Below are 144,179 nucleotides of genomic sequence, written 5' to 3'. Positions count from 1 at the left end.
ATGAGAGAAAAATTATGATATTTAAGTACTATTCTCATAAGTATAAAGAGAAACACAAATTTACTATTTTAACTGTGTCCCTTTTATAAAAATATGGTTTATTTGATTCTTTTATTATTTGTAATTCAAACATATATAAAATTTCTAAATCATATATCAAACATTGAGTATTCCTTCACAACCATCAGCTACCTATCAGCAATTATTCTTAGTTTTAAAGAGAAAATATAATTTTAAATAGTTCTGGACTCGTACTTTGTCAGGGTGGGATGAGTATGTAAGGCTTACTGTACATTATGAGACAATCTCAATTCAGAGTTTGGATGACCTTACAGAGAAAATGTGTCACCTTGGCTTGAAATAGATGTTTTTCATGCATAAGAATAGCCTTCTTGATCACTTTTCTATTTTCTCTAGAAATGTTCATTTTGTTAAACTACATGCTATGCTTGGAATTTTTGCAAGATTTTCAAAGACATAATTTACACAAAGCTCACAGTTTATGTGTATATTTAAATGTCTCCATTACACTTGTTGTTGTACATCAATATTATACATTTTCATGTTGATTTTCCCCAAAGTCTCCTCAAAGTTACCTCTCTTAATTGTCTATGTTGTGCTTTTCTATAGTCTCCTATTTCCCTATCCAATAGCTTTCCCTCAAAATCTCCATATTCACTGACAGTGCCTCTAAGCTTCACCTTTCTTGTCATCTGTTCAAATCAAAGACTCTGTATCAATGAGTTCTGACCTGCTCTGTTCCTAAGTGTTTCCTCCTCTCACTCTGGAACACATGGAAAGACTCGTTCATCTTCAGTTCATCTATGTGGAGACCACCCATACCATAGAGTTAGTGAGGTAGAGGAACATGGAAATTGATAATTTAATGTTAGAATGTTGGAGACTATAATATCTTCTTCCTTCAACATGGACTTCTTTCTATTTGACAGTGAAAGTAGTGAATTCTTTAGTATCTGTGTTGGAGGAAGAAATTAGAGCCTTCAACATTTAGTTGAGGTAGGGATTTGTATATAAATGAAAAGAATAAGGGATGACTTAAGAAACATCTGTATATTTGGCTACTAAACATACAGGATACAAGAAAATAATGATGCAAGTAAATAAAAAAATATTAAATCTGAACTATGCCACATTGTATTTTTAAAGATACTATTTTCCCCAAGTTGAGTTTTCAATTTAATACAATCACAAATAAAAATTACAGGTGTTTAGATGTTTCAATCCTTCATAGAATTGGGAACAAAATACTCACAGAAGGTAGAGGGAGTGAGGAAACTGGGAGGGAGAGAGGAGGGAGAGGGAAAAAGGGGAAAAGGATCAGGTATTGAAAGCGATAGGAGGGAAGTACAGAAGGCCAGGAAATTAAATAGAAATAATTAGTAGGGACAATGGGAACCTGGGGTAGTCTCTAGAAAGTTCCAGACTCTAGTGAAGTGAGAGGCTCCCAGGACTCAACTGTGATGATTTAGCATAAATACCCAAGAAAGGGGACATAGAACTTTTACATACTACCTCCAGAAGATAGGTGTATTAGTTAGGGTTTTACTGCTGTGAACAGACACTATGACCAAGGCAAATCTTATAAAAAAACCCAACATTTAATTGGGGCTGGCTTACAGGTTCAGAGGTTCAGTCCATTATCATCAAGGTGGGAGCATGGCAGTATCCAGGCAGGCATGGCGCAGGAGGAGCTGAGAGTTCTATGTCTTCATCCAAAGGCTGCTAGTGGAAGACTGACTTCCAGGCAACTAGGGTGAGGATCTTATACCCACACCCACAGTGACACACCCATTCCAACCAGGTCACATCTATTCCAACAAGGCCATACCTTCAGATGGTGCCACTCCCTGGTCCAAGGATATACAAACCATCACATTCCACTCCCTGGTCCCCATAGACTTGTTCAAAAACATGAGTCTATGGGGGCCATACTTAAACATAGCATAATGCAAAATGCATTTAGTGCAACTTTCAAAGTCCTCATAGTCTATAGCAGTTGCAACAATGTTAAAAGTCCAAAGTTCAAGGTCTCTTCTGAGATTCATTCAACTTAATTAACTGTAATCCCCAAAGCAAGGCAGGAAACCAGCTGGGCAAACTCCAAACTCTGCATCTCCATGGCTGATGTCAAAGTGGTCTTCAGATCTTCACTCCTTTTTCATCTTTTTTGACTGCAACAAACTGCTGCCTCCTGGGCTGGTTCCACTCTCTGTTAGCAGCTTTCCTCAGCATGTATCCCATGGCTCTGGCATCTTTAACATCTTTGAGTCTCCAAGGCAATTTCAATGTTACAGCTTCTTCTTTCAGTGTCTGGAATTCCACTTGATCTTTTGGACTCCTCCTAAGGGCTGGCATCACTTCTCCATCTCTGTCCTCTGTAGCACTTTATGCTCAGGTTGATCCACTCCATTATGGCTGCTGTTCTTGGTGATCATCCCATGGTACTGACATCTCCAATACACTGGGGTGTTCCACTCCAACTAGGCTTCACCAATAGCCTCTCATAGGCTCTCTTCAGGGTGCCAAGCCTCAAATCCTTTGCATGACGCCTTCAATCCTGAGCCATCAACTACAGCTGAGGCTTCACCTTCTCCAATGGGCTTCCCTGGCCTCTCACAGTGCTAAGCCTCAGCTTCTCTCCATGATCCCTTCATTCCTTCACAAGCAGTACCACCTGAGTGACTCTTACACATTACCAAGTCCAGCTGCAGCATGAGGTACAACCTTGGGTATCTCTGGAGCACAGCTTCTTTGAGCTCCCAGAAAACAATTTCCAGAAGATTTCACCTCAACGATGCTGATCTCTTCTTAATCACCGCTAATTCCTTAGCTCCAGCTAACCAGCATCAATTTTCCCAGTAGTTCCTTCCATTCTTAACTCTAGAGGCAGAGGCACATGGCTGAAGCTGCCCAGTTCTGCTGCTTACAGGAACTAGAACATGATCCCCTTGTATTATTACATTATCACTAGCTTTATGTTTTCTAAATCCTTCACTGCCTAAGCTTGGCTATCCTGGTTCTTGCTCTGTAGATTGACCTTGAATGTAGAGATCAGCATGCTTTGTCAATGCAATTAATCCAAGTCTCTTCACCTTAGCCTCAGGCAAACTTTTCAGACAAGGGCAAAAAGTAGCCACATTCTTCACCAAAATACCACAAAACCAGTCTTTATGCCACATTCTGAAATTCTTCTCCTTTGAAATCTCTTGGGCCAGGTCAACACAGTTCAAATTACTCCCAACAACAAAATCTTCCATATTCCTACTAGGATGACCCATTAAGCCCCATTTAAAGCATTCCACTGCTTTCCAAATCCAAAATCCCAAAATCCACATTCTTTCAAATAAAAGCATGGTCAGGCCTATCACAGCAATACCCCACTCCCAGTACCAACTCTGTATTAGTTAGGGTTTTACTGCTGTGAACAGACACTATGACCAAGGCAAGTCTTATAAAAAAACCCAACATTTAATTGGGGCTGGCTTACAGGTTCAGAGGTTCAGTCCATTATCATCAAGGTGGGAGCATGGCAGTATCCAGGCAGGCATGGCGCAGGAGGAGCTGAGAGTTCTATGTCTTCATCCAAAGGCTGCTAGTGGAAGACTGACTTCCAGGCAACTAGGGTGAGGATCTTATACCCACACCCACAGTGACACACCCATTCCAACCAGGTCACACCTATTCCAACAAGGCCACACCTTCAGATGGTGCCATTCCCTGGTCCAAGGATATACAAACCATCACAATAGGCAAGGCCCCAAATGAGGGATGGGACTATCCACCCATATTAAATGTTTTAACCCAGAAATGTTCCTGTCCAAAGTAAAGGCAGGGATAAAAAATTGGAAAGGAGTCTGAAGGAAAGGCCATCCAAAGACTGTCCTACCTAGGGATTCATCACATATGCAGACAACAAACCCCCACATTATTGCTGATGCCAAGAAGCACTTGCTGACAGCAGTCTGATGTGGCTGTACCCTGAGAGGTTCTACTTGTGCCTGACAAATACAGATGCAGATACTCAACACAACCATTGGACTGAGCCCTGAGACCCCAAGAAGTAACTAGAGGAAGCACTGAAGGAGCCGAAGGGAATTGCAACCCCAGACATAGGAAGAACAATATCAACTAACTGGACTGCCCAGAGCTCCCAGGGACCAAATCAGCAGCCAAAGAGTATATATGGAGGGATGCATGGCTCCAGATACATATGTAGAAGAGGATGGTCTTATCTGATATCGAGGGGAGGGGAGGCCCTTGGTCCTGTACAGGTTTGATTCCTCAGTGTAGGGGGATGCTAGAGCAGTGAGGTAGTACTGGGTGAGTGGGTGGAGAAATTACTTCATAGAGACATAGGGGATGTAGGATAAGGTGGATGAGGTGGGGGGTTTGTGGAGGGGTAGCCAGGGAGGGAGATATCGTTTGAAATGTAAATGAATAAAATGATTAATAAAAAAAAGAATTTGTGATTCCTTTGTAGAATTTATTAATTTGATTATAGATTTATATAAACTTTATATAATGTAAAGTACCATCAATAAAGATGTTCATTGGGTAGATTGGAATATAGAAATAAAGGAAGCAGATACAGTAAAGCAGATAGCTTTGGAACAACTGAGTATACATGTGATGTTCAATAACAATACATAGATACCCACTTTAAAGAGAAGACAAGTATAAATATTAATGTTTCAAGGAAATTTTGTGAGAAAACAGCATAGAAAATCTTCCTAAGTTAGACGAAGTAATTCTTTCCATGTCTCCAAATGGGAATTATAAAATATAAGATAACTTTTACATCACAAAAACCTCATTATGATGATTATAGGATGGCCTAATAAATCAAAATGGAAGTCACCTACTTTCATTTTATAAACTGTCAAATAATTTCTTAGATAAAAAAGTAAAATGAGCCGAGCGTGGTGGCGCATGTCTTTAATCCCAGCACTCGGGAGGCAGAGGCAGGCGGATTTCTGAGTTAGAGGCCAGCCTGGTCTACAAAGTGAGTTCCAGGACAGCCAGGGCTATACAGAGAAACCCTGTCTTGAAAACAAACAAACAAACAAACAAACAGACAGACAGACAGACAAAAACAAAACAAAACAAAACAAAACAAAAACCAAAAAAGTAAAATGAATATTTAATTCACTAAATTGGAGAATTAGTACCAGCCATACCTGCCATATATATCATCTGGTGTGAGCATCTGCTACCAAGCCTATTGGTGTGATTTCGATTTCTAAAACCAATATGGTAGGAGATATCAGACACCTGAAAACTATCTGCTGACCTCCAAATGGAGAGAATGGCACCCCCAGCATGGCCATTATTTTGTTGCTAATCCATAGGTCTAATTTTTCTATGGTTGGGAATCATAATTTAAATATTTTATGTACAGGTTATCTGATATGTTTTTATGTACAGGTTAACTGATATGTGAACTCCAGAAGGCATATGTCCCACAGGTTGAAAACCACTGTTCTAAATGAATAAATAAATTATTTCATTTAAAAAATTAAATGTGGGAACACCATTTGAACACAAATTTCAGAAGATATGATATTGTATATAGATGATTATCAAAAATTATGTTCAATGCCATTATTAATTTAGAGAACTTCACTCGAAAACAACAGTGAGAATAATCTATAATCCTGCCATCAAACTACAACTAAAGAGTCCAGCCTTGTTAACACAGTCCTATAAACCCAGTGATTTCCAAGCTTAAGATGGGAGGATGGAACAGTCAAGGGTTAGCTGAACTACAAAGCAAGTTCAAGAACAGATTGGATAACTCAGTGAGTTTATCTTAAAATAAAAATAGATAGATAGATAGATAGATAGATAGATAGATAGATAGATAGATAGATAGATAGATAGATAAATGGTGTAGACTGGCTTAGTAATAATGTACTTTGGTAGTAGACAAAAATCTCTTCATTCAGTCTTTCCACCAAAAGGAGAAGAGTAGCTGAAAACAACCAGCATGAACATGGATGATATATTGCTTAGTCTTACATTATCTTGTTGAGGATACTGGAGGAGAACTACTTAAGAAGAGAAAGATGTCATTAAGCTCATCGTTCTAGGAGTCAGACCATAATGCCAGGAAGACAAGTTGGAGTTCATAGAGTTGGAAGTTTATGAGGGAATCTCTAAACATCATGACAGACCAGAAAGCAGAGAATGATATAATAGGAAGTAGGGGCCACAACTTTCAAATACCTGCCTTTAGTGAGTTGACTCTACATGACAGAGATCATTTTCTAGATGCCACAAACCTGCTATGCTACAGAATAGCACCAAGTGAAAGTAAGCATTCGGAACCTGATGCTATGGATAACATTTTATACTCAGACTTTAACAGATACTAAGTGACTGGAACTTTCTTGTATTCCTGGTAGAAGTACGTGATGATATAAACACACTGTGGAAATATTTTGCACAATTTGATACACAGTACCAAAGTTTCTCATATAATGAATAGTAGTTAGAATGAATAAACATAGTTAGACCAGGGTACTGCATACTAAATTTTAGAACATAGTTGCTATATGCATATTAAGTCTTGAAGGAGTAGCATTTAACAGTAAGTCTAAAACACTGGGTTTTAACTGAATCGGTTGCTGGATTGCGAGTCAAAATGTATTTTAACAACACAGCAGTATCTTCAGAATAAATTTTTAAAATCACGATTTGCTAGTGAAATTTATTCAAAGCATTTCAACATCTATAACTTTGTAATGCCTTTATTAAAATTTATAAATATGTTCATTTTTACTTATTGGTAAAATGTTAATCTTAGGGGTTTTTTTTATTAAACATTCAACTAATGATCTGTAGGCTTTTAAAGAGTCATATACAGATTTAAAATCTGGAAATTTTGCTGTTTTCACTTTTCCAAAAGATTTCACCAATTACATCATTAAAAGGACATTTCTGAAAATCATTGTTACCTTAAAGTACACACACATACACAATCACACACACACACACAATCACACACTCACACACAGACACATTTTTCTTTGCATTATTATCCAGTAAGAGGACTCTAATTATGTACCTCCATACAAAGATTCCTTGTGTCATATTAAGATAGATCACTTGCCAAAAGAATAACCCCACTCCAAGGCCAAAGAAATAGGACAACAAATGTCCCTTTATGTGGTTGTTGCTTCTCAGGCATTCTATGCCTTTAGGCATAATTACAATTTCCTGACTGGCTTGTGTCTGCATGTTTCTCACGCACATCTATGTCCCTCCCAAGTCAACTTCTGTAGCTTCTAGAATTCATTAAAAATCTGATCGTTTTTCTACAATAACTCTCACTTTCATTTGTCACTATTTATTTGTATCCATGAGCGAGCACAGCTGCTATTTAATATAATGCCCAGTTATTAGACATAATAGTAATTAAACTAAAGAAGAAAAACAGAAGAAAAGGTTAAGGAATGTCCTAAATACTTTGGTTAAATTCACTAAAGTTATAAACCTCAATAATCGAAGTTCTGCTTTTAACAATATTGTTTAAAGGTGTGTATTTTGAAAAAAAAAACTGTTTTAGTCAAAATTTATCTGCAAAGCTTTAATTATATTCAGGATTTCAGTTCTGAATAATGCTTGCCTTAGATTATAAATCTTTAAATCAAATTCAACAGTTTCAGTCATGCCCCTGAACCTTTAATGTCATTCATAGCCTGCTTCTCTTTCACTGAAGCTCCTCTGTTCATGGCAATACACAGGACACAACACTGGTGACTACTGGAAGAATAGGGACTTTCAGAAATAATATCTTCAGCTTGACAAGTAAAAAATTTTTATACTCATCCAAAAACTAAAAAATTAAAACATAAAGACTTGCTAGTGGGATGGTTCAACAGTGAGCAGTACGTGCAACCAATGCTAACAATCTGAAATCCATGTTTAAAAGCCAAAGATATAAAGAGCCAACTGGCAACTTTAAGATGCCCTTTGACCTCCATACACGCATTGTAGTATGCATGAAAACAGCCTCCCACATGCATGAAACAAGTATTTTAATAAAAAATTTTTCTCATATTTTAATAACTTCATGTATCACACATCAGACAAAAATGGGCAGAATTTCAGTGAAGAATGGCCATAGACATCCCTCACATCAGAAAATATGTGTTATCATTACAGAAATTCCTGGAATGGAAAAAATCTACCCCCAACTCTTTTCCTTAAACCATCCTTAAACATCTTTGTGATGTCCCCAGTTTGGGTTTATTTCTGATCTTTTAGAACACATTATCAAGGTATTTTTCAGCACTATATAGCCACTTAAGTAAAATCACTCCTAATGAATATTTAATGAGAATATATTCCAGAACAGTTTTGATCTTCCATTTCTGGGTGTTACCTGTAAATGAGCTACTTTGTAACTGCAACATTTTCAGGTCCATTCCTTAGTGATGGTTGGAATTCAGATTATTTTATTTATTTATTCACTTAGTTTGTTGGTTTTTTACTTAGTTGTTTGGTGTTTAGTTAGTTGATTGACTAGTTGGTTAGTTGGTTGACTTCTTTTCCTTTAGAGTGGTGTGAAAGCTGGGTGTTTCAGCAGAAATCATACTCCAGATGCTGAGTTTTCCTCCTTTTCTAGCTTGCATGCTGGCTAAGGAACAGAAACACCAGCACTCAGTCGTGCAAATAAGAACAGTATTCCATAATGCACATTGTTGATTCTGTTAAACACATACATTTTTTAACTTTGATTGGTTTTACTCACATTGTACTGTGACAGAGCTCATTGTCAGTCAAAGAACATCTGTGTTGGCTTCTGGTTTCCTATTTTTGCTAGAGTTTTTTTGTTTTGTTTTGTTTTGTTTTGTTTTGTTTTGTTTTTTGTTTTTGTTTGTTTTAAATTTTCTCACTGACTTTACTTCTCTTTTCAAATACTCATGAAACATTGTCAATAGCAGCTCTTAATTACTTCCATCATGCACATCCTTCAGTCACTATGTCTAATGGTTACAGATGTATCTCTTTCATCTGTGTCATTTCTAGAGATCTGAGACCCTTCATCCTTTCTCTGGTAATCAGATTTGATCAAGTTCCTTTTGATTATTTTATATTTCAGGGGGGATTTAAGTGTAATATTGTAAATGTTTAATGTATATGTGTGTATACATAGTATATAAGCTTTTATTTTTGTGCATATAGGAATATAAAAAAAATAAAAAGCAAAGATACCAAAGCATCCCCTTGCCTGAATGACAAAGCTCACCAATGAAAACAGATCTTCACTTTAATAGAACAAGATTTGCTCTTTTGGCATCAATCCTTTAACTCAACTCTTTATTAAAAAACAAATTATTTCTTCCTGTTTTGCATAACAACTAATTGCCTTTTAAAATTCTGCTCAGTTGCTACTTTCTAGCCTAATCAAAAATAGATTTTATGTTCAAATAGCTGTTTAGGTTTTTTTTTTCTCATATAATTCTAATTAAAACTCAAGGGCAAAGAAGATGTTTTTAAAGTCTCCGTGCACAGTGCACCTACTATCTAACTGCTTATTAACTATGTGTGAGCAAATGAAAGAATGCAGAGTACATGACTTTGTGCCTGGCTCTCAGCTGAGCATTTTACTTTGCTTCTCAAGTCATCTAAACAACTCTGTAATTTAGAAATATTCTGACATACCTCAACACACTACCAGGTACATTTTCTAGAGTATTTGAAAACTATGAGGTTCATTTTGTATAGTGCAACAGAAAAACATGAATTTAGACTTAAATTTTAACCATTAAAAAGCAAACATATCCTTGCAACCCCACAGCTCCTAGGCTAATTTGTGCCACAAACATCAATACAGGACTCTGCATGTAGCAGGACTATAGACTGAGACATGAGCCTTAGCAGCAGCCTTGGCCCAGGACCAAGGCCTTTGTTGGCATCACAAGCCACCCATATCAGATTGGCCTCTGGTATCAGTACAGTCTCTGGTCATGAACATGGTCTCAGGAAGCTTTGCAGACTATTGACATCCAGAAGGTCTACTGTTACAATATAGGACACAGACACCAGTATACAACCACACTGGGTTGTGGTCCTTGGCAACATCACCATGTCTACCCCTCCCCCGCAGGTGGTTGCAGAAGCTCCTCATAGCTGCCTGTTCCTCACTGCTGTCCAGTGTCCAGTTCTGTCTCTCTCCAAAGTGCATAAACCACTTGGCTTTGCTTCCTCTCCCATCTCTCCACCATTTACTGCACCAATCCCTTCTCTTCATCATGAATTGTTCATCATAGTGGCACCTGCCATGTGGCTAGGCTGAACACTTGGCTGTCTCTCTTCTGGGCTGCCCAGGAGCTGTGGGGCTGCTTTTTAATTCCTGTGTTTGTGTCATTGGGGGCCAGCTCTCCCACACCACACCACCATATTCAGTTCTCCCATGTCATTCAGACAAGAGGCATGACCAACTCTCCTGAGTAAAGTAGCCAGTGAGGGGCAGGGACAGATCAGCATACTGCTTATACCTAAAACACGGCCTCAGGTGGTAGCCAAGACCAGGGACATCTGCGTGGTTTTTGGTGGTAACACAGGCCACAGATATCAATATAGATCCTGTGTTCAATTGGATCATGGACCCAGATATGACCCTTGGCAGCAGCATGGGCCCAAATGTAATGGTTGCCTTAAGTGGCAATTCAGGCCACTCAGATTACTATGGTCCTGTGAGACAGCACGGTCCACAGACATTCACATGGTTTCTGTTGGTACTCCAGACTATCGACATCAGCACTTGCTAGACTCCTCATCTGCTGTGCAGTGGCCATTGGCAAGGGACTACCCCTCCCCCGCAGCCCTTCACTGTAACAGATGAGAGAGCAAGCTCTGCCTCTCATTAAACATAGAGCACAAGACAGCAGGCCATAAGAGAAAGAACAGGTTCATAAATAGAAGTAAATCAGAGACAAACAAAACAAAACAAAACAAGACAAAACAAAACAAAACAAAAAAAAAACCAAAAAACAAAAAACAAAAAAAAGAAGAAGCATATTTAAGAGACTTTAAATATGGAATCGATAACTTTTGTTGAATTTATAAGAAAGAGTTATTATTAAGGAAAGTTCCTAGGATTCATGTAGTCCTTAACAGTGCCAAATATAAATGGGAAAAGTTTCTGTTGATGTAAATGCATTGTAGTTACTGATCAGAGATGAGATCTCTAGACTGGATTCATTTAGTACTATATGAACAATTGAAGAAAAACATCTGAACTCTATAGTAATTCAAACAACATCATGGATAGTGTTAGAGACACTCACTTCTTCACAATTCATTTCATTGCCCACTTGCTAATCCCAACATTTCAATGTATCCTGGTAATGGATCCTATTATTTTGCTTTGTTAGTCCATTTAGATCCTACTCACAATAATTTCTTCAACTTTGCCATTCTTCCAGAATATCTTTTCTTGGTCTATTTCATTATTTTTTCCTCCTAGATTACTGTCTAAGCGTTGTGTTAGGTCACCGTAAGTGTGCATTGAGTGTAGTTCCAAGATTCATGGGAAAAATTATACTATGTAAATTTATTATTTTAGCATGGTGAGTTTTTTATGAAAGCTTCTTTATGAAGAAATAGACAACTGAGTATTTGGTGGTTTTTTTCCACCTTAAAAATGCTAATAAGTTAATATAAAACATCACAGAATAGTTCCTAAATAATGATCAAGTGGTTCTGCTACCAGGCAAGCATTGCTGCAGTTTCTCATATGTATACTACTCTCCTTTGACATGTTCATAGCTTGCCCCCAGCTAGTACCATAATTTGACAATAATAATATCGTGTCTTCTTTTTACTAAGTTGGTATTTATTTACTCACTTATATAGATTGATTTTCTAAATATACAAACTATGTAAGCACGGGCATCTTATAGTTATATATGCAAAAGTACAAGTCACTAGGCAGAAAAAAAATATATGCTTCCATTGATTTTCATTAAAGTAACTCTTAAAATTCTATAACTACTTATTTTATCTAAATTGCTAAAATGCTTTGTAAACTAAATGCATTCATATTCTATATGGTAGAATGTTAAAGTAACTTTTATTTGCCTGATGTAATCGTTGTCTCCTTGTGCCAACCTAGGCCTACTTCTGGAAGCTTTTAGCCTTCCTACAATTTTATCTTGGTCTAGAATATTTTGGTATGTGAGACCTACTGCTGAATAACTCACTTTTTGTTTGTTTGTTTGTTTGTTTTTCTGATCTCTCACTGGCTGATTTAACTCAATCTGTCTTCTCTCTGTCTCTGACTGAATCGCTCTGCTTGGCCTCATACTAACTTTGGCAGTATGTTCCAATCTTCTGGCTCCTTCTCATTTTCTGGTTCACTTTGTTTTCACCCATATCTAGCTTGTTCTTTCTCTGCAAGCTGACTTTCTTAACTGTCCCGGTAAAACTACCACCTTCTCCTCTGTACTGCCCCTCAAGTAGCTTTTCATTTCTCTTTCTTTCCTTTCTCTTCCTGTGAGAGATGGGCTTATCCTGTTCTTTCAAGTCTTTTTCTGATTTGTCACTTGTCTGCCACTCAATTAAGCATCACCTTCAAATATGAGTACTTCTTTCTACAGACTATTGTTACCTTCATTGTTTAGGATTAAAGGTGCTTACTAAGGGCTGAACCACACCACAACTGGAAACATGTGTGTTTGTTTGTTTTGTTTTCAGTAAATAACACAATTTTAGGGTTCACATACGATCAAATATTCTACAACAGTAGAAAAATGTGTTTAATAAAACAATAAGAATGTATAGATTTTGATAAATGAATAAAAATAAAGTAGATCAGTTAAACATCATCAAGAAATATGTGGCCACTTCATTTGATCTCCACAATCAAATCCCAGGTCTCATCTCAGCTAATGGGCTTCTGTGCCTTTCTGTCAATGACCTAAAATGCTGCTACTAATTTCAATAGTATTATATTGAAATGATGAAGTCTCTTTCCAACAAAGTGAACTTACTAAATTTCCAAATCTTTGTCATAGATTTTCAGACTTGCAAGTGAGTTTTGCTTAACTTCTTGCCTGTATTCTTGCCTAAAGCAATTAATTTACATTCTGACACAAAGATCAAAGACATAAAAGAAAAAAGCATCTTATATGTCCACTTTTTATTTACTACACATCAGTTAGATTTACTCACATACCATGTTTCATATTGAAGACAAACTGATTACTATGGGTATAAATGGGTAGAAACAGGTTTTCTGGTGCTTGTGTACTGAGCACTTACCTAGTAATTATGAGCCCCTTGTTTAAAACCCCAAGAACACAAAGAAAGTTAGGAAAGCTAAAAGGAAGGAAGGAGGAAGGAAGGAAGGAAGGAAGGAAGGAAGGAAGGAAAGAAAGAAAGAAAGAAAGAAAGAAAGAAAGAAAGAAAGAAAGAAAGAAAGAAAGAAAACAAGAAAGCAAGGAAGAAAGAAAGGAAGGAAGAAATGAAGGAATGAAGAAATGAAGGAAGGAAAGAAGAAAGGAAGAAAAAATATTCCACGTTAAACCTAGTATTATAAAAGCACAAGATGTTCATCACCAGAACAGTATCTAATGGCTGTTTTGATTGACCTACCCTACCAGAATATACAATGATTAAAGACTGACTATATAACAATATGTATTTGTTATACATCTGATATCTAACAAACAGAACTAATGAAAAATTTAAAAAAAAGAAGTTGCTGTCAATGTTTTCTTCATGTCATTTTTTTATCTTAACTGGTTGAAAACAAAGTGAAAGAATCAGAAAGAAGAGAACTGTGTCAGATTCTCTGTTGTGCAAAATACCTGAGAAAAGCAACACAGGAAAGGAAAGATCTACCTGGGCTCAGTTTCAGTTCATGCTTGGCTAGCTCCATTGCTCTTGGGTTCAGAGTGCTTAAAACTTCACAGCAGGTCACCACATGGAAGGCAGGATGAAAGAGGAGAGAGAGAGTTAGGGAGGAGGGAAGGAGGGAGGAGCCAAGGGAGAAAAGGAGGAAAGAAGGGAAATAGGGAGAGATGGAGATAGGGGAAGTGAGAAATATATAATCTACATTCTGCCAAAATTAGTCCTTCCCCACCTACATTCATGAACTATACCCTATCTCCCAATATCCATCATTTCCTAATAAAGCCATCAGATTAGCAATTCATCGGGAGATTAACCCACAGATTAGGTCAGAATCCACATGATCTAATCACTTTCCCTTAGCTCAACTTGTAAACATTGATAAATGTATAGTATCAAAATTCCTTTGAAATATGGCTCTCTATGCTTGTACATTGTGTATAATCTCAGTCTTCATGGAGTGTCATTGTGCAGTAGATGGTAGTAAATATAGAGACTCATAACTGGTCAAAGTGAAAAGAATTCCTGTGCAGTGCTCGGCCACAAAGGGGAAATCTATAAAAATGTATTTATGCCTTTTGTGTAAATATAAATTTTACACACATTTCAGAATAATTTTCATGACCTGAAAGTACTATGATGAAGATATGCAATATCTACATGTGAGTCAATGTCTTGATTAGAATAAATAGATATTCTATTTATCTGAGTTAGAGTTGGGCATTTTCTAAAACTATAAAAATGTTACTTAATAGCATATTTATTCTTAGTCACTGATAATGTGATATTACAATTAAAGTGCTTTTGACTTATGTTTTTAAAAGTATTATTTCAAAGCAGTGGTTCATTTTTACCTAGGGTACAGCATTTTCTGGGTTAAAGCAAATTCACCTTTTCAATGACAGCTACTGTGTATTTGGACAGCACCAAGAAATCCATTAAAAAACACTGCTAGTGTTCTAGTGTTGCCTTTCTTCCAATAAATTATTTTTCAAATGATCAAACTGTGTCATTTTATTTGTAATGCTATTAAAAATAATATCTAAAGTACTTAAACTAATTATGCCTATTTTGTAAGATTAATTATCATTAATAATTTAACATATTTTATCATTTAAGTCAGTATCCGTTCTGATCTTTAACTTTAGAGAGCGCACTGTATATGTGCCACATAATTAGGGCTTCTGTATCACATAATTAAGGCTAAATACAAGGAAATCAGACTAATGAGACCAAATCAAACTGAATTATTTAAGCTTTTTTCTTTAATTTTAGAGGTAGGATATTTAGTAATTAAATACTGATTTCATTTTCTGGAACTTGTATATGCCATCTTTGTGTTTAAGTTGCTTTGTACAAAGCCTTCAAAAATGTTTTGTGAAAACTAAAGGAAAAACAGCAACTCAGTTGCCTCAACTGGAGCCAAAATAATAAATAGAAATAGATAGGTATAGACATTCATTTTCACTCTCTCCTATCTCCTCACTCTAGTTTCATGGACTCTTCATAGACTTTTCTCAGTAAGGTTCCAAGGACTTGCACTAAAACTGGAGCACATAGAACTTGCAATGGTAAATGCTCCATTCTCCCAGCTCTGACTGCTATAATGTGAAGTTAGTAATATGAAAGATATATTTTCAGAAGTTCAGTTCTATGAAGAAATGTCTTAAAATGGGGACTTTTGTCTTCTGAATATATCATTTATTCATTCTTATACTTAATTTTTTGATCAGAGATCTTGAGTGCCTACTATGTGCTAGGACTCCTAGTGGTAAAATTTGAAGTATAACCCTGACAAACAGCAAATTGCACTTATGGGTGTCACTCCACAATCCTCACTGGCTACCTCCTACATTCTGAAGGGTATAAATATATCTTTTATCCACCTGATACAATTGTCTTGTTGTAAGTTGACTGCTGAATAAGTTCACCCTTTCTAGTTCTTTCTGAGCTTTGGCTGGCTGGTTCAACTCAGCTGTGCTGGTTGAAACGCCTCCCCAACTGCCTGATTCAATCTGGCTTCTCTCAACTTCTCAATGAATTGTTCTGCTTGGGGTCAAACTAACTCTAGCAATCTGTTCTAAACTTCAGACTTCTTCTTATTCTAAGGCTTGAACTGCTTCTGATGACCTGCACTGCATTGCACTCACTGCACTAATTCCAAACTCACTCCACTGCATTACTTGTAGTTAACTGACTGTGTCTCAATTCAACTTCACATTCAAATACCACTGCTCCTTCTATAAACTAACTTTATCTACATTGTTTGGGATTAAAGGTGTATACTAATAGCATGTCTGTATTCTAGTCCTGTCTTACTGTAATCCAGGGTATGTCTGCATTCTAACTGGATCACATAGATCTAGAAGGCCTTTACATGTGATCTCTTGCCAGAGCAGCCATGTTGGATCAAAATTCCTCAACAGGGATGAGAGGTTGATACAGTACCAACAGCATCAAGGGGTTCATACTCAAAATAATTATTATATTCTTAGGAAGACATGAATATACAATATAATAAGATATATTTTGACAGAAGAAATAAAGAGCTGAATGGGAACAAACAGAAGAGATTACCTTCTACTAGGCATCAAAGAAGACTTCCTATAGGAAGTAACAATATTCAATATGAAAGCTAACATAGGAACAATTATGGGTTTTTGACTGTGGGATGGCAACCCCATCCCTTACTTGATGCCCTGTCTTTCTGCTGGAAGTGAGGTCCCATAATTGTTCCTGTCTGAAAGAACTGTAGGAAAAAAAAGAGAGAGAGAGAGAGAAGAGCCTGAGGAAAAGGAGGTCCAGTGACAGGTTCAAATAGTGATCCAGCTCAAGGGGAGACTCCAAGTCCTGACACTATTACTGAGACTATGGAGTACACACAGAAAGTGTCCTATCATGACTGTCCTCCCAAAGACCCAACAAGCAGCTGAAAGAGTCATGTGCAGATATTTACACCAAACTAATATACAGAAGCTGCTGACCCCTTTGGTTGAATTAGGGAAAAGCTAGAAGCTGAGGAGGAAGGCAACCCTGTGGGAGGTCCAGCAGTCTCAATTAACCTGGACCCCTGAGGTCTCTCAGACACTGGACAACCAACCAGGCCCCATATACCAGCTGATATGAGGCCCCCAACACTTATACAGCAGAAGACTGCCAGGTCTGGGTTCAGTCAGAGAAGATGTACCTATCCCTCAAGAGACTAGAAGCTCAAAGGAGTGGGGATATCTGTTGGCGTGAGGGGTTAGGGTAGGGGTGGAAACATTCTTGTGTAGACAGGGGTGAAGAAGTATGGGATGTGGAACAGAGTCAGAGGTTGGACTGGGAGGGGGACAAAATCTGGAGTGTAAAATAAAATGATTAAATAAAATTAAAAAAAGAAAAAGTTTAAAAATAAATAGATGATAGAAGCATAATCATGGGGTCATGTGTATGTCTGTCTATGGTTAATACATATGTTTATATTTAAGACTATGTAGTTTGTCAAAGTTGAATCATAAAAGAACATTACAGATAGAGAAATTGGAGTTTGTCAAAGGATGATAGGTAAATATGCCACAGAATAATCTACAAAATGAGCAAGAAATTCTTTGTAACTACAGAATAGGATTAAGTGAGTCTGTAGAGATGAATAACCACTAAGTAAGTTCTGGAAGTAGAAAAAACTTAAATGCAGTTTCTGATTCCAGTGTCACAATCATAAATTATACTCCATGAAAAATTCATAAAATTGGAAAATTATTTATTTTATCAAATACTGACAATTTTAAGGAATTTCTCCTTGATATGTTTTCTTAAGATGTTTGTTGAGGGCGCAAGTGATTGAACACAACTGGTATAAGTGCTTTCCAGCAAGAGTGACGTCTTAATTTTTCCCTAGGATCTGATTCTCACAAGTCATTCATTGACCTCCATATGCATGCTTCAGGCAGAAACACACATGTATGCATACAGGTGTCCACAAATAGATAGATAGATGCATACATACATACATACATAGATGATAGATACATATACACATATACACATACATATGTACATACAAGGTAGATAGATAGATGGATGGATAAATAGATAAGAGTGCATTGACTTATATGTAGACTTTCTAAGTGATTCCAAAAGAGTTGTAAGAAACATGCACTGAACCTTATCTAAATGGATTGCATCAATTTTAACATAAGTATCTCAAGCACTAGATCCCCATCCCTTCTACCCAGTACAAACTAGGGACCTGTATGTAAAGTTCCCAAGCAATCTCTACACGTCATCTCTGATTCTTTCTGTACAAACTGTGAACAGAATCTCTTACCGACTAGGAATTGACTTCTGTGTCACTTTACTCTCTTTACTTCCATGCCTCATTTCTAACTGAATTCCTCTCTGACAGCTTGCTGCCCTAACCAGGTCCTTGCTCTTCTCTTCTTCCACTATGTCAGGACCCCTGAGAACTAAGTCCAGGCATCATTAGTCTAGAATAAATCAAAATATGCCTTCAGGAAAAAAAAAGGCAGAAAAACACAGTCAAAGGCTGTTCCTGTAGGGTGTTTCTAAAATCCTAAACTAAGATGGTCTAAATAAGGAGAAAACAAAATACAATAGCGGCTTGAACTTCTGGTTGAGATGCAGTGTGCATGGACAGTGTTGGCACTCAGACAAGGAAGGCTCTGAGGAGATCTGCTTATTACCACCCGATAACATACAGTATAGGTTTTGAGAACTGAGTTACAATGGTGGGTATACATTTTTAATGAATTTCATTAGTTTCTGTGGTGCTTTCCCTAATAGCAAAGCATTCACCTTATAATTCTGTAAAATTGTATTGAAGCATCACTTGGCTTTGAATAATTATTACTACACAACTAAATTAAGCAGACAAACTACCTGCAAATATCTGGTTTGTTGGCCAAACATAAAACTTTAGCAAGTAGACGATTCACATGGTGTATGACACAGGCCCCAAATAAGTAGTTAGGGTTTTTTTCCTTCTATAACAAAGGGGGAATTGAAGTGTGGGTAGCTTCCCAGAAGTCATTCAACTTTAGCTGAGCTTGCACTGCCTCAAAGGTATTTTTATTTATTTATTTGTTTCTGCATAAACTAAATGGCAAGAAGATCTTGAATTTACAAAGTGACTTCTCTCCCTGGAAGTTACTAAACCATATATGCCACAAGACACATTGGCAAGCCTTGACCAGAATAATTGAATATATATATTTTTTTAATTTTTAATATTTTTATTACATATTTTCTTCAATTACATTTCCAATGTTATCCCAAAAGTCCCCCATAGCGCCCCCCACTTCCCTACCCACCCATTCCCATTCTTTTGGCCCTGGCATTCCCCTATATTGGGGCATATAAAGTTTGCAAGTCCAATGGGCCTCTCTTTCCATTGATGGCCGACTAGGCCATCTTTCGATACATATGCAGCTAGAGACAAGAGCTCCGGGGTTCTGGTTAGTACATCATGTTGTTCCAACAATAGGGTTGCAGATCCCTTTAGCTCTTTGGGTACTTTCTCTAGCTTCTCCATTGGGAGCCCTGTGATACATCCAATAGCTGACTGTGAACATCCACTCCTGTGTTTGCTAGGCCCCGGCATCGTCTCACAAGAGACAGCTATATTTGGGTCCTTTCAGCAAAATCTTGATAGTGTATGCAATGGTGTCAGCGTTTAGAAGCTGCTTATGGGATGGATCCCTGGATACGGCAGTCTCTAAATGGTCCATCCTTTCATCACAGATACGAACTTTGTCTCTGTAACTCCTTCCCTGGGTGTTTTGTTCCCAATTCTAAGAAGGGGCACAGTGTCCACACTTTGGTCTTCATTCTTCTTGAGTTTCATGCGTTTAGCAAATTGTATCTCATATCTTGGGTATCCTAAGTTTTGGGCTAATATCCACTTATCAGTGAATACATATTGTATGAGTTCTTTTGTGATTGTGTTACTTCACTCAAGATGATGCCCTCCAGGTCCATCCATTTGGCTAGGAATTTCATAAATTCATTCTTTTTAATAGCTGAGTAGTACTCCATTGTGTAAATGTACCATAATTTCTGTATCCATTCCTCTGTTGAGGGACATCTGGGTTCTTTCCAGCTTCTGGCTATTATAAATAGGGCTGCTATGAACATAGTGGAGCATGTGTCCTTTTTACCGGTTGGGACATCTTCTGGATATATGCCCAGGAGAGGTATTGCTGGATCCTCCGGTAGTACTATGTCCAATTTTCTGAGGAACCACCAAACTGATTTCCAGAGTGGTTGTACAAGCTTACAATCCCACCAAAAATGGAGGAGTGTTCCTCTTTCTCCACATCCTCGCCAGCATCTGATGTCATCTGAATTTTTGATCTTAGCCATTCTGACTGGTGTGAGGTGGAATCTCAAGGTTGTTTTGATTTGCATTTCCCTGATGATTAAGGATGTTGAACATTTTTTCAGGTGCTTCTCTGCCATTCGGTATTCCTCAGGTGAGAATTCTTTGTTCCGTTCTGAGCCCCATTTTTTAATGGGGTTATTTGACTTTCTGGAGTCCACCTTCTTGAGTTCTTTATATATATTGGATATTAGTCCCTTATCTGATTTAGGATAGGTGAAGATCCTTTCCCAATCTGTTGGTGGTTTTTTTGTCTAACGAGATGACCATGTGGTTTTTGTCTTTGAGTTTGTTTATATATTGGATTACGTTGGTTTATTTCTCTTATTTTGGATTACGTTGATGGATTTCCGTATATTGAACCATCCCTGCATCCCTGGGATGAAACCTACTTGGTCAGGATGGATGATTGTTTTGATGTGTTCTTGGATTCAGTTAGCAAGAACTTTATTGAGGATTTTTGCATCAATATTCATAAGGGATATTGGTCTGAAGTTTTCTATCTTTGTTGGGTCTTTTTGTGGTTTAGGTATCAGAGTAATTGTGGCTTCATAGAATGAGTTGGGTAGAGTACCTTCTGTTTCTATTTTGTGGAATAGTTTGTGAAGAACTGAGATTAGATCTTCTTTGAAGGTCTGATAGAACTCTGCACTAAACCCATCTGGTCCTGGCCTTTTTTTAGTTGGGAGACTATTAATGACTGCTTCTATTTCTTTGGGGGATATAGGGCTGTTTAGATCATTAACCTGATCCTGATTCAACTTTGGTACCTGGTATCTGTCTAGGAACTTCTCCATTTCATCCAGGTTCTCCAGTTTTGTTGAGTATAGCCTTTGGTAGAAGGATCTGATGGTGTTTTGGATGTCTTCAGGGTCTGTTGTTATGTCTCCTTTTTCATTTCTGATTTTGTTAATAAGGATGCTTTCCCTGTGCCCTCTAGTGAGTCTGGCTAAGGGTTTATCTATCTTGTTGATTTTCTCAAAGAACCAGCTCCTTGATTGGTTGATTCTTTGAATAGTTCTTCTTGTTTCCACTTGGTTGATTTCGCCCCTGAGTTTGATTATTTCCTGCCATCTACTCCTCTTGGGTGAATTTGCTTCCTTTTGTTCTAGTGCTTTTAGGTGTGTTGTCAAGCTGCTAATGTGTGCTCTCTCTAGTTTCCTTTTGGAGGCACTCAGAGCTATGAGTTTTCCTCTTAGAAATGCTTTCATTGCGTCCCATAGTTTGGGTATGTTGTGGCTTCATTTTCATTGAACTCTAAAAAGTCCTTAATTTCTTTCTTTATTCCTTCCTTGACCAAGGTATCATTGAGAAGAGTGTTGTTCAGTTTCCACGTGAAGGTTGGCTTTCTTTTATTTATTTTGTTATTGAAGATCAGCCTTAGTCCATGGTGATCTGATAGGATGCATGGGACAATTTCAATATTTTTGTATCTGTTGAGGCCTGTTTTGTGACCAATTATATGGTCAATTTTGGAGAAAGAACCATGAGGTGCTGAGAAGAAGTTATATCCTTTTGTTTTAGGATAGAATGTTCTGTAGATATCTGCCAGATCCATTTGATTCATAACTTCTGTTAGTTTTACTGTGTCCCTGTTTAGTTTCTGTTTCCACGATCTGTCCATTGGTGAAAGTGGTGTGTTGAAGTCTCCCACTATTATTGTATGAGGTGCAATGTGTGCTTTGAAATTTACTAAAGTTTCTTTAATGAATGTGGCTGCCTTTGTATTTGGAGCATAGATATTCAGGATTGATAGTTCCTCTTGGAGGATTTTACCTTTGATGAGTATGAAGTGTCCCTCCCTCTCTTTTTTAATGACTTTGGGTTGGAAGTCAATCTTATCAGATATTAGAATGGCTACTCCAGCTTGTTTCTTCATACCATTTGCTTGGAAAATTGTTTTCCAGCCTTTCATTCTGAGGTAGTGTCTATCTTTTTCTCTGAGATGAGTTTCCTGTAAGCAGCAAAATGTTGGGTCTTGTTTGTGTAGCCAGTTTGTTAGTCTATGTCTTTTTATCGGGGAGTTGAGTCCATTGATATTAAGAGATATTAAGGAAAAGTAATTGTTGTTTCCTGTTATTTTTGTTGTTAAAGTTGGCATTCTGTTCTTGTGGCTGTCTTCTTTTAGGTTTGTTGAGGGATTACCTTCTTGTAGTTTCTAGGGCGTGGTTCCTGTCCTTGTATTGGTTTTTTTTCTGTTATTATCCTTTGAAGGGCTGGATTCCTGGAGAGATAATGTGTGAATTTGGTTTTGTCGTGGAATACTTTGGTTTCTCCATCTATGTTAATTGAGAGTTTGGCTGGGTATAGTAGCCTGGGCTGGAATTTGTGTTCTTTTAGTGTCTGTATAACATCTGTCCAGGATCTTCTGGCTTTCATAGTCTCTGGTGAAAAATCTGGTGTAATTCTGATAGGCTTGCCTTTATATGTTACTTGGCCTTTTTCTCTTACTGCTTTTAGTATTCTATCTTTATTTAGAGCATTTGTTGTTCTAATTATTATGTGTCGGGAGGTATTTCTTTTCTGGTCCAGTCTATTTGGAGTTCTGTAGGCTTCTTGTATGTTCATGGGCATCTCTTTCTTTAGATTTGGGAAGTTTTCTTCTATAATTTTGTTGAAGATGTTTGCTGGTCCTTTGAGTTGAAAATCTTCATTCTCATCCACTCCTATTAACCGTAGGTTTGGTCTTCTCATTGTGTCCTGTATTTCTTGGATGATTTGACTTAGGATCTTTTTGCATTTTACATTTTCCTTGATTGTTGTGCCGATATTCTCTATGGAATCTTCTGCACCTGAGATTCTCTCTTCCATCTCTTGTATTCTGTTGCTGATGCTTGTATCTATGGTTCCAGATTTCTTTCCTAGGGTTTCTATCTCCAGTGTTGCCTCATTTTGGGTTTTCTTTATTGTGTCTACTTCCCTTTTTAGGTCTAGTATGGTTTTGTTCATTTCCATCATCTGTTTGGATGTGTTTTCCTGTTTTTCATTAAGGACTTCTACCTGTTTGATTAGGTTATCCTGTTTTTCTTTAAGGATTTGTAACTCTTTAGCAGTGTTCTCCTGCAATTCTTTAAGGGATTTTTGTTCTTCCTCTTTATTGTCTTCTACCTGTTTACCAGTGTTCCTTTGTATTTCTTTAAGTGTGTTATTAAAGTCCTTCTTGAAGTCCTCTACCATCATCAGGAGATATGCTTTTAGATCCGTGTCTAGCTTTTCCAGTGTGTTGGGGTGCCCTGGACTGGGAGAAGTGGGAGTGCTGTGTTCTGATGATGGTGAGTGTTCTTGGTTTCTGTTAGTAAGATTATTACGTTTACCTTTCGCCATCTGGTAATCTCTGGGGTTAGTTGTTGTTGTTGTCACTGTTTAAAGATTGTAGCAGAAGCTGTGTTCCACTCACCAGAAGTCTTAAGATCCTGTGGCGGGTGTTGTGGGTAGCTGGCGAGTGTCAGCCGACCCTGCGCCCTAGCTACCCTGGTGCTTTTCTGACCGGAAGAGGCTTGTGGCCCTACGTAGGCTGGATTTCTGCCTCCCCAACCAGAGCAGTCTCAGGTCCCGCGACTGGACTGGAGCAGAAGCTGTGTTCCACTCACCAGCAGTCTCAAAATCCTGTGGCGGGGGTCGTGGGTAGCTGGCGGGTGTCAGCTGACCCTGGGCTCTAGCTACACTGGTGCTGTTCCGGCCGGATGAGGCCTGTGGCCCTCTGAATATATTGAAAAGAGAAAAGAACTGTCCTTTCTCCTTAATTTCAAGAATGACTTAAATCCAAACTGGAGTACTTGTTTTATCATATATATTTATCACGAATAAAATTCTAAGTAATTTTTGTTATTATGTTTTGGACATGTACTAGCTGCCTCTACTGGTTTCAGAACTGCCCATTACCTGCAATTGTTTTTCTTTTAAAGCAGGGACAGGAAATAAGAACATATCACCACAATATTTATCTTGAGTAGCACAAAATGACATATACAATTTGGACCAAGAGACAAATACAATAATACTGTACAAATGAATCCCTTTTTTGTACCAAAGTAGATTTGGGAGAAATTATGAATAGAAGACATCTTAATCGTGAGTCAAGGAAATAGAATTCTTCATTCATCACAGAAACAAACTGTACAGTAATGACACAATTTCCCATAATGCCCTTTGATCGAGTCAACCTATTTCACTCATTTTATTATACAGCCCTTCAACATTTCAGGTCTGTCCCATCACCTGTCAAATTCATGCTTCATTTTCTTGCTCTTCAGCATCATTCAAGGTTGATGTTTTTCCCAGTGGATTTTCTGGTCCTGGAATCATGCATTCTACTTCTACTGCCTCTGTAATCCTAAAACACAGCTTCTTATGACTTTATGCGGTTGAGGAAATTATCAGAAGCCCAGCTTTCTCTGTGAATGAAAGAAAAGAAGTCAAAACTAGGTAGAAAAGGTTGTCTTTCTGCCATTTTACATTTTCTAGGTAAATATGAGTTAATATAATGTTTGCCTTGCCTATGGTTCCAAAGCGTCCCAGTAAGAGCCCTCAACAGAACCAGCCACTTATGAGGTACTCTCTGATAGCCACACTCAATCAAGGTCATTCCCATATTTTTATATTAGCACCAACTCTTACACTGATGATTTCCTCTGTTCTTTTCTGTTTTGTAGTCACCTAAATTGATGATAATAGGTATTACTTCAGTCATCAATATGATTATCACTACTGCTCACTGCCTCCCTATTCTGGAAGCAATTGGACTTCTTTAGGACTGTCCCAGTATTCCTTTCGGCTATATTGTCTCACACTTCTGTGAATAACAGCATGCTGAGTGTGGGATATGCTCCACTCAATAGAGTGGTATTATAATCTGGACTCCTGAAGCCTTTTCATTTGTATTTTAAAATTCTTAACATTTTAAGTTCTGTTATAAGGTTCAAATGAGTAATTTAATGTTTTCCCCTAGAAAGAGCTTGTAAACAATAACAATAAAAATTAGAATAATCTTGGTCGATTGTCTTTATAAAATGCTGACAATTTCTCTGTGTATCTTATCCTTTCTTGAGAGAAGAGGAAAAGGTCTAGACCAGTCATTATACTTTTTTTTCAAAGGTTAGCCTGCTTATTGGGCAACAACTTAGTCTGTTTTGATATAATTCCAGCAGCCTAAAACATATAGGGTATATAGAATCGACACGGATCTAGGAGCATCTGCATGTGTTTGCTCACTTGGTTCAGTAGAAGCAGTGCATATTCACATAACCTTCCTCACATAGTGCTCTGCAAACATCTCACTGAATTGATTTTTTCTAACCAGACAGTGGTCCAACATTGAAATTCCATAGGAAAATGGAAATGCCAGTAAAAAATTCTATTTTTAATTTATCCACTGATCTAAATCTGTCTGGAAAAAAAAAGGAGAGAGAAAGAACAGAATAGTACCTTGTTAAGGTTATTCTCACAATAAGTGTAGCCTTACAACAGCATTTGCTGATCAGCGTAGTGATTAATTTAGGAACCATTAGTGGAGAAATGTTCAGACGAACTTGATCTCAAATTATACCAATCTGTTACTGTTCCAAAATAAACGCATCAGGTGGCATTTAAATGCAGGTGGTTAACTGTTTTATCAGTGCACATATTTAAGCTATTAGGAATATAATTAGAAAAATTAAATTAAACAGACTTAATGTAGATTCTAATTCTAACTGCTCTGTCCTTAGCATTGTGCTATTTCTGGGGTAAATTATAAAATACTTAAAGTGCACATTTGTTTCTGAGTGATAGAAATAATTAAGTTGTTACCCATGAACTTCAGTGGTCAGCATTGTTGTATATCTTTGTCTTATTCCTGCTTCTCATTCTGGTTTCCACACATCTCAGGGGAGGCAGATGAATGGCATTTGACTCTACAGCTACACAGCCTACTGATTAGACATAGCCCCCTGTACCACAGGTACACTCAATTACATGCCTTTCAGAGAGTCACGCATCTCCTGAAGGTAAAGTGTTGAATCTGTTGATTTCACAGCTTTTGCTGTGGAAGAAAACTGTGATCAGACATATTAAAACCTTCAAATCATTTTATAACTTCCTTTCTCCTTCCCAAATACAGACAGTAAGTTCAGTAAACTACTAAGGATAAATCAATCTGACTAATAATTGAGTCATTAAGAACTGGAAAAAGTCTTTATTTTTTCATAACCAAGTCTTGCATACAGGGAAAAATGTGACATTAGATTTTAGCAAATTCAAGAAAAGTTTAAAGTATTTTGTCAGCTTTCATTGTTGCTTTATAAGAGGACAGCTTGCTGGGCACTCTTTTTCATAATGTTTGTGTAATAAATATTCAATGCAGAAGAATGTGAACATAGTAGCACAGATTCCAACAAGAATGGACACCTCATATAACTTCTTTTATGTACCAAATCCAAGATGTGCTTATGTCTTAATGTTTAAATATGCATAATGATCCAAATCCTTACACACCATGCTCCATTTTGTTCCTAAATATCTATGATCAAAGGAATATTAACCTGCTTTTGTTGTCTATCATCAGGCAGGCAGTGAGGTTACTAAATGCTTTCCTACAATGCAACATGGCCAACACAGTGGAAAAGTCACCTACTCATCTCCATACCTATCTTAGTACCTCATGAAGTTTCCAATTAAAATTTATCTTAGAAATGATGAAAATTATAACTTTGAACAAGATATCAAAAGGCTGGACAGAAGAGAAATCCTAGCAGTCTGAAGAGTTAACCCAGCTCTTTCCTCACCACAGGACTGGGAAGTGCTTTGATTCCTGAACTTTGTAGCAAAGGCACCCTGAACATTTTGTATCTATTTTGGCTTTAATGAAGGTAGATGAGATTTCTGAACAAGTTCAGGTAAGTACTTCTTTCAAGCAGGGGAACTGCTTAAATTAATTAAGCTAATTAGGTTAATGAATAATTAAGATAATTCTTTTACCCACAATTGAGCTTACAAGTGAGTCTCAAATGATGATATTAAGATTCTTAAAAACAATTAAAAATTCTGCTTAATATTCTGCATCATAGTTAAATCTAACATTGTCTAGCATATTTTTGTATTTTTGAATGCCTTAAATAAGAATTGACCAAGTCTTGAATACTGAATATCTCTCCAATTCCAAAATGTAAATATCACAAATTAAAAATATTTTAAGATTGAGTAGATATTTAGATATGAAATATTTTAAAATATCACTCATTTGAAATATACTACATTCATAGAACCTATATCTTATTCTAGTCTCTGTGAAATTATATTCCATGTTATCCTCTAACAACTCACTGGGAAGTAACTGAAGATTTAAAGGTATTTAAATACTTAGTGGAGTTTGGTTTTGTCTTATTTCAAAAAGAAATATTAAATCATTCAGATCACTCTGGAACCCCGTTTACCTTGGAAAGGTGTTGTTTCTTTAGATCACTAGAGTGTATGTATATCTTTTCAATGATATAGTCAACTGGTAAAACATAAATATTTGTGAACATCTATACAAAAAAAGGCAAGGGATAATTTACAGCTTTTATTGCTAAGCTGCCTGAACACAAGTTCAATTGTAATCTGCTATTGTATTTTAATTTAAATGCAAAGTCAGAGAAGTTGGTTCTTAGAGGATAGAGATATTCTGCTACTTATTCGTGTGATCACAGATACAGGCTTGTCAGTCAGTCATCTTTCTTCACCTAACCTTTGTCATCTCCATCACCACTAAGGGGCAATACAGCAGCACACATGTCATGATAATTAGTGTGCAGCAGCAATTTTCATTAGACCAATGATCTCCAATAAGATTTTCCCAAGGGCTGCATTAAGATATATGTAATAGTTAGGCAGACCACGTGTGCATTAGCATATAATTTGCAAATTATTTGCATATGTATTTGAAGGTTGCATCATATTTCTCCAGGTATTTCTAGTAAAACATAATTACTTCATCATTGAAGGCTATGGTTTCTATTTTGAGGCACAATTTTATTTCATTTCATCTGACCCAAGTGGCTTATGGCAGAATGACCCAACAAAAGGCCAGAGTGACATAAACCATACAGGTGGTTAGGAAAAAAAAAAAAAAAAAACCTCAATGAAGGGCATAAGTTCTGAGAATATAGTACAGATACATTATATCTATGATAAAGGAATAACGTATGGTAGCCTTTCTAAAATGTCTGCCTTTTAACTGTTGATAACTTTGTTGAGTTTTGGCTTTTTTCAAGCTTGTTACAGGCTAAAAGGCAATATATCTATTACCACTTGGAAAATCAGTTACTTCTTCATTCTAATAGTGTAGTCACATAACAACTTTAATTGAGTTTTTCACCATCCTTAATTACAATGTGTTTCCAGGAATGATAGATGGATATATATATACTTTATATTTTATTTGGATGATCCAATCTCACATCACAGCAGCTCATAGTCACCAATACAAAGAGCTTCCTGCTAGTTAGTATTTCATTTTGTAGAGGAAAAGTCCCCAAAATGTTCATGTAACTTTCACAATTTAAACGTGAGGAAAAAAATCTCAATAGCTGCACACAGATAGATATACAGATAAATACATATGTAGAGGAATTTTAATGCAGCAACAGGACTTCTCTGGCAAGGTATTACATCCAAAGACTCTCTGTCTGTGTTATCACATAGATAAGGCTAGAATGACATACCTGTAATACATCTGTCTGTAATACAGATACGCTGTTAGTGCATACCTTGAATCCCTCACAGTGAAAGTAAGTTTAGTTTACAGAAGGAGGCAGCAATATTTGAAAGTGACATCTAGGCAGAGAGCTGTTCAGAAAGTGCAGTTCAGTTGAGTTCAGGCAATGCAGGTCAGTAGAGACAATTGAAGCCAGAGAATAAGGAGAATAAGATTAGAACAAATTTCCAGAGTTAGGTTGAGGCCAAGAAGAGAAATTCAGTGAGAAGTCAGGAAAAGTCAGATTGAATCAGTCAGGTTAAGCCAGAACAGCTGAGTTGAACCAGCCAGCCAGAGTTCAGAAAGAAGAAGAAACTGAACTTGTTCACCAGTATGTCTCAGAGACTGAACATATTGTAGGCCTAGGCTAGCAGATGGAGGCTTAACACCATAGCTTTCAAAGTTGGGGCTTTCAGAAGACTAGATTGTATATAGGCCAGAAGTTTCCAGGCCTAGGTATAGGGATATTTACATAGAAATGCTCTGGACTTAGTATAAGCCATTTATTTGTAAAGTTTGAGTATCACTCTCATCGTTTCCTCTGAGGAAATGAAAGTTACTTTTACACACATATAACATAGTATTCACCAAAATGTGCTTTAAACATATTCACTCTTCTAATTATGAAAAGACTAACTACCATTCCTTTACATATCTCTTCTTTCGATTTATTCAAAGTCTACATAATTTATGAATGAAACTTGTTGATGTTTTGACAGATGCAATTACATGACAGGTACACAGATGTAGAAGAATAGATGGCATTATACAATCACTGATAAGAAATAGCATAGTTCCCTTCCTAATTTCACCAACATTCCATTTGCTCATCCCCACTTCATAAAATCAAAGTTATGAGGAAAAGTCATTTGAATAGGCAGACTGAAACCAACACTCTCAATCAAGCTTAAATACATTTGAGGAAATGGAGCCTGGATTTGATCTGAACTCTTTACAACCCTTTCTTTTTACTCTTTAGTTGCATAAGGAATTCATAACTTGGCTAAATGTTTAGTTATCACCCTCTAAATGTTTAGTTAGTGGAAGTCAAGATATACATATTTTCCCTTACTTCGATTTTGATCATTTTTTTTCTCCAATCTAGAGTAACTTTGTAGCATCATATCTTTCTTATTCTATTAGATTTCTTATTCTATTAGATTTCTAGAAAATAACTATGCCTAGAAGGTGGTACACTCACTGTAAGTAATTTTTAAGCAATAAGAAAACCAGTGCTAAATTTATAAACTTCACATAAGTAAGCAGTTCGTGATGTATTAAATTAAATGGCTATGAGTTTTCTTTGTGTGTGCATGTGTGTTTTCTTTTCATCATTGTGGTGCTCAGGACTGAAACTAACTTAGATCACCACTGACTCTAAACATTTAATTTTTGTATGATTCCAATTGCAAGGAGGCTGTGGTATTTCAATATGCTTAGACCAGAGAGTAGCACTATTAGTAGGTGTTGTAGGAAGTATGTCACTGTTGGAATGGGCTTGGAGAGAGCTTCCTTCTAGCTGCCTGAGGATGACTGTCTTCTTTCTGCCAATCTTGGGTCAGAATATAGAAATCTATGCCCTCCTCTACTATATCTATATCTACTTGAATAGTGCCATGTTTCCTGCCATGACTATAATGGACTAAACCTCTGAAACTGAAATCCAGCTTCAATTAAATATTCACCTTTATTTTTTATCAGATATTTTCTTCATTTACATTTTAAATGTATCCCCATTCCTAGTTTCCTCTCTGAAAGCCCCATATCCCCTCCTCCCACTCTGCTCCCCAATTCACCCACTCCTGCTTCATGGCCCTGGCATTCCCCTGTACTGGAACATATAATCTTCTTCCATTCCATAAACAACCACCAAATCCAGACACTATTGCATATTCCAGAAAGATTTTGCTAACAGGACCCTGACATAGCTATCTCTTGTGAGGCTATGCCAGTGCCTGGCAAATACAGAAGTAGATGCTCACAGTCATCTATTGGATGGAACACAGGGCCCCCCAGTGAAGGAGCTAGAGAAAGTACCCAAGGAGCTAAAGGAGTCTGCAAACCTATAGGAGGAACAACAATATGAACTAACCAGTACCTTCCCCCCCACCCCAGCTTATGTCTCTAGTTGCATATGTAACAGAGGATAGTTTGATCAGCCATCAATTGGAGGAAATATTCACTTTTATAAGACTTGACAGAGGCCAATCAAAGAATAAGCAATAATGACGAAAATTATTTATAAGTTAAACATTTTCCTCAATTTATTTCATATCTAAATTGCATTGTTATTAACATAATTTTGTGCTTTATATATTATTTTGCTTAAAGGAGCTCTTTCTATTACATCTTGGCTGAATTTATTATAATACATTCCAAACTATATCAAAATTAACTACCATGAATTCCAATTTAGAATATGTATTTCACTTTCTTAGTTAACAGCAAGATTGCATTAACCCTATTTTACACTGTTCTTTATTTACAAACATTTCTCTTCCTATAGAGTGAAAACTGTCTCAAACTTCAGAACAAAATATTATGTGGTCTAGGACTATTTCTATATCACCTCTCTACTAAGCTTTCATGTATCATTTATCCAAAAACAATACTTAAAATAGTTGATTATCTATGTAATTCAAACAGTGACTATCACAAAAGTATCAAGTGATAGTAGAAAGTATATAAAAGAGTCATCCTGCTTAAAAATAAATCTAAAGTTTAGTTCAAGGAAACTTGATATCCTAATTTCTTAAGCCTGTACCTGTTGGCCTTGCCACGTCATAAATACATGCCATTGATCATAGAATAACCAGACCAGAGCACCATCAATCATGTTGGCTGGACCAAATCAACCTGAGTAATACATTTACAGCTCATCTGTCCCTGATCAAAAACAAATCATGAAAATAGGCTTCATAAAAAATGTATTTTCCTGTAAAAATTTTCAAAGATTATCCAACAAAATCTTGTTATGCAAATAAAACGTAAAATGGATAAATGAGAAGGCAGAATTCTTGCCAAGCCCAAATAAATTCTGTATGACTAACTGTTTAGCCTCAAGTTTAAGAATATCTTTGTAGACCTTTACAACAAAATAACACTAGATAGTTTAGGTCAAAATCAGGCAAATTAGAATCAATATAACTTTTTATATTGGAGCTAGTCTTTTGTTATTTTATTTGATGAAAAATATGCCTTATTGGTATAGCATATTTGCTTGGATTTTGCTCCATTAAATTGTTGACTCTCAGGATACAACATATGATACATAATGTGGAGTGATTTCATGCACTCAGTCAGCTATACAGGCCGTTCAAACTCTGGGAAACTATGATATTACATGTACCAAGTCTCCCATAGACTTTTCAGAACTCAAGGCAAAGAACAGAAGAACTATAACCCAGTTAGTTCTATAAGTACTTTGAATAATACATACTGAATTCATTCTTCATGCCTGCAGAAGTACAATACATGATTCTTAAGATTTATTTTGTGTTTGTGATACCTAATGGATTTGGCGACTTTAATCTCAACAAAAATATGGTTATAGCAATGAAACTAAAAATTTCCCTCAGCTTCAAGGCTAGCACAATGTTAGAAATTTTTGATAATATAAAGGACTCTCCATTTGGTCCCCGGCAGAGCCAGTGATCTGATGCCCTGCCACAACCAGAGACAGCATGACTCCCAGGAGCTCCTTCACGACTAGGCTCACAGGCTCACAGGATGGACAGTATGCAGTCAGATGCAGCAAGGCCAGTTAACATATGAGATAACAAGATGTCAAGAGGCAAGAACAAGAACATAAGCAACAGACACCAACACCACTTTGCACCATCAGAACCCAGTTCTTCCACCACAGCAAGCCCTGCATACTGTAGCAGAGCTGAAATGCAAGACTCTGACCTAAAATCCATCTCATAAAGATTACAGAGAACATTCAAAAAGACATGAATAACTCTATTAAAGACATATAGGAGAACCTGGGTAAAGAGAAGAATCATTCAAAGAAGAAACACATTAATTCCTTAAAGACATACAGGGAAACACTATCAAGCAGTAAAAGGAATTGAACAAAACAGTCCAGGATCTGAAAATGAAAATAGAAAAATGGGGAAACCACAAAGGGCTGGGCAGTGGTGGTGCATGCCTTTAATCCCAGCACTTTGGAGGCAGAGGGAGGCAGATTTCTGAGCTCAAAACCAGCATGGTCTTTGGGGTGAGTTCCAGGACAGCCAGGGCTATACAGAAAAACCCTGTCTTGATAAAAAAAAAAAGAAGAGGAAGAGGAAGAGGAGGCAGAGGAGGAGGAGAAGGAGAAGGAGGAAAGAGGAAGGAGGAAGGAGGAAGGAGGAGAAGGAGGAGAAGGAGGAGAAGGAGGAGAAGGAGGAGAAGAAGGAGAAGGAGAAGGAGAAGGAGAAGGAGAAGGAGAAGGAGAAGGAGAAGGAGAAGGAGAAGGAGAAGGAGAAGGAGAAGGAGAAGAAGAAGAAGAAGAAGAAGAAGAAGAAGAAGAAGAAGAAGAAGAAGAAGAAGAAGAAGAAGAAGAAGAAGAAGAAGAAGAAGAAGAAAGGAAGGGGAGGAAGCAGTGGCGAAGAAGAGGAAGAGGAAGAAGAGGGAGAGGGAGAAGAGGGAGAGGGAGAATTCTAAACAGCTATGCCCTAAATGCAATGGCACCCATGTTTGTAAAAGAAATGTTACTAACGTTCAAAACACAAAATGATTCTCACTCAATAGTAGTGCGGACAAGTCCTTTCCGGTCCACTTGAGCACTCGGGTGCCTTGCCAGTGGAGTCTCCGGACACCCGCAAGGACCGCACAGGACTCCCCATGGGATCCTAAGACCTCTGGTGAGTGGAACACAGCATCTGCTCCAATCCAATCGTGCGGAACCTGAGACTGCATTAACTAGGGAAGCAGGCAACCCAGCCTCTGCTGGGGCACAAGTCCCTTCTGGTCCACTCGAGCAACGGGGTGCCTTGCCAGAGGAGTCTCCAGACACCCACAGGGACCCGCACAGGATTCCCCACGGGATCCTAAGATCTTTGGTGAGTGGAACACAGCTTCTACTCCAATCCAATTTAGCGGGACCTGAGACTGCATTAACTAGGGAAGCAGACAACCAGGCCTGACATGGGGCACAAGTCCCTTCCGGTCCACTCAAACACCGGGGTGCCTTGTCAGTGGAGTCTCCAGACACCCACAAGGACCCACACAGGATTCCCCACAGGATCCTAAGACTTCTGGTGAGTGGAACACAACTTCTGCTAGGAGGCATGTTCGAACACCAGATATCTGGGCACCTTCCCTGCAAGAATAGAGCTTGCCTGCAGAGAATACTCTGACCACTGAAACTAAGGAGAGAGCTTGCCTCCCAGGTCTGCTGATAGAGGCTAACAGAGTCACCTGACGAACAAGCTCTAACCAGAGACAACTATAACAGCTAGCTTCAGAGATTACCAGATGGCGAAAGGCAAACGTAAGAATCCTACTAACATAAATCAAGACCACTCACCATCATCAGAACGCAGCACTCGCACCCCACTTACTCCTGGGCACCCCAACACAACCTAAAATCTAGACCCAGATTTAAAAGCATATCTCATGATGATGATAGAGGAAATCAAGAAGGACATTCATAACTCACTTAAAGAAATACAGGAGAGCACTGCTAAAGAGTTACAGGTCCTTAAAGAAAAACAGGAAAACACAACCAAACTGATAGAAGTCCTTAAAGAAAAACAGGAAAACACATCCAAATAAGTGATGGAAATGAACAAAACAATACTAGACCTAAAAAGGGAAGTAGACACAATAAAGAAAACCAAAAGTGAGGCAACGCTGGAGATAGAAAACCTAGGAAAGAAATCTGGAACCATAGATGCAAGCATCAGCAACAGAATACAAGAGATGGAAGAGAGAATCTCAGGTGCAGAAGACTCCATAAAGAACATTGGCACAACAATCAAAGAAAATACAAAATGCAAAAGGATCCTAACTCAAAACATCCAGGAAATACAGGACACAATGAGAAGACCAAACCTACAGATAATAGGTGTTGATGAGAATGAAGATTTTCAACTTAAAGAGCCAGCAAATATCTTCAACAAAATTATAGAAGAAAACTTCCCAGTCCTAAAGAAAGAGATGCCCATGATCATACAAGAAGCCTACAGAACTCCAAATAGACTGGACCAGAAAAGAAATTCCTCCCGACACATAATAATCAGAACAACAAATGCACTAAATAAAGATAGAATATTAAAAGCAGTAAGGGAGAAAGGTCAAGTAACATATAAAGGCAGGCCTATCAGAATTACACCAGACTTTTTACCAGAGACTATGAAAGCCAGAAGAGCCTGGACAGATGTTATACAGACACTAAGAGAACACAAATTCGAGCCCCTGTTACTATACACGGCCAAACTCTCAATTAACATAGATGGAGAAACCAAAGTATTCCACAACAAAACCAAATTCACACATTATCTTTCCACGAATCCAGCCCTTCAACAGATAATAACAGAAAAAAAAAATAAAACAAAACAAAAAAACAATACAAGGACGGAAATCACGCCCTAGAAAAAGCAAGAAAGTAATCCCTCAACAAACCTAAAAGAAGACTGCCACAGGAACAGAATGCCAACTCTAACAACAAAAATAAAAGGAAGCAACAATTGCTTTTTTTTTTAATATCAATGGACTCAATTCCCCAATAGAAAGACATAGACTAACAGACTGGCTACACAAACAGGACCCAACATTCTGCTGCTTACAGGAAACCCATCTCAGGGAAAAAGACAGACACTACCTCAGAGTGAAAGGCTGGAAAACAATTTTCCAAGCAAATGGTCTGAAGAAACAAGCTGGAGTATCCATTCTGATAACGAATAAAATCGACTTCCAACCCAAAGTTATCAAAAAAGACAAGGAGGGACACTTCATACTCATCAAAGGTAAAATCCTCCAAGAGGAACTCTCAATTCTGAATATCTATGCCCCAAATGCAAGGCAGCCACGTTCATTAAAGACACGTTAGTAAAGCTCAAAGCACACATAGCACCTCACACAATAATAGTGGAAAACTTCAACACACCACTTTCATCAACGGACAGATCCTGGAAACAGAAACTAAACAGGGACACAGTGAAACTAACAGAAGTTATATAACAAATGGACTTAACAGATATCTACAGAACACTTTATCCTAAAACAAAAGGATATACCTTCTTCTCAGCACCTCACTGGAACTTCTCCAAAATTGACCATATAATTGGTCACAAAACAGGCCTCAACAGATACAAAAATATTGAAATTGTCCCATGTATCCTATCAGAACACCATGGACTAAGGCTGATCTTCAATAACAACATAAATAATGGAAAGCCAACATTCACGTGGAAACTGAATAACACTCTTCTCAATGATGCCTTGGTCAAGGATGGCATAAAGAAAGAAATTAAAGACTTTTTACAGTTTAATGAAAATGAAGCCACAACTTACCCAAACCTATGGGACACAATGAAAGCATTTCTAAGAGGGAAACTCATACCTCTGAGTGCCTCCAAAAAGAAACTAGAGAGAGCACACACTAGCAGCTTGACAACACATCTAAAAGCTCTAGAAAAAAAGGAAGAAAATTCATCCAAAAGGAGTAGACGACAGGAAATAATCAAACTCAGGGGTGAAATCAACCAAGTGGAACAAGAAAAACTATTCAAAGAATTAAACAAACGAGGAGTTGGTTCTTTGAGAAAATCAACAAGATAGATAAACCCTTAGCTAGACTCACTAGAGGGCACAGGGAGAACATCCTAATTAACAAAATCAGAAATGAAAAGGGAGACATAACAACAGATCCTGAAGAAATCCAAAACACAATCAGATCCTTCTACAAAAGGCTATACTCAACAAAACTTGAAAACCTGGACGAAATGGACAAATTTCTGGACAGATACCAGGTACCAAAATTAAATCAGGATCAAGTTAACAAGCTAAACAGTCCCACATCCCCTAAAGAAATAGAGGCAGTCATTAATAGTCTCCCAGCCAAAAAAAGCCCAGGACCAGATGGGTTTAGTGCAGACTTCTACCAGACCTTCAAAGAAGATCTAATTCCAGTTCTGCCCAAACTATCCCACAAAATAGAAGTAGAAGGTACTCTACCCAAATCATTCTATGAAGACACAATTACTCTGATACCTAAACCACAGAAAGATCCAACAAAGATAGAGAACTTCAGACCAATTTCCCTTATGAATATTTATGTAAAAATCCTCAATAAAATTCTCGCTAACCGAATCCAAGAACACATTAAAGCAATCATCCATCCTGACCAAGTATGTTTTATTCCAGGGATGCAGGGATGGTTTAATATACGGAAATCCATCAACGTAATCCATTATATAAAAAAACTCAAAGACAAAAACCACATGATCATCTCGTTAGATGCAGAAAAAGCATTCGACAATATCCAATACCCATTCATGATAAAAGTCTTGGAAAGGTCAGGAATTCAAGGCCCATACCTAAACATGATAAAAGCAATATACAGCAAACCAGTAGCCAACATCAAAATAAATGGTGAGAAGCTTGAAGCAATCCCACTAAAATCAGGGACTAGACAAGGCTGTCCACTCTCTCCATACCTATTCAACATTGTACTTGAAATCCTAGCCAGAGCAATTCGACAACAAAAGGAGATCAAGGGGATACAAATTGGAAAAGATGAAGTCAAAATATCACTCTTTGCAGATGATATGATAGTATATATAAGTGACCCTAAAAATTCCACTAGAGAACTCCTAAACTTGTTAAACAGCTTCGATGAAGTAGCTGGATATAAAATTAACTCAAACAAGTCAATGGTCTTTCTCTACACAAAGAATAAACAGGCTGAGAAAGAAATTAGGGAAACAACACCCTTCTCAATAGTCACAAATAATATAAAATATCTTGGCATGACTCTAACTAAGGAAGTAAAATATCTCTATGTTAAGAACTTCAAGTCTCTGAAGAAAGAAATTAAAGAAGATCTCAGGATCTCCCATGCTCATGGATTGGCCAGATAAACATTGTAAAAATGGCTCTCTTGCCAAAAGCAATCTACAGATTCAATGCAATCCCCATCAAAATTACAACTCAACTCTTCAACGAATTAGAAAGAGCAATCTGCAAATTCATCTGGAATAACAAAAAACCTAGGATACCGAAAACTCTTCTCAAGGATAAAAGAACCTCTGGTGGAATCACCATGCCGGACCTAAAGCTCTACTACAGAGCAATTGTGATAAAAACTGCATGTTACTGGTATAGTGACAGACAAGTAGACCAATGGAATAGAATTGAAGACCCAGAAATGAACCCACACACCTATGGTCACGTGATCTTGGACAAGGGAGCTAAAAACATCCAGTGGAAAAATACCAGCATTTTCAACAAATGCTGCTGGCACAAGTGGTTTTTATCATGTAGAAGAATGTGAATCAATTAATTCCTATCTCCTTGTACTAAGGTCAAATCTAAGTGGATCAAGGAACTTCACATAAAACCAGAGACACTGAAACTTATAGAGGAGAAAGTGGGGAAAAGCCTTGAAGATATGGGCACAGGGGAAAGATTCCTGAATAGAACAGCAATGGCTTGTGCTGTAAGATCGAGAATTGACAAATGGGACCTCATGAAACTGCAAAGCTTCTGCAAGGCAAAACACAATCAATAAGACAAAAAGACAACCAACAGATAGGGAAAGGATCTTTACCTATCTTAAATCAGATAGGGGACTAATATCTAATATATATAAAGAACTCAAGAAGGTGGACTCCAGAAAATCAAATAACCCCATTAAAAAATGGGGCTCAGAACTGAACAAAGAATTCTCACCTGAGGAATACTGAATGGCAGAGAAGCACCTGAAAAAATGTTCAACATCCTTAATCATCAGGGAAATGCAGCTCAAAACAACCCTGAGATTCCACCTCACACCAGTCAGAATGGCTAAGATCAAAAATTCAGGTGACAGCAGATGCTGGCGAGGATGTGGAGAAAGAGGAACACTCCTCCATTGTTGGTGGGATTGCAAGCTTGTACAACCACTCTGGAAATCAGTCTGGCGGTTCCTTAGAAAATTGGACATAGAACTACCGGAACTAGGATTCAGGAATACCTCTCCTGGGCATATATCCAGAAGATTTCCCAACTGGTAAGAAGGACACATGCTCAACTATGTTCATAGCAGCCTTATTTATATTAGCCAGAAGCTGGAAAGAACTCAGATGCCCCTCAACAGAGGAATGGATACAGAAAATGTGGTACATTTACACAATGGAGTACTACTCAGCTATTAAAAAGAATGAATTTATGAAATTCATAGCCAAATGGATGGACCTGGAGGGCATCATCCTGTGTGAGGTAACACAATCACAAAGGAACTCACACAATATATACTCACTGATAAGTGGATATTAACCCAAAACTTAGGATACCCAAGATATAAGATACAGTTTGCTAAACACATGAAACTCAAGAAGAATGAAGACTGAAGTGTGGACACTATGCCCCTCCTTAGAATTGGGAACAGAACACCCATGGAAGGAGTTACAGAGACACAGTTTGGGGCTGTGATGAAAAGATGGACCATCTAGAGACTGCCATATTCAGAGATCCATCCCATGATCAGCATCCAAATGCTGACACCATTGCATTCACTAGCAAGATTTTGCTGAAAGGACCCAGATATAGCTGTCTCTTGTGAGACTATGCCGGGGCCTGGCAAACACAGAAGTGGATGCTCACAGTCAGCTAGTGAATGGATCACCAGGCCCCCAATGGAGGAGCTGGAGAAAGTACACAAAGAGCTGAAGGGATCCGCAACCCTATGGGTGGAACAACATTATGAACTAAACAGTACCCCGGAGCTCTTGTCTCTAGCTGCATATGTATCGTAAGATGGCCTAGTCGTCCATCACTGGAAAGAGAGGCCCATTGGACATGCAAACTTTATATGCCCCAGTACAGGGGAATGCCAGGGCCAAAAAAAAAAAAATGGGAATGGGTGGGTAGGGAAGTAGGGGAGGGTATGGGGGACTTTTGGGATAGCATTGGAAATGTAATTGAGGAAAGGTGTAATAATATATATATATATATATATATATATATATATATATATATATAATAGTAGTGCGAGATTTTAACACCCAACTTTCACCAATAGACAGATCATGGGAACAAAAATTAAACAGAGACACATTGAAACAAACAGAAGTTATGAACCAATGAATTTAACAGATATCTACAGAATATTTCACCCTAAAAAAGAATAAACTTTCTTCTCAGCACCTCATAGTACTTTCCCCAAAACTGACTAAATACTCAGACACAAAGCAATCCTCAACCAACACAAGAAGATTGAAATAATCCCACACATTCTACCAGATCACCACAAAGGCTGGTCTTCAATAAAAACAAAAACAAGAGAAAACCAACACAGCCACGGAAACTGAACAAATCTCTATGCAATGATAAATTGGTTGGGGAAAGAAATAAAGATGTGAAAGACTTTCCAGAATTTAATGAAAATGAAGGCACAACTTACCAAACTTATGGAACTCAAAGAAAGCAGTGTTAAGAAGAAAATTCACAGTACTGAGTACTTTCATAAAGAAATTGGGGAGATAATACACTAAAAACTTAACAGCTAGTTTAGTCTGAAAGCTCTAGATCCAAAAGAAGCAAACACACCCAAGAGGAATAGACAATAGGAAATACTCAGACTCAGAGTTGAAATCAACCCATTAGAAACAAAAAGAACTATACAAAGAATCAATAAAAGTAAGAGCTTTTTCCTTAAGAAAATCTATAAGATAAATAAACCCTTAGCCACATTAACTAAAAGGAACAGAGACAGTATCCAATATAACAAAATTAGAAATGAAAAGGTAAAGATAACAACAGAAACTAGTGGAATTAAAAGAAACTCATCAGATCTTACTAAAAAAGCCTATACCAATGAAACTGGAAAATGAAATGGATGATTTCTAAACAGATACTAGACACTACAGTTAAATCAGGACCAGATAAACAATGTAAAAGAGAGCAAATTGATCCTTTCTTATCTCCTTATACAAAGCTCAAGTCCAAGTAGATCAAGGACCTCCACATAAAATCAGATACCCTGAATCTAAGAGAAGAGAAAGTGGGAAAGGTCCTTGAACACATCATCACAGGAGAAATTTTTCTGAACAGAACACCAGTGGCTCAGTTTCTAAGATCAACCATTGTCAAATCGGATCTCATGAAACTGAAAAGTTTTTGTAAGACAAAGGACACTGGTAATATGATAAACTTGTAACCTACAGATTGAAAAATGTTTACCAACCCTAGAATAGTGAAAACGACTCTCAAAAATAAAAGAACTACTGGGGGAAATCACTATCCCTGACCTCAAGCGGTACTACAGAGCAATAGTAATAAAAACTGCATGGTCTTGGTACAGAGGCAGGTAAATCCATGGAATAGAATTGAAGACCCAGGGTTCTCTGTAGTGGGAGAACTCGGTTCTGATGATGCCAAGTAGTCTTGGTTTCTGTTGCTTATGTTCTTTTTTTTTTTTTCAAAATGAAAGTTTCTTTTCTTATTAGATGTTTTCTTCATTTATATTTCAAATGTTCTACCCTTTCCTAGTTCATTAGAGGGTTAATATCCAAAATATACAAAGAACTCAAGAAGGCAGACCCAGAAAACCAAATAACCATATGAAAAAGTGAAGCATAGAGCTAAATAGAGAATTCTCAACCAAGGAATCTCAATGGCTGAGAAACACTTAAAGAAATGTTCAACATCCTTAGTCATCAGGGAAATCCAAATCAAAATGACCCTGAAATTCTACCTCACACCAGTCAAAATGGCTAAGGTCAAAAACACAAGTGATCTACTTGTTTCCAAGTAGATGTTGGCAAGGATGTGGAGAAAGAGGGACACTCCTCAATTGTTGGTGGGATTGTAATCTGGTACTACCGCTCTGGAAATCAGTCTGGCAGTTCCTAAGAAAACTGGACATAGTACTACCCGAGGACCCAGCTATACCACTCCTGGGCATATACCCAAAAGATGTTCCAACATATAACAAGGACACATGCCCGACTATGTTCACAACAGCCTTATTTATAATAGCCAGAAGCTGGAAAGATCACAAATATCCTTCAACACAAGAATGGTTACAAAAAATGTGGTACATTTGCACAATCGAGTACCATCCAGCTATTAAAAGCAATGAATTCATTAAATTCTCAGGCAAATCGATGGAATTAGAAAATACCACCCTGAGCGAGGTAACCCAGTCACAAAAGAACATACATGGCATGCACTCACTGATAAGTGGATACTAGCCCAAAAGCTCAGAATATCCATGATACAACTCACAGACCATCTGAAGCTTAACAAGAAGGAAGGCCAAAGTGTGGATACTTCAAACCCATTTACAAGAGAGAACAAAATGATTATAGGAGGCAGATGGAGAGATGGACCTTAGTAGGAGAGGGGAGGGGGAGAAAAAAGTGGGGGCAGGACCATGTATAGGAAAAGACAGTAGAGAAGTCCAGAGGGCCTGGAGAACAAATAGAAAAAGGAGGGGGTTGGGGGGACTTGGGGAGCCACTAGACAGCCCCAAATGGCAAAGATGGAGGATGCTTCCAGGACCCAATGACGATGACATTAGCTGAAATACCTAACAGCAGGGAGATAGAACCTGAAGAGACCACCTCCGTTAGATAGACATGGTCTCCAGTAGAGGTATGGAGCCACCCACCCCACATTTTTTTAACACAAAACTCTTCCTGTCTAATGGAAATTCAGGGACAAAAATGAAGCATAGGCTAAAGGAAAGGCCATCCATAGATCCATTCCCTTTGCAACAGCAAACTTAACACTATTGCTGGTCAAGAGGTATTTGCAGATAGGAGCCTGGTATAGCTGTTCTCTGAGAGGCTCCTCTAGCACCTAAGACAAATGCAGACACTCACAGCCAAACATTGTACTGAGCCTGGGGACCTCAGTGGAACAGTTAGGGGAAGGGCTGAAGGAGCTTAATGGGATTGCAACCCCATAGGAAGAAAACAATGTCAACTAATAGGACACTTGAAAACTCCCAGAGGCTAAACCACCGACAAGACAAGAGTATACATGGGGCAGTCTATGGCTCCTACTTCATCAGTGGGAGGGGAGCTGCTTTGTCCTGTGGAGGCTTGATGCCCAGAGAAGAGGGATGCTAAACAGGTGAGGTGGTGGGTGGGTGGGTAGTGGAGTACCATCTTAGAGGCAAAGGGGAAGGGAAAAGGATGGTTCATGGAGGAGAGATAGGGAAGGGGGATTTGAAATGTAAACAAATAAAATTATTAATAAAAAGAGGAATATAGACTTTAGTAGATGGCTACTTAAACTGCAGGTACAAATAGATCTTTAAGTCAATCCAAGGCAAACTGTCACTTAGTCCTTTCATCATTTTTATGTAACATTTGCTACCAAACTTGCCAATACTGCACACTTCAACACAGAAATAAAGAAAAAATAATCATAAGTTGCTCATAAGTTTTTAAATTTTTTTCAATAAATTCACTTTGTGGAAACAATACAATTTAAAGACAAACTTTGGAGTTGCTTTTACATATCTGGCAGACTCAGTTTCAATTACCTGTAAGCCTAAGTAATTCCTATAAATGTTTCCTTCTTCATTAATATTGATCACCTGAGAAAATCATATAAGGCTTTCAGAATCCAAACTTTCACTAGATAAATAGCAAATTGAAATGATTATTATTCATACCAGTCAGGTTCCTTGGTTGCATATCTCTATCTATAGGTATGCAAATCTGCTACGTTTAACTGAGTACATGAACACTGTGGATTGAATTACTTACAAGTCAGGGATAGAAATAATTCTATTAGAGCTCATTTCAAACCATGGAGTTTTCTATTAGTAATTGTATTGGGCTATGGAGACACAATCATTAGAGACATAAAATGGTCATTTTGTATATTAGTAGTAAAAGGTAAAATCGTAAACCTTTAAGGGGAATTCATAAAATATGTACTTTTGACTCACAGTTACAACATTAATTAATTACATACTGAAAAAGATGGCACTAAAAATAGGATGCATCACCAAGGAGTCACAGGACAAACAAACAGCTAAACTTTTTATAAGTACCAAGTCACCAATAAATAGATGTGGTATTTCTGAACAGTCTAAGAAATGCACCCAGCAGATTGAGACAGTGCTCATTAAACTGCTGGATGATTCATCTAAAAACACAAAAGATTTTTAGTCTATATGCATGATACTGCATTTTTGTACAACAAACATCCTCACAACTATAAAAAAACCAAAAAGCAAAAACAAGCAAACAAACAAAAACACCTAGGAAGACAGCTGCTTTCAAACCAGTATAGTGAAACATTTTACCTGAACTGTCTCTAAAACCTACTTATAGTATGCCTCACCCGTATGAATTTGTAAACACAAAGTGTTACTCCACTTGAGATCAACCACTTAGTCCTTACAACAAAAGTCTGTGAGTCCTGGAGACAAACTCTCATTTAAATGAGAGAATTCTTAGGCAGGAACAATCACAGGAATCTGCGCAAAGTTCGAAGCTAGAAAGCCACAGTTCTGAGATTCAGACTGAGGTACTCTGGCCGCCTAACTAAGAAAGCGCTGTTGACTTTTGTTACCTGTAAAGCTTACTCTGAACAGTGCTAAGGGAGAAAAATCAGCACATTTTACTTCTAAAAGTCTAAGGATTGAAATGTTTGATGTTCTTTTTCGTCCTCAAAGGAAAATCAAGTTACACAAGAAGGCCAGTATATAATAGCTTTGGAGATCATATACTTCTCGATCACAAACTTTTCTCAATTCTTTTTCAAGCCTAGATCATGATGACATGAGTTGTCAGATTTAGTCACATCTCATAAGTTCATTTGATAGCCATTTATTTTTCCTCAATACATCCTCCATAGATGTTCATAAAATTAAACATGACCTCTAAAAACATTCCTTGTGTTTATGTTAAGTTAAAATAAAAAGAAATTATAACCAAATTGATACTTAGTTTTGATGTTAAACCCAAGTACCTTGTATACAAACTACAAAAGTGGATATCTTGGGTCATAGTCAAGTAGAACTCATAACACAGGGCTGAAAAATCCAAGAATAAGCCATTATGACATGGATATCAGGAAAGTTAATAAGAATCCTATGAAGCCTGCCCCAACACCTGCACAGAATTCCATTGTTCTTTAAATTGGAAATACTTGAAAAGGCCAAACATGTCACATGGTTTCAGAAACGCAGAAAGTACTATCATTGCCTTTGCTGACCCCTCTTAAATGAAGACATAGATGTTATACATAGATAATCCCAGCTCTAATTCTGACCAGATACAAAATCAATTAATTCTTTTTTTTTTTTTTTAGCTTACAGGCAGTTGGTCAAAAGTCTTAGAATTATTATATTACTAGTACCCTCAACTGTACAAATTAGGAAACTGGGGATCAGAGAAATTGAAGGACATGATTAGGGTTTGACGACCAGGCAGTAAAGAGTAGAGTTGATATTCAAATTCATAGCTGTAGACTTTATAATAAGAGTTCTTTTTCTATCTTTACAAGCACAGTAGTTCTTCATTATCTGTGGATTATTGTTTCCAGGATGCCTGGACAGTACCTAAGTCTCAATGCTTTTAAAATAATTGAATTAGCATGTAAGACTTGGACATTCTCCTATATGCTTTAAATCATCTCTCAACCACAATGTGAATGTAACAGAGACTTGTGCTGTTTCTTTACAGAGCAATGCCCAAAACAATGTGTGCTCAGCATACACTATTTTTTTTCAGCTATCTTCAATACTGGGTTGATTCTACTGACCATGGGTATGGAGATCTGACAGTACCAGTGGTATGTGATATATGAAATGATGATTGCAAAGTGTTGCCACATTCCATTGTAATTTCAACTTTAGCAAAAGATGGCCTTGTTCTGTTGGAGATTGGTTCTAATACTTTGGTTTAATCGGGAATCTGCGAAACACTGAAGGTCCTTGTTCCAAATTGGGTTTTGATTGATCAATAAAGATGCCAGCGGCCAAAGGTTGAGCAAAGGGAGACAGAGCAGGACCTTTATATTTGTGTGGGCTAGGATGGGAGAGAAAGAGGAGAGATGAAGAATCACCAGGTTTCAGAGGGAGATGGTTCACATTTAGAGCTGCAGAAGGAATATATCTGAAATATAGGTGAAAAGGAATGCAGCCCCCAGAAGGGCTGCCCAGAAGAGTCTTGGGCGTCAAAGACTAAGGGACCACCAGAAGGAGCAGGGTAGCAAAGATAAATCATAGGTTTAGAGGGTGTTGAGTCAGGAGCTTCAGAGGGAAATCTATGATAGCCAGTCAGAGGATTAGAATGGCCCAGCCTTTGAGTTAATCAAGGCATTTTTAAAAATAAGTTAATCTGTGTCTTTCATTTGTGGACCCAAAGAGTTCCTGGACTGGTGGCTGGAAGCCCACAATCTTCTGGGAGCACAGCACTGTGTAAACCACTACATCTTCTTGTAGAAACTTGCTGGCATTTTTTTCTACCAAGAATCCTTTTTGTGGCCTGCACAGTGAGTGTCCTCAGCCACGTATCCCTTCAACAGCATTCTTCTCAATAGTTCACATTTCTGAGGGGTATCTGCCTAGATATTATCACCTTTCTCCTTAGGTCAACAGATGGCCAGTGTGCCAGTCCTTTCTATCTCTATCATCAGTAGGTCAGAACAGTGGAAGGTAGCCCATTAGAGGGACAGGGAGGGAGGAGCAGATGATTCTAGAGTTAGGTTATTCTGTCTAAGTGCATAAATAACAATGCAGCCGGGCGTGGTGGCGCACGCCTTTAATCCCAGTACTCGGGAGGCAGAGGCAGGCGGATTTCCGAGTTCGAGGACAGCCTGGTCTACAAAGTGAGTGCCAGGACAGCCAGGGCTACACAGAGAAACCCTGTCTCAAAAAACCAAAAATAAATAAATAAATAAATAAATAAATAAATAAATAAATAACAATGCTCGCTATTCAGAAATGACTGTCGATCACAAGAAACATTTACTTTAAGATCTTATGGTTACAACAAAAAAGACTGTTTTGGCTGTAAAGAAACTTTGTCTCTGGGGGAATTGATGACTTGTTTCATGAAGTCAGAATTTGGAAAGTAAAAATTCCACGTCATTCTAGTCCAGTGACATCCAACGTGAAATCTTCAACCATTAATGTCAGTCTGTTATTTTTGCTTTTAAGATTTCTTTTTATTTTTGTGACTATATGTACCTGTGTGAGTGTATTCCACATGTGTGAAAATTGATCAAGGAGGTCGGAAGAGGGTGGAACTGGAGTTGCACAGATCTGTAAGCCACCTGACGCACACACTTGGAAACTAAACTAGGTTTCTTAACTGCTGAGACACCTTTCCAGCCACAAGTGTGCTTTTTACATATATTCTTCTCGTTCTAGTTTATTTCTATGTGTTCTTGGCATTACTTGCTATGAGGCTGCTAACTGCCTTGCTTTGAAAAAAAAAAAAAACACTAAAAAGAAGTGCTGATGCTCATTGGGACAACCACCTGTGGTAGAACCTTTCAAATAGCACATTAATTACACCTCGGTATTTTCTTTAAAGGGGATTTGGAAAGTTGAATTCTACTAGCTTTAGAAAGCAGATCTCGTGGTCTTGTTCTCATCTTTATAGAGGGGAGCAGAAGGCATCAGTGCTCTGCATTGCAGATGAAATGCTAACATTTCTGGTCAACAAGAGTACTGCAGGTAAAGTCAGACTTGAATCACAGTAGATTCTCTTTTGACTTGATGCTGTTTATAATTAATCACATCCATAAGCTGTAATTTAGCAGACAAAAGTAGACATGAAAAGTTCCAAGGAAGAATTGACTTTTATCAGAAGCTGAATCTATGATGCTGTGTAATTATAGTGAAATCAGCATTAAGCAATTAACTGTCGAGATATTTTGACAAGTCGATTTAGTTCATTTTTATCCTAATATTTTTAGTTACTGCCACTTCTTCTGAAGGTCTCTGTCCTAGCAAGTAGAAGTACTCTATATAAACATTCATTGATATAAATTTAATATTTTTAATGCATATTCACTTGGGGTAGGTGACAAGTTGTGTTTCATGATAGGCAGATTTACTTACAAACTGACTCCAGACAGAGAAAGTTATTCAAAGCAGAATCAACCATGCAGGCTGCACTGTCTACTAGCTTAGCTGCTTCAGCCTAGGGCTTATTGTACATGCAAAGGAGAATAGCAAAGGTCTTATGATCAAAAGGGAAGAAATGACTGACAAACAGTGCTACTTCGAAGGAACTAATGGAATAATTAGTCCCAAAAAGACCAAAAAGACTGAAGAATTCATGATGTCATAAAAAGCAGAGCTACTTAAATTGGATGAGAAAATAAAAATGACATGAACATTGTAAATATTCACAGATCACATCATTGACGTGTAATGTGCCGTTAAATGATGTCAAATTAAAGGGGAAATTACATGTGTGAGAAGTAGGATGAATAAAAAGAAGACATTTAAAGATACATGGTCCTTCAAGTGAAAATTCCTAACATATATTACTGAGATGATTCACCAACCAGACAGCGGAACTAGGGGAATGAAATGTAAAATAAAATTCAGGGTGGGAAGGAAGCTGGTTAAAAACAACTCATTTTCAAACACCATAAATAGCAGTTAACTTTAAGATACCAGAGTCATTCTTAGGGTGTTTTGTTTTATCTGGAGCAAACAGAAACATGGAATTTTTAGAAATAAGTAATAGATATTGTCTCTCATTTCTTAAAATCTGTCTTTGGGCTAGTTCCAAATATTAATCATATGTCAATTTGACAGGAAAAATTATCAATTTTAGTTTTCATGTGGTCAGTTTCTCTTGCTAAGTTGTATGTTGCTGGACTCATTCTAAATGTTTGGATTTCTTTGGAATGTATACATGCTACTCAGAAAGAAACAATGACGTATGAGGTATGAGCAATGTCTCTACTTCCTTGTGTCTAGCTGTTGTATTTTGTTAATAGTCATTTGCATTATTAACTTGTATCTAATTTGAATTTAATACATAATCCAGATACCTCCAAATGACGTACAGTTTAATTACTTAGAGTTAAATACAGATGTTTAGTTAATCTGCATTTAGATTTGACCTTTCATAGTTTTAACAAGTATTTGGAAAATATTAAATAAAAATCATTATTTTTTTACCCATTATTCTTTTCATTCATGTATTTTTCTCATCACAAATTGGAAGCACCATACTACATAGGCAGCAAGTACATTTCCAGAAGAGTGGTTCATTATTAATTATATTCAGTATCTTTTATTGTAAATTTATTGCCTCTAGCTGATGATGAAAGAAGAGTCCGAATAAGCCATGGCATTCATTTATACCTGTTCAAATTGTTTCATACCCAAAACACAACCAAATGTCTGAAGAATGTCTTTATTTTTGAAAGTGCACTAAAGTCTCCTTCTGGTATACTTAGAAAGGGAAAATGTTATAAAGAAAATATATAATTCTGTTGGTAATGACATATTTAAAGTAGTGCTTTATCACTAGACTTAAGCTCCGTATTTAAATGATCCAAATCATATGTACCTGATACATCTGTTTAGATTACTCCCTAAAGAACAAACTTCATATGCTCTAGGGTGGCTATCAGTGTTTTGTGTGAGACATATGATGATGTTTGACTTTCCCTCGCTTAGTATTCTATACAAGTCTAAATGTAAATGGCTCTATCCTCAAAAGAAAGCACAGTCCAGTCATCAGTAGAGGTAGCTTCTACATTCTTTGTGAAAGCCAATTCTTGGCCACAGGAATATTTAATCCCTGCAGTGGGGAGGTAGAGGCAGAGGGATATCTGTGAGTTCAAGGCTAGCCAGGGCTACACAGAGAGAGCCCTTCTCAATAACAACACCAAAAATTCTTCTGATTCATTTCCAGCCAGAAAAATATCATGTCTAGATATTGTAAATCAGTACACACAATTCCCAGTGGTTTCTCAGCTTGTAGCAAAGAGAATCAATCATGCCTACATCAGATTTCAACAGTGTGAGATAAAACAGATTAATAAAACACAGCAACTTTTTCCTGTTGTATGAAGAAAATATGCAGTGAAGCACATTCTATTGTAGTCACTGCAGGCATCCCTTTGACTTTATTCCTCATATCAATGAAGGGTGATATAAGAGAAATTAGAAACTATAGTCTGCCTTAGTCAGACCAGAACAGGATAACTATATGAAATAGCATATCCAGATCATTTTAAAAACATCCTCAAGTAAAAGAAACTGAACTAGTCTTAAAATGGTATTCAGAATTAATCACAGATATACAGGGAATCATTAAATATTTAGTACTAAAAAGAAAAATTTGGGCTAAGTTAATATATTTATAAAATTAAAATAATTCTCTAATATGACTTTAGAAGCATATTTTAAAACTTCAAAGAGTTTTTAAAAGTTCTTTAGCATAGAAATTTGAATTTTTTAATGAAATTTTTCCCCACTGAAAACAGATTTTTTTCATACAATGTATTATGATTACAGTTTTTCTCTGTCTCAAATCCTCTGATAACCTTTCCTGTCACCCCTGCCGTCTGAATCTGAGACAGATGGGGGTCCCAATTCAGAAAGAATTGATCTCATGCTCCCATCCCCAACACAGAAGCTACCTCCAATTCCTTTGCAGTTGAAATATTAGCTCTCTACAATGGAGTATCACTGGAGATGTATTTGAGGCTTTTGATGAAGGTAATTAGAGCGCTAGATTTCTGTTTTATCTCTCATCTTCTGCAGGGAAAAGATATTTGAAAAAGTGCTCAAAGAGTTAATTTTTGAAACATGTTCATAATATTTGACAACTAGTGTGGACTCTCTACTAATATGGAAAATTTCACGAGGTCTCTTCTAAATGGGGCAGATATGTAGGATAAGTATGACCTGGGGTAAAGACTATGACAAGAAGGAGGTATTTCGATTCCAATTCGATCTGAGTTGGCCTATGATATGACAAGAGATTGTAAATTTTCTTTTTTGCTTCATAATCATGTCAGAACCTAGTACAGTTCTCTCATGACTTTCATTAATATTTAAACTAACTTTAAATCAGCAAAGACTGAGTACCTAATACAAACTATTTTATTGGCACTAGTAGGTAGAGGTAAAGTCTTGTCAATATCTCTAAACTAACTGCAATGATTTTATGGTTCATGTTGTAGGAACACATTTTATTATTTGTAGTGTGCATTCATGTTTGTAGTCTTTGAGGATTTTTGTTTTCATTATAGAAAAATCTCAAAGAATCTTGCCATTTCCAGGAATATGCCTACATCTTACTCACAATATTTCAGCAACTGATAATCTAATGGGTGACTACCACATAATATATGAAAAGTGGCATTATTTTATTCTTTAAATATGCACATATTTTCCTAGATGAGTCATAAAGAATGTTTTAAAGATTATTCTCCATCTAGTTTACATAGGCATTCACATACAGTAAAAGAAATTAGAAACCAATGACCTTACTCTATAACAGTAGAGAAAGGCAAGTATATCTATCAGAGCATCTCGAATAAAAAATTTGGAACAACATGATGAACTAACCAGTACCCCGGAGCTCTTGTCTCTAGCTGCATATGTATCGAAAGATGGCCTAGTCGGCCATCACTGGAAAGAGAGGCCCATTGGACTTGCAAACTTTATATGCCCCAATATAGGGGAATGCCAGGGCCAAAAGAATGGGAATGGGAGGGTAGGGAAGTGGGGGGTGGTATGGGGGACTTTTGGGATAGCATTGGAAATGTAATTGAGGAAAATATGTAATAAAAAAAATTAAAAAAAATTTAATAATGTAAAATACTTATATATTTTTCTCTAAGTCTGTTATAAACATTTTTTCTTTATTCCTTTCTTCCCTGTTATTCTCATGATACTATATGTGCGAAAGTGATAGCATGGATCTGTAGAAATGGAAAGAATATGAGATCTATATAAATAAAATAAATTTTATTTAAATAAGTGAACCAGAACATGTACATTCAAAAAATGTACAAAAAATTAAGTTCAATCTTAAACACCACAAAACAAATCCACCACAAATATGAAGAGACAGGAAGTCAAGCAACCATCTTCATAGGAATTCCCATTATTTGGTCTGAAAATTTTTCAAAATGCTAAGTAAAGTTTTGGGAGTTTTTTCCTTCAGTAAAAGAATAAAATGAGTCTATATTTTATGTGGCAGAAGAAAGTATCCACGGTACAGCAGCAAAGAACTCAAGACATCATCGTGTTTGATAAGGACCCTACGGGGTGATAACACTTCATTCTATAGACCAGTCTTGTAGCTCACAGAACCTAACTTATCACAGGACCAAATTTCAGAAAGATGACACAGAACAGTTCCAGAAACTTTAGTAAGGACAGAATAGCTGAAACTTGTTTTTTTCTACTAAATATTTTTATTAAATATTTTCTTTATTTACTTACATTTCAAATGCTATCCCGAAAGTTCCCTATACTCTCCCCACCACCTTGCTCCCTAACCCACCCACTCCAGCTTCCTGGACCTAGCATTCTCCTGTACTGGGGCATATAATCTTCACAAAACCAAGGGCCTCTCTTTCCATTGATGACCTACTAGGCAATCCTCTGCTACATATGCAACTAGAGACACAAGCTCTGGGGGGTACTGGTTAGTTCATATTGTTGTTCCACCTATAGGGTTGCAGACCCCTTTAGCTCCTTGGGTACTTTCTCTAGTTCCTTCATTGGGGTCCCTGTGTTCCATCCAATAGATGACTGTAAACATCCACTTCTGTATTTGCCAGGCACTAGCATAGCCTCACAAGAGACAGCTATATCAGGGTCCTGTCAGGAAATTCTTGCTGGCATATGCAATAGTGTTTGGGTTTGGTGGTTGTTTATGGGATGGATCCCTTGGTGGGGCAGTCTCTGGATGGTCCTTCCCTCCATCTCATCTCCAAACTTTGTCTCTGTAACTCCTTCCATGAGTATTTTGTTCTTCATTCTAAGAAGGAATGAAGTATTCACACTTTGGTCTTCATTCTTGAGTTTCATGAGTTTTGCGAATTGTCTCTTGGGTATTCTAAGTTTCTGGTCTCATATCCATTTATCAGTGAGTGCATATCATGTATGTTCTTTTGTGATTGGGTTACCTCACTCAGGATGATATCCTCCAGATCCTTCCATTTGCCTAAGAATTTCATGAATTCATTGTTTTTAATAGCTGAGTAGTAATCCATTATGTAAATGTACTACATTTTCTGTATCCATTCCTCTGTTGAGGGACATCTGGGTTCTTTCCAGCTTCTGGCTATTATAAATAAGGCTGCTATGAGCATAGTGGATCATGTGTCCTTATTACAAGTTGGAATATCTTCTGGGTATATGACCAGGAGAGGTATTGCTGGATCTTCGGGTAGTACTATGTCCAATTTTCTGAGGAACTGCCAGACTGAAAATCCCCTATCCCTCCCCCTTCTCCTGCTCCCCAACCAACCCACTCCAAATTTTGTGACTTTATTAATTCCTCCTATTATAACTCATGTAAAGCTCTATCCATCATCAAGAGAATAGTTACCAGCATCAGCCTACTTACTGTGTGCCAGTTGTTTCAGTCAGGAGATGGCATTCACCTGCTTTGAGTCCTAAGGGTGCAATTATATCACAGTATTTTTTTCTAGCCTTCAGTCTTTCTCTACTAAAGAAAGTAAAGCTATTTCATTTACAGTTTACCCTATATTTCCATAGAGTCAACAAACTAGAACATGATTTCCTTGCCTTAACAAAGAAAGATTTCATTTTCTTTCTTAAAACTTCTCTTTAGGATTTCCTCCTTTACCTCAAAATCTTTGCTAAGGTCATGAAGCCCATGAACACCTGATCACTTGTCCACTTCTCTTTTCTTGAAATGTGGATTTCTTTCTGTAATTGTAGCCAAACTATTCTCCTAAAGCAAACATCTATCTCCAAGTTAAAAGTAAAGTTGAATCTTATTTTGTTATTGGTGGCCTGTTTTCTAATTCCAGTCATAGCAGCACCATCTTCCAAGTAATGTTGGACTCTTCTCTCCTCCACTTGGCTAGATCCCATGACTAAACCCATGACTGGGATCAGTAAATTATATCTTATCTTATTAATAGCTAGGTATAGTTTCTGTCCTGAGCACAGTAGAGAAACCTAATGGGATAAGACTTACGATGAGGTATTCAAGAAAGTAGATTAAATATTGTGCAGAAAAATTGAAACATATATCTACTATCAGAAAGAGCCACAGACTAAAAACTTTGTCCCTTTTTCAATGTATGTTTGCCTTACCAGAGAGGATATCAAAATGAACACTAGACCACATATATTACATTTTGCTCTGCAAAATTAAATAAGAAATGGATTTGACAGTAATAAGCTTATACCCTTGCTTCTAATTTTTTTTCTTGAAACAAATGCAGTTTGAGAGTATGTTTCTGACCTCTGGTGTATAATCCAGCCCTTAGATCTCTCTCCTGGAGGATTACCTACTATGTTGTCTAGATAATACCCCAAAATAAATTACATAGAAATATATTTGGACACTCGGATTTAGCTAGAGGTATTTGCATAGGTGATGTAAAAACTTTGTTGCAGAATGTTAGAAGAGCTATTGTCTAAAGACATTGTTGAATTTTAAAATGTATATTAATTTCAATATATATATATATGTACAATTTTAAAAAATTGTAAGCTGCCATGTAGGTGCTGGAAATCAAATCCACATTCTCTGGAAGAGCAGAACATGTTGTTAAGTGCTGAGTTATCCCTCAATACGCCCTCCCTAAATAAAATTTTTAGATAAAGCAAAATATGATAAAGCCATGTCAACCTCATAATGTTTCAGTATCTGAAATCCTAAGTGTTTGAATAATCAAACAGCAGAGACCTTAGACCTCATTCTTAACTTATTTTTTCTTTTATAGTTGTTTCTGAGCTATAATCCCTGTCATCTCACTCATGTAGAGTTTGGGAAGGAAGGAAGGAAGGGATAGAAAGAAGGGATAGAGAGAAAGAAAGAAGGAAAGAAAGAAAGAAAGAAAGAAAGAAAGAAAGAAAGAAAGAAAGAAAGAAAGAAAGAAAGAAAGAAAGAAAGAAAGAAAGAGGGGGAGGGAGAGAGGGAGGGAGGGAGAGAAAGAGAGAAAGAGAGAAAGAGAGAAAGAAAGAAAGAAAGAAAGAAAGAAAGAAGGAAAGAAAGAAAGAAAGAAAGAGAGGGGATGGAGAGAGGGAGGGAGGGATGGAGGGAGAGAGAGAAAGAGAAAGAGAAAGAAAGAAAGAAAGAAAGAAAGAAAGAAAGAAAGAAAGAGAGAGAGAGAAAGAAAGAGAGAGAGAGAAAGAAAGAGAGAGAGAGAGAAAGAAAGAAAGAAAGAGGGATGGAGAGAGGGAGGAAGGAAGGAAGGAAGGAAGGAAGGAAGGAAGGAAGGAAGGAAGGAAGGCAGGCAGACTAAGTAATATAAAATAGCAAACACGTAAAATAGGTCATCTTCTAAAATGATGTGCTCCAAGTCATTGATTATCTACCATCACATTTAATTTATGCCTCAGAGGTGTGTTGAGTAATAAAAAGACATTACTTTAAATTAAAAAAAAAACGAAATTTTATGGGATAAACATAAAGTACGCCTCTTAAGAACATCACTCTAAATTATTTTTAAAAATTAGATACATATATTGTGATTGTAGAACCTAAATAGTGTGAAGCTTTTGGCAGAAGAAACAACAAAAAAAGTTGTACTCAAGGGCAGATATTCAGTTTAAGATCATATAGTTGAACAAAACCAATGATCTTTGTAATGGTTTATTTGTTATCACATACAAAAAATATAGAATCTGCTGATCAATATTTTGATTCCTTATTGTCTCAGACATAAATATACCAAATGGTCTAGGATGGCTCTGTGAAATAAGTATTTTTATTTCAAAATAAAAGCTTGCTCTTGGGAAAAATAAAAGGAAGCCGAAGTGGTTACTCTAGGAGCTTAATACACCCTTCTATTAATTTATGTAATCTAGAGTGACAGGTTGTTGAGTTTTCTAGCTGTATGAATTATTATCTAGTGTTCTCATTTCTGACCTCTACTTCAAATGAGAGTCATGCAAGACAAACCTCATGAAGGGTCTTCTGCAACTTACCAAAGGCATACCTTGCAAGGGAACAATATTCTTGCTGGCGTTAAAAGCTGCCTTAATCTGTCTCCAAAGGTTCACTTAGTTTCATTCACAATAGAAATTTGTCATTTCTGTCTGTCCTCTCTACTCCATACTTTACAAAACCAGCAAAATGCCCTCTTCTGAGAAAAGGAAATGAGGAGAAAGAGGAGGAAGGAGAAAGGAAGAAGCCAAGGACAAAGATTGTAGTCTGCTTCTCAGAAGCATGGTCCTATACACCATGTCTGCTCATCTATACCAGGCATCCTACATCAACATCCCTTATTCAGTCACAATGAAAACTTCCTTTCAGGATGTAGACATATTCTCATATTTCTTATTTACTTCTCACTCCCCAGTATACCTCTCCTAAGTGTCCTCTCTCCCCTATTTTCTCCCCTATTTATTAGGAACTTGCTTTCATGAGTTTTTATCATAACAAGTAAAATTTATTGTCCCTTTCAATATTTCCCTATACAACCAGAATACCAATTATTTCAGAGTAGAAACTATTCAACTGAGAAGATGTCTTCAATTTTCTATTCTTGTGATAATACCGTGCCCACTTTTGGAGGGAGCGTTTGATTTTGGCTAAAATACTAGGGAAGTTGGGGATGAAACTCAAGGCAAGAACTTGAGTTCTTGGAGGGAGGTACTGATCAACCATGGTGGATTGCCACTTCTGCTTCTTGCTTGCTCTCTACTACAGATCATAGAGGCTGTCTTACCTACCCACAGCCATTTCCCAAGGGATGAAACTACCCACAATGCACTAGACCCACTCACATCAATTATCAATCAAGAAAATGTGCCACAAGCCTGTCTGCATGCAGATCCCGTGGGGGCTTTCTCAATGGAGGTTTACACCTCCAATATGATTCTAGCTGATGTCAAGTTGTCATAAAGCTAGCCAGCACTGATGGTAATTAAAATTCAGCATGTTCTGACACCCTGCTAATATTAAGTGCTTTGATTTTAATTTATTTTTGCCTCTAAATTTATTCTTACATCACAACTTACGCATACACACACATACATACACACATACAAATCATTCCCTATGAGTATTGCAAGGCAAGAAGATTGTGTTTTCTTTTGTGTACATTTTATAATTAGCTGCATGTCCCACTTCCTTAGAAAATTTTAAGTCTATTTTAAATTATGCTTTTAAAAGATTTATTTTATTTGATTATGTGTCTATACATATATGAATGTGTGCTTCTACACTTGAGTCCAGGGACCCATAGACCCCAAAGAGAGTTTCAGATCCCCTGTAGCTAGAGATTCAGGCTCCTATGAGCCTCCCGGTGTGAATGATGGGAACTGAACTCAGGTTCTCTTCAAAAGCAGCATATACTGTTAAAAGCAGCATATATGTTTTCTCTACAGTGCCATTTCATAATTATTTATGCATCTATATCAATATTTAAAAATACTATCCAAAAATCTACTTCATCATATTTGCTTTCTAATTATTTTTATAAAATCCTAGGCCTCAAAAATACAATTAAAAATTTGATATTTAATAATAATTTTAAACATTTTAGAAAATGGGATAAGTAAATTTCACAATATAATTGCTTTTATTTACTTAATAAGTTTTGTCCATAGTTTTACATATAATACACAAGTGGATGCAAAAAGAGGGACAAATTATGACAAAGAGACACAAATTTTGCCTACCTGTGAACAATGCAAATGAGCTTCCTCTCTCAATATAATATTATTCTCCATATTAAAGAATTAAATCTTTCTTGGGTACTTTTGAAGTAAAAGAAAATGAACCAATTCTGCTTTATCCAACAGAGAAAGAACTCAATATGTATTGTAACCTGACTTGTATCCTACTTGTAAAGCACTGGAAATTATTATTTTAAATTATGATGTTAGATTAGATTTTCTGCAGCTTAATATATTGTAATGTAATATAATTGCTAAATGCAAATGAGCTACTGTATGGCTTTTTCATAGAGTTGTTCATGAAAGCCAAGCATTTTACATATTACAGTGAAGTGCGTGTTATTATGAAACAAATTATAATGAAGCATAATTTAGTATGAGGACAAGATACTGTTAATGAGTGACAGTATAGTGGTGTAGGTATACAGGAAATCTGCTATCCAATAAAAGACTCAACTTTCAAGTACACTAAATGTGCCAGCAATGATAGCATTGTACTCTTAAGGATTTCCTGCTCCCATTACTTCACTGAAAGTTATTTTAGTTTCCAAACACCATGCAGTGCTCTTTGCCAAAAGAGAGAGGGCTCATCAGATAACACCTCAGGGATATGTGGAGAATAAATTTTGCCTCTCACATTTTACGATACAAAGCTTCTATTTCAACCATCCAGTACACAATTCATGAGAAAACTTACTTGTTCAACTGTATTTAAAGTGTGTGGAGTCAGTAGATGTTCCTCCTTGCTTCTCCAGAATCTTAGAAGACAGCAAGCATAGAGTCAACCTAAATTTCTGTTTTAAAAGCATGCGAGGTAGAGGATTAATTTAATTTTCAAATGGATTGTTTTCCCTCCCTCAAAGGTGAAAAATCCAAGATGACATATAAATACAAAGATCTCCAATTTGTTTAAATGTGATTTAATGTGTAATAATTAGGAGGAAATGGAAGAAAAGCACACACACACACACACACACACACACATACACAAACACATGCACATCCCTGACATTTCCACCATAAAAACCACCATCACACATACTGGAATCTAGGAAAATGCTATTATTTATGATGATAAGGTTCTGATAACTCAAGTCATTCTTTGGAATGGTGAAGAGAAAGATACGATTTTTATACAATCACCTTGAAATGTGTAGTAGTAAAGAGTATTCCTGATCTATAGGCAGATTTGTGTGGGAGGATTCAGGAGAAGAAGATAAAATGACAGAAATCAGTATCGAGGATTCATAAATGGCCTACCACCACAAAGCAAAACTCCTCAAAGATGTACTTCTTGTAGTTTTTAATCTTAGTGTTCATTAATAAAGCACTACTTTTAAAAATAAGTGGAAAAAGAGGAGGCAGCAATGGGTTTGTTGTAGTGCAGAAGTCAGCTCAAAAGCAATTCATTATTAATGCCCGAATATTCTTGCTAAACAGTTCTGATTATTTCACAAGAAAGAGGTCAAGGTGGTAGAGAAAGGGATTTAATCAAATAAACTCTCAATCTCTCTCCAAATAGCATTTTCATCCAGCTGCATGTAAATTCATCAGATGACTGGCCTTCTACCGCACAGGCAAGGTTAATATACAATGACTGTTAAAACTTCTATGACATGCCTCTTGAGTAAAGACTTAAAGGGGTGAACCATAGAAGGGAACCCCAAATTAGATATTTTGTTTTGCTCATAAGATACATGGATTTTCTACTGTTATAAACAATAGAAACAAATGCAAACAAGCCAAATTTCTTCCATCTTAGAGTTTGTGACTAATTCTTTTAAAGTCGTCTTTGTGACTATAGGTTTCCTGTATTAGAAATTTTAGAACTACTCACCATTAAGCTCAAGAATCAGAAACATGTCTACTTCTATTGTAATTAGTTTAAAACTTTCAATGTTTGAAAATACAGATGAAAAGAAAACACTTATGCTAATTTTAAAATATTGTGTTGCTTTACTATTATATGTGTGTGTGTGTGTGTGTGTGTGTGTGTGTGTGTGTGCAAGATTAAAAAATTTATCACAGTTCTACTCACAGGTAATATTACTGGTAAACAGTATAAAATTGTAATAATTTATTATTCAGAGGGTAACTATAATATTAATTTCCTTTCAAAAACCAATATATATGTTAGTGAGAACAGATTTGTATAGAGTTTCATAAATATAGAAAACACACAGCCCTAGCAATACTTTGCTAATATATTCCTGCCTGCTTTATTATTTACAAAAAGTTTTGTAGTTATATAAGTTGTGAAATTAAAATTATATTTTGAAATATAATAATTTTGTTTGGAACATGAAAAAGGTTGTATTTCCTTTTTGTTTCAAAATGTAACTATCTATCATATAAAATTGTTTCCAGGAATTAAAAAATCCAAAGCAATTATTGTCTTTAACAAAATCTGCACAATTTATTTCCAGCAGTAAATAGTGTAAATGGAATTTCAGATGACACCAGAGCCACAACTGTGGACGCAGGAATTAATAGCTTCACCTTTTGAAAGATCATCTTCTGTAATTTTTAATTTATAATTTCAAAATCTATATAAGAACATTTAGTATCATAGAAATGTTTAATTCAGTGTATCCCAAATTCATTAATCCATGAACTACATTTCTCTAGTGTTAACATTTATAAATATCTTTCATAGGACGTATATTTTTGTATTAAATGAATCATGCAGCAGTTAATAAAGCTTCGGAGAAACTAACGTGCTTCTTTTTTTTTTCTAATCTGTGGCATTCTTTGCCCTCTTAGCTCTCAGCACGTTTCTTGAATCTTAGATACCATTTTACATGAAGACAATTTCTAAAAAGCAAAATATAACTGTCTAATTAAGGGCTATGTGATTGGCTAGTTCGTGGTCTCTGCGACAGTTGTGACAAATACACATATTGGCACAGCCCTAACCTCACTTCACAGTTTGCAACACAAAGATGGTATTTTCAGAGATGTGGATAGCGCCCTGATGCAAAGCTTCACCTTGGCTGCTGCTATTCCATTTAATTTTTTATTAACTGCCTGAGCATATGCCATTCTAGAAGAGGGTAATAGTTACAAAATGTCAGCAGAAACATTTAAACTGCTAAAATGTAAATGATTTTATAAATTTGTAATGAAAGGTAATTGTCATGTGGGAAAAGTAACAGAGAAACAGCTATGTGTAAATGTAAAAGTGGTTAAAAATACATCTTATTGGTTGGAGGTAGGAAAAGCTAAGTGTATTTTAATGAGTACTGTAAGTAGTATTTAAATAAAATTAGATTCATAAGCAGAAATGTGAATTCTATAATATTTTATTTTCTAACATTAGAAAAGTTCATAATAATGACAAGAATTCATAGGACTTTAGTGTGCTGAATTCTATAAACAGTAGGACATGGAGATGTTTCATCTCATTAAAAGAACAAATAAATCAAAGAACCATAATATAAATACAAAGTCGAGTGTCAGGATGGTAGCTTTAAAAGCACAATATTCAAATATGATTAGTTTATTGCTTGAATTTTCACTATGATTTAAAAAAATTAGTGATTACTCCCTTCAGCAACACAGTGCTGGGTCAGCGCTCTTAGATATGTCAGGAGCAAGAGCGGCCAAGGCATGCAGCGTTTCCCCAGCCACCACGCAGCAAGCACCTTCCAGTTAGGTTTGCGGGCAACCATCTTTAAATGCTTGAGCTCTGCTTGGCCATGACAAGATTTGCAATTCTCTACGTTTATTTACACACCATCACCCCAACTAGACATCACATAGAAGTGGCATGGTCACAGCTGACCCCAGGGTAGTCCCTGTCTCTGCCGATCCAATTTCATCCTGCTCTGCAATTGAACGGCATCCACTGAGGAGAACGCATGCACAGGACTCCGTGCCACAATAAAATTAGCAGTAGCTTGTCACAGGGCATTTTCCTGCTTTACAGTGACAGACCCCGCACAAATAGGTCTGCTTTCCAGAAATCCACAGAGGCCTGGCTCTCTTGAAATGTATATGAGCCCAGCATGCTTATGCTACAGTAGTCTATATGGTAAACCGGTTATTTGAGAGTTAGAGAACAGTGTTAAAGCTGTAGCCCGGCTAGTGTTTTCTGGTTCCTCTTCACAGTTTTCAGGGACTTTAATTACATTTGAATAGACTACTTATTTTGGGTTTGTTGAAAGAGAGCGTCTGTTAAGGAGTGGTAACTGAGATAAATTTATTCTTACTTCAGGGAAAAGACTTGCTGCTCTGATTTACAGTATTTTGAAAGCAAAACTTTAAAGACTATTTTTTTTTCCAGTTTGGTGTGAGTAAATAAGTCAGAAGTCACAAGTAAGCATCTTGGAGTGGTTTTGTATGAACAAAAGTTAGTTCTATGATAAGTATAAGCTGTTTAAGAACATTACATTTAACATGTATTTATAAAAGGGTTTCGATCTTTTGTTCACGAGGTGTTTTAAAAATAATGTAAGAAGTAGGTAAATATTACTGATTGTGAGTAGAAAATATTTTAAATAGACTGCATTTTGCAACCTGGCCTAAAGTCGTTTTATTCAATATTCTGTACAGCTCTTAACATCAAACACTCTCAGAAGCTCTGGGATCATTTTATATTCTCTGGAAGACAGAAAGAAATCCAAAACCTAGTTAAATAAATTGTTCATTTATTCCTTCCCTTTTATGCACCAAGATCTACATGTGGTCATTAATTATAAAGAGACTATTATAGCACCATATTTTCATTCAATATGATGTCCTGGTATATATCAAAGAAGTCCCATAATTAAAACAGAAGGGCCACAATGACAATTAAAATTACAATCTATATGAGGAAAGAAAGTACAGTTCTGCAATTTTTCACCCTGTCACTGTCAGCTGTGTAGAATATTCTGGTCACGTCTCTTGCAAAGCAGCCTAAATTCTTCTTCACCAATGCAACCTCAAAAGCATTATCAGCACCGAGGCAAAAGCCTATGCAAGTATAATTTAATACGAAGCCACAGTTTGCAGGTAATAGCGTATAAAGTGATATTTAAGTGGTGTTTTAAGCACACTTCTGATGGCTACAGCCGCTTTTCCCTGGTAAATGCGTTTTCCTTTGAGTAGTGATTATGAGTCCTGGGTGAAGAGGTCCTGTGTGCAGGTCTGTCTGTAAGCCTTACTTCCAGCTGCCAATCTTTACTTCACAGTGGAGAAAAAGCCACATAGCACCTTGTTCTTACTCTTGTATGCTGTCATCCCCTGAGCCTGATAACACAAAATCATTTCCACGTAACACTTTCCTGCTTCTGCCTCTTAAACCCGAGACCTGCACATTGTGCATGCGCTTGCACCATTGGCAGCCGGCTCCCTGCAAAGCCCCTTCCTTTGAAGCATCAGAGTCCTCCAGCATACTATTTTTTAACACTTATCTTGGTAAATATCTGCATTAATGGAGTACAAAGCTTTTTGGTAGCAATATGTATTTGCTACAATTTATTGTCTATAAAAGTCATGAGCAGTGAATTATTACTCTCAAAATTGTGTTTTTCTTTATAATAACTTCAAACCGAGTGCTCATATACGAAGCATGCAATGGAGATTGAGAAGGTTTTGTATAATAAAACTGTGACATGGTCATTTTTCCCAGTTTTGCATTACGGAGACACACTCATGCATGGTGCTTTTTAAATTCTTATTATGTGTGAGGTCAGGGGGTCGAATGTCAGAAAGTACTGTTAATTTCACGGGGTTAGGGGAAAGTAAATTCAGAGGGAATACAGATCACTTAGCACAGAAAACCAGTTCCTCTGAAGTTTGGTTTTACATTTGTTAACCATATCCTTCAGCTGACGAACCATTGAGACCACGGTGACATTCTGGTCCCCGATATAATGGCTTGACATGCTGCAGTGAGAGAGCATGATTCCAGAGCCCTGCTCCCGGTGCCAGCCTCAGCTTCCTCAGAATCAATGAAGCACTGAAACAAACGCCACACCACTGGAACTGAACAAAGCTTGCTTGTTGCCATTTGGGCTGTGATGTTTAAATTTAGAGAAAGCAGTCAGGGTGTCTTAAAGTTCAATCTGACAAGAAATGTAAAATATATTTCTGTCTTCATTCTCTGGGAAGGTAGTATCTTACCACCACACAGCATCACGAGCCAGAGCCCTCTTCAAGCACTTTCTAATAGAACCTGAAAGATCAAATTCTGCTACTGCTGTGTTCGCCCCTATGCGGAAAAATACCTTAGCATGGGACCCTGGTTCTATGGGGAAAACAAAATCCTGGAAACTTCTGCTTTCTTTGGTTCCAGAAGGTACAGGTCCTGGACTTTAGGATTTAAGGTACACCAGAAACTACCAACAATCGCAAGATAAAACGTGATAAAAACCTGGCCTCCTCTATGTTGATAATGGCTGAGTAATGACCAAAGTATGTTTTACCATGAGAATTTTATAGCATGCTGAATGCTGAACAAATAGGCAATTTTATTTAAATATACTTCATCAGGCCAGTAGGGACAGATGCCTATGGGATTGGTTGGTTGGTTCTGTTTTTATTAGTTTAAAACACACAAACACACACACACACACACACACACACACACACACACACACACACACAAGAATTTTTCACATTCAAAACTCCAACTGGGCTCAGCTGCCCCCTTATAATTAAATTTTAATGACTGAGGCTGAGCAGTTGGGTTTTGGCAGCAGGCTTAATAGTGTTAGCATTTGAAAGGGTTACAACTGCACTCACTTTGAGGGGGGAACATGTAGGGGACGTTCCCCCAAATAGGGTTTATTTACTTGGGTGCTGTTGTGGAATTAAGTGGAGCAGGCAGTCGCTGGTCTGTCACAGATAAACTAAAATAAACTAAAATATATTCTGTCTACTCTCAGTTTCACAGTACTTGAGTGGTCAGTGCTGTTGGGCCTGAGCTTGTGTCCCCAGAAATAGTAGTTTTAAGTGATTTTGTCTAGAAAAGGGTCTCTGGTAAATAAACAAGCCATATTGTATGACTGGCTATAAAATTACACTTCCTCATAAAATAGCAACACTCTAAGGTACACATTTCAGGGCATTCATGGTTTTGAAAGAAACATTATAAACTTTAGAGTGGCACATTGTGTCCTTTTATAATAATAATAATAAAAATCCCTTCCTTTTTAAACCCCCATCCAGCAAGGAGCCTGTTGCCTGAAGTTTTAATCCTTCATTACCAGTTAAAACAAAATTACCAATTAGGTATGTGAACATGTCTCTATTAATCTCATTAAGGTGATGGCACCAAATAAATTGGAACTATTTTTGTGCTTTTACCGTGTTCCTATGGCTTTATCAGGCCCTGTGGTCATATACAAAGACCTCACAGCTCAGTCATTTAGAGTCATCCGGTTGTGGACTGAATGTGGCATTACCATCTATGGCTGGAAATTGCTTTCAGCTTTTAAACTGCATTGACTAGTCTGTAGTTAATCTTAGATCATTCACTCGCAAAATTAAATGAGCCATGACGATGGTATTATAAATATATATATATATATATTACATCACAAAACACTTATTTGCCCTGCCCAAAAGAAAGATCAGATTCATTTAAAATCCCATAAACCAGAGTTGTGAACTTTTAATTTTACTTAGTATTTGAGATAAATAGCAAGTAAGCCATCGTGTGCAGGACTTCTTTGCTATAAATGTACATATGGAACACAGTTTGATACTTAACCAACCTTCAATCTACCTTCTACTTCCATGTGGTCATGTGTGTGATTCCGTTATTAATGCAAATGCAGAAATGACTGTTTTGGATCTCTGATGTAATTAGCCATAAACAATACTTTAAAAAAAAAAAAAAGATGCGCACTCAAGTAACTGCAGGTCACAGTTCACGTATAAAGTTCGCAGTCATCACAGAAGAATAACCTCTAAAAACTACATTTAATTTTTTCCCGTTTATTTCTACAATTTCTAACTGAGTAATTATTGAGGACTATTTTACCATTCCTGTGGTCTCCAACCAGGATTTGATCTCTAAGTGATTAATTTTGAAGTAATAAGTCATTTTAGTTCTTCTAAGACTGTTCTCCTGTTTCCATTAAAAGCAAATACATAAATAAACAAACAAATAAAGATAAAAATCACATTGGGGTATGGGAATAGTACTAAATAAACCAAGAAAAATACAATATTTCCTATCTTAAAAATATCTATCATCGAATTATAACCATTTAGATTATGTGCCATCTTTTAAGCAAAACCGTGAGTGTTCTGGATTTCTGCTCCCCATCCCCCATTGCCTTGCAACGGGGACCAAGTGTCTATTTTGATTTTGGCAGCCACTAATTTTAGGCTTCAAAAACTTGAGCTGCCACAAATGAGGTGAGGTCACCTCATAATGCCAGACGGAGGCAAAAAGTTTGGATATTTGAGAGGCTGACCCAGTGAGTCCCATGGTGGGTGACAGGATGTTAAGGTCAGATATTGGAAAATAAGGTTCATGCTACCCTGTCAGTGGGACCAGAGCAGGCTGTCTGTTTGACAGAGAAGGCGGTGTGTGGTCTAGACCTCACGAAAAAAGGAAGTCAGCCACCCAGAGCAAAAATTACCCTGTCGGCCATCCAAAAACGATTCTGACATCAGCTTAGGGAGACAGCGAGGAAATAGTAAAAAATAAAAATAAGCCACCAGCTAAGGTTTTATTTATCTGGAGTCAGTGAAGGGAGGCACAGGTCTATCTCAGTATAACAAAATTCCTTTAATAAACATGTAATTGTGGAAACCACATTGGCAACATCTATTCATTTTTTTTCTATGTGTGGTAAATATATGCGACTTGACTCCATTCTGAAATTATAAATGTTACCCATTCATCCTTGCTTAAGGAGTATTAATGTATATAAGCGTGGCATACATACAATATAAAATATATCTTGATTTGAATATTGGCCTTTAAAGCAAACATCAAAATTAACAAAAAGTTATATACTTTCCCCAAATATAGACATGTCTTTCCATTTTGGGTGTAAACATTTAGAAAAAAAAAAGAATCTGTGGCTCAAGGGTTTCCATTGAGCTTGATTTTTTGTGTCTTGAAAACTTTTTTGAGAGCACTTGGCCTGATTTTTGATTCTGCTTATATAACGGGTCTTCTTAAAAGACATCATGGTGCCCTTCAAGCCAGATAATGGTTTTATACTTTTCAGTATGTCTTAGTAATTGAAAAGAACCTAAGCTCAGGATGTGTCCCTTTTTAAGAATATGTATAAAGCATAATATATATACATATATTTTCGAATATTTATAAACTATAAGACTACCATATAAAAATAGCAGAATACTGGATGGCTATCCAATCCTAGAACACAAAATGTATATTGTTGTTTATTCTGTAAAATATTCCTTTTTTAATAGCCTGAACCAAATAATTTCTCATTTTTACAGGCTTCACTTCACTTTTCTCACAGTGAATAAATTGCAACTTATTTCCATGAAATTCACAGATGACACAGATCTTTATTTTGCATAAAGGCATAAAGAAGTGTCTAATATCTTCAATATTCATCTGCTAAGTGGACATTTGCATTGGGTTAGAACAGAAAAAGAGCCCCAACTCTCCTGCAGTGACAGCTGTACAAAGGGATGACATCTGACAGCTGTGACAGTGCTGAAGGGAAACTCAGATGACTCTCAGCATCCATGATCCAATTACAGCACACATCCCTCTGACAGACCCAGCAGCTTGACTCCAGCGTTTGGAAGGACAGTATTGATCTCTTGTCAGAAACCAGTTGCCTGCCTGCAATTGTGCGCTGCTGAACTTTGAAAAGCTATAGTACCCTCTTAAATGATAGGGGCAGTCAGGTTATAGTATTCAGGTACAAAGAGAGGTGCAAAGGGTATCTGCTAAATGCTCTAAACTTGAACAAATCATAACAATATGACAGTCCAATCATACTCAAGGAGCCCAGCTGATGTGGCTGGCTACTGTCTGTGCTAATGGAGAGACAGCTCTTTGTGTATAGTGGGATGATCTTACTTGATGAAAAGGCCACTGCAATTAGCGCATGCTGGTTGGCTGTGCTGGGTGACAGCAGCATGGATGGGGTAATGGCAGCTGCCAATAACCCTAACTTCAAGAAAGCAGACAATTAGGCCTTTGATGATAACACTGTTAGTCCCTAGACTTCAGACCTCTGCATGGCTTTGGCTGTAAGCCTCACAAGGGCAATGTGGTACAACTTCCCCAAACAGAGCTACTTGGCTAAGAGGTCAAGTACCTTTCTCCTCTTTCCTTCTGGTCCTTTCTTCTTTAGAGGCAGGCAATGGTAGGAGGGTGTGTGTGTGTTTGTGTGTGTGTGTGTGTGTGTGTATGGGGGAGGGAGGGAGGGAGGGAGAGAGAGATATTTTCTTTTAAGTACAGTTCAAACAAAACTGATATCTGAATATAGGTTGTTTAAGAAACAAAAATAAAAATTATTAGAATTCTAAGAGAGATAAATGTTATTGATAATTTATATTAATTCAGGACTGGGTAGAATTAGACAAAATATTCTGAAGATTCACAATACACTAAGGTGACAATGAAAATCATTTCAGTACTTTTTATAGTGTTATCCTAGAATAAGTCAAACAATTAGTGAGAAGTTAAAAAGTTTAAATACAGTGCCATCAAAAATACACACATACACACACACACACACACTATTTCAGTGCAGAAGAACTTGTATTAAAAATGTGTATTTGCCATAGACACACATAAACACCATGATAACAAATCTGACAAAATTTGAAAGCTGATATGGTATAAAGGCAAATATCTTTGACATAAGTCTAAAGAACAGGTGAGGATAATTTAAACGTGGGGCATGGGAAACAGAGTGTGAGCAATGAGTAGGAAGCTAGAATTGAAAGTGTGAACATAGACTTTGGTAGAACTTCAAAATAGATAGGAACAGACAAAAACATACCTACAGCAAAAGAGGAACCAAAGAGCCTCAGAAATATCAGTCTTTCCTAGTGAACCATACTTATGCTAGCATACATGTAATAGATGCTAATTAAACATCACCTGCCATCCGGCAAATATAAATTATCTGACAAAAACAAACAGTAGGAATCTATGCATTTTTTTCTAGTTGACAGTAGAAATTATTGTAGTCTTTCACAGGGTTAATTCAGAAATATTTATTGAATATCCATATATCTTTAATGAAGATCATCTTCACTGCATAAAGATTTATTTTCAAGAACACCCATAGTATCATGCATATTTCTTCATGAGAAGAAATCAAATCACTGGTTAAATATATAATGGCATATATATAAACTAGAGGCATATAGATAGCTATATGTTTGCACACATATGACTATCTAGAAGACAATGTTTTAGTTTGGTGTCTATTGCTGTGATAAATGTCATAACCAATAGTAACTTGAGGAGGGGAGTATTTGATTGGCTTATTAGTTATAGTCTAATCAACAGGGGAAGCCAAGGCAGGAACTCAAGGCAGGAATCTTGTAGCAGGAACCAAAACAGAAACCATGGAGGAATGTTGCTCACTGGCTTGCACCCTATAGCTTCATCAGCCTTTCTTATACCAAAAGGAACACTGGCCTAGAGTGGAACCACCACAGTGAGATAGATCCTTTCATGTCTACCAATAATCACTAAAACATTCCAGACTAGCATATAGGATATCTAATGGAAGCATTTTCCAAATTGATGTTTCTTTGCCTAGATAACTCTAGCTTGTGTCAAACTAACAAAAATCAACCAGAACAATGTATCTATATATATTTTGTAAGTATTAAAATTGCAGCATATATATATATAATTGAATTAATAATATCCATAAAATAATTACTTGGAAATATAAGGAAGACATTTTATAGTATATTATATTACATGTTTATTTAAAGATGTATTATCTTTTAGTTTTATTACATTTGTTTGTCTACACTGTCTCTCTATCTATCTATCTATCTATCTATCTATCTATCTATCTATCTATCTGTGTGTGTGCATGTGTGCATGTAAGTATTAAGGCACACACTTGTGGAAGTCAGAATGACTTTTGTGAGTTGATTTATTCACTTTACCATGATTGTCCTGAGAATTGAATGCCCATCAAAAGTGCCTTTATCTACTGAGCCATCTCAGGCTCCTAGTCTAATTATAAAATAGTAAACACGAAGGTTATTTATTAACATCTTCTGGATAATAAATATAATATTCATGATAGTTGTTTATGTAAAGTAGACATACAGACCACATAAAAATGGTCCTTTTTTCTTCAAGTTTGGATAATTTTGTAACTATTAAGAATAGAATAACGATAGTTAGAAGTTTTAATCCTTTAATATCAATCATTAGACATCTACTATAAGATAGACATTGTGCTAGACAAAAATCACAGAGAGTAACTAGGGACTTGGTCACAAAATCGTTGGTTCTAGTTGGGGAGACCTAACAGTAAGACTCCAATAGAATTCCATGCTCATGAAAGGGTTCAGATGTTTCAGTCCAGTCAGCGGAGGCTTGGGTGCAGTCATTCAAGATAAAGCCCTAGAGGAGGTGACACTAAATTGAAGTTTTGGTGAAACTTTGTCAATTAAGGAGAGACAATTTGGAGGCTTAGGATGTTAAGCATAGAAAAAGGCATAATGAGGAAAAAGGGTGCACAGAGTCAGTTTAGCATGGACAACCCCTAGAAAGAAATCTGATTGTTAATTAAAGATAGTTCTGCTCAGGGAGCAGGCATTTGAAGAGCAAAGACTGAACTAGTGGCGGAAGAGAACCACAAGTGTTCTGAATTTTCACATTCCTAAAACAATATGAAGAAAGTTGTCCAATGTGGTTTTGTCTCCATGACCAAAGAAGCAGATTCTTGGGGCCTAATCCTAACCAGCAAAATTAAAATGTCAATTTATATGAGAAACAAGTACTTGTTATGAAGGCTATTAACCAATAAGTGTAGAAAACTGTTGAAATCAGAAAATACAACTAACGTTTGATCTGTACCCTACACTTGATCTACCTGAAAGAAGCAAGCACATCATGTAAAATGCTCCTCCATGGGTCCATGTTAGTAGTGATAGGATACATGAAATATGTTATGCAGAAGCATATGTTAGTCAATATTTATTCAAGACAGTCTTAGAATGATACCTTCTAACAGAATCTTCATTTTAAAAGGAAAGTCTTCATCTGATTCTCACCATATAATTATGCTGCCAACTGCGCTTGTATGATAATACAAATTTATAAATGAAATTATTCTGCAATGAAAGTTAGAAAAGGCAGATAATAAAGTTCTTTTACATTAGAATTTATACTTGATCTTATTTCAGCCATATCTTCAAGTTTTTAAATTCTACTTTACGACAATAAAGCACATGGAATTTTATTGATATATCTGTGCTAAATGAGATAACAATTTGATAACAGTAACTAATTGTATATTATTGCTTCATGCCTTCATTTTCTTAAGTCTGGAAAAGAAAGCAAATGTTTCCAGCATCATTGTAGATCTGAAGATAGTGGGATGTTGGTTTGAGCATCATGCTGCTAAAGTCTAATTCCAGGCATTGATCTCCTTGTGGATCATTTAACTTTGTTCTGCTTCATTTCAAAAATTGTGCCCTTAAACCTGTCCATCTTTCAAATACCTGTCACTGGTCTGGAAGACAATGAAGAAAGAATGCGTATAGCTTCATGGAAACACATAACAATTCCTCAACTTAATTAAATTCAATGCCTGCCTCCTCACTAAAAGTTTAAGGAACACACACTGTATGCTAGGATTGCAAACCTTGAATCATGAACTGATACTTAATGACACTAGAATTTATTTCAGAGATGGACACATAAATAATAATAGACTTCAGAAAGTCATTGTAATGACCAAAGTAGGAGTTTATCCAAGGCACAGAAGTCTAAGGATTATCTGATGGAAAAATAAGACAGAAGATCATATTTAGTAAGTTAACTTATATAATTCTCAGAACAAAGAAAAAAATCACTGAATTAGATGGTTATTCAGGGAGATTAATTCATTTTTGTGTTTGTTTACTTTAAATATAACATTTCAATTACAGCATTTCTCCCTGTCTTTTCCTTACTCCACTGCCCTCATTTCAATTTAATCAATTGTTGTTGCGTGTGTGTGTGTGTGTGTGTGTGTTAACAGGGTTGAAACTTATTGGGGTTTTGCCCATTCAGTTTGGTATGCTTGTTGGTGTCCTCTTTGTTCATCTCATGTTTGGGAGTTCATGTTAGTGACACTTTAAGGGTTTAGCAGTTACTAGGAGACAGAATCTCAGAGCAAATTCATTGATCCTCTACTTTTACAATCTTTTGTAAAAAGACTCTCTTCTACAGTGATCCTTGAGTGGTGCAGACGTTGTGCTATAGATATATATATATATGCATATATGCATATTGGTTGGCTGTTCTGTTGTTTTCTCCAGTGATCTCTGCCTGTTGCAAAGACAAGTTTAATTGATGAGGAGAGAGAGAAAACTACCCTTATCATTGGGAGTAAGTACAAATGTATGTTGATTACTGTTATAGATTATATTATGGGGTGCATTTTTAACAAAAAGGTGAGTGTATTCAATAAATAGAAAGCTTCCTGAAATTTTGTCTTAGTAAAATATATGCTTTGAAAGGAAAGAAACAGAATCAGACCTCATTGTTTTTCAACTTTTGAGGCAATGCTTTCTTTACCATGATAGACTATTGCTACTTGCCAGATCTGTGGTTACAAAAATAAGACAAGCCACTAACCCGGCTCACAGTCAGTACTTTCGGGAAACAAAGTAATTGATGAAAGTTTTTGCCAGCTTTCTTCTCCTTTGTATTCAGCCCAACACCTGGAATCACATTGCCTATATTTAAGTAGGTTTTCTTAAATCACTTAACACAATTTAGAAACTCTCTCACAAACATACTCAGAGGTTTGTAGCCCAGGTTCTGTCAAGGTGACAATCAGTGTTAACAATCACAGCAGCTAAAGAGTTGAAACAAGTCAACAGGACCCCAGCTACTGTTTCTTTTGTTAATTTTGTTTGCTTTCTAAGGCATCTACTCTGCCATTGGCATGTGGAGAAGCTGCGTATATGTGAAGTTGTCCCTGTTCTGATAAAAAGATTGGTAATTGCCATGAATTTCCTTCTTGAGCCCAAGTAGATATCCTGGTAAAGGGTCTTATATTTTGCAATCCATTTCTTATGAGAGTGCCTTTAAAATAGTTTCTCATTCACACTCATAGTTCAGTTAAAGCATGAGTTTACCTTACTTCATGTTTTAAGAAATAGCATCTGTATACAGTCACCAAACTCAGACACTATTGTGGATGCCAACAATTGCTTGCTGACAGGAGCCTGATATAGCTGTCTCCTGAGAGGCTCCTGACAAATATAGAGGTGGGTGCTCTCAACCAACTATTGGACTGAGCACAGGGTCCCCAATGGAGGAGCTAGAGAAAGGACCAAAGGAGCAGAAGGTGTTTGCAACCCCATAGGAGGAACAACAATAGAACCAACCAGTACCCCCAAAACTCACAGGGATTAAACCACCAACCAAAAAGTATACATGAAGGGACCCATGGCTCCAGTGGCATATGTAGCAAAGGATGGCCTTGTTGGACATCAGTGGAGGAGAGGTCCTTGGTCCTCAGAAGGCTCAATGCCCCAGTGTAGGGAAATGCCAGGACAGGGAAACAGGAGTGGGTGGGTTGGTCAATGGGGAGTGGGGGGTGAGGGGGGTGGGAATGTAGTGGGGGGGGGTTGGAGGGGAAACAAGGGAAGAGGATAGCATTTGAAATGTATATTTAAAATTATCTAATAAAAAATGGAGATAAAACAAGATGCCTAAAAAAAAAAAAAAAAAGATTGCTAGCTCCCAGGAAAAGGTTCAAATGAACTGAACCAGGAAGGGAACTATAACATTTGACTCTGTATCTGGTGCAGTTGCTTCAAATTTCAAGCTTTTGTTATACATGCTGAGGGTAAGTTTTGAAAATACAGCTATCATTGAATTATGTAAGTTACCTCTTATCATATAGTCCTACAATTATTCCCAAACCAAACAAAAATAGACTTTAGCAGTATCCATTCTTTGTTTGGTTGTCAGTCTCCTCGCTTGGTGTGGAGACATTTTTTTTTCACATCCCCTAAAAATAAAGTCACACAACAGTCCAGTCTCCCACTACATCTCCACTAGATCTCCCACTAGATATCCCAGATCTCCCACTCTTTATATTTTTTAATAAGAATTTTAAGCTATGTTCTAAGTTAAGTTTAAATTTAATTCCTCTAGTCATTTGGCATATCATGTTTATTTATGGCAGATGTACTAGATCTTGTAAAAGTTATGGGATGACAAAGAGGGCTACACAGTAATGGATGGCTTGTCTAGCCAAGATTCATTTTCAAATATTGACATAATTTATCAATTTTATAACAATGTGTACTTATTTGATATGTGACTTTTCTTTCTTTTGGCTCATTAAGAAAAAAAATATAAGAAAAATCTCTGAACTAATTCCTAAGAATGAGTGAGGCATTTTGGAAATTGTTACAACCCTGTTATTTTTATGTGCTTGGTCTGATTAGCTGTCAGTTGCATAACTATCTTCTTCCCAAATGACTTTGTGTTCTCCATGAAAACATCTTTCTGTGAAAACCAAACAGTACAAAAGAAAATGTTTTAGAGTTACCTTCTTCTTTTCTCTTATAAATTTATCAGCGATCTGATATTTTGCCAAGAAATAAATGCCATTTTATTATTTTAAATTTAGTACTAATTTAAAGTATAATAACAGAACACATTTTTTTCCAAAATAGCACTAATTTCATTAAGTAACCATGAAATAAAATTTCCTAGGAAGATTATAGAAACTGTCATGTACAATTTGTGTTTGTCAAGTGCAGTAGGCCTTTGGCTTTAAAGAAAACCTTCTCAGAATTTACCCACACTGAGAGAGGAAGACTCTCTCTTACCAATGATGAGAAGTCTAGATAAACATGAAAAACATGTTTTAGATGGAAATTGTAAGATACATATTAAGAAGATAAAGCAACTCAAACCCAAGCATTAAAAGAGGAAGGAAGTTTCCATGAGAAATTTTGTTTTGGCTTTACATTAAAATAACCCCTCTTTATACTTTATCATGACTTTTGTAATTCTTTGTCAATGTCAGTTGCATAAATACGTAAATCTTAAACAGTAGAAAATAGATTCAGCACAGGCCACTTGCTATTATCTGCCTCTGCTCTCTAGTTAATGCATAAAGAATACTAATATAAATGAATATAACAAATACCTTAGTGCTTTTGAAAATTGCCGGAATTACTTTTACATATTTTTATTCATTTGTTTCAATTTACAGACCTCAACCCATGGCCTCTGAGTGCACGTGCATGATAAAATTATCAGAAAACAAATTATAAATAGTAATCACTGACCTCCTTCTCAGTCACTGAACTTTACCAGTAGCCTGACCCAAGATCCCAGGCCTAAAGGCCAATCATCTTAGACTCTGTCAGTTCATAAGCCACATAAATTTCTGAATACAATTCCTTCCGAGAACTGTCAACCCTTAGTTAGAAAGCTGTTCAATATTAACTGACTGCTGTCTGACAAAGCCATGGAAGAATTTTAATTGTGACATGTAAAGCAAAATACATGGAAATCAGTTTTCAAAGCCAGTCCCTAAATTGAATTTGCTTCCTTATTATTTTATTTATACCAACAAATCCAGTTGAACAATTAAGAATTCCAGTCCTTAAAATAGGTTTATAGTAAGGAAGAGAGTGCTATTTCAATAAATGTCTCCATTTTGACTAATCAAACTAATGACAATTCTGAATTTCTCATCTATTATATGTGCTACATTTCAAGTTAGTGACTGGAACTTAGAGAAAATAAAGCAGTTAATTAAAGATTGAAATAAAAGTAATACTAGCCATTATCTATAGTATTCATTAACTATATTATATATATATATATGTATATATATAATATTTTCTCTCAGTCATTAAAATATCCATAACATCTATTAATGTTACTTGAATGTGCTAAGGATGTCCATCTAAGTCCTCAGAGTCAGTAAATACATAGGGAGATGTCCTTGAAATGCAATGTTGCACAGACAGAAAGGGTGGGAGGTAGAGAATCAGAATGAAAAATAAATTTCTCACTGAAAACTCTTCAAATAAATCATAGGACCTCAAAATATCAAGGTAAGCAAATAATGAAGTTGGAAAATAATTAAGCAAAGTCCACTTTTTAGAAGAGTATGTGGGATGTGTACTACATGCAAGAAGATAAAATTGATCTGTGTTAAATGAAGAATTTTTTTAAATTGATGATGAAAGATAATCCATTCCAAGATAAATGTAAGAATTACAATGTAACCTGGTCTACCTACAGTTTCATATTTGGCAAGATGTTAGAAATAGGGCAGAGGGAGGGTATAGGGAAATTTTGGGATAACATTTGAAATGTAAATAAAGAAAATATCTAATAATTAAAAACCAAAGGAATATTCAACTTTAAATAACACTAAATATGAGTAATAAAGTGAAAACCCAGTACTGATGTCTATTAAAATCTAAGATACTTTATAAGAATTTGGCTCATTAACTCATCTAGAAGTGACATATAGCATTGCCTTCTATCTTCATTTCATTAGACACTTAATTTTAAGTAGTAAGTCAAATATCCATCTCTCTAGTGAAGTGAGCAGTTCCTTTATCTGCAAGGAAATTTAATGGTGGTCATATAGTTGAAGTGGAAGTTCCTGGATATAGCATGTGATGAAGACTCATGTGGCATTTTCTGATGTAGACTCATGGTGTTTTGATAAGGCAAGACTTGTGAGAGGACACATGATGTTTGGAGAAAGTATAAATAGGACTCAATGTACAGTGATGGAGTGCTTGAATGGCTAGCTTTGCAACACCTTGGTTGGTTGGTCCCATGTCTTCTCTGACCTTCACTTCTTTGAGAGAGGAAAAGCTGAGAACTCCTGGAATCTTCAGGTAATCTGTTTGTTCCCACCGACTTGTGCCAATTCTAGCAGCAGAGTCCTGGATGCTGGATCATAGGATCGCTGCTGATTCCTGTTTGATATCCTGATACTACTGAATTGGACTGCTGGTTGGTATCCTGACAAATGGAGATTGGAATCACCTCAAACAATACTTCTAAAGAGCTCCACATCCATTTGATCTATTTCCCATCTTTTCTCCCCTATATTTGGATGATGAGCTAGATGGAGGGAGTCTAAGCATTTGAAAACCTTCATTAAAAGTAGGTTTAGAAAAATCTAAGTCTACATAAGATTAAGTTTTATTTTATACAGTAGTATCTTCATTAGGATTTCCATTGCTGTGAGGAGACACCATGACCTAGGCAACTCTTATAAAGGCAAACATTTAACTGGGCTGGCTTGTAGTTTCAGAGGTTTAGTCTGATATCATCATGGTAGGAAGCATGGCAGTATCCAGGCAGGCATGTTGATATAGAAGCCTAGAGTTTTACATCTTGATCAGCAGTCTATTTTCCATAGGCAGCTAGGAGGATAGTATGCATCACACTGACCAGATACACACACACACATACACACACACACACACACATACACACACACACACACACACACACACACACACACACACACACACACATAAGCTCTCAAAGCTCTGTATCCACATTGACACACTTCTACTAACAAGGCTACAAGTCCTCCAATAAGGCCACATCTTATTTTAATGCCACTTCCATGGGCCAAGCATATCCAAACCACAACATTCCACTCCCTGGCACTCATAGGCTTGTTCAGACACAAGAATCTATGGGGGTCATACCTAGCCATAACATAATGCATAATATATTTAATCTAACTTCAGAAATCTTCATAGTTTATAGGGTCTCAACGATTCTTAAAATCCAAAGTTCAAAGTTTCTTTTGAGTTTCAAACAATTCTTAATTGTAATCTGTTATAAAATGAAAATCAAAAAGGAGATCACATACTTCTAACATCATAGGATATATACTACCATTATAACATCATAGTGAAGAAATAATGGTCCAAACAAGACTAAAAGCTAGTTGGGCAAACACCAAACTCTTCATCTTCACATCTGATCTCCATCTCCTTTCAGATTTGTTGGCTGCAACATAATTCTTTCCCTTGAGGTGCTTCAATTTCTTATTAGCAGTTTTTCTCGGCAGGTATCCTATTGCTCTGGCATCTCTAACATCTTGGAGTCTCTAAGGAAACTTCAACATCACAACTTCCTGTTCCTATCATGAAAAGTCAATACATGATCTTCTGGGCTCCTTCAAAGAGCTTGGATCGCTTCTCCAGTTGTGGTTTATGTAGTACTCTAGCTTCTGGCTGACTCCCCTCCACTGTTATTGGTGGTCATCCTATGTTACCAGCATCTCCATTATGCTAGAATCTTCCTGTGCTTAAGAGTGCACTTTCAAATAGTCTCTCATAGGCTCTCTTTATGGTGCTAAGCCTCAACTTCTTTGTATGACTCCTTCAGTCCTGGGCCTTCAACTGCCACTGGAGCTGCACCTTTAGAAATTTATTCTCCTGGCTTCTCAGAGTACCAAGGCCCCACTTCTCCCCATGACCCTACAACACCTTCAAAAACAGTGGTACCTTGGTGATTTGTATATATTACTAAGTCCAGCTCCCAGAAAAAGTTCTATCTCTGAAACATAGTTTTCTGTGTTCTCAGTAAACACTCCTCAGAAGATTTGACCTCAGTGATGCTGGTCTCTTCATAATCAACACTAATGTCTTAACTTCTGCTAACCAGTATCAATTGTTCACATAAACCCTTCTATTCTTGACTCTAAAGCCAGAACCATGTGATTGAAGCTGCCAAGTTCTGCTGCTTGGTGGGGCTGGAACCTAACCCCTGCATTTCAATTCCATCTTTATTAGTTTCCTGTTTTCAATGATTTTCTTTACTACCTAAGCTTGACTGTCTTAGAACTTGCTCTGAAGACAGACTTTGAACTCAGAGATGAAGATGCGTTTTATTCTTAAGTGATGGAATTAGAGGAATGTACCACCATCCCTGGACCTAAGTTTTCATGGCCACTATGCCTCGAGATCTGGGAAAAAAGCTGGTGTCATCCCATGTCAACATCCAGATCAAAAGTCTATGTCTTCCAGCCTCACATTCGAGATCACAGATGTACCCCCTATTTCTGGATTATAATTCATTCCAGATATAGTCAAGGTCACAACTAAGAATAGCCATCATAATTCATTGGTTGTCAATTTGACACACAATTACATCTCCTTAAGTTCAAATGAAAACACTAAATATCCCCTGTTCAACTGCAAGCACATAAATGATGATCTTAGCTGCATGGGATCTTGCCCTGAGGTCAGCAGTCTGTTAACTCCATTTACTATTTTTTTTTTTTGTATTTGATATATTTTTATTATTAGATTTTTCTCATTTACATTTCAAATGCTATACCCTTTCCTAGTTTCCTCTCCAAAAGACCCCTATACCCTCCTCCTGCCCTGCTCCCCAATCCACCCACTCCCACTTCCTGGCCCTCCAGTGACTGCCCCACCTGGAGATCCATCCCATAAACAACCACCAAACCCAGACACTATTGCATATGCCAGTAAGATTTTGCTGACTTTTGTAAGGCTATGCCAGTGCCTAGCAAACACAGAAGTGGATGCTCACAGTCATCTACTGGATAGAACACAGGGCCCATTTAATATTCTTGAACATGGGATTTAGCTACATTCCACTTCCTGGTACCCCTTTAATTCTTGAACCATATACTTTGTAGTAGTAGGCTTGGGGGTTACCTCCTGTGCTCAGTTCCTAAAATAATGACTCAAATAATTAATTATTTATGAATAAATGCCTAGGGTATAACCTTTGAATTATTTCCACTAAAAAGTAACTCAGTTATTTTGTTTAAACTAGTCTAAACTCTGTCATAAGGCCAGTTATCTCTCCCCTGTTTCATGCATCCATCATCTCAGAGATTGGGGCAAAATCTTTCTATTCTTGACTTCCAGAATCCAGTCTCTCAAATGGAACTTCCATTTACTACTTCCTGCCTTTTGCTAATAAGCCATCAGCTTTTTATTGATAAAGAGATGCTTCCAGACAGTGCATTAAAAAATGTCTCTGAATTTTATATTTTCTTTTCTAAGATTGCAATTCTTGATCAGGAAACTCTTCACAAGAGTGAACTACAGGACAAAGTCTATGGTAGGATTTTTTGAAATTTCCTTTGTCAATGCAATTAATCTAAATCTCTTCACCTTAACTTCATGCAGACTCTTTGGACAAGGGCAAACAACAGCCACAATCTTCACCAATATATCACAAGAAAGGTCTTTAGGCAACATAATAAAATTCTTCTATGAAATCTCATGAGCCCAGTCCCCACAGTTCAAATCACTCTTAGAACTGTCTTCTATCCTTTTACTATTATGGCCCATTAACCTATACTTAAATTCCACTGCCTTCCTATTTAAAAGTCCCAAAACCTATATTCTTCCAACCAAAAGCATGGTCAAGCTTATGACAATAATATCCCAGTCTCTGGCATCAAATTCTGTCTTAGTTAGAGTTTCTATTACTGTGAAGACACACCTTGACCAAGGCAACTCTTATAAAGAATATTTAGTTTGGACTGGCTGAAACTTTAAGAGGTTCATTCCATTGTCATCATAGTGGGAAGCATGGTAGTGTCCAGATAGATATGGTGTTGGAGGAACTGAGAGCACAACAAATCTGTAGTCAACAGAAGGTGGACTATATGCCTTAGGCAGCCAGGAAGAGGGTCAGGGTCACATTGAGAAGACTTGAGCATATTTATGAGACTTTAAATCCATGTTTCCTCAGTGATACAGTTCCTCTAACAAGGCTATACCTCCTAATAGTGCCATTTGCTGTGGGGCAGGCATATTCAAACCACTACAAACTAGTTTCTCCCACAAATTAAGATTTTACTATTCTAACTATTAATAAAGAGAACAGAGGAATGGATACCAAAAGTGTGGTACATTTATACAATGGAGTACTACTCAGCTATTGAAAACAATGACTTCATGAAATTCTTAGACAAAAGATAGAAGTAGAAAATATCATGCTGAGTGAGGTAACAAACTCACAAAAAAACACACATGGTACACACTCACTGATAAGTGGATATTAGCCCAGAAGCTTGTAATACCCAAAATACAATTCACAGACCACATAAAGTTCAAGAAGAAGGAAAATCAAAGTGTGGATACTTCACTCCTTCTTAGAAGGGGGAACAAAATACTCATAGGAGGAAATATGGAGACAAAGTGTGGAGCAGAGACTGAAGGAAAGGCCATCCATGGATCTTCACCTGAAGATCTATCTGATATACAGTCACCAAAACCAGACAATATTGTGCATGCCAACAAAAGCTTGTTGACAGGAACCTTATATAACTGTCTCCTGAGAGGTTCTCACAGAACCTGACAAATACAAAGGTGGATGCTTGCAGCTAACCACTGGACTGAGCATGGAATCCCCAATGGAGGAGTTAGAGAAAGTACCCAAGGATCTGAAGGGGTTTGTAGCCCCATAAGAACAACAATATCAACCAACCAGATCCCCTACAGCTCCCAGGGACTAAACCACCAACCAAAGTGTACACATGGAGGGACCCATGGCTCCAGCCACATATGTAGTAGAGGATAGCCTTGTCAGGCATCAATGGGAGGAGAGGCCCTTGGTCCTGTGAAAGCTTGATGCCCTAGTGTAGGGGAATGCCAGGGCAGGGATGCAGGGATGAGTGGGTTGGTGGGTGAGAGAGCACCCTCATAGAAGCAGGGAGAGGAGGGGTGGGATAGGGGAGTTCCAAGTGGGAAACTGGGAAAGGAGATAACATTTGAAATGTAAATAAAGGAAATATCCAATAAAAAATAAAATTAAAATTAAAAACTAAAGAGAATCAGTGTGATGATCTACATGTACAATTTCACAACTGAGCCCCAAATTTTTATGAGTTTGAAGCCACTCCTCACTACAAGTTAACCCTGTTATCCAAAACATTCTTGAGGTATAGGTTATAGAGAACTCAAGTTAAGTTAGTTTGAAACTCTTTATTTAGGATATATTCCTATTACTAAAACTATACCTTAAAAAATTAATAAATCTTAAAATATTCAAATATTTTATCATCATATATTAATTTATTTTAAACTTTCGCTCTGAATTTCTTTCATTAATTTTTTATTTATTTACTTTACATGTAACATTTTTCATGGGTAACAGAGTGATTACAAAATCCAAAGGACTTGAATACTTGCTTAGTGGTAGTATCTTCTAGACATGTCAGGCATGAAGCATCTATGAAATCCCAACAGTATGGTTGACTAAACAAGACCTGCATAATGACAACACCAGTTGACATGCCAGCACGGACAGGGAAAATCTCACAAGACCTCATCTCTGGATGAAAAGCTACAGGCAATCAATAGCTGCTGAGAGAGAAAGAATTTGTTTTCTCTAGGGACAAGTTACTTAGGGTATCCAGTCACAACCAAGTGGACATAGTTAAACAAATGGACAAACAATAAAATTAAAATATTTTAATAGGCCACTTTTAAAAGGACAATTCTATTGCAAAAATGAACTATCAGAAAAAAATGCCCTGGGTGTTGTCAAAGAAGAAAAGGTGTGTGTGTGTGTGTGTGTGTGTGTGTGTGTGTGGCGGGGCGGGGGGGGGGGGGAGTTGGGGGGGTGGGGAAGGGAAGATGAGAAGTCTGAGTGAAGAGAGTTCATTATCTTCTTGAAATGAGGATAAGATTGTTTTCATAGTGTATATTGCATTAAACTACATATATGAGGAACAAACACTCTTTGATTAAATGCTAGTCACTTACATTAAAATTAAAGGAATAAAGGCCAATCATGGTGATGCAAATCTATAAGCCTACCTCTTCCAAGTGGAGGCTGAAGGCTGAGTTTCCTGTGCTAATGGAAGCATCTTGCTCTACAAAACTCTTTTCTTCTCTACATTTTGGTTATACTTATCATAGTTTCAAAACATCTGTTCAGTCACATCACTGAGTCCCAGTACATACCAGAAATTTCTGAACACAAACATGAGCAAGCTGTGATTCTTGGGCAGGAAAGGATGGAGATATTGTGAATTATGGAATACCATTTGTTTCGGTACTGACTAAAGGTCATCTCTTAAGGTAACAAAGTTGGTGCAGCTGACCTTAGTATATTGTAGAGATTTCCTCATTGCTTATGATTAGGCTTTTAGTGTTTTGTTATAACTATACAGTGTTTATATGTTTAATGAATGATAAGACCTAAGTATAAGGACAAATTATACTTTTAAACAAATTTAAAAGTATGTTTGTATATGACTTTTCATAGTAATTTCAAATGATCTTTTGGTAGTTGTATGGTGTTAGTAGGTAATATTTTTCTTTTCATCTCTGATTTTGTTTGACCCCTCCTCCTCTTTTTTAAACCATCCAATCAACAATTATACATCCAATTATATGGTTGAAGTATTAACTATATAATAACTACAATAATACTGAGTATAAAAACTGTGAATAAAGCTATTCCAAAATCTTTATATCAGTATCTCAATATTTTTATTCATTTAAGAAATAGTACCTAGCCGGTCAGTGGTGGCACATGCTATTAACCCCAGCAATTGGGAGGCAGAAGTAGGCGAATTTCTGAGTTTGAGGCCAGCCTGGTCTACAGAGTGAATTCCAGGACAGCCAGGGCTATACAGAGAAACCTTGTCTCAACAAAACAAAACAAAAACAAAAACAAAAACAAAATAGTATCTAAATGTCAATTTAAAGCATTTAAAAAATGTTTAGTTTTAAATTGTTTTAACTTACATAATTATAGGCAAATTATCTGAAATAAATAATATGCTAAGAAAAATATATATGAATAGTTTTAATTTATTATATGTGTATAATAAGGATGTTTTAAGATGACAAATTTGCAGTGTTTGTTGAATTGCTTTGAGTGCATTTCAAAAGTATTAATTCTTCCAATCCATAATACAAAATGTCTATTTTTAATTTTTGTGATACTGTCAATTGTTGCACTAATATTTTATAATTTTAATACTCAGTATCTTTTATATATAGTTATGCAGTATCCTTTTATATATTTGAAGCTACTGTAAATGAGATAGCAGTCTTCATTTCTACTTCAAATTGCCATTACTATACAATAAAACTTTTAATTCCTTATTGATTTTGTATCATTGTAACTGTGCTGATTTTATTTATTAGTTCTAATAGTTTTGTGCCAAATATTATGCTATGTCATCTATAAGCAGAGTATGTGTGTATAATTCATTTATAATTTTATAATATGAATATATAATATAAATTTAAAAATATATAACATAAAAATATATTGTAATATATGCTATTCTATAATAAATAATATATATTGTACATGTATTTATAATTACACAATATGATATATAATACATGAAATATAAATATATTACATCTATATATTTGTAAATATATAAATATAATCTCAGTCAGTATAAGTGTCACTTGTATGTATGTATTTCTTTAGTAAAGGAGGCTATACTGTTTATACAGTTCTATGACTTATGAACATACTGGTTTTAGCCCTTCTGTTACCTCATGATAAAGGACTGATTAAATGTATATGCCCAAGAATTTGTCTGTTTCTCCAAATTAAAAAGTTTGTTTGTATATGACTCTTCATAGGAATTTCAAATGATCTTTTGGTATTTGTATGGTGTTGGTGGGTAATATTTTTCTTTTCATCTCTGATTTTGTTTGATCCCTTCTCCTCTTTTTTAAACCATTCAATCAACTGCTTGAAAAATTAAAATAAAAAATTACAATTAAAATAATGATATCATGTATTGGTTAAGTTTTCAGATGCTGTAATCAAACACCCTGACAAATGGAAATCAAAGGAGAAAGTGATGATTTTGTTGTGTATTCAGTGTTACCGTTCATTATAGTAGTGTTGTCAAGGCAACTGGTCACATTGAGTACACTATGACATGACAAGTCAGAAAGTTACATATCCTTGTATGCTGCTCATTTTCTTTTTTCTATATAGTCCAGGAACTTAAGCCATGGGATGGTTTCACCCAGATTTTACAGACTTTCCACCTCAATAAAACTAACAAGATAAGTCCTCACAGGTACTCTCATAGGCTCATCTGCTAGGTTCTTTTCAAAGGATCTCAACAAATTTGTGTTAACCATTACACAGAAGTACTTTAACAATAAGGTAGAGAATGACATGCCGTGAAAATACTAATGATATGTCAGACAAAATTGACATCATAAAAGATATACTTTTTTGCTAAACATAGCAGCACATGTTTATAATCCCAGCATTTAAAGGCTTAAGCAAGGGGACTTCTATGAGTTTGAGTCTAGTTGGTATCAGCACAGGTGGCAGAAAGCCAATCTCAGCAAAACCAAATTAATACCCACAATTAAAATTCAGAACATGAAAAGAAAACCATATTAAGCTAGTAAAAATGAATGAATGAATGAATGAATGAATGAATGCTTGAGAAATGACTCTGTGTATCAAACACATATCATGTAAATGTGAGGAGCAGAGTTAGGGTTGGATTGGATTCCCAGAACCATACAAATGCTGGGGCAGCTCACAATAATTTCAGTACTCAAGTAACAATTGGAGATACTCAGGACAAGTTGCTCAGTGATACTAAATGAATTAGCAAGGTTTTGATTCAATGGAAAGATTCCAGTGTGCTCTATGAAGTAGAGAATTATTAAGAAGAGACCTAGTTTCCATCTGCTCATGCAGGCACATACGAGTGCACAACAAGCACAAAGGTTATACCTGTGCCTTTACAAATATGAGCATGCATGTACATGTATATCATGAATACACACAAAGCTGGTAAGAGAAAACTTGATAAGAAAAATGTGGATGACAAGTTATCACTCACACTTGTCCAACTGTCATCCACAAGCAATAATCAGAAGGCTAACTGGACAAGAAGATGAACAAAAAATTAAAACCTTGAAACCTAGTGTCAACTGTCTCATTCATGCACTTACCAACTATGATACCAAAAACATCATAAAGAAGGACTTCAAATTCACTGATATTAAACAACAGGGATTACATATGAAATTAAACCATAGCAAAGTCAAATAAAATAAATCATGCTGAGTAGATTCTCAGACTCTAACAAAACTGCATTAGAAATCAGTAACAGACAAGAAGACAACAAGTTTCCAAATAACAGAAATTAACAGCACACTTCTAAGTTACTCATGAGTCAAAAACAAAAAAAAACAAAACAAAACATTGTTCTCAAGAGAAATTAGAAAATATTTTGAACTGAATAAAAAGGAAAGTACAACAAAACAAAACTTAATGAGTACAACATAGGCATACTGAATGGAAAATTTAAAACAGTGCTTACATTTCACAAAAAGTGTAAAACTCAGCACTGTGATGCTAACTTTAATAAACTTATAATCAATTTACATTCAAGCCAAGAGAAAACAAATAAAGGGGTTCCTAAACTACCTCTCTCCATAATAGAAGGATACTGTAATGAATAACACTACTACAGTTATTTCCTTACCCACAACTTTGACAAAGTGGGTTAAAGCAAACAAATAATTGAAAAAAAGTGATGACCAAACTTACTTCAAAAGTTATCAATTTCTAGAGAGTTTTTTCTAAGTTTAAAACATAAGTCGCACCCTGAATATAGCAACAATAAAAATAACCCAGACCTGGAAATTTATATTGGTGAAGAAAAGGCCAAATGTTGGAAAATTCTTTCTGCAAACCCAGAAAGATTAATGTTTAAAAATCTTTTCATGTTGCCATTTAGGGTAGTTTTATACCTGTATAACACACTTCAGAGGGTGAGGCAAGAGGATCTTGTAAGTTCAGAATGCACTGAATATATGTCCAAATAACTCAGAATAAAACCCTATAGAATCAACATAACTTTCATATCAATTTAGGCACAGTATTTACAAGGAAAATTTGCCACTAAAGTACATAGCAATTTCACAAAAATATTAGCAGATAATGTAACAATTAATGAAAGAAAGGGTCTTAATTTGAAGAAGATCTGAGGGCATATGGGAGGGTTTGGAAGGAGAAAAATCAAGGAGAAAGTGCTGTAATTATACTCTCATAAATTAAAAACCAAAATTAGCAAATAATGTCCAGTAATAAATGGCTTTCAACTTTGGAAACCTTTTACATCACAATTGTAAAGAAGCAACAAGCTTTAAAATTCATTACACTTTTGGTTCTAGTGATAAATTTAGAGTCAAAGTTATGCCTAATAAGGAATATATTACTGATATGCACCCTTGGCCCTTGAATTTTGAATATCCATGTTGTCCTGGGCTAGTGACATGTTCTAGACTACTTTCTTTCTATGATATTAAATAATGGGTATCAGTATAACGGGATCTAAAATGAATTATGATACAAGCTTATGGAGATATCTATGAGGAATTATATAGATTATAATAATTTACATACTCAAATTAACCTTAACTAAGTTGGCATCCTTACATGGGTTTGGGTTTTGGACCAAATAAGTAAGAAACAATGTAATGAGAAATAGCATCCATTTCCCTCTGCATACTGTCGACAAAACAACATCACCTATTTTCTCATGTTTCTGTAGCTGTGATATCCCCACCATGATTGATTAAGCTAAAATAAAGGTTGGTTATGTGAGCCAACATAACCCCTTTGTCCTGTAAGTTCTTTTTTCAGGATATTTTATTCCAGCAATGAGACAATTAATTAATATACTTGCTATGTTGCTCAGTAGCAATGAACTCATCGGCCAATGATCATAAAATTGAACCACCAATGATGTTCTGTAAAATACCATTTTTCCAAGATAGGATTTTCTGTGACTTAGGAGTATGAAATGCATTTTTAATATACTATTCTCAACTTTAATTTATAAGTCCCTAACCTTATATTAATCTTATGTTCAATTAATTACAATTGAAAATTAAAAAGAAACAAATATACTCACACAAATATATTGTTTGTTTCTGAAAAAGATGTTTTAAAATTCAAATTTAAAAACTTTAAATAATGATACTAGAACAAGTAGTTATCCCTGTGTGGAAAATGGCTTCCAATCCATAATTCAAATAAGCAAAACTGTTACCTCCTTCCAGTCTAGCAAGAGAGGTTGGAGACCATACCATTAGAAGGGTAAGCCCTTCACTGCCTCCCACCCTAAAATGCTAATTGTATTTGTACTTGTACTTCAGAGCCAGTCATCCCCTCCTTCCTGTTCCTCACCTGTCATCCAAGAATGCAGAGGAGAATCCACTTGCTCTCCTTTAGTGTTATCTTATTATAGTGCTTTTTAAAATCAAATCCTAATATAGTTAAGTCTTCACCAGAGTTCCAACGTGAAATTCAGTAGAAATTCAACAAAGAAATTACTAGAACAGAAAAGACAGTCTTATCCAAATAAGGGTTTACCATGAGAAAAGTTAAGGATTCCCAGAGACAGGTTTCTTCATTGGACCCTAAGAATTCAGACAGAATTATAGAACATAAATAAATTCTTTGCCTCAGTTCAGTTTTGTTTAATATTATTTAAAGGGGGGAAATGTTACCTCCTTCCTCCTAGCAAGGCTGGCTGTGACCATCCACCACTTAAGCAGAGCCACCTGCTGTGCTGCTCCTTTGATGTGCCACCTGCCCAAGGCCCAACCTACCTGAGGAACCTGTTCTCTTCCAAGACTTTCCTGAGATAGCATGGAACTGCAGTCTTCACAAGTTCCCACTAAAAGGCTGACCTATCTACTTCAAAGAAACTTTGCATGGCCAGGAACGGGCCTCCCCTCTTCTTTATAAAGCCTGTTTGCTGACATTAAAATTGAACCTTGATGAGAATGACTGGCTTGGTTTCATATTTCTCTCACACCACCTAGCTCCCTCTTCTCTTCCAGATTCCAAAATGCCTTCCCAGAACAGAACCCAGACATGTGAACTGCTGGCGGGACACAACACAAAACTCAACTAAAAATGTAGTAAGTATAAAAAAAACATGGAAAATGTTTCAAAATAAATCTTACTGAAGCTCCTTTTATTCATAATTATGAATGTGTTGTTAAATATCCATATAATGCCTGGGACACCATCAATGAAAATAAATTAAATAAATTATATTGCAGCATCTTTTAAATTTTTATATGATTTTTTTCATATGATTAATTGATAATTTATAAATAAGGAAATATTACTAACCATATATGTGATGAAGAAACTCTACTTAACTATATAAACTATGCCAGAATTCAATAATCCTATTGGAATAACAGAAAATTTTGAACACAAATTATTCTAAGGAGACTATCTCTAAGAAAAACACACAAAGACTGTTCAACATCTATATTCATTGGGTAATAAACTGTATTAGAAATAAGCAAACAGGGAAAATAAATAATTTTTAGGAAATGATCTTTAGGATGCTATAATACATTCATAAAGAAACCAAGTATAATCCTTAATTCTTTTCAAATATAAAACTTACAGAATGAATTTGAAGTAGAATAAAGTTACTGTAAGCAGACAAATTTTTATATAAAGTTCATGGGAGATTATATTTTTGCTGCTTATGGGTAGGAAAACTGAAGACACGAAAACAACAGCTTTAAAAAATGAGTAACTTAGAAATTGGTGAAAATATATTAATAAGGTCATAACTCGATAATTTAATAAAAACTTAAAAACACTAAACAACTTTAATAGAGCCTTAAAAGAATACATGTATATGTGTGAGAAAATGAAAAAATAATACAAAAGTAGCTATCCTAAGAGAAGCAATTCAAGGATGTCACACAATCCCCATCAAAATCCCAACACAATTTTCAACAGAAATTAAACAATCTTCAATCACCAGAGTGGCCCAAATAATCCTTATTAATAAAAGATGGAGATTTCCCCATACAAATTTCAAGTTGCTGTACAGTTATAGTAACAGTAACAACATGGTTTGGATGTTAACAAAATGAATCACATTGATCAACTGAAGAAAATTCAAGACCGTGGCATAGCTCCCACATACCTTTTTTTATACTTGATTTTTGGCAACAAAACTAAAAGTGAGCACTAGGAAAAGGACTGTCCTTAACAATGTGCAAGTCAACCTGGGTGGCTACACATAGAAGAATGAAACTAGGTCTAGACCCATCAACCTGCATAAACACGACTACACATAGATCAAAGACGATACCAGAAAGGCAGAAAGACTCTGATAGAAGAGAAAGTAAGGAATAGACTTGAATTTATTGGCACAGAAAAGATTTTGGGATGTTAAGAATGAAGGAAAAAAATAAAACATGCATGAAAACAACGTAAAGAAGATTCAGAGTGTTAAAGCACTTGTCCCAAGCTCGAGCTTCATTCCTAATACCCATAGAATTTCAGAAACTCCATTTTTTTGTCCTCCACACATGTACATTGCATGCTGACAAGTTCATACACACACACACACACACACACACACACACACACACACACACACATACAGAGAAGGGTGTGTGTGGTGTAATAAATATAATTTTCACTTTAAACAAAAATTTTGCCGTTATTGCCCCTTTTACTGCCCAATATGGGGGACATATGTCACAGTGAAATAACTGACATTGGACTTAAGCTTCTAAAGTACTGTTCTCCATTAAAATATAAAAAAATAGCCTTTATATAAGAAGCTGATCCCAGGGCTCAAATACAGAAAATATAAACATATTTTACTGAGCTCAACTTTAGAAAAATATAGGACCAAACCAAAACCACACAAGGTATACCTAAGAAGGTATCACTGAAGAACTATGATGCAGGTTAGATTTAAAAATAAATAATAAAGTTAACATGATGCAATCAAATGTATAGAGTAAAAGCATACATGCCAATGAGGAAGGCTGTGTAGGGGACATCAACCCTACACAAAGAACTATAACTAAATAAATGCTGAGAGAGAAAAATAACCTTCCTCAGGGAAGGGCACACCAATTGGTTAACTAATATCAAATGGACAGTCCTAAAAATATACTAATACATTATATGGACGAAGCAGATTAAACATATATATTACGTATATACATATGTCTAATATATATGGAAATAACAGTAAATTTTAAAGGACTACGAACTTGAAAAGAGCAAGAATGGATAAATAGGATGGTTTAAATAGAAGAAAGGAAAATAGGAAATTACCTAATTATGTTATAATCTCAAAAACTACTTTAAACATGTCTGTGTCCCTCAATACAAATAAATAGAAAACTCCTCAGTTTCTCAAGCACTAATTATTTCTGTTCAGGAATATACACGCCTCCATAATGGTGAAACAAAAGTGGTTTAAATTTCAATATATTTTTTCATTGTTATACTTGAATGAATTTTTAAAATTCCAAGTATTCCTCCCATGGGTGTTTTCTTCCCAATTCTAAGGGGCAAAGTGTCCACACTTTGGTCTTCGTTCTTCTTGAGTTTCATGCCTTTAGCAAATTGTATCTTATATCTTGGGTATCCTAAGTTTTGGGCTAACATCCACTTATCAGTGAGTACATACTGTGTGAGTTCTTTGGTGATTGGGTTACCTCACTCAGGATGATGCCCTCCAGGTCCATCCATTTGCCTAGGAATTTCATAAATTCATTCTTTTTAATAGCTGAGTAGTACTCCATTGTGTAAATGTACCACATTTTCTGTATCCATTCCTCTGTTGAGGGGCATCTGGGTTCTTTCCAGCTTCTGGCTATTTCAAATAAGGCTGCTATGAACATAGTTGAGCATGTGTCCTTCTTACCGGTTGGAACATCTTCTGGATATATGCCCAGGAGAGGTATTGTGGGATCCTCCGGTAGTACTATGTCCAATTTTTTTACAGAGACAAAGATTGGAGCTGAGACAAAAGGATGGACCATCTAGAGACTGCCATAACTGGGGATCCATCCCATAATCAGCCTCCAAACGCTGACACCATTGCATACACCAGCAAGAATTTGCTGAAAGGACCCTGATATAGCTGTTTTTTGCGAGGCTATGCTGGGGCCTAGCAAACACAGAACTGGATGCTCACAGTCAGCTATTAGATGGATCATGGAGCCCGCAATTGAGGAGCTAGAGAAAGTACCCAAGGAGTTAAAGGGATCTGCAATCCTATAGGTGGAACAACAATATGAACTAACCAGTACCCCACCCCCACCCCCCGCCCCTGGAGCTTGTGTCTCTAGCTGCAAATGAATCAGAAGATGGTCTAGTCGGCCATCAGTGGGAAAAGAGGCCCATTGGTTTTGCAAACTTTATATGGCTCAGTACAGGGGAACGCCAGGGCCAAGAAGTAAGGGGGTGGGGTGGCGGAGAGGGTTAGGGGGACATTTGGGGTAGCATTGGAAAAGTAAATGAAGAAAATACCTAATTATAAATAAATAAATAAATAAATAAATAAATAAATAAATACTAAAAAAAATTCCAAGTATTAACATGTTATACAATATCAAATACAGGTAAATATACATAACTCCTTAAAGACCACAGTCCTTTTTAAAATAATGGTTGTATAAAATTAGAAATGTCTTAAAAATGACTTGGACTACTAAAATATATAACATTGTGAATTATATTCAATATGAACTTAATAAATATCAACGGAGTCTAAGTATGAAAAATAGAAATGCTACTAGTCTACTTTATTATCTTATTTTTTAGTAAAATATGCTCTTATGAATGTTTAAAGAAACAAGGCAGCAACTGAATGGATCTACATGTTTGTTTCACTTTTGTAGGGTGGCAGATTACCTAGTCCACCATACATTAAAAAAAAACAAAAAACTCCTCCCCAAACAATATCTTTCTTTTACTGATGCTTTCTATGATAGAGTTCCCAAATATTTCACAAGGGAATCCCATACAGAGAAAATGAGACATACACAGTACCAGGAATGGGACACCAGGGAGCCTACTGGGATATTAATACATGTGAGTTACACTAAATTAAACTAAATGAAGAGCTGTCATATAAGGTGCCTTGCCTATTGATTGCACATGAGCAAAGCTGGATGAACTGTCAGCTCTCACCCATTCACTCAGCATCAGAGCAGGAAGCCGTCATTTTTACATCTTGTTGAAGTAGCCGTGAAAGCTCAAAACTCGCCGTCTTGCAATTTTGTCCTGATTATGTTCCCAAATATAGAACACCCATTATTTGGTACTGGTTCTTCTGCTCACACATTACGTTCTCAAAGTAGTATCATAGCCTCACACTTTTTAAACTCTGGATATTAGAAGAAAATGCTTGCTATAGTTTTCTGGGTCTAATTTACCACTATTATTTTTTTCCTTTATAATCTTATTTCTCTGGTTCCAACAATTTCCCAATAATTACATTTTACTCTTAAATAAAAGATGTGATTTAACATGCCCTTTTAGAAATGTAAATGACAATAGAGCTGCTTAGGAGAGTTTATTAACCTGGTTACCCAGTGCCAGCAGAAGCCCTGCTACACTGAAAGTATGTTTCTGCGGGGCTTTGTCTCTCTGCTAACTGACCTTTTACAATTCAGTAAGAAGAAGTGATTGGTTTCCTTTCTTAAATTTCAAGTCAACATCATAACTTCACCTTCTTTCACCAAATATTTTATTCTATTTAAAGTGTGTAATGGTAGTAAATATTATATTGGAGAAACAAAAACAGTTGGATTCCAATACCATATGAAATCTGACAGCTTTGCATACTACACAACCTCTTTTCATTAGATAAAGCATAAAAATACTATAGTCTCAAAGAACATAAGTATGGAAGAATGGAAAGTTTCCCGAGTTGGTGGATGAGTTTAGGGCAAAATTCTAAGCCTGGGAAAGCTAGATAAAGCAAACTTCTCTAGTATCATCAATTAAGCAAGTAATAATATCTGTGTAACTGGAATTTTCTTTTAAAATGAGAATGTGAAGCTCGGTGTCCTGGTCAGTATCCTACTGCTTTGAAGATGAATCATAACCAAGATGACTCTTATAAGAGAAAGCCTTGGAGTAGGACCACAGGCCTCATCCGGCTGGATCAGCGCCGGGGTAGCGGGAGCGCAGGGTTGCCTGACACCCGCCAGCTACCCACGAACCCTGCCGCAGGATTTTGGGACTGCTGGTGAGTGGAACACAGCTTCTGCTCCAATCCAATTGCGCGGGACCTGAGACTGCATTAGTTAGGGAAGCAGAAACAGGCCTGAGTAGGGCCACAGGCCTCACCCGGCCTGATCAGCGCCAGGGTAGCAGGAGCTCAGGGTTGCCTGACACCCGCCAGCTACCCACGACCCCCGCCGCAGGATTTTGGGACTGCTGGTGAGTGGAACACAGCTTCTGCTCCAGTCCAATCACGCGGGACCTGAGACTGCTCTGGTTGGGGAGAGAGAAATCCGGCCTACATAGGGCCACAACCCTCTTCCGGCACCTGGGCAGTTGGGGCTCAGGGTCAGCTGACACTCGCCAGCTACCCACAACACCCGCCACAGGATCTTAAGACTTCTGGTGAGTGGAGCACAGCTTTTGCTCCAATCCAATTGCGCGGCACCTGAGACTGCATTAGTTAGGGAAACAGAAACCGGCCTGAGTAGGACCACAGGCCTCATCCGGCTGGATCAGCGCCGGGGTAGCGGGAGCGCAGGGTTGCCTGACACCCGCCAGCTACCCACGACCCCCGCCGCAGGATTTTGGGACTGCTGGTGAGTGGAACACAGCTTCTGCTCCAATCCAATTGCGCGGGACCTGAGACTGCATTAGTTAGGGAAGCAGAAACCGGCCTGAGTAGGGCCACAGGCCTCACCCGGCCGGATCAGCACCAGGGAAGCGGGCGCGCAGGGTTGCCTGACACCCGCCAGCTACCCACGACCCCCGCCGCAGGATTTTGGGACTGCTGGTGAGTGGAACACAGCTTCTGCTCCAATCCAATTGCGCGGGACCTGAGACTGCATTAGTTAGGGAAGCAGTAACCGGCCTGAGTAGGGCTACAGGCCTCACCCGGCAGGATCAGCGCCAGGGTAGCGGGAGCACAGGGTTGCCTGACACCCGCCAGCTACCCAAGACCCCCGCCGCAGGATTTTGGGACTGCTGGTGAATGGAACACAGCTTCTGCTCCAGTCCAATCACGCGGGACCTGAGACTGCTCTGGTTGGGGAGAGAGAAATCCAGCCTACATAGGGCCACAACCCTCTTCCGGTCAGAAAAGCACCTGGGCAGCTGGGGCGCAGGGTCAGCTGACACTCACCAGCTACCCACAACACCCACCACAGGATCTTAAGACTTCTGGAGAGTGGAACACAGCTTCTGCTCCAATCCAATTGCACGCGGGACCAGAGACTGCATTAGTTAGGGAAGCAGAAAAACGGCCTGAGTAGGACCACAGGCCTCTTCCGGCTGGACCAGCACCGGGGTACCGTCAGCTACCCACGACCCCCGCCGCAGGATTTAGAGACTGCTGGTGAGTGGAACACAGCTTCTGCTCCAATCTTTAAATAGTGACAACGATAACAACTAACCCCAGAGATTACCAGATGGCGAAAGGTAAACGTAATAATCTTACTAACAGGAACCAAGACCACTCACCATCATCAGAACCCAGCACCCCCACTTCGCCCAGTCCAGGGCACCCCAACACACCGGAAAAGCTAGACACGGATTTAAAAGCATATCTCCTGATGATGATAGAGGACTTCAAGAAGGACTTTAATAACACACTTAAAGAAATGCAGGAGAACACTGATAAAAAGGCAGAAGACAATAAAGAGGAAGCACAAAAATCCCTTAAAGAATTGCAGGAGAACACTGCTAAAGAGTTACAAATCCTTAAAGAAAAACATGATAACATAATCAAACAGGTAGAAGTCCTTACAGAAAAACAGGAAAACACATCCAAACAGATGATGGAAATGAACAAAACCATACTAGACCTAAAAAGGGAAGTAGACACAATAAAGAAAACCCAAAATGAGGCAACACTGGAGATAGAAACCCTAGGAAAGAAATCTGGAACCATAGATACGAGCATCAGCAACAGAATACAAGAGATGGAAGAGAGAATCTCAGGTGCAGAAGATTCCATAGAGAACATCGGCACAACAATCAAGGAAAATGTAAAATGCAAAAAGATCCTAACTCAAAACATCCAAGAAATACAGGACATAATGAGAAGACCAAACCTACGGATAATAGGAGTGGATGAGAATGAAGATTTTCAACTCAAAGGACCAGCAAACATCTTCAACAAAATTATAGAAGAAAACTTCCCAAATCTAAAGAAAGAGATGCCCATGAACATACAAGAAGCCTACAGAACTCCAAATAGACTGGACCAGAAAAGAAATACCTCCCGACACATAATAATCAGAGCAACAAATGCTCTAAATAAAGATAGAATACTAAAAGCAGTAAGAGAAAAAGGCCAAGTAACATATAAAGGCAAGCCTATCAGAATTACACCAGACTTTTCACCAGAGACTATGAAAGCCAGAAGATCCTGGACGGATGTTATACAGACACTAAAAGAACACAAATTCCAGCCCAGGCTACTATACCCAGCCAAACTCTCAATTAACATAGATGGAGAAACCAAAGTATTCCACGACAAAACCAAATTCACACATTATCTCTCCACGAATCCAGCCCTTCAAAGGATAATAACAGAAAAAAACCAATACAAGGACAGGAACCACGCCCTAGAAACAACAAGAAGGTAATCCCTCAACAAACCTAAAAGAAGACAGCCACAAGAACAAAATGCCAACTTTAACACCAAAAATAACAGGAAACAACAATTACTTTTCCTTAATATCTCTTAATATCAATGGACTCAACTCCCCGATAAAAAGACATAGACTAACAAACTGGCTACACAAACAAGACCCAACATTTTGCTGCTTACAGGAAACTCATCTCAGAGAAAAGGATAGACACTACCTCAGAATGAAAGGCTGGAAAACAATTTTCCAAGCAAATGGCATGAAGAAACAAGCTGGAGTAGCCATTCTAATATCTGATAAGATTGACTTCCAACCCAAAGTCATTAAAAAAGACAGGGAGGGACACTTCATACTCATCAAAGGTAAAATCCTCCAAGAGGAACTATCAATCCTGAATATCTATGCTCCAAATACAAAGGCAGCCACATTCATTAAAGAAACTTTAGTAAAGCTCAAAGCACACATTGCACCTCATACAATAATAGTGGGAGACTTCAACACACCACTTTCACCAATGGACAGATCATGGAAACAGAAACTAAACAGGGACACAGTGAAACTAAGAGAAATTATGAATCAAATGGATCTGGCAGATATCTACAGAACATTCTATCCTAAAACAAAAGGATATACCTTCTTCTCAGCACCTCATGGTACCTTCTCCAAAATTGACCACATAATTGGTCACAAAGCAGGCCTCAACAGATATAAAAATATTGAAATTGTCCCATGCATCCTATCAGATCAACATGGACTAAGGCTGATCTTCAATAACAAAATAAATAATAGAAAGCCAACCTTCACGTGGAAACTGAACAACACTCTTCTCAATGATACCTTGGTCAAGGAAGGAATAAAGAAAGAAATTAAGGACTTTTTAGAGTTCAATGAAAATGAAGCCACAACATACCCAAACTTATGGGACGCAATGAAAGCATTTCTAAGAGGAAAACTCATAGCTCTGAGTGCCTCCAAAAGGAAACTAGAGAGAGCACACATTAGCAGCTTGACAACACACCTAAAAGCACTAGAACAAAAGGAAGCAAATTCACCCAAGAGGAGTAGACGGCAGGAAATAATCAAACTCAGGGGTGAAATCAACCAAGTGGAAACAAGAAAAACTATTCAAAGAATCAACCAATCAAGGAGCTGGTTCTTTGAGAAAATCAACAAGATAGATAAAACCTTAGCCAGACTCACTAGAGGGCACAGGGAAAGCATCCTAATTAACAAAATCAGAAATGAAAAAGGAGACATAACAACAGATCCTGAAGACATCCAAAACACCATCAGATCCTTCTACCAAAGGCTATACTCAACAAAACTGGAGAACCTGGATGAAATGGAAAAGTTCCTAGACAGATACCAGGTACCAAAGCTGAATCAAGATCAGGTTAATGATCTAAACAGCCCTATATCCCCCAAAGAAATAGAAGCAGTCATTAATAGTCTCCCAACTAAAAAAAGCCCAGGACCAGATGGGTTTAGTGCAGAGTTCTATCAGACCTTCAAAGAAGATCTAATCCCAGTTCTTCACAAACTATTCCACAAAATAGAAACAGAAGGTACTCTACCCAACTCATTCTATGAAGCCACAATTACTCTGATACCTAAACCACAAAAAGACCCAACAAAGATAGAAAACTTCAGACCAATATCCCTTATGAATATTGATGCAAAAATCCTCAATAAAGTTCTTGCTAACCGAATCCAAGAACACATCAAAACAATCATCCATCCTGACCAAGTAGGTTTCATCCCAGGGATGCAGGGATGGTTCAATATACGGAAATCCATCAACGTAATCCAGTATATAAACAAACTCAAAGACAAAAACCACATGGTCATCTCCTTAGATGCGGAAAAAGCATTTGACAAGATCCAACACCCATTCATGATAAAAGTCTTGGAAAGATCAGGAATTCAAGGCCCATACCTAAACATGATAAAAGCAATCTACAGCAAACCAGTAGCCAACATCAAAGTAAATGGTCAGAAGCTTGAAGCAATCCCTCTAAAATCAGGGACTAGACAAGGCTGTCCACTTTCTCCATACCTATTCAACATTGTACTTGAAGTCCTAGCCAGAGCAATTCGACAACAAAAGGAGATCAAAGGGATACAAATTGGAAAAGATGAAGTCAAAATATCACTTTTTGCAGATGATATGATAGTATATATAAGTGACCCTAAAAATTCCACCAGAGAACTCCTAAGCCTGATAAACAGCTTCGGTGAAGTAGCTGGATATAAAGTTAACTCAAACAAATCAATGGCCTTTCTCTACACAAAGAATAAACAGGCTGAGAAAGAAATTAGGGAAACAACACCCTTCTCAATAGTCACAAATAATATAAAATATCTTGGCGTGACTCTAACTAAGGAAGTGAAAGATCTGTATAATAAAAACTTCAAGTCTCTGAAGAAAGAAATTCTAGAAGATCTCAGAAGATGGAAAGATCTCCCATGCTCATGGATTGGCAGGATCAACATTGTAAAAATGGCTATCTTGCCAAAAGCAATCTACAGATTCAATGCAATCCCCATCAAAATTCCAAATCAATTCTTCAACGAATTAGAAAGTGCAATCTGCAAATTCATCTGGAATAACAAAAAACCTAGGATAGCAAAAACTCTCCTCAAGGATAAAAGAACCTCTGGTGGAATCACCATGCCGGACCTAAAGCTCTACTACAGAGCAATTGTGATAAAAACTGCATGGTACTGGTATAGTGACAGACAAATAGACCAATGGAATAGAATTGAAGACCCAGAAATGAATCCACACACCTATGGTCACTTGATCTTCGACAAGGGAGCTAAAAACATCCAGTGGAAGAAAGACAGCATTTTCAACAAATGGTGCTGGCACAACTGGTTGTTAACATGTAGAAGAATGCAAATCGATCCATTCCTATCTCCTTGTACTAAGGTCAAGTCTAAGTGGATCAAGGAACTTCACATAAAACCAGAGACACTGAAACTTATGGAGGAGAAAGTGGGGAAAAGCCTTGAAGATATGGGCACAGGGGAAAAATTCCTGAATCGAACAGTAATGGCTTGTGCTGTAAGATCGAGAATTGACAAGTGGGACCTCATGAAACTACAAAGCTTCTGCAAGGCTAAAGACACCATCAATAAGACAAAAAAACCACCAACAGATTGGGAAAGGATCTTCACCTATCCTAAATCAGATAAGGGACTAATATCCAATATATATAAAGAACTCAAGAAGGTGGACTCCAGAAAGTCAAATAACCCCATTAAAAAATGGGGCTCAGAACTGAACAAAGAATTCTCACCTGAGGAATACCGAATGGCAGAGAAGCACCTGAAAAAATGTTCAACATCCTTAATCATCAGGGAAATGCAAATCAAAACAACCCTGAGATTCCACCTCACACCAGTCAGAATGGCTAAGATCAAAAATTCAGGTGACAGCAGATGCTGGCGAGGATGTGGAGAAAGTGGAACACTCCTCCATTGTTGGTGGGATTGCAAGCTTGTACAACCACTCTGGAAATCAGTCTGGCGGTTCCTCAGAAAATTGGACATAGTACTACCGGAGGATCCAGCAATACCTCTCCTGGGCATATATCCAGAAGATGTCCCAACCGGTAAAAAGGACACATGCTCCACTATGTTCATAGCAGCCCTATTTATAATAGCCAGAAGCTGGAAAGAACCCAGATGTCCCTCAACAGAGGAATGGATACAGAAATTATGGTACATTTACACAATGGAGTACTACTCAGCTATTAAAAAGAATAAATTTATGAAATTCCTAGCCAAATGGATGGACCTGGAGGGCATCATCTTGAGTGAAGTAACACAATCACAAAAGATCTCACACAATATGTATTCATTGATAAGTGGATATTAGCCCAAAACTTAGGATACCCAAGATATAAGATACAATTTGATAAACGCATGAAACTCAAGAAGAATGAAGACCAAAGTGTGGACATTGTGCACCTTCTTAGAATTGGGAACAAAACACCCAGGGAAGGAGTTACAGAGACAAAGTTCGTAGCTGTGATGAAAGGATGGACCATTTAGAGACTGCTGTATCCAGGGATCCGTCCCATAATCAGCTTCTAAACGCTGACACCATTGCATACACTAGTAAGATCTTGCTGAAAGGACCCAAATATAGCTGTCTCTTGTGAGACGATGCCGGGGCCTAGCAAACACAGGAGTGGATGTTCACAGTCAGCTATTGGATGTATCACAGGGCTCCCAATGGAGAAGCTAGAGAAAGTACCCAAGGAGCTAAAGGGATCTGCAACCCTATTGTTGGAACAACATGATGTACTAACCAGAACCCTGGAGCTCTTGTCTCTAGCTGCATATGTATCGAAAGATGGCCTAGTCGGCCATCAATGGAAAGAGAGGCCCATTGGACTTGCAAACTTTATATGCCCCAATATAGGGGAATGCCAGGGCCAAAAGAATGGGAATGGGTGGGTAGGGAAGTGGGGGGCGCTATGGGGGACTTTTGGGATAGTATTGGAAATGTAATTGAGGAAAATATGTAATAAAAATATTAAAAAAAAAAAAAAGAGAAAGCCTTTACCCCAGGACTGCTTAGAGTTTCAGCAGCTTGGTCTTTTATTATCATGTTGAAAAACATCACAGCAGGTGGGCAGTACTGGAGAAGTAGATGAGATTTCTGTATTGAGATCTGCAGGCAGCATAAAGAGAGAGACACTGGGCCTGGCTTGGACTTTTGAAACTTCAAAGCTCACCCCCAGTGACATACTTCCTCCCACAAGACCATGCTTACTCCAAGAAGACCATACCTCTAAATCCTTCTCAGTATTACTCCCTGATGATAAACATTCAAATATATGAGCCTATTGGAGACATTTTTATTCAGATGAACACATTGCATCCCTTGGCCCCCATAGACTTGTAGCCATATCATAATGTGAAAATGCATTCAGTCCAACTTCAAAAACTCCATAGTGTACAACAGTCTCAACACTGCTTAAAATTCCAAAGTCTATTCTGAGACTCATGACCACCTCTTTAATGTAACCCCAGATAATATAAAAATAAAAAGATCACATACTTTCAGCATATAATAGAGCAGAGTATGCATTACCATTCCAAAAGTGAGGAAAAGAAGCATACTGAGAAAATACTGGACCAAAGAAAGAATAAATAAAATCAGCACCAGCAGGGAAAAAAATCCAAACTCTGCACCTCCATGCCTGATGTCAACGTGCTCTGCAGATCTCCAGCTCCTTTCAACTTTTCTACTACAGTATGCTTCCCTCTTCTGCACTGGCTTCCACTTCCTGTTAGCAGCTGTCCTTTGCAAGTATCATACAATGAGGCTTCTCCAACATATTGGGGTCTTCAACAAAATCCAGGGTTCACCTTCACAGCTTTGAGTCATGGTCTCTCTGAGCCTCTACGATTGAACACAACTGACAAATGCCCGGCTTCAGCAGATTTCCTTAGCTGTGGAGGAAGATTCCATGAGCTTTTCTTTTATTCTTGAATCTAAAGCCAGATCCATATGGCCAAAACCGCCAAGTTCTGCTGCTTGATGGCGCTGGCACTTACTGCTCTTGTTCAATATGTAAATTTGTTATCAGCTTTGTTTTGTGGATGGTTTCCTTCACTGCTTGTATTTTTCTTGAATTCCTTTTCACAAGTGGGAAGCTTAGCAAGGTGGGTCTTTCCTGAGGAAATCATTCCCTTTGTGCCATTTAGCATCAGACTTTTCTTTAAGCATTTTATTCCCACGAGCTGTGGCCATGGCTCCAATATTACATTTCCTGATGCTCCTTTTCTTCTCAAGGTATACATTATGTATTTTTCTTTACTTGGCTTACTCCTTTTGATGAGAGATGTACATAAGAGTGACCACAAACAGTCACTCAACAGAATCTATATGAGATTATCTTGAAATGTTTTCTACTAACACCATTAATCCAAAACTCTTCAATTTAGCCTCAGAAAGATATTTTGGACAAGGAGAGAAAACACCCACGTTTTTCAACAAAGTATCACAAGAATAATCTCTAAGCTGCTAATGAATATTATTCTCCTCTGAAACCTCTTGAGACAGTTTATGATACATTACTCTTTGCTCAGAAACACTGTCTTCTTTGCTTCTACTAGTATGGTTCATTAAGCTCTGGTTAAATCATTCAACTACTTTCCTAATCCAAAGTCGCAAAGTTCACATTTTGCCAGTAAGCAGAATGGCCAAGCCTATCACAGCAGTACCCCACACCAGGTACCAACTGTCCTAGTCAGTGTTATATGGCTGTGAAGAGCTGCCATGATCAACACAACCTTTATAAAGGAAAACATTTAGTTGAGGCTTAGTTACCATTTCAGAGGTATAGTTCATGACAATTATAGTAGAGAACACAGTGATACACAGGCAGATATGGTGCTGGAGAAATATTTTAGAGGTCTACATTTGGTTTCCCTAGCAGAAGGAAGAAATCAACACTGGACCATACTGGGGTCTTTAAAATCAAAGCCCACCTCTAGGGTCACACTTCTTTGAACAAAGCGACACCCCCTAATCCTTCTCAAGTAGTGCCATTCTCTGATGACTAAGTATTCACCATACTAAGCAATCCAAAATTCACTGATGACGAAATATGAGATGTGTTCATTTAAGTAACATGAAAATAAAGTTCTTGTTCATTAGAATCCCAGTTAAACATGGCCTCCTGAGTCCCATTATTGACTTCCCCATCTTCCCTATGTAGAGGTGACTTATCTTAAGAACCTTCTCAGATTTACAGAGGAACTCGTTTCCTCTATCATCACTGTAGACAGGACTGAATGTTCACTTGATTTGGAAGTGCTAGGCACACATTTTTGCCCAATGACATATCACAGCTACACGTTAGAGTTTCTATCCCTAATAAAATTTCCTGACCTGAATGAAATTATGTACCACTGAGCATGAGACAATCAGAGCAGTTTTCAAAGAGATAAAACAATCTTTAAGTAGGAACTCAGTGGCATGAACGCTAACCTAGAGGTAAAAGACACAGCAAGTTGCGAAGAGAAAACACATTTACTTATACATGTAGTCTTCCAATGCTGCTGTACAAGAAAATACAGACTGCATGGGTTAAAAAAAATCATTTAGCGTACTTTCAGAGGCTGGAAGTGTAAATCAAGGTAGTCCTAAGACAGTACCCTGTGACTCACAGATAGCTGCCTTCTCACTACATAAATGTATAGCTTTTCTATGCATGCATGTGGCTCTGGTGGATATTCATTTATAAGGACACTAATCCTATCAGATCAGATCAAGGTTTTACTCTTGTTATATTATTCAATCTTAATGATCTCTTTAAAGTCTCCATGCCCAAATATAGTCACATTGGGGATTCCAATTATCACATACAAATTAAGTCCACATTACTTGTCTCTGGTGGACTAATCTTTAGTTTTACCAGAGGAATTCTAAAGAAGATCATACATAGATAACAAACCACCAGTGTCCTAAATGGTACAATGACATATTGGAGTATCTCTCAGGCAGTTCTTCTTGTAATGTAACCCTATGGTAAATCTGATTGGTTTTAGGGACTACTGAGACTTGTGAATTATTAACTCACTAAATAAGTTAAATTGAATAAACTTCTACTCCACGTGTGTCTTTATGTTTTAAAGTATTTAATTTTTCTTTTATACTTAATCAGTGCAATGATAGCTAAAATAGAAGAAAGAATAGAATAAATTTTGTTTTATGCAATAGTAATTTTATTTAATTTAATAATTTCATTTTAATACATATTTTCTTCATTTACATTTCAAATGCTATCCCCAAAGCCCCCAAACCCTCCCCCCTGCCCTGTTCCCCAACCCACTCACTCCTGCTTCCTGGCCCTGGCATTCTCCTGTACAGGGGCATATGATCTTCCCAAGACCAAGGGCCTCTCCTCCCACTGATGGTCGACTAGGCCATCCGCTGCCACATATGCAACTAGAGACAGAGCTCTGGGGGATACTGGTTAGTTCATATTGTTGTTCCTTATATAGGGTTGCAAACCCTTTTAGCTCCTTGGGTACTTTTTCTAGGTCCTTCATTAGGGGCCCTGTGTTCCATCCAATAGATGACTGTGAGCATCCACTTCTGTATTTGCCAGGAACTGGCATAACCTCACATGAGAGAGCTATATCAGGGTACTGTCAGCAAAATATTTCTGGCATATGCAATAGAGTCTGGGTTTGGTGATTGTATATGGGATGGATCCCAAGATGGAGTAGTCTCTGGTAGGTTCTTCCTTCCATCTCAGCTCTGAACTTTATCTCTGTAACTCCTTCCATGGGTATTTTGTTCCCCGTTCTTAAAAGGAGTGAAGTATCCACACTTTGGTCTTCCTTCTTCTTGAGTTTCACATGTTTTGCAAATTGTATCTTGGGTATTCTAAGTTTCTGGGCTAATATCCACTTATCAGTGAGTGCATATCATGTGTGTTCTTTTGTGATTGGGTTACCTCAGTGAGGATGATATCCTCCAGATTTATCCATTTGCCTAAGAATTTCATGAATTCATTGTTTTTAACAGCTGAGTAGTTCTCCGTTGTTAAAATGTATCAACCACATTTTCTGTATCCATTCCTCTGTTGAGAGACATCTGGGTTCATTCCAGGTTCGGGCTATTATAAATAAGGCTGCTATGAACATAATGGAGCATGTGTCCTTATTACAGGTTATAACATAATCTGGGTATATGCCCAGGAGAGGCATTGCTAGATCTTCTAGTAGAACTATGTCCAATTTTCTGAGGATCTGCCAGACTGATTTCCAGAGTGGTTGTACCAGCTTGCAATTCCACCAACAATGGAGGAGTGTTCCTCTTTCTCTACATCCTTGCCAGAATCTGCTGTCACCTGAATTTTTGATCCTAGCCATTCTGACTGGTGTGAGGTGGAATCTCAGGGTTGTTTTGATTTGAATTTCCCTGATGATTAAGGATATTGAACATTTTTTCAAGTGCTTCTCTGCTCTTTGCTTTTCCTCAGTTGAGAATTCTTTTAGTTCTGTACAACATTTTTTAATAGGGTTACTTAATTTTCTGGAATCCATCTTCTTAAGTTCTTTGTATATATTGGATATTTGTCCCCTATTTGATTTAGGATTGGTTAAAGAGCTTTTCCCAATCTATTGATTGCCTTTTGGTCTTATTGACAGTGTCCTTTGTAATTTTATGAGGTCCCATTTGTCAATTCTTGATCTTACAGCACAAGCCATTGGTGTTTCCCCTGTGCTCATATCTTCGAAGTTTTCCCTACTTTCTCTGCCTTAAGTTTCGGTGACTCTGGTTTTATGTGGAGTTCCTTGATCCACTTAAACTAGAGCTCTGTATAAGTTGATAAGAATGGATCAATTCGCATTCTTCTACATGCTAACCACCAGTTGTGCCAGCACCATTTCTTGAAAATGCTGTCTTTTTTGCACTGGATGTTTTTAGCTCCCTTGTCAAAGATCAAGTGGCCATAGGTGTGTGGATTCGTTTCTGGTTCTTCAGTTCTATTCCTTTGATCTGCCTGTCTGTCACTGTACCAGTTCAATGGAGTTTTTATCACAATTGTTCTCTAGTACAGCTTGAGTTTAGGCATGGTGATTCCACCAGAGGTTCTTTTATCATTGAGAATAGATTTTGCTATCCTAGTTTTTTTGTTATTCCAGATTAATTTGCAAATTTCCCTTTCTAACTCAGTGAAGAATTGAGTTGGAATTTTGATGGTACTATATTGAATAGGTAGGGAGAGAGTGGGCAGCCTTATCTAGTCCCTGATTTTAGTGGGGTTGTTTCCAGTTTCTCTTCATTTAGCTTCACATTAGCTACTGGATTGCTGTATATTGCTTTTATTATGTTTAGGTATGGGCCTTGAATTCCTGATCTTTCCAAGACTTTTATCATGACTGGGTGTTTTTGTCAAATTCTTTCTCAGCATCTAAAGAGATGATCATTTTTTTTTTGTCTTTGAGTTTGTTTATATAGTGAATTACATTGATGGATTTCCATATATTAAACCTTCTCTGCATCGCTGGAATAAAGCCTATTTTGTCATTATGGATGATTGTTTTGATGTGTTCTTGGGTTTGATTAGTGAGAATTTTATGGAGTATTTTTTTGCACCGATATTCATAAGTGAAATTTGGTCTGAAGTTTTCATTGTTTGTTGGGTCTTTATGTGGTTTAGGTATCAGAGTAATTGTGGCTTCATAGAATGAATTGGGTAGAGTAACTTCTGCTTCTATTTTGTGGAATAGTTTGAAGAGAGTTGGAATTAGGTCTTCTTTGAAGGTCTGATAGAACTCTGCACTAAACCCATCTGGTCCTGGGCTTTTTTTAGTTGGGAGACTATTAAGGAATGCTTCTATTTCTTTAGGGGATATGGGACTGTTTAGGTCATTAATCTGATCCTGATTTTAAATTTGGTACCTGGTATCTGTCTAGAAAGATGTTCATTTCATTCAGGTTTTTTAGTTTTGTTGAGTAAAGACTTTTGTAGTAGGTTCTCATGATGTTTTGGATTTCCTCAGTTCTGTTGTTATGTCTCCTTTTTCATTTCTGATTTTGTTAATTAGGATACTGTCCCTGTACCCTCTAGTTAGTCTGGCTTTTCTCTATCTTGTTGATTTTCTCAAAGAACCAGCTCCTGGTTTGGCTGATTCTTTGAATAGTTCTTTTTGTTTCCACTTGGTTAATTTCAACCCCATGTGTTTGATTATTTTCTTCCATTTATTCCTATTGGGTGAATTTGCTTCCTTTTGTTCTAGAGCTTTTAGGTATGCTATCAGACTGCTAGTGTATGCTCTCTCTAGTTTCTTTTTGGAGGCACTCAGAGCCATGAGTTTTCCTTTTAGGACTGCTTTCATTGTGTCCCATAATTTTGGGTATGTTGTGGCTTCATTTTCATTAAACTCTGAAAAGTCTTTAATTTTTTTCTTTATTTCATCCATGACCAAGTTATCATTGAGTAGAGTGTTTTTCAGCTTCCATGTGAATGTTGGCTTTCTATTATTTATGTTGTTATTGAAGATCAGCCTTGGTCCATTGTGATCTGATAAGATGCGTGGGTTAATTTCAATATTTTTGTATCTATTAAGGCCTGTTTTGTTACCAATTACATGGTCAATTTTTGGAGAAGGTGCCATGAGGTGCTGAGAAGAAATTATATCTTTTTGTTTTAGGATAGAATCTTCTGTAGATATCTGTTAAATCCATTTGTTTCATAACTTCTGTTACTTTCAGTGTGTCTCTGTTTAGTTTCTGTTTCCAGGATCTGTCCATTGATGACAATGGGGCGTTGAAGTCTCCGACTATTATTGTGTGAGGTACAATGTGTGCTATGAGCTTTACTATAGTTTCTTTAATGAATGTGGGTGCCCTTGAATTTGTAGCATAGATATTCAGATTTGAAAGTTTATCATGAGAGATTTTACCTCTGATGAGTATGAAGTGCCCCTCCTTGTCTTTTTTGATAACTTTGGGTTGGATTTTGGTCGATTTTATTCTATATTAGAATGGCTACGCAAGCTTTATTTTCAGACTGTTTGCTTGGAAAATTGTTTCCAGCTTTTTACTCTGAGGTAGCATCTGTTATTTCCCCTGAGGTAAGTTTCCTGTAAGCAGTAAAATGTTGGGTCGTGTTTATGTAGTTAGTCTTTTAGTCTATTTTTTTTTAATTTGGGTATTCAGTCAATTGATTTTAAGAGATATTAAGTAAAAGTAATTGTTGCTTCCTGTTATGTTTGTTGTTAGAGTTGGATTTGGTCCTTGTGGCTGTCTTCTTTTAGGTTTGTTGAAGAATTACTTTCTTGCTTTTTCTAGGGCATAGTTTCTGTCCTTGTGTTGGTGTTTCCCAATTATTATCCTCTGAAGGGCTGGATTTGTTGAAAGATATTGTGTGGATTTGGTTTTGTCATGGAATACTTTGGTTTCTCTATCTATGGAAATTGAGAGTTTGGCTGGGTATAGTAGCCTGGGTTGGCATTTGTGTTCTCTTAGGGTCTGTATAACATCTGTCCAGGATCTTCTGGCTTTCATAGTCTCTGGTGAGAAGTCTGGTGTAATTCTAATAGGTGCCTTTATATGTTACTTGATCTTTTCCCCTTACTGCTTTTAATATTCTATCTTTATTTAGTGCTTTTGTTTTTCTGATTATTATGTGTCGGGAAGAATTTCTTTTCTGGTCCAGTGTATTTGGAGTTCTGTAGGCTTCTTGTATGTTCATGGGCATCTCTTTCTTTAAGTTAGGAAAGTTTTCTTCTATAATTTTGTTGAAGATATTTACTGGCCCTTTAAGTAGAAAATCTTCATTCTCATCTACTTCTATTGTCCATAGGTTTGGTCTTCTCATTGTGTCCTGGTTTTCCTGGATGTTTTGGGTTAAGATCTTTTTGCATTTTGCATTTTCTTTGACTGTTGTGTCCATGTTCTCTATGGAATCTTCTGCATCTGAGATCCTCTCTTTTATCTCTTGTATTCTGTTGCTGATACTTGCATCTATGGTTCCTGATTTCTTTCCTAGGGTTTCTATCTCCAGAGTTGTCTCCCTTTGGGTTTTCTTCATTGTTTCTACTTCCATTTTTAGATCTTGGATGGTTTTCTTCAATTCTATCATCTGTTTGATTGTGTTTTAATGTAATTCTGTAAGCCGCCTAAGCGCTCTCCTGAGTAGACTGATCTCAGTGATCCTAGGTACTCTAGGGCCTGCCTAGTTTGTTCCCAAGATGGTGTGGGGCTGGTGCTGACAGGAATGAACCCCAGCTGTTGGTTGGGCTGGTTTTCTTTGTCCTTGTTCCTGCTAGCACAAGCCTCTGTTTTTTTGTTTGTTTGTTTGTTTGTTTGTTTGTTTGTTTTTTCTTTTTGGAACATGTGTTGGTTTCCACTCATCAGTGATCTCAAGATCCTGGGTGTGCTAGGGGGCCTTCACCATGGAGAGTCCTCTGGAGACCTTGGGACCCTCTGCTGAGTTCGTGCCCAAGATGTAATAATTTAATTTTAAATAGCCACATTTTAATACATCTTGTTTTATGAAGATCTAACTTATTATTTCAACATCATTAGGAAATATTAGGTAATTAAAATATATCTTAGTAATAACCTAGTAATTTTAAGAAGAAAACGTTACACTTTTGTTTATATACATTGCTTCAATTTAATAAAATTGTAGTATTTTAAATATTGTGGTCATTTTAGAGAAATACAAAAAAAAAGCCAATGTATATGACATTATTCTATACTTTATTGTACTGTTATTAGATAAATTTATAATAATAATATACATTAAATTGAATCTCCAGTCAGATGACAAGATAATGTGGTGGAGTCTTGATGAAAACTTTCATTGGTCCTGTAATGATCCATGTCCAGGTACTTTTTTGTGTCCACTGGCCATAGAGCACTCACCAACCTCTTAACCTCAATTATTATATATAAAAGTGAGGAAAAGAAGGAGAAAACAACCATATCATACTCAGTGATAGAAAAAAAAGGCAAAGGTCAATTTGAAAGTTTTTCTTAGAAAACTTGAATATAGAGTATCCATCTCTTTCTATCTCTTTCAACTTTCTTTTCCAGTGTTAACGAAATCTGTCTTGAATGAGTCTGATCTTGGCAGGGAGAAGAAGGAAGGGATGGAAAGAAATTGGATGGAAGGAAATGAGAGAAATTGACCAAAACATGTTATATGCCTTCATGAAATAATCAAATAAAATACAGTAAAACATGAAAAAGATTGAGGATGAATAGACATGAAAGAAAAATGGCGAAAGGACAAAGACACGATAATCTCAGAAATTTTAAAATAAACAAAAACACACACACACACATGCATGTGGTGGAATTCCAGATATATTCCAGGAGATGAAATATTAGAGAGAAAATGGAAGAAGTATCCTTTTGCAAAAGTTCAGACTGCTGGAACAGTGTAAAACCAAACATCAGGAAGTCAACTGGAAAGATAACCTTTAGCAAGCACACTTTGTTAATATCTAAGAGATGCTAGCATTAAGACAGACAACATCCTAAAATTGCTCAAAATCCAAAAGATAACCAGCAAATGAGAACTGGAATCCTACCCATTTGTATGTTGTGCTGCACAAACATACATGCAGGCATAACACTCATATACGTACATGTAAAATAAGAGAAAAATCTTTAAAAGGATCAATAAAATGCACTAATAATAACTAGTTTTAAATTGTCAGCTATGACTACAAGAGACTTCTGAACAATGTTTTCCAAGAACAGGTTGTAAAGGTTCTTTATCAAACAATCCATGATTCCCTTTTAAAATTCATTTCTCAAGAATTCCTAACTTTTGTTAATCTTCAAGTGTTTTTTATTAAGAGGATATGCATTGGCTTCATTTATTATATACAACTTTTGTGATAAAATTCCTTCATTTTTCTAGTTAAAAAAAAAACCCTAAAACTTGTTTCTCTAATGTAGAGAAATATCCAACCTAAATAGTGAAAATGTACACCATAATTTTGCTGCACTTAGTCTTCTCTGCATTTCCCCTGTTTCTTAAACAACTCTCTTGTCAGATAACATATAATATAAATAGCAGATAAGGAAAACAGACATTTACATATACTTCTAAAGTATTACTGAGACTCTCCTGTTGGTAGTGGATAGCCAGTCACAAGCACATTAGCTACAGTAGCAGAATAAATATTTGTTCCTATAGTAATAGCAAAAAAAGAAGATAAAAAAGAACAGTAAATGTTAACATGGAATATAAGATCAACAAAAATTAGCAAAAAGTAATGAATAAACTTTTCAAAAATTAATATCTAATTGCCTTCCACTTAAGGGAAGTAATAAATGTCTATAAAATTCTGGTTATAATTCATTAAATCCAATTACATACCTATTTAACTTATATAAAGCTCTTAAAAGGGTCCAAATAACATGTATATAATATTTTATTATATCCTGTGTTGCAAAGCATATTAGTAAAATCACATTTGTTTGTTCGCTTATTGTCTTAGAATGAAATATAAGGAAATAAACTCCTGGAATAAAAGAATTAAGCTGTTTGGTTAAAGTTAATTACTTAATATAAGCTGGCATAAATATTGACAAAATGGATAGTTCAAACAATGACTTTGCTTTTCTCAGTCTAGAAACATGATCTATAAATCTAAATTGAACACAGACCAATTTTCTCCATAGAAGAGTTGCGCTTATTGACCCAAGTTGCCACCAAATCCTAAGACAATTGCTTTTTTTAAAGCTTATTTTGTTTTATTGTGGGAAATCCAAATTAACATATTTGTACTGCATGTTACAACATTGTAGTACACTCATTCTGCCTTAGCCATTTTTACTTTACTATGCCTCATTGTCAGCAACTGCATTCCTGGGAGAATTTATAAAACTTGAAGAGACTTTGAAGTCAAATAGTTCTAATACCTATCAGAAAAAGGACAGAAACACTAACATGCAATGCCATTGTAAAAGATAATTAAGAGCATACATGTCAAATCCTAAAAAATAGGTAATATATCCAGATTTTCAGATTTCCAGAGAAAGAAGAGAACTTATTAAAAATTGAATGGTAAAAATGAGTTGTAGGTAGTATCACTTGAAAAAGTTTTTCTTCTTAGATATATTGAATAATTGTATGATTGTGGATGATACCAAAACAAAACAAAACAAAACAAAACAAAACAAAACAAAACAAAACAAAACAAAACAAAACCAACACAACCTCACAGTGGGTAATGCCAATCCAAATGAGATCAGTTTATAAATATTTCACTACTGGTTTTAAACTAGGACATTACTGAAAAGAGCACAAAAAGGAAGTAAAAAGGTTTTCCTTGTCTAGATACAGTTCTGAGAAAAATTAATATGAAAAACATTATTTGATGTGTATCCACCTATTTTCACCTTTCAGATTCTCTGTGTGTTACTTTTCTTCTACGTTGCTTTCACATCCTCGATCTTATCTCAAAAACTCTAAAATGATCTACTCAAACTTTCCTCCCATTTTAGAAACTACTTTTCTCTGAGAAACTGGTCTGGTTATGTAATAGTTATAAATTATAATCTTACCGAACAAATTCAATATTTTCAAATTTGATTGATGAAAACAATGATCTGATTTGCAGATGAAGCATTAGAAATTTTAAACTTCACATGTTCTGTCCAAACCAATTGATTGATCTGTTTGAATCACTTCATGGCAGCTAGTAAATGTGTCCATATACTTGTTATATATGCTACCATTTACATGGGTTTATTTCTTCTACACTAATATATAATAATATAAAATAATACATGATATTTATGTGTGTATATATATATACACACACACACACATACAGATTACAGAATGACAGAAAAATTCACTGTCCTAACTGAATTGAAATGTCAACTTGATGCAAGTACATACATCTGAGAGTAAGCCTCTCTTAATAAACTGCCTAGATCAGATAGATGTACCTGCGGGCATTTCCATGAAAATTTTCTTTATTTTTAATATATATAAATACCATGCCTGTGGTTCTGGGCTCTATAAGAAGACCAACCAATCATGATCGTGTACAGGAATTTTAATCCAGTGACACTGCTGCTCTGGCAAGGGAGTATATCCAAAGATATGATCTGGCCAGAATGCAGACACACCCTAGATTACAGTTTGATCTGGCTGGAATGCAGGTATACCCTTAGTACACACCTATAATCCCAAACTATGAAGGTAAAGTTAGTTTGTAGAAGGAACCAGCCATGTTGAAAGTGACCTCTAATTGACAGACCAACAAAGTGCCAAATGATAAAACTGACAGAATGAGTCTGAAATAGGATATGCCCAACTCTCATGAGAATAGACAGAAAAAAGAGACTACTTAAGAGCAGTGCAGAGTGAGTCAAGGGTAGAAGGCAGTTCAGGGAGTGCACTTCATTTTAGTTGAGACAATGCAATGTAGTTCAGTTGAGTTCAGTTCAGTGCAGTTCAGAGCAATTCAGTTGAATACAGTTGAGTTCAGCTGAGTTCATGTAATTCCATTCAGTTCTGTTCAGTTTGTGCAGTTTATGTAGTGCTGGTCAGTAGAGGTGGTTGAAACCAGAGAATAAGAAGGATCCAGAAGATTAAAACAAATTGCCAAAGTTAGATTGTGGCCAAGTAGAGCAATTCAGTGACAAGATGATATAAGCCAGATTGAATCAGTCAGCTTGGAGAGAAGTTTGAAACAGAAGAACTGAGTTCAATCAACCAAATGAGTCCAGAAAGAACTAGAAGGAATTAACTTATTCAGCAGTAAACCTACAAGATGACAATTACAACTGCTGAATAAAAATTACTTTTATAATCCTGAACTTGAATGATGTAGGAAGCAAGCCAGAAAGTACCATCTCTTTACAATTTCTGTTTTAAGATCCTGTTTTGAGTTTTTCCCTGACATCTCTTGATGAACTGAAACCTAGAAGTGTAAACCCTTTTTATAGCTTGCTTTTGTTCCATGTGGTTCATCACAGCAACAGAATGAAACAAGGCATGCACTACTAATTTAATGGACATTTAGATTTATAAATTTTTGTGGAATAAATGTTCCACAAAAATTATATATATATATATATATATATATATACACACACACACACACACACACATATATTCTAATGAATATTTTTAAACACTCCTTTCCGTTTGTGACTTTCATTAGCATTTCATCTGTTCTGGCTTCCTGTTTCTGTGATAAACATTGTCCAATGGCAACTTGGGAAGGAATACATTAATAGGGCTTCCTGGTTATAATCCATCATCAAAGGAAACAAAACAGAAAAGCAAGGCAAGAACCTGGAGGCGGAAACTAAAGCAGAGAATATGGAGGACCTCTATATACTAGCTTGCTTTCTCCATCATTATGGTCATCCAAGTCTTAGTGGAACCCAGTACTCTATGCCCAGGTGGCATCTCCAAAAATACGCTGGGTTCTCACATCAGTGAAAATCACAATCCTGCAAAAATTCATGTTTAGGAACCATATGTATGACATATATTTTTCAGAGTCTTGATATTTGTTAAACTATACTACTTTTCTTAGACTATTCTGGTCAGTTTTTATGTATACAGCAAAAGACAAGAAAACTCAAATGCTGGAATTTATTTTCCTCGGCAGTTCGACAGAGTTTAAGTCAGTGGTTAGCTGGCTCCATTGCTGTAGGCTTGAGGCAACACAGAACACCATGGCAACAGGAACGCATGTAGGAGGACAGTGATCTTCTCACTGAGGTCAGACACAGAGAAACCTAGAATGATGAAGCTAAGACAAGATATTGTCTCCAAAGATATGAATCTATAATCCCATTCTCTTTAGCTAGATTTCACCTCCTTCCTTGCCATGGTTTGCCAATCACATCAATACTGAAACTTAATGGGGTATTATTCCATTGAAGAGATCAGAGACTAGATGACCCAGTACTAACATCCCAGACCCACATCTTTGAATTGCTATTTTAGAGCCAAGGTTTCATCACATAAGACTCTGGGATGCATTTTATATCTAATCTACTACATAGCCTTTCTCTAACTGTTGCTTAATATCTTGCAATCATTTTCACAATATAGCCAATCAAACTAATGTTACTTGAGAATAGAAACATTATTTTAAGTGATAAGATTCTAAAAATATTTATTAAATATTTTCTAATATCTTGATTATTTTAAAATTTGATGTCACTGTAAGATATGTTGAAAGATTTTTTTTCCCTAAGACTCATCAGAGGGATAAAGTATAATTTAAGGACTAGTTGCTACTCCCTATATTTATGCTAGCCTAGTACTGCTACATTACTTCAACATCTACCTGAGTACTCAGTTTTGCTTAGTAGACTGCCTGTTCTATATATTAGCAGCTTCTCTTTTCTCTCATAATTGAGGAAAAGAAAACATAATTTCACTGTGAGTAGGACTATATTCTTTTTAATGCTTTTAGCCTGTTCACATATATGTATACCTTCAACTCTGAAAATTCTTACTCAGAGTTATATTAATGGCTACCATAATTATAGTGAGGATGTATACTTGATTTGTTTATAGTTATGCCATCAAGCTACTGATAATTTTGTCTATAATTTTATCTTAGCTCATGTATTTATAGAGATATTTTTAAAGATTTACTTTTTACTTACTTTTATGGTGTATGTGTGAGGGCAAGTAGAGGCAGTTGTCAATGAGAGTTGGAAGAGGGTGTATAATCCAAGCTATCAGGCAAGCTGTGCTAATTGATTCCATAATTGCATGAGGGTTATGAGACAGTCAAATGCTCTAAGATTGGGTTCGAAACTGACTCAATGGAAGGGAATGTAAGCCTGGTACTAAAGTACTCCAGTAAAAACAGCAACAACGACACAGAACAATAGCCAAAAATGTCTGAGAGGGTTATAGGTTCCAGTGAGGGAACTCAATTCACTACTTTTGTTTAGATAAACTGACATGGTACTAAACTAGATTCAAAATATTTATATTTGAACTGCTAGTTAAATTCTCATTTATAATTTATATTTATATTTGAACTGCTAGTTAAATTCTCATTCAGAATCCAAAAAAATTCTCTTTCTGTTGAATGATGCTGAAACCTGACTTAGGTCTGCACAAGGCTACGAAAGTAAGTGACAAATGAATGTGCATCTTGAAAGAGGGTATTTTTACCACCACACAAAAGCTTCAGGAACAGTAGAAGGGAGTGGAAATACTATAAGGAGACAGGGAAAGAAGTTGTGGAATGCAAGCATTGAGTCATGAAGCAGCCACTGTAAACCTGGTATCTTAGGAGCTTCTGTTGTCTACCCTGAGACTATAGAAGACTGAGCTTGCAAGTGGTGAGGGGCACACAGCACATAACAATCCTTGTTGAAATACTGATAATTGATGATTTCTGATGTAGGGATTGTAAATGTCACTTTTATTTTCTCAGATGGAGAGAGAAGAGGAGAGCTGTACCCAAGTTGTGCAAGTAAATAGATTAGGCTGAGCCCAGAGTGTTTCTTTCTTTGTTGTAACTATCCTTAGGCTTAGGCCTGGAAGCTTCTAGCCTCTGGTATAATCAGGTCTTCCAAGATGGCTGGTTCAGTCCAGCTTCTCTTGGCTGCTAACTGAATTGCTCTGCTTGGCCTCACACTAACTGTGGCAGTATATTCTAATCTTTGGCTCCTTCTCATATCTCTGGTTCATTCTGTATTCATCTGTGTCTACCTTGTTCTCTCTTCAAATGAAAAACAGTCCTGGGAAAACTTCTATACATATGACCCTACCAACTACCACCCCATATTCATATTCTCTCTCTCTCTCTCTCTCTCTCTCTCTCTCTCTCTCTCTCTCTCTCTCTCTCTCTCTCTCTCTCTCTCTCTCTCTCTCTCTCTCTCCCTCCCCCTCTTATCTTGGTGCTGTTCTCAAGTGAGTTTGGTATATCCTGTGCTGAGCACCCACATGGGGAGGGTGAGAAGGAGAAGGTGTGGGGAAAGAATACCTAATTTGGAATTATGATTTTGGTGAGAGTAAGAAATCTTGGTGTGCTATTTCATAGTAAGGCAAATTCAAATAATGATCATGTTCATTTCAAAAATCTAAGGAACTTGATTTTTTACTATTTTTCTTATGAATTAATAAGGACTGGAAAGATAGATGTGATTAATCTGTTTTAATTTTTACATAATTTCACATATATTAAAACATCACATGGCTCAGTCAACGATGCAGTGCTGCACAAGCATTAGGACCAGAGTTTAGATCCCCACAAATGGTATGAAATGCAAGGTGCATGGCAACATGTGGTTTTAACCTCAGCATTCAAGAATTTGAAACAGCATGATTCCTGGGACCTACCTGGCCAGCCAATCCAGCCAAATCAGTGAAAGACCATGTCTCAAACAATAGATGAAACAAAAGTTGTCTGTAGTTGAGTAGGACACCTAACACTGACTTGTAGCTTTCACACACATGCACATACAATACATACATGAATTTGTACAAACATATACCATACACACACATACCCAAAACTTACATTGTCTTTAAATATATGTATACAGTGTGGTTTAATGTAGGTATTAAAGAAGTAATTTAACTTTTAAAATTTCCCACATATTCTTAGTGTGTTATAATAGTTGGTTTCTGTTTTGTTTATTATAAATTGATATTTGCATTACTGAGATACTTTGAATAATTTTATAATTAGATCCCATTTATTCCGTGGAATTATGAAAATGGAAAATCAAGTTGGTGGCTTTTTTAATGTTAAATCAGTCTAACTTCTGAAAGAAAGGCTGCATGGTTTATGCATTTCATACTGATGAATTTCATGTGTTGGTACTCTGATCTATTCTGCCTATGGCCACAGGTGATTTGCCCTATGATTTTCCTGTTTGTGTTTCTTTTTTTAATTGGTGTCAGTACTGTATCTGCTATACATGTGTGTGTGTGTGTGTGTGTGTGTGTGTGAGAGAGAGAGAGAGAGAGACAGACAGACAGACAGACAGACAGACAGACAGACAGAGACAGAGACAGACAGAGAGACAGACAGAGAAACAGAAAGAGAAACACAGAGAGAGAGACAGATAGAGTATGTGTCTTGGGGTGTGTGTGTGTGTGTGTGTGTGTGTGTGAGAGAGAGAGAGAGAGAGAGAGAGAGAGAGAGAGAGAGAGAGAGAGAGAGAGAGAGAGAAAATATATGTCTTGGTGTGTGTGTGTGTGTGTGTATGTGTGTATTCTTTAGAAGAATTGGAAATACACAATTCTAGCAGAGATTGAGGATTATGGGGAAAACAGAACAATGTGGTATGTTCCTATCATCTATACATTGTGGGGCAGAAACAGGAAAAATTTGAGTCTAAGGCAATCCTAGACCACATAGTAGGACCTTATATCAAAAATACAGTACTTCCAAAATATCTTAGGGATGAAATAGAGTATTTGAAAGAGCAATACTTCAAAATTAGATATTATATTACACTGAGATATCAGAATTCTGAACAAGTATACTATATCATAGACAGATGGATATTAGGGGAAAGTGCAGGCCAGAGATAGAGATAAAACATCAATATGATTGGCTTAGAGATGAATGTCTGAGTCACGGGAGTTAGCAGTGCTCTCTAAGGATGGATTGCATAAAGAAAACACAAGAAAAACCAGGAACCAGAGTGAGAAAATTCACACCAGAAGTCAGGACATTTTAATTTGATAAATCAGATGCCACTCAATTTCATTTCAATTGATGAAAATTTCAAAAGCAAAACAGTTGAGTATTTACAAGGGATGTTTTAATGTAATTTTAAGTTCCTTTGGTTTTTCAATGCTTTGTTCAAAATAGCCAAAAACTAAAAAAAGACTACACTCAGGAGATGAGTAGGTAAGCAAGGTGCGGATAGAAATGAGGTTCACCAGTATTTCTCTAATGTTTGCAATGCCTCATGTTTGCTGTCCAACACAACATCTATAACTAGACATGAAATACAGGAACACACCAGAGGTAGAGATAGGAAAATTAGGAACTTCAAACTCATCCTGACCTACACAGTGAGCTTGAGGCAGGCCTTGGCTGCAAAAGATTCCCTCAGAAAAAAAAATCAAACTCCTAAACCATCATTCATGTTTTCCTTTCTAGAAGATAGAAGAATGTTGACAGGAGAGGGTATGAAGGAATTTTCCAATTGAAATATAATGATGATAATGGTATTGTATTGAATGGCCTTCTCTTGTTATGATACCTGGCATAAAACTTAAAAGGCAGAATTTTTTTATACTCAACACCTCAAAGGCCTTTGTCAATGATCAGGGATGTCTCTTTAGGTCTCAGTGCAGCCAAATACCATGATGACACATAACACAGCAAAGGTGATCATAGCAAACAGGGAGTGAAGCAACTGAGAATGGCAGGAAACAAAGTTTACCTATCCAAGGCGCATCCATAGTTATCTATCTCTCTGACTGGTTCCTGACTTCTAAAGCCTTACCAATTCCTGGTAGTGTATCAAAATCTAGTTTTATCAATGGATTAACTCAGGTTGAAGTTGAAGGTCCCAGGGCTTAATCACTTCCCCAGATCCTCACACTGGACACTGGAATCAAGCTTTCAAAATATGAGTTTTCTGGAAGATACTTCATATACAAATTATCAGGCCTATAAACAAATGAACATAATTCTGGACCACATAAATGTTTTTATACACTCATAAAAGCTCAACAAACATATCTTCATGCAGAGTTTACCTTTATAGAAAAATATATAACCACTGAAAATTGGTGAGCATACTGTAGAATCTAGCAAACATGGATTGTAGTCTGTAGTTCACTTGGAAATGTATGACTGTAAGACAAATTGATGAATACGGGGACTATATATATGGTCAGGTAAAAGATCAAAAGCAGCAGGTGTATGGATGCCTACCATCTGTGTGCTTGAAATTTTATATGAAAAGTATTGGAGAAATAGCTCAGGTAGTACAGAGCTTTAGCACCTGAGAACATTTTTTTTAGTGGCTTAAATATTTAACTATAAAAAAAATTGGTTATTTTATTTATTTACATTTCAAATGTTATTCTCCTTCCTGGTTTCCCCTCCACAAATCTCCTATCCCATTCCCCCCAGCTTCTATGAGGGAACCCCCCCACCTACCCACCCACTTCAGTATCACCACCCTAGCATTCCCCTATGCTGGGGCATTGAGTCTTCACAGGACCACGGGCTTTCCCTCCCATAGATGCCAGATAAGGGGCAATCCTTTACTACATATGCAGCGGAAGTCAGGGGTCCCTCCATGTGGTTTTTTTTTTTTTTTCTTTTTTGAAGGTTAAAAAAAAAAAAAACCCTGAACAAAGCATTATGAGAAAAAAATATTCAGCTCTGAAAATACCATTGTCAGCCATCTTCTGTAGGTATAGTCACTTTTACTTCCTGTCTCTGCTGAAGTGGCAGGTTTTTAAAAAGGGGTTCCAATTACCGTAATTGGAAAGTTTTTAAGTAATTCTTTTTTTTTAATATTTATTTATTTATTTTTTAATTAGGTAATTTCCTCATTTACATTTCCAATGCTATCCAAAAAGTCCCCAATACACTCCCCCCCCCCAGTCCCCCACCCACCCACCCCCACCCCTTGGCCCTGGCATTCCCCTGTACTGGGGCATATAAAGTTTGCAAGTCCAATGGGCCTCTCTTTCCAGTGATGGCCTACTAGGCCATCTTTTGATACAAATGCAGCTAGAGACAAGAGCTCCAGGGTACTGGTTAGTTCATAATAATGATCCACCTATGGGGTTGCAATTCCCTATAGCTCCTTGGGTACTTTCTCTAGCTCCTCCATTGGGGGCCCTGTGATCCATCCAATAGCTGACTGTGAGCATCCACTTCTGTGTTTGCTAGGCCCCGGCATTGTCTCACAAGAGACAGCTATATCTGGATCCTTTCAGCAAAATCTTGCTAGTGTATACAATGGTGTCAGCGTTTGGAAGCTGATTATGGGATGGATCCCTGGATATGGCAGTCTTTAGATGGTCCATCCTTTCTTCACAGCTCCAAACTTTATCTCTGTAACTCTTTCCATGGGTGTTTTGTTCCCAATTCCAAGAAGGGGCACAGTGTCTACACTTTGGTCTTCGTTCTTCTTCAGTTTCATGCGTTTAACAAATTATATCTTGGGTATCCTAAGTTTTTGGGCTAATATCCACTTATCAGTGAGTACATATTGTGTGAGTTCCTTTGTGAATATGTTACCTCACTAAGAATGATGCCCTCCAGATCCATCCATTTGTCTAGGAATTTCATAAATTCATTCCTTTTAATAGCTGAGTAGTAATCCATTGTGTAAATGTACCACATTTTCTGTATCCATTCCTCTGTTGAGGGGCATCTGGGTTCTTTCCAGCTTCTGGCGATTATAAATGAGGCTGCTATGAACATAGTGGAGCATGTGTCCTTCTTACCGGTTGGAACATCTTCTGGATATATGCCCAGGAGAGGTATTGCTGGATCCTCTGGTAGTATTATGTCCAATTTTCTGAGGAACCGCCAAACTGATTTCCAGAGTGGTTGTACCAGCTTGCAATCCCACCAACAATGAAGGAGTGTTCCTCTTTCTCCACATCCTCGCCAGCATCTGCTGTCACCTGAATTTTTGATCTTAGCCATTCTGACTGGTGTGAGGTGGAATCTCAGGGTTGTTTTGATTTGCATTTCCCTGATGATTAAGGATGTTGAACATTTTTTCAGGTGCTTCTCTGCCATTCGGTATTCCTCGGGTGAGAATTCTTTGTTCAGTTCTGAGCCCCATTTTTTAACGGGGTTATTTGATTTTCTGGAGTCCACCTTCTTGAGTTCCTTATATATATTGGATATTAGTCCCCTATCTGATTTAGGATAGGTAAAGATCCTTTCCCAATCTGTTGGTGGTCTTTTTGTCTTATTGACAGTGTCTTTTGCCTTGCAGAAGCTTTGCAACTTTATGAGGTCCCATTTATCGATTCTCAATCTTACAGCGCAAGCCTTTGCTGTTCTATTCAGGAATTTTTCCCCTGTACCCATATCTTTGAGGCTTTTCCCTACTTTCTCCTCTATAAGTTTCAGTGTCTCTGGTTTTATGTGGAGTTCCTTAATCCACTTAGATTTGACCTTGGTACAAGGAGATAGGAATGGATCAATTTGTATTCTTCTACATGACAACCGCCAGTTGTGCCAGCACCATTTGTTGAAAATGCTGTCTTTTTTCCACTGGATGGTTTTTGCTCCCTTGTCAAAGATCAAGTGACCATAGGTATGTGGGTTGATCTCAGGGCCTCCATGTGGTTTTATTGTTGTTGTTGTTTTTGGTTTTGTTTGTTTGTTTGTTTGCTTGCTTTTGGGTTTTTTTTTTGGGGGGGGGTGGTAGTTTAGTCTCTGGGAGCTCTGGAGAGAGGTGGGGTCTGATTGGTTGATGCGGTTGCAAACCTTTTCAGCTCCTTCAGTCCCTTCCCATAACTCCTCCATTGGGGTCTCAGTGCTCAGTCTGGTGGTTGGCTGCAAGTATCTGCATCTGTATTGGTCACACTATGAAGAAAAGGCCATCCAGAGACGGCCCCTCCTAGGGATCCATCCCATCTGCAGACACCAAATCCAAACACTATTGGTGATTTCAAGAAGCACTTGCTCAAGAAGCACCTTCCCAGCAAGAGGACAGTGGTCCGCCCTGCACGAGAGCCCTCTGCCTCAGGAGCAGGGAGCGCCATCTTGGTTCCAGGACTCCATTGAACTTAGGAACTTAGTCTCCACAGGTGAGAGTGTGCACCACAGAAGCTGACAGCTTCTGTGACCTGCCAAAGCAACACAGCATCTGGGAAAGGTCCTGTAGTGAGCCTTCTTCTTCGGCCAGGAGGAGGTCCAAACACCAGATATTTGTGCACCTTCCCTGTAAGAGGAGAGCTTGCCAGCAGAGAGTGCTCTAACCACTGAAACTCAGAGGAGAGAGCCTGTCTCCCAGGTCTGCTGATAGACGTTAATCAGAATCACCAGAAGAACAAATTCTAAACAGAGACAACTATAACAACTAACTCCAGAGATTACCAGATGGCTAAAGGTAAACATAAGAATCTTACTAACAGAAACCAAGACCACTCACCATCATCAGAAACCACCACTCCCACTTCGCCCAGTCCAGGGCACCCCAACACACCCGAAAAGCTAGACCTGGATTTAAAAGCATATCTCATGATGATGGTAGAGGATATCAAGAAGGTCTTTAATAAATCACTTAAAGAATTACAGGAGAACATTGCTAAAGAGTTTAAGTCCTTAAAGAAAAACAGGATAACACAATCAAACAGGTAGAAGTCCTTAAAGAAAAACAGGATAACACAATCAAACAGGTAGAAGTCCTTAAAGAAAAACAGGAAAAGATAACCAAACAGGTAGAAGTCCTTAAAGAAAAACAGGAAAACACATCTAAACAGGTGATGGAAATGAACAAAACCATACTAGACCTAAAAAGGGAAGTAGACACAATAAAGAAAACCTAAAATGAGGCAACACTGGAGATAGAAACTCTAGGAAAGAAATCTAGAACCATAGATGCGAGCATCAGCAACAGAATACAAGAGATGGAAGAGAGAATCTCAGGTGCAGAAGATTCCATAGAGAACATAAGCACAACAATCAAGGAAAATGGAAAATGCAAAAAGATCCTAACTCAAAACATCCAGGAAAACCAGGACACAATGAGAAGACCAAACCTACGGATAATAGGAGTGGATGAGAATGAAGATTTTCAACTCAAAGGACCAGCAAACATCTTCAACAAAATTATAGAAGAAAACTTCCCAAATCTAAAGAAAGAGATGCCCATGAACTTACAAGAAGCCTACAGAACTCCAAATAGACTGGACCAGAAAAGAAATACCTCCCGACACATAATAATCAGAACAACAAATGCACTAAATAAAGATAGAATACTAAAAGCAGTAAGAGAAAAAGGCCAAATAACATATAAAGGCAAGCCTATCAGAATTACACCAGATTTTTCACCAGAGACTATGAAAGCCAGAAGATCCTGGACAGATGTTATACAGACACTAAAAGAACATAAATTCCAGCCCAGGCTACTATACCCAGCCAAACTCTCAATTAACATAGATGGAGAAACCAAAGTATTCCACGACAAAACCAAATTCACACATAATCTTTCCACAAATCCAGCCCTTCAAAGGATAATAACAGAAAAAAAAACCAATACAAGGACGGGAACCACGCCCTAGAAAAAACAAGAAGGTAATCCCTCAACAAACCTAAAGAAGACAGCCACAAGAACAGAATGCCAACTTTAACAACAAAAATAACAGGAAGCAACAATTACTTTTCCTTAATATCTCTTAATATCAATGGACTCAACTCCCCAATAAAAAGATATAGACTAACAAACTGGCTACACAAACAAGACCCAACATTTTGCTGCTTACAGGAAACTCATCTCAGAGAAAAAGATAGACACTACCTCAGAATGAAAGGCTGGAAAACAATTTTCCAAGCAAATTCTATGAAGAAACAAGCTGGAGTAGCCATTCTAATATCTGATAAGATTGACTTCCAACCCAAGGTCATCAAAAAAGACAGGGAGGGGCACTTCATATTCATCAAAGGTAAAATTCTCCAAGAGGAACTATCAATTCTGAATATCTATGCTCCAAATACAAAGGCAGCCACATTCATTAAGGAAACTTTAGTAAAGCTCAAAGCACACATTGCATCTCACACAATAATAGTGGGAGACTTCAACACACCACTTTCACCAATGGACAGATCATGGAAACAGAAACTAAACAGGGACAGAGTGAAACTAACAGAAGTTATGAATCAAATGGATCTGGCAGATATCTAGAGAACATTCTATCCTAAAACAAAAGGATATAACTACTTCTCAGCACCTCATGGTACCTTCTCCAAAACTGACCACATAATTGGTCACAAAACAGGCCTCAACAGATAGAAAAATATTGAAATAGTCCCATGCATCCTATCAGATCACCATGGACTAAGGCTGATCTTCAATAACAAAATAAACAATAGAAAGCCAACATTCACGTGGAAACTGAACAACACTCTTCTCAATGATACCTTGGTCAAGGAAGGAATAAAGAAAGGAATTAAGGACTTTTAGAGTTCAATGAAAATGAAGCACAACATACCCAAACTTATGGGATGCAATGAAAGCATTTCTAAGAGGAAAACTCATAGCTCTGAGTGCCTCCAAAAAGAAACTAGAGAGAGCACACATTAGCAGCTTGACAACACACCTAAAAGCACTAGAACAAAAGGAAGCAAATTCACCCAAGAGGAGTAGACAGCAGGAAATAATCAAACTCAGGGGCGAAATCAACCAAGTGGAAACAAGAACTATTCAAAGAATCAACCAATCAAGGAGCTGGTTCTTTGAGAAAATCAATAGATAGATAAACCCTTAGCCAAACTCACTTGAGGGCACAGGGAAAGCATTCTAATTAACAAAATCAGAAATGAAAAAGGAGACATAACAACAGATCCTGAAGACATCCAAAACACCAACAGATCTTTCTACAAAAGGCTATACTCAACAAACCTGGAGAACCTGGATGAAATGGAGAAGTTTCTAGACAGATACCAGGTACCAAAGTTGAATCAAGATCAGGTTAATGATCGAAACAGCCCTATATCCCCCAAAGAAATAGAAGCAGTCATTAATAGTTTCCCAACCAAAAAAAGCCCAGGACCAGATGGGTTTAGTGCAGAGTTCTATCAGACCTTCAAAGAAGATCTAATCCCAGTTCTTCACAAACTATTCCACAAAATAGAAACAGAAGGTACTCTACCCAACTCATTCTATGAAGCCACAATTACTCTGATACCTAAATCACAAAAAGACCCAACAAAGATAGAAAACTTCAGACCAATATCCCTTATAAATATTGATGCAAAAATCCTCAATAAAGTTCTTGCTAACCGAATCCAAGAACACATCAAAACAATCATCCATCCTGACAAAGTAGGTTTCATCCCCGGGATGCAGGGATGGTTCAATATATGGAAATCCATCAACGTAATCCAGTATATAAACAAACTCAAACACAAAAACCACATGATCATCTCGTTAGATGCGGAAAAAGCATTTGTCAAGACCCAACACCCATTCAGGATAAAAGTCTTGGAAAGATCAGGAATTCAAGGCCCATACCTAAACATGATAAAAGCAATCTACAGCAAACCAGTAGCTAACATCAAAGTAAATGGTGAGAAGCTTGAAGCAATCCCTCTAAAATCAGGGACTAGACAAGGCTGTCCACTTTCTCCATACCTATTCAACATTGTACTTGAAGTCCTAGCCAGAGCAATTCGAAAACAAAATGAGATCAAAGGGATACAAATCGGAAAAGATGAAGTCAAAATATCACTTTTTGCAGATGATATGATAGTATATATAAGTGACCCTAAAAATTCCACCAGAGAACTCCTAAACCTGATAAACAGCTTTGGTGAAGTAACTGGATATAAAATTAACTCAAACAAATCAATGGCCTTTCTCTACACAAAGAATAAACCGGCTGAGAAAGAAATTAGGGAAACAGCACCCTTCTCAATAGTCACAAATAATATAAAATATCTTGGCGTGACTCTAACTAAGGAAGTGAAAGATCTGTATAATAAAAACTTCAAGTCTCTGAAGAAAGAAATTATAGAAGATCTCAGAAGATGGAAAGATCTCCCATGCTCATGGAGTGGCAGGATCAACATTGAAAAATGGCTATCTTGCCAAAAGCAATCTACAGATTCAATGCAATCCCCATCAAAATTCCAACTCAATTCTTCAACGAATTGAAAGTGCAATCTGCAAATTCATCTGGAACAACAAAAAACCTAGGATAGCAAAAACTCTTCTCAAGGATAAAAGAACCTCTGGAGAAATCACCATGCCGGACCTAGAGCTTTACTACAGAGCAATTGTGATAAAAACTGCATGGTACTGGTATAGTGACAGACAAGTAGACCAACGGAATAGAATTGAAGACCCAGAAATGAACCCACACACCTATGGTCACTTGATCTTCGACAAGGGAGCTAAAACCATCCAGTGGAAGAAAGACAGCATTTTCAACAAATGGTGCTGGCACAACTGGTTGTTATCATGTAGAAAAATGCGAATCGATTCATTCCTATCTCCTTGTACTAAGGTCAAGTCTAAGTGGATCAAGGAACTTCACATAAAACCAGAGACACTGAAACTTATAGAGGAGAAAGTGGGGAAAAGCCTTGAAGATATGGGCACAGGGGAAAAATTCTTGAATAGAACAGCAATGGCTTGTGCTGTAAGATTGAGAATTGACAAGTGGGACCTCATGAAACTGCAAAGCTTCTGCAAGGCAAAAGACACCATCAATAAGACAAAAAAAACACCAACAGATTGGGAAAGGATCTTTACCTATCCTAAATCAGATAAGGGACTAATATCCAATATATATATAAAGAACTCAAGAAGGTGGACTCCAGAAAATCAAATAACCCCGTTAAAAAATGGGGCTCAGAACTGAACAAAGAATTCTCACCTGAGGAATACCGAATGGCAGAGAAGCACCTGAAAAAATGTTCAACATCCTTAATCATCAGGGAAATGCAAATCAAAACAACCCTGAGATTCCACCTCACACCAGTCAGAATGGCTAAGATCAAAAATTCAGGTGACAAAGATGCTGGCGAGGATGTGGAGAAAGAGAAATACTCCTCCATTGTTGGTGGGATTGCAAGCTTGTACAACCACTCTGGAAATCAATCTGGCGGTTCCTCAGAAAATTTGACATAGTACTACAGGAGGATCCAGCAATACCTCTCCTAGGCATATATCCAGAAGATGTCCCAACTGGTAAGAAGGACACATGCTCCACTATGTTCATAGCAGCCTTATTTATAATAGCCAGAAGCTGGAAAGAACCCATATGCCCCTCAACAGAGGAATGGGTACAGAAATTATGGTACATTTACACAATGGAGTACTACTCAGCTATTAAAAAGAATGAATTTATGAAATTCATAGCCAAATGGATGGACCTGGAGGGCATCATCTTGAGTGAGGTAACACAATCACAAAGGAACTCACACAATGTGTATTCACTGATAAGTGGATATTAGACTATAACTTAGGATACCCAAGATATAAGATACAATTTGCTAAACACATGAAACTCAAGAAGAATGAAGACCAAAGTGTGGACACTATGCCCCTTCTTAGAATTGGGAACAAAACACTTATGGAAGGAGTTACATAGACAAAGTTTGGAGCTGTGATGAAAGGATGGACCATCTAGAGACTGCCATATCCAGGGATCCATCCCATAATCAGCTTCCAAACGCTGACACCATTGCATACAATAGCAAGATTTTGCTGAAAGGACCCAGATATAGCTGTCTCTTGTGAGACTATGCCGGGGCCTAGCAAACACAGAAGTGGATGCTCACAGTCAGCTATTGGATGGATCACAGGGCTCCCAATGGAGAAGCTAGAGAAAGTACCCAAGGAGTTAAAGGGATTTGCAACCCTATAGGGGGAACAACATGATGAACTAACCAGTACCCTGGAGCTCTTGTCTCTAGCTGCATATGTATTGAAAGATGGCCTAGTTGGCCATCACTGGAAAGAGAGGCCCATTGGACTTGCAAACTTTATATGCCCCCGTACAGGGGAACGCCAGGGCCAAAGAATGGGAATGGGTGGGTTGGGTAGTGGGGGGGGGGTATGGGGGACTTTTGGGATAGCATTGGAAATGTAATTGAGGAAAATACGTAATAAAAAATATTAAAAATTAAAAAAAGAAAAGATTTCTTTTTTAATAAATTTATTTGTTTATTTATTCACTCTATGTCCAATTCGCTGTCCTCTCTTCTTCCAGTACCCAGCCACACACAGGTCTTCCTTGCATCCCTTTTCCCTTCTCCTCGGAGAGGTTAGAGAGCCACTCTTAATACCCCACACACCCCTGCCCTGGCACATTAAGTCTCTATTGGGTTAGGTTCATCCTCTCTTAGCGAAGCCTGACAAGGCAACCCAGTTAGGAGAGTGGAATCCAAAGACATGTAACAGCTTTAGGAACAGCCTCTGCTTCAATTATTGCAGAACCCACATGAAAACTGGGCTGCACATCTGCTATATATATGCAGGGGGTGTGTTACATCCAGCCCGTGTATGCACTTTGGTTGGTGGTTCAGCCTCTGAGAGCCTCCAAGGGTCCAGGTTAGTTGATTCTGCTGATCTTCTCGGAGAGTCCCCATCCCCTTCAGAGTACTCAGTCCTTTCCCCAACTCTTCCACAAGACTCCCCTAGCTCTGTCCAATGTTTGTGAGTTTCTGAACCCATTTCAGTCACTTGCTGGGTGGATCCTCTCAGGACAGTTATGCTAGGCTCCTGTCTGCAAGCGTAACAGAGTATCATTAATAGTGTCAGGGATAGGTGCTTGTCCATGAGATGAGTCTCAAGTTATACCAGTTACTGACTGACCATTCCTTCGGTTTCTGTTCCATCTTTGTCCCTGAATTTTTTTTATTATTTATTCGTTTTACATCCCAATACCAGCTGCCCTCTCCTCCCAATACCCCTCATACAGATCCTCTACCCTCTATGCCCTCCCCTTTTCCAAGAAAAGGGAGGCCCCTAGGTATCAAACGTCCCTTACCCACACCCCACTCCTTGATACCACTGGTCCAGGGCACATCAAGTCACTGCAGGACTAGACACATTCTCTCCCACTGAGGCCATACAAGGATCAAAAAGAGGGAACAGATTTGGGAACAGACTCCACGTCAGTTATTGGGGCACCTGCATGAAGACCAAGCTGCACATCTGTTCGATATGTGCACATGTGGGGGATGAGGTAGGTCCATGACCTGTATGCTCTTTGGTTGGTGGGTCGGTCTCTGGGAGACTCCAAGGGTTCAGGTTAATTGACTCTGTTAGTCTTCCTGTGGATTGGCCCCTCAATCTTTCCTCCAGTTCTTCTTCAAGGCTTACCAAACTCCATCTAATTTTTGACTCTAGGTCTTTGCATCTCTTTACATTAGCTGCTGAGTAGAACCTTCCAGAGGACAGTCATGCTAAGGTTCTGTCTGTAAGCATAACAGAGTATCATTGATTGGTCCTTGCCCATGGGATGAGTCTCAATTTGGATCAGTCATTGGTTGGCCATTCCTCTGTCTATGCTCTATCTTTGTTCCTGCACGTCTTATAGGCAGGACACATTTTGGGTCCAAGGTTTTGGGGATGGGTTGCTGTTCTCATCCCTCCATTGGGAGTCCTGCCTGGTTACATGAAGTGACTTGTTCAGGCTCCATATCCTCCCATTGCTAGGAGGCTCAACTAGAGAATACAAGACTTTTTAAGGCAGTGTATTAGAGTGCTGGTCTCATGGAGTTCATGATGTCATTCCTTACATACTTTTGATTTTGCATTACTTTCTCATTTACTTTATAACACTGTCCTGTTCCTATGTTATGTCAGTTGCTTCCCCTCTCCCATGTACTACTCTATGTCCTTGTGCAGTGGTCTTACACTCTAGGTCTATGGGTATCTTGTAGATGTTAAGGACAAGAAGAATGGTAGAAATTCCACATTTCCATCACCTTAGCATTACAACCTCAAAGGAATACATTCTTCTTCCCAGTACACCTATTAAAACCCTAAGAAAAGATTTCTATTTAGCAGAGGTTTAGCCCCACATCAGTTTTCCCTGTCTGGGTCTTATGCCCACTCCAAGAGCAGAGGCAAGAATGATTTCCGAAGCAACCACAAAGTCCTGCATGGGCTGGAGGAAATTTTCTAAATAAAGGAGATGGGATATCACCATGCTTTGACTTATCCTGGACAGTATAGGTCATAAATTGTTTTCCTGTATCCACTTGGAATACATTGTATATATGTTGATGTTATTTATAATGGACAGGCCCACCCGCTTATTTCTCATTCCCACTGCTCACTGTCTTTAGTTGCACCAAACCTCCCTTCCTGTGGCCTTAAACTAATTTAAACCAGTTCTTTACTATTCTTCTTAGGAATCAGTTCTCTTGATTTTTTTTCCTTTTAATCTGTTTAGAGTCAAATATACCTTATTTCTCCTTTTTTGTTTAACTCTCTCTGACAGCAGATTAAAGCTGGTAGGAGATGGAAGGTATTTAAAGTGTGCAGTGGGGCTCTGTTCACAAAAAGCAGCCACTGCCTGCTTCGAAATACACTTACAATCACTGCGATCTATGCTTTGTTAACGGTCCTACTCCACTGTGGTACATCATGGGAGATGTGAAATTTCTCTATGGCACATACTTACTCATTTATATACATTTTTGTGTTTTCTGTGGCAAACAAGAACAGGAAAAAAAACGTGGCTGAAAAGTAAGATCATATCTACTGGAGAGACATTGGCATGGACTACCCTTTTATGTGACCTATGGCTGTCAGAGGAAACCTAGGCACCATGGAGAAAAAGGGAATGTATTATCCTGCATCAGTGCTGCCATCCGCTAAAGTATCCCGAAAGTCCATGTGCAGAATGGAGATTGGATCATGAAATTAAAAGTAGAGGATAATGTTTTCTTCTTTGAAAATAATAGAAGGATTTAGGGTGGGGGAGAAGTGTCTCTCTCTCAGAACAGGAAAAGTAAAAGCAAAAACGAGCTAAAATGTAGCATGAAACATTCAAAATTTAAATTTCTTGTGAACTCAGCAATGTAAGATGTCATGAGTAACATGGAATATTTTTAAATTTTCCACGTGCTCTCAGAGTAGATCAAGAGCAAAATGAGAAGACGCTCATAGTGAGGGAAAAGAGATAAAGCCCTTAGCTTTTCTCCTGAGTGACTGATGTGCCTTATAGGACAGATATTGTTAAATACTACACAGGAAGTACCACTTATTTGTTTTAGAGACAACTTGTTAAAATTAGTTCCACAGAAATTTATACCCTGTTAAACATCTAGCAAATATTAGTTTAAAAAAATCTCTAATTCTTACCTAATATAAATAACATCATAGCTACAAATATATGTGGACCTTCTGTTGAGCACATATGAGGAGATGTAGAATAGAAACTGGTTTAAGAATTCTGACTCAGACATTTTAAATATGCTTACTTATTTCTATCTAATGTTGAAGAGTTTTATTTTTATTTTTTTTTCTGTTAATGATATTTACAAAGTAAGTTTAATTAGGGAAACATAAAAGAAATGTGAAAATGTTTTTATTTTAAATTCTTCCACACATTGTTTGTTCCTGGTATTAGGTACAGTGGCTTATAGACAGAGAAGGGACATGACATAGATAAAACAAACAAAAATTGGACAAAACACGGGAAGATGACATTTACAGTGCAGCTGACAAAGCCAGTCACTTCACTTTAAATAATGTGGCAGGCTGCAAAACTATAGCAATTACCAGAATTTCATTTTCATTAACTAATAAACCAAGGAAAACAATTTAAGTATCTGAATGTCATTTTTCAAATGAAAATAAACTGTAAACATTTGAATAGTATCACAGCAGGGATGATATACCTAAGGAAATCTATTGAAATATGCTGGTGGCTTCATCTCCTTCTATCACATTAAAACCGCAATTGACTGTAAACCTCCCACCACTCTCCACTGAGACTTTAATTGTAAAGATTCCTGTTACATATCATATTAGAATTTAGTTAAAATTGTAGAACACATTATTTCCAATCAGACAGCCAACCATCACTCACGAAGATTTTTAAAAAGGTGATTAATAATTCAGCTCAGATAAGGAAAAGATCTATATTTATACCGTCTTCTCAGCCACCATAAACTACCTGACAATTGTTCAGTAATGATGCCCAGTAAATTCTTTAAAATGGTAATTTGTCATTCTGTCACTTCATTTGTGACCTAAAATTCCTCACTTGAGGCATCATCAAATAAATTAATCACTTTCCAGGATCCATTTCTCTGTTCTGCACGTTATTATGCCCGGGCTCTCTTGTGTTTCTCTTCATTTACATATATTTAATGGCTGAGCCGTGGTTCACGATGGCACATAACGCACACATCTCATTACAGGTGAAATATTCTAACTGCCACTATCACTGGGAAAGAAAATAACTCTCCCAATTTAATTTTCCTGATGTAACAAAACCATGATTCTTCACTATGAAATGTTGATGCCATCCATCAGTCACAATCAATAAAATCATCACCGAAGTACGCCTCCTTCAGGATCTTTCCTTCACACCAGTATTATTTGAGGAAGGTAATTACACTCATAATATGTAATGAATGTAAATGAAGTAAAAGTCCTCATGTTAGCTCTCCAACTATGCTTATTTTACAGCTTTAACTTAAAATTTTTCTCTACCAACTTATAAATATATAAGACCTGAGCAGGCACACAGAGGAGGCAGTAACTCAGACAATCTTCATCAGTGGATAGAATTAATTTTTAAAAGAATATTTTCAATGAAAAATATCAAATGGTGTAAGTGCATCTTTCCACTGAGATGGTATAGCATCTTGGTGCTTATGTGTTTTCAGCACTTCTGAAGATAGGGCTGGTAGTATGAATATTTTGTGTCATGTGATAAAATGATCTAATTTTCCAGTAACTTAATCCATCTGCTTCCTTCCTTCTATGGCATGCAGATACCTTGTGTCCTGAAGCAAGTCATTTTCTTGTTAAACTTTCCTTATTGCATATCTCTGCCAAAAAAAAAATCTATGGAAATGTGGATCAAAGAATCAGAACATTTCGCAAATAGTGATTTGGGTATTAGGTCTCAGAATTACGTCTACCCATTGTAAATATCTCAAATTGCTCTCATATTATTTTTGTAAAGGTCAACAAGGAGTGTTTTAAAGTAAACTCATGTCACATAAACACTGCACATTTTTCTAAATATGTTGCAACTTAATTTAACATTCATTAGCTTCTTCTCCCCACATACTTACAGGTATTAATTTCAAGGGAAAGTCGTCTCACAGAATTCCATTTGGAAAGAAGATTCCCTTCATTAGGAAGTCATCATCAAAGAATGGGGGCTCTCTTTATCTTGGAAGTGGTCCCTGTATGCCTGTTTAAAACAATGCTTGAGAAAGTGTCTAAAATAAGAAGTGAAATATTAATTCTACATTTCCACACTAGAGGAGGGAGTAGGTGAATATCACTGCTCCACAGATGAATGACCCAACTACAATATTGACAAACCATCCACAGACACTACCTTCCTTCCTCATTAATTATCATATAGTTATTTTTAATGGGCACATATTTAAGGGGGGAAAAAGACTGCATGTGCAGTTTTGCATGTATTTTCATTACCACGGCGGCACTTTGTTAACCTAAAGTGATGCTCTAGTACACAAAACCTATCAGATTTAGCTGCAAAATAGTGGGTGACTTTATTTTTAGTTCTTTGAGGGCATCTGAATTTTGAGGGTTACCAGCTCAGACTGAAGGCAGAGCTGAGAGTTTTGGAGGGTTGGCTGTTCCATCATAACACAAGACAGGGCTCCCAAGTGAGAGGATGATCAATACAAGGATGATGGTAATGCTAGAAAATAATTGACAAGGGCTAGAAAATAAACTTCTGTCGTATTCAAGCAAAAGATACATAGCTCAACTCCATCAAAATAAAAGTAATGGTCGGCAAGATTGGAAAGGTGCTTTTCCACCTCGTATGGTGACCTGAACTCTGTGTCCAGAATCCACATGGTAGAAGGAGAGACTCAACTCCTAAATTCTGCCCTCAGATGTACACACATGAAATAAATACATAAATATTTTTTTAATGTTCTATAGAAAATAAGAGTAGAAGGTAGTACTGTGGTTCCAGAGAGGTGAGCATGAGTGATTACTGGGAAACCTCAAGAAAACTATAACCATGTAATAGTGAATGTCCTGTAGTAAAAGAAAGATAAGTAAAATAGATTCAATTCTTCTGGAAGATAGGAAAGAGAGAAGAGGGGTTATTTATGAAGCTTGAATGAACTGTATGCACTTTAGCAAAATTGGCACTTTGAATATTTAATGAACTGCAGTATGTTTTAAAGAGAGATGGAAGTTGCCAGTTTAAAAAAAAATAGGCATGCATGTGAATAAGCTTTGGGGCATGAACAAATAGGAAAGACAGAGCATTAGAGATACAAATGCATTTGTTAATTATGTTAAATGTGCTACCAAAGCTAGTGATTGTTAGCCTTGTGGAAGAATGTGCTCAAGAAAATCAACCCCTAAATACCAATGGGGACATTCTTTAGTATTCTCGTTTTTCAAAAGAAAATTTCATTCTCTCTCCCTGCTTTGCAGTCATACTGAAAAAAATCTGCACCTATTAGGACCTCTTAACATTCCACTTAGAAAACCTGCTCATTGAGGAATCTACCCTAGTGATAAAATACAAAGCATTGTTACTGCAGTTGATTACTTCAAAAATTTTCTTTCTTTCTTTCTTTCTTTCTTTCTTTCTTTCTTTCTTTCTTTCTTTCTTTCTTTCTTTCTTCCTTCCTTCCTTCCTTCCATCCTCTCTCTCTCTCTCTCTCTCTCTCTCTCTCTCTCTCTCTCTCTCTCTCTCTCTTTAGGTATTTTCTTTATTTACTTTCAAATGTTTTCCACTTTCCTATTATCCCCTCCCCCCTCCCCCTCTTCACAAACCCATCCACTGCCACTTCCTAGGCCTGGCATTCCCCTATATGGGGCATAGAACTTTTGCAGGACAAAGGGCCTCTCCTCCCATTGATGACCTACTAGACCACTACTACATATACAGCTAGAGCCATGACTCCACCATATGTTTTCTTTGATTGGTGATTTAGTTCCAGGGAGCTCTGGGGGGTACTGATTAGTTCATATTGTTGTTCCTCCTATGGGGCTGCAAACCCCTTCAGATCCTTGGGAACTTTCTCTAAGTCCTTCATTAAGGACCCTGTGCTCCATACAACAGATGGCTGTGAGCATCCACTTCTGTATTTGTCAGACACTGGCAAAGCCTGTCAGGAGACAGCTATACCAGGCTCCTGTCAGCAAGCTCTTTTTGGCATCAGTAATGGTGTCTGGGTTTGGTGATTGTTTATGGGATAGATCCCCAGGTGGGGCAGTGTCTGGATGGTCATTCCTTCGGTCTCTGCTCTGGCCTTTGTCTCTATAACTCCTTCCATGGGTACTTTGTTCCCCATTCTAAGAAGGATCAAAATATTGACACTTTGGTCTTCCTTCTTCCTAACTTTCATGTGTTTTGCAAATTGTATCCTGGATGTTCTGAGCTTCTGGGCTAATATCCACTTATCAGTGAGTGTATATCATGTGTGTTCTTTTGTGATTGGGTTACCTCAATTAAGACGATATCCTCCAGATCCATCCATTTGTCTAAGAATTTCATAAATTCATTGTTTGTAATAACTGCATAGTACTCCATTGTGTAAAGGTACCAACCACATTTTCTGTATCCATTCCTCTGTTGAAGGACATCTGGGTTCTTTCCAGCTTCTGACTATTATAAATAAGGCTGCTATGAATATAGTCAAGGATATGTGCTTATTACAATTTAGAACATATTCTGGGTATATGCCCCAGGAGTGGTATTGCTGGATCTTCCAGTAGAACAATGTCCAATTTTCTGAGGAACCGCCAAACTGATTTCTACAGTGGTTGTACCAGTTTGCAATCCCACCAGCAATGGAGGAGTGTTCTCCACATCCTCTCCAGCATCTGCTATCACCTAGGTTTTTGATATTAGCCATTCTGACTGGTGTGAGGTGGAATATCAGGGTTGTTTTGATTTGCATTGCTCTAATGACTAAGGATGTTGAACATCTCATTAGCTGCTGAGGAAGAATTTGACAAAATCCAACACCCATTCATGATAAAAGTCTTGGAAAGACCAGGCATTCATGACCCATATGTAAACATAATAAAATCCATGTACAGCAAACCAGTAGCCAATATCAAACTAAATGAAGAGAAACTTGAAGCAATCCCACTAAAATCAGGGACTAGACAAGGCTGCCCACTTTCTCCCTACCTATTCAATATAGTACTTGAAGTCCTAGCTAGAGTAATTAGACAACAAAAGGAGATCAAGGGGATACAAATTGGAAAGGAAGAAGTCAAAATATCACTATTTGCAGATGATATGATAGTATACATAAGTGACATCAAAAATTCCACCAGAGAACTCTTAAACCTGATAAACAACTTCAGTGAAATACCTGGATATAAAATTAACTCAAACAAATCAGTGGCCTTTCTCTACACAAAGGATAAACAGGCTGAGAAAGATATTAGAGAAGCAACACCTCTTAAAATAGTCACAAATAATATGAAATTCCTTGGTGTGACTCTAACTAAGCAAGTGAAAGATCTGTATGATAAGAACTTCAAGTCTCTGAAGAAAGAAATCCAAGAAGATCTCAGAAGATGGAAAGATCTCCCATGCTCATGGGTTGGCAGGATTAACTGAGTAAAAAATGGTTATTTTGCTGAAAGCAATCTACAGATTCAATGCAATTCCCATCAAAATCCAACTCAATTCTTCAGAGAGTTAGAAAGGGAAATTTTCAAATTCATCTGGAATAACAAAAAACCTAGGCTAGCAAAAACTATTCTCAATAATAAAACAAACTCTGGTGGAATCACCATCCCTGACCTCAAGATGTACTACAGAGCAATTGTGATAAAAACAAAAACAAAAAACTGCATGGTACTGGTACAGAGACAGACAGATGGATCAATGGAATAGAATTGAAGACCCAGTAATAAATCCACACATCTACAGTCACTTGATCTTTGACAATGGAGCTAAAACCATCCAGTGGAAAGAAGACAGAATTTTCTTTCTTTATTTTTATTGCAATTTTTATTAGATATTTTCTTTATTTACATTGCAAATGTTATCACCTTTCCTAGTTTTCCCTCTGAAAATCCCCTATTCCCTCCCCCTCTCCCTTTTCCCCAACCCACTCACACCCACTCCTGGTCCTGGCATTCCCCTGTACTGGGGCATAGAACCTTCCCAGGACCAAGGGCCTCCCTCCCATTCATGATCAACTAGACCATCCTCTGCTACAGCATTTTCAACACATGGTGCTCCTCATCTGGCAGTTAGCATGTAGAAGATTCTGAATTGATCCATTCTTATCTCCTTGTACAAAGCTCAAGTCTAAGTGGATCAAGGTACTCCACATAAAACCAGAGACACTGAAACTTATAGAGGAGAAAGTGGGGAAGAGCCTCGAATATAAGGGCACAGGGGAAATTTTTCTGAACAGAACATCAATGGCTTGTGCTATAAGATCAAGAATTGACAAATGGGACCTCATAAAAATTTAAAGCATCTGTAAGGCAAAGGACACTGTCAATAAGACAAAAAAGCAACCAACAGGTTGGGAAAAGATCTTTACCAATCCTAAATTCTATACTGGGCTAATATTCAATACATAGAAAAGGACTCAAGAAGTTAGACTCCAGAAAACCAAATAACCCTATTAAAAATGGGGTGCAGAGTTAAACAAAGAATTCTCAACTGACTACTGGACTACCAAATGTCTGAGGAGCACCTAAAGAACTGTTCAAACATTGTTTTCTAAGACCACAGGAATTGTGATCATGATGAAATCCCACACGGGAGTTGCTATAATTAATTTTGTGTGAAATTTTTCAATTAAGTCAAACTTTTCATTGAGTGCCTCACAGTAAATTCAAGGTAAAATAAACTGTTCAAATATCCTACTCTGCTGAAAGAACATGGGTGTTTACAAGTTTAAATAACTAGATCTTCCTGGGACAGCACATTGATAATATGAATTATTTAAGAAAGAAAAAAAAAAACTTAAAGAGTCTCAGAGAGACTGAGTTGGGACTACCTGTTAACCACTTAATTAAGCATAACTTAGTTGTTTCTCTTAGTGTCTTCTTCTCCTGACTTTTCCCATTATAAAATGGGAATGAAACAGAACAGAAACAGAATTTGCAAAGTATTTTTTAAACTTGTAAGTAAATATTTGAGGGTGACTTATAAGCCCTTATCTATTTGGCTAAATTACATTTCTTTTTCTTTAGTGATGTATTATTTTTTCTAAAGTTATTCTTAAAAATTAACATGGACTGGTGTCTTCAAAAACAAAACAGCATTTCCCTACAGTTCTGAAGGCTGGAAGTTTATGACAACATTCTTGTCCGAACAGCCACCTTCATGCTGTATTCTCACAGGGTGTGTGTGTGTGTGTCCATGTGGTGAATGTATCCATACATTCTCTTCGTCAGATAAGGACACAAGTTTTCAGACAGGGACACAAGTTATTTGATTATGTTTCCACATGCATAACCTCATTTAATCTCATAATCTTTATAATGCCATTATCTCCAAATACCCCTACTACTGCCAGTGATGACTTTAACATAGAATTGAGAACATGGTTCAGTTTTTAAACCTGTTTACCTAATTCATCACAATTATGAGGCAATAGAGGCATGCCATTTCAACAAATGAATCTGCACTCATTTACCAGTAGTAGAAACTTGACATACTTTCAGACTGTTTGTCTAAATAACACAATCTCTGATGATGGACCCTGAGAAAAAGTCATAGACAAAAGCAACAATGCAAATAGTCAAAGAAACCCAGGGCATATCACTTTATTATCATAATTGACATGAATGCTGAATAAACTCATTCAGAAGGTGGTTGTACTCAAACGGAAGTGGGCTACATCAGCCTCTCACACAGGTAGCATAAGTCAGATGTATTCACTGACTTTCAGGGCACCTCCATGCTTAGAGAGTTATCAGAAACACTGAATTTCCAAAATAAAATCTTCATATGCTTATAAAGAATTAATTCAATAGATATCAAATTTATTTAATACATTGTAACTAAAGGAAGGGTCTTTGTTACAAATGTCATCTTTGACCTTTGCCACTACAAATCTTTAGCTTGTGCACCATGATCCAACTCAGTTCAAAATGAGAATAAGCTGAACTAAGCATTGCCCTAGTAAGACTATTAGACTGCTTTTACTCAAATGTAAATTTCTCTCTTTCATTATTCACACTAAAGTATGCATTAAGGACTGTGTTTACTGATGTGTAGAGGAAATATACACATGATCTGTACATGTCAGATACATACGTGTAGTTACAGAGAAGCGACAGATATGATTGAAATAGTTAAATGTAGTCTTTGGACATGCAAAGAGCTAAATGCTCCAGTGCTTAGACAGGCACTGACTAATGAATCACAGAATGGAATCTTCAAGCATGGCAAATTCAAAGAGAATCCTGTAACAAGTGTCTTTGTTTTGTTTGGGGATTTGAGCACTAAATAAAACATCAGAGAATGCCTTCCTTACTTCAGAAAGGGAATGTCTCAATGGAAATAAGTGAGAAAGTACAATATTTTCTCTATAGTAAAGAGAACATCAACAAATAAGTTCAGCAAATAAATGGTCTCTGTGCTCCTTGCTACTAAAATTCGTAATAGAAGAAGTCCTGGTCTCTTGTGAACCGATTTAGTAACTATGTAGTCACCGCTTTCCAGAGGGTATAAAAGCAGACCTTCTTGACATAATACGCTGGGTTTCATGCCTGATGGATTTTTCTAACATTTCCTTCTAACATAGGCTCCTTTCTTTCTCTGACATCTCATTGCAAAGGTGCATTGAGTTCTATAACTACATTACAGTTACAGAGATGTGCAAAAAAGAAAAGTTGTCTATTGTGAATAATGCTACTGTAGTTCAGATGGGCGGCAGCTCTGTGGACTTCAGCACTTTCTGAGGAGGGGTGTCCAGTAAATATATGAGCCTTGTTCCACCTCTGTATATCTCGCTAAATCAAACAGCCCAGATCTGACAACGACAACTCACTCCAGCTTAAGTATTTCTTCTCTCTTAGTATTCTCACTTCTGAGGAAAGAAACCTAAACCTAGAAATACATTTTCCCTGTTTTTCTTATTGCACAATATAATGAAGAGGTTTTTGTTTTGTTTTGTTTTTGTTTTGTTCTTAAATTGTTAACATTCCCACTGACTGTTTTGGTTTCCCTTGGAAGTCGGTTTCAATGACAATTTCTAGTAGATGTGTGTTTGCTCCTCAGTGCTGGGAATTTTTTTTTATAGGCACATCCTGTTTTCAGTAATTGGCTGTACCACCAAGGAGTAAAACAAAAGATGAAACATCCTTCAAAGGAAGACAAATGGAATTAATATTCCAGTTGGGTAATTACAACCCAGCAGCTGAAAGGAACCCCTTTCCTGCTCAGTCCCAGATTGTTGTGTAACATGGCCCTGTTACACTCAAATTCAACTTCCTTACATTACACAGGAGAATGCTTTGCAAGTTTTGGTTAAAATAATTTATTCTAATGTTCAGAGTGGCTAGTTCATTGACTCCTTACAAATGTCTAGCACAATATAACAAGTGGATAATTTTTTTCTGCATTCTTGCTACTCTACTGTTATTTAAGCCCCAAATGCTATGAACTATTTCTATTTTACTCACATTGTATTATGAGTTAAATTCCTTATACTGTTAAAAAAACAAAACAAAACTGAGTACTCAACAAATATAAGTAGGCATGATATCTGTCATTATATTTGGTAACAATCTTATAAATAAGGACAGATGTAGTCAAGTCCATATTGACTAGTGTTAGGTTAATAATAGAGAAAAACTTGGTTATACTACTACTGGAATCATGTTGTCAGTTTTCTTCTTTGTAAAAACAACACTTTTGTGATGATGAGGGATACACTACTATAAGATTAAAAATTAAAGTGTTAAGCTGTTCTTTTTTCCCAATATGTATCATAATTTCTGTCTGGAGAACCTAAATTCTCCAGAGCTGTGTGGTGAGAATTAAATCAGATCTAATAGGAATGTGCCTTTGTGTGTGCCCACATGCATCTTCAATAAACTTGAATGCATACAGACCACCCCATCAACAGTCATTCCCTCTTAATAAAGAAAGCTTACTAGGAGATAGTTTTATTGTCAAACGCCAACCTTCAGACTGGAGAAATGGCTGAGTTAAATTCTCATAAACCATATATAAAGTATCTAAGTGTGCTGCTACAAACTGGTGATCTCAGCACAGGTGAGACAGTGACAGGGAATCCAGGGGGTCCCTGTCCATGCAGCCTAACCTCCCCCCCAGCCAATTCCAGATCAATGAATGCTCCTCAATTCTCCAGTTGCTGGCTGCCCTAAAGAAGGTCACATCATAGTTTTGTGAGTTTTTAAACTTCCAGGGAAGAACTGACTGTTGTTTAAACTCTCATTTTTTTTTCATTACTGGTGAGTTTCAGATCATGCATTTTATTTTTTTTGTTTGTTTTTTGTTTTTTGGTTTTTTTTTTTGTTTGTTTGTTTATTGTTTTTTTGTTTTTTTGTTTTTCGAGACAGGGTTTCTCTGTGTAGCCTTGACTGTCCTGGAACTCACTTTGTAGACCAGGCTGGCATTTTCTTTGACTTTCTACTCCAGTTTGTTGTTGGTTTCATTCTGTTTTGTTTTGTGTTTGTTGTCCCACCCAGAAACTGCAGAATGGTGTGTGTGTGTGTGTGTGTGTGTGTGTGTGTGTGTGTGTGTGTTTGCCGCGTGCATGTATTTATAGTTCTGGAATCTGATAAATCAAACCTGAAAGAGTCACATCCAGTGAAAGTGTATTGTGAACATGTCAGAGGGCACTATATATATGGCAGAGACAGGCTCAGGAAAAAGAACAAGCTCATGCTTATGAAGGGTGCAGTAATCAGAATAATGAACCTAGCCAGCAGGAACACCTATCAGTCCAACCTACTTCCCCAGAAGGATCCTGTTTCAATGCTATTGGACTGGAGATTAAGTTCTGACATATGACTTGGTGAAAATATTCAAACTGTAGCACTATTTATGTTTCTTTTCTAAATAATATGTTAGTGCTTCATGTATTATTATCTTCCATGGTATACCTTAAAAAGTTACCAAGTTTAATAACAGTATTTCTATTTAGGATTTAATTGAAATGAACATATACTTTATTCATTTACTTAAGAGTGGGAACAAGGCTATTTCTGACTCTTTTGTCTGCTTTTGAGACCCTTTTCCTCTTACTGGGTTGCCTCATCCAGCCTTGATGTGGAATACTTGACTAGCATTACTGTAGCATGTTTTACTGAGTTTGGTTGATGACCCTGGGAGGTCTGCAAAGAACTAAATGCAGAGGTAGAGGGGTGGACCTGGGGGAGGGGAAGGAGATAAAATTGCTGTCAGGATGTAATATATGAGAAAGGAATTTTTTTATTGGATATTTTCTTTATTTACATTTCAAATGTTATCCCTCTTCCAGGTCTCCCCTCCAGGAAACCCCCTATCCCATCCACCTCTCCCTGCCTCAAAGAGGGTGCTCCCTCACCTACCCACCCATTACCACCTTCTGCCCTGGCATTCCCCTACACTGGGGCATAGAACTCCCTCAGGCCTGAGGGCAGCTCCTCTCACTGATATCCAGCAAGACCATCCTCTGCCACATATGCAGCCTGAGCCATGGACCTCTCCAGAGCTGGTCCAATCCCAGGGAGCTACGAAGGGTCTGACTGGTTGACAGTATTTCACTCAAACTGTCTGCCAACCCCCTCAACTCCTTCAGTTCCTTCTCCTACCCCTCAATCAGGGACTCCACACTCAGTCCAATGTTGACTTTGAGCATCCACCTCTGTTTTAGTCAGGCTCTGGCAGAGTCTCTCAGGAGACAGCTGTATCAGACTCTTGTCAGCAAGCACTTCTGTATATGGGATGGATCCCCAGGTTGGGCAGTCTATGGATGGCCTTTCCTTCGGTCTCTGCTCCACACTTTGTCTCCATATTTCCACTTGTGAATATTTTGTTCCCCCTTCTAAGAAGCACTGAAGCATCCACACTTTCGTCTTCCTTCTTCTTGAACTTCATATGGTCTGTGAATTA

Source organism: Mus caroli, unplaced genomic scaffold (assembly GCF_978045245.1).
Source record: "Mus caroli unplaced genomic scaffold, Mus_caroli_1 scaffold_2, whole genome shotgun sequence".
Taxonomy (NCBI): Eukaryota; Metazoa; Chordata; class Mammalia; order Rodentia; family Muridae; genus Mus; species Mus caroli.
The sequence above is the reverse complement of the archived record's forward strand: the minus strand, read 5'-3'. Positions refer to the sequence as shown.